The sequence below is a fragment of the Rhineura floridana genome, chromosome 11 (assembly GCF_030035675.1).
Source record: "Rhineura floridana isolate rRhiFlo1 chromosome 11, rRhiFlo1.hap2, whole genome shotgun sequence".
NCBI classification, from domain to species: Eukaryota; Metazoa; Chordata; class Lepidosauria; order Squamata; family Rhineuridae; genus Rhineura; species Rhineura floridana.
In genome coordinates, this window is record NC_084490.1 from 31,240,699 (window position 1) to 31,384,877 (window position 144,179).

The window sequence follows — 144,179 nt, forward strand, 5'->3', positions numbered from 1 at the left end:
GTGCAGGCAGGCCAGAATTGGTGTTATATGGTTGAACCGTCTGGTCCCCATTAGTAGTCTGGCCGCTGCATTCTGCACAAGCTGCAATTTCCGAACCGTCTTCATTGGCAGCCCCACGTAGAGCGCATTGCAGTAATCTTATTTCGAGGTTACCAGCGCATGAACTACTGAAGCGACGTTCTGTCTGTCTAGTTAGGGGCATAGCTGGGCCACCAGCCGAAGTTGGTAAAAAGCACCCTGAGCCACCGAGGCTATCTGAGCCTCAAGTGACAGGGATGGATCTAAAAGAACTCCCAAGCTATGAACCTGTTCCTTCAGGGGGAGTGCAACCCCATCCAGAACAGGTCGAACATCCCACATCCTGTCAGGAGAACCATCCACCAGCAGCATCTCAGTCTTGTCTGGATAAAGCCTCAGTTTGTTAGCTCTCATCCAGTCCATTGTCACAGCTAGACATTGGTTCAGCACATCGACAGACTCACCTGAAGAAGATGAAAAGGAGAAGTAGAGCTGTGTGTCATCAGCGTACTGATGGCAACGCACTCCAAAGCTCCTGATGACCACACCCAGCAGCTTCATATAGATATTAAAGAGCATGGTGGACAGAACTGACCCCTGCGGGACTCCATACTGGTGCCGAGCAATGCTCCCCAAGCACTACCCTCTGGAGACGACCCACCAGGTAGGAGCGGAACCAGTGCCACGCAGTACTGCCCACTCCCAAATCAGTGAGCTTAGTAACCTTGGCTTTTAGAAGCAACATTTCTTTTTCTTTCTTTCTTTCTTTCTTTCTTTCTTTCTTTCTTTCTTTCTTTCTTTCTTTCTTTCTTTCTTTCTTTCTTTCTTTCTTTCTTTCTTTCTTTCTTTCTTTCTTTCTTTCTTTCTTTCTTTCCTTCCTTCCTTCCTTCTTTCTTTCTTTCTTTCTTTCTTTCTTTCTTTCTTTCTTTCTTTCTTTATAACCCACCCTTCCTCCCGCAGGAGCCCAGGGCGGCAAACAAAACCACTAAAAACACTTTAAAACATCATAAAAACAGACTTTAAAATACATTAAAACAAAACATCATTAAAACATTTTTTAAAAAGCTTTTAAAAAAAGGTTAGAACATATTTTTTTAAAAACGTTTAAAAACATATTCAAAAGCAATTCCAACACAGACGCAGACTGGGATAAGGTCTCAACTTAAAATGCTTGTTAAAAGAGGAAGGTCTTCAATAAGTGCCAAAATGTTACCAATCTAATATTTGAGGGGAAGGAATTCCACAGGGTACGTGCCGCCACACTAAAGGTCAGTTTCCTATGTTGTGCAGAACGAACCTCCTGATAAGATGGTATCTGCAGGAGGCCCCCCCTCAGAGCGCAGTGATCGACTGGGTATATAAGGAACAAGACGGTCTTTCAGGTATCCTGGTCCCAAGCTCTATAGGGCTTTGTACACCAAAATTAGAACCTTGAACTTGGCCCTGCAGCAAATGGGCAGCCAGTCCAATTCTTTCAGCAGCAGGGTGACATGTTAGCGATACCCTGCCCCAGTGAGCAGTTTTGACCCCATCCCAGCAGGCAACTGGTAGTTGTAATCTTTACTTCCAACACTCATCATCACCTCCCCATAAACATAAATAGAGGAAGGGCTCCATTAGTCCCCCTGCAAAAAAAGACTTCACCAAAGCTCAACTCCAAGCTGTGTGGCAATGCGACCTTGGCTGCATCCTACCTACTACTGCACCTTTCTACAGATTTTGTAGCAGTTTCACTGAGCATCTGTTTGGCAGGGGGTAAAGTCTGCTGGAGCAAGGCCACACCCATCCTATGCACATTATTTAAATGCAGGTATCCTAGAAACTCACTCAAAGGTATAGAAATGCAGGTGTAGTTTCTTTTCCTAAGTTTGTGTATGTTTAAACAGAAGTTTACTCTAGCCCATGGAACTATAATGGTTTTAACTATTTCTGACATAAAGTATTCCTTTCAGGTCAGGAAGTTATAAGTAGCACTGATCTCGGTGGTAAGGACTAGTGTGGGGGTCTGGAACCTAACCCGCTGATCTTCTCCTCCGGCGTGATCAGCTGTAGTGCAGGGACTTCCAGCCGCTGTGGTGCAGCTGACGGTGCTTGGCCCCTGAAGCTCCCCATGCTCCAGCTGACTGCATGCTCCAGCTGATCAGCTGTAGCACGGGGAGCTTCAGGAGCCAAGCGCTGAGCTCCCTGCGCTCCAGTTGACAATCAGCTGTAGCGCAGCGGCTGCTGCTTCCCGCACTACAGCTGATAGCCCCGCTGGCACCGCCATATTAGCAGGATGCCGAAAAGCGGGGCCCTACTGTATGAGAATTTTGCAATGCAGTTCACCAACCTAAAATGTTTACAAAAATGCATATGTTAGGGGAAATTTTCATGACAATTTTTTTTTAAAAAAAATACAAATTGCTGCAGAAATATGAAGAACTGAATTTAAGATTGGAAAAATGAGAAGTGGAGAGAACTGAAACTGACACCTATTTCCATCTCTAGTAAAAAGTTTGTGCATGTTTATCTCTAAAGTTATAGTGTGTCAAAGTACTTCACTTCCACTGTGTCATGCAACAAAATTGCAAAGACATGCCTCTCTCAGTGACTTTTCTGCTACTCAAGTGAACAAAACTAAAACCAAATGTACTGTCCTTTTATTTACAATGGTCCAATCCTCTACACATATTTTCAGAAGTAAATCTAATTGATTTCAATAGCCTTTACGCCCAAGTCAGGGGGTATATGACAGCATCGTTAATATTCCTTTCTCATTCTTTTGGGAATCAGAGCTGCAGTAACCTTTGCACACGTGGTGCTAGCAAAATCTGCTCTGACAGTCCCATGTCTCATTGTGAATTTCATTGCAGTCCCGTGGAACAATATTATCAGCATTTTTTCTCATTTCATTTTGCCATTCTGGAGATCGATAACAACCCCAGGTTGTTACCCAATATCACTCTGGGGTACCACATCTACAACAACTTGTTTAATGGAAGGATAACAAGTGAGATTATCATGGATCTACTCTTCAAACAGCAACAGAAGATATGTAATTATAAGGATGATAGGAAAACGGAAGTATTAGCTGTCATTGGAGGTTTTAAAGCAGACTATGCCATCCAGATGAATACCATCATGGGTCTCTACAAGTTCCCACAGGTATGCATGTATATACTTTGGAATAAATAAAAGGTATGAAATTACCCCACAATGAACACTGTCAAACCATTTTATTTCCTGGAATCATATAAGTCTCCATTTTCTACTTCTTTGTGGGTAGAATATGTTTATACCATCAATCTGCCTCACTACTCTTACAACTGTGGGTTTTGTGCAATCTCAGTCATATTCACAGTAGACCTGTTGGAAGCAATGGACATGTCTAGTTTAGGCACAATAATTGCATTCTGTCTGCTCTGAGAAAGCCTTACTTTATATTATATTATATTATTTATTTATTATTTTAACAAAATTTATATGCTACTTAATCAAATAAATAAATGACTAAACAGTTTACATGAAATAATATAAAGTATTTATATTACTAAAACAAACACTTTAAAAACAAGGAGAAATAATATAATTATTAAAACAGATCAAATCAATACAGTTTAAAACCTATACATAATAAGGTTACATGCTTGGGTAGGTTTTCATAAACAATCTTCTTGATGAGACATTGAACATAGCAAAACGATTTTTTTGCCCAATATCAATAACTACAGAGTTCCAATGAATAGGGGCTGCTACCCTAAAAGATTGATTTTTTTCTAAGAGCAGAACAAAACTGATTTGGCACTTCTAAAAGCATCAGTGGCCAAATGGGCACAGATGGGTTAAGGCATTCCTTCAACTAAACTGATCACAAGCTGTTGCAGACTTTATTTACTATCATGTTGAATTAGGCCCTGTCACAGCTTGGCAGCCAATGCAGACCTATAAATATAATTCACTAATAGGCAAAAAACCTTGAGGTTTAAGAATGTACCTATAGCCCACAGATATTTCTATCAAACTTTAAAATGCAGGGAAATTGGGCAGCTATAGTGAATGTACCGGAGGAGCAGGAGACCTGACCTCCTCTCTGAGATATTGTACTGTCCTACAAATTTGTCAAAATGCAAACACTATTTGGGTTGGTCTTTCACAGTCCAATGCACTTGCTGTGTAGCTTGGAAGAATTTGGTAACATGTGCCTCTGAGCATATAGTGAGTGGTGGCAACACCTGCAACCAGCCCAAAGAATAGAAAGAAGACATGTGCTATGCTGATCTTGTTTTAGCAGAGAGAAAGCAACATTATTAAGACAGTTGATGTAGTTCAGTGTCTGATTTACTTTGCAATTTTAGTGAAGTTGCCTATAGGAAATCATTTTCTTTTGTTTCTATTTCTGTGAATATGTGAAGTACAGCAACACTTGGCAAAATTTATACTAAAAAAACTCCAAACATAATAATGGCACTGACTTGTGCAGAATAGTCTCCAGTGGAGCTCAGGAGTGTCTCAATGTGCACAAGATAAAACAATGGGAGGTGAAATATACTCTAGCAAAATGGTAGGTGTGCTCTATGTTTTTAATTGACCGTGCCCACCTTGCCTTAAATGAAGCGGTTTAAACACAGCAGGCTGAAAACATGCATCCTCTTTCTTCCAACAGCTAGAGTCATTGCCGAAGTAGCAACATATTGGAATCAGTCTGATTTTTCATCAAACTGCAGTTTCAGATTCAACTTTTAATGCACCCAAAATAGAAATAGAATATAAACTCCAATTTGAAACACAAAAGGATGTCTTTGCCATCATATGACATTGACCAATAAAAAGGCTTTGAAATTAATACAAATAAATTTGACACAGATTTTTAGGGTGAATAATGAGGGAAATAACATTTTCTAGTTTAGATTCTCTATAGAAACATTAGTAACACAGAAAAGAAGCAAAGTAAGAAGAACAAACATACAAAAATATAATTCTTTATCTTTGGAGATGGCAGGTGTTGCCATCACTCACCATATGCTCAGAGACACATGTTACCAAATTCTTCCAAGCTACACAGGAAGTGAATTGGACTGTGAAAGACTAACCCAAATGGTGTTTGCATTTTGACAAATTTGTAGGGCAGTACAATATCTCAGAGAGGAGGTCAGGTCTCCCGCTCCCCTGGTGCATTCACTAGAGCTGCAAAATTTCCCTGCTTTTAAAAGTTTGATAGAAATATCTCTTGGCTATAGGTATGTTCTTAAACGGCAAGGTTTTTTGCCTATTAGTGGATATAGATCAAAATTATTAAAGTATAGATCAAATTAATAAGTTTAAAAACTATACATAAGAAGTTTACATGTCTGGGTAGGCTTGCATAAACAAATATATATTTTAGTAGACTTTGAACAAAACAAAATGAAGGTGTTTCCCTGATATTAATAAATACAGAGTTCTAATGAATAGGGACTACCACACTAAAGACTGATTTTTTTCCCCAAGCGCAGAACAAAAAATATGTTTGCACTTATAAAAGCATCAGTGGACAAATGGGCACAGATGGGTTAAGGCAAACCTTCAAGTAATCCTGTTGCGAACATTATTTATTATCACCTTGAATTTGGCCCTGTCACAAATTGGCAGCTAATGCAGATCTTTGAATACAGATGTAATAGGATCTCCCTCTTGTCAGCAATCGTGCTGCAGCAGTCTGCACTAAATATAGTTCCTCTACCAAGCACAAGGGAAATCCTACATAGGGTGTATTGCAGTAGTCTAACCTTTAAGTTCCCAGTTCACTGTACATTTAAGTTGAGGGGGGAAATGAATCTTCAGAATATTACAAATGTCATTGAAATGTGTGTGCAACCAATCTATTATTGCAAGTTAAGGGAGGTGATCACATCACTCTGGAAAAGAGTTGTTTTTCTCCAAGCACTAATAAATCATGCTTTCTTCATTAGCTCACCTACGGTGCATACGATGCTCCACTCAGGGGGAAAACTGTATTCCCTGCTTTGTACCAAATGTCACCGAGGGAAACGGCTCTGCACTTGGGGATTGTCCAGCTACTCCTGCATTTTGAGTGGACATGGGCTGGGCTCATTGTTTCAAATGATGATGCTGGAGAAAGCTTTGCACAGATTTTGACATCTCTGCTTGCTGAGAATAACATCTGTGTTGCCTACATGCACACATTTGGAGAAAAAATAAAATATTGGCATGAAGATGGCATGAAACTTCATTCAATGGTACATCAAGACATGATATTCACTACAGTCAATGTGGTCATTGTAAGTGGGGATACTAGCTCTCTGCAGGATCTTGCATATATGTTATCAAACATTTTCCGAGGGAAATATTTCGATAAGGTTTGGCTCGCAACACCTCGGTGGGATATCAGCCAAGAATGCATGTCAGACCCCTTGTCTCCTTGTTTCCATGGTTCCTTGTCCTTCTCAGACCACAGAAAACCAGTTCCAGGTTTTTACAACTTTCTCAAAAACCTAAAACCCGATGAATCCATGATGCACTTTATCTATACATTTTGGGAAACTTCATTCCAATGTTATGTTTTTGATGAAATGCAGGATTTTGAAAAAAAGTGTAGCAGAATGGAAAGAATTGGGATTAACCGCACACCTTTTTTTGAGCTGGATATGACTAGTGAAAGCTACGCTCTCTACAATGGTGTCTATGCCATAGCATATGCATTGCATAACATTCATATTTCAGGGCAAAACCTCATGAGGAATAGAGCAAAATTCAAACAGTTGAATGTTCAGACTTGGCAGGTAAACTCCATCCCCTCTAATTTGTTTGTATGAGTGCAATAATAATAATAATAATAATAATAATAATAATATGTATATCCCACCAACTAACACATAGAATTGTTGAAATTGTGTAATAATCTTTTTTATTAGGAAATCATCTGAAGACTGGTGTGTAGAGCCCTTGTATCCAGAGCACTGAGATCATCTGGAAGAGGGCTGTTAGTTGTCCCCCTTGTTACAGAGGTCCAACTGGTCTCAACCAGAAGTCTGGCTTTTCATGTAATTGGTCCTATTCTGTGGAACACTGTTCAAACAGGGATTCATCACGCATTCTTACTTTTGATGTTTAGGCGTCCCTTGAAGACTTTTTCTCTGCAGAGGTCTATGCAGCTGCTTAAAATGTTTTTTGTCCCGAGTCATTTTAATGACTTTTGTATTGTTTTACATTGTTCTATATTATTCTACCCCACCCTGATGGCAGTATAGAAATACTTTTATAAATAAATATATAAATAAATGTGCGCATGAACTTCAGGGTCAACTATAGTGTACATGATTCAGTGGTAGATTAAGCAGAGGACAGGTCCAATTTTTGAGCTGTGTATAATGTACATTATTGAATAGAAGATAAAGCAGGGGACAAGTTCCATTTTGCAGACACTTGACTGTATTCTCTCCCAATTTAGCTCAACTCTTTCCTGGAAAACGTCCATTTTAACAATGGGGCTGGGCATGAAGTCTTGACTGAAAATGGGAGAGTCTCAGCTGGCTATGATATCATCAACTGGGTCGAAGTCCCCAATGGCACTTACCAGAAATTCCAAGTTGGGCATATTTCAGCAAGCCACGAGCTCACCATCAATGAGGATGCCATTGTGTGGAGTAAGATTTTTAACCAGGTAAGAATAAGCTGCACAGCCGAAGTCCACATATATGGAAACATCCTGTTGTTCAGACGTTGCTTGTATGGAATTCACATGTTTCTGGTATTGAAAAAAACCCAAATAAACTAACAAGACATTTTCTTGTCTCTGAACATTGTAGAACACGGGTAGAAAAAAATAAGCAGAATTTGTGGTAATAATGATAACCTCTTCAAAAGTTCCAAAAGGCATTGTGAAAAAAATGATGTGTGCCAAAACATAAAAAAAATGAAGAGAGTTATTACATTTGGTGGTAATTATACTTGGAAGTATATCCAATGAGGTTAACCAAAGTGGCATTATGGATAATTGAAAAGGATCAGTTCAGGTGATTCAGAAGTAGAATTTTACAAATAACGGTTTCAAATCTCCAATGTATCTTTCATTTTATAGCCTTGTGAAATGTAATTGTTGTGTGCAATTCCATGAATGGCTTCTCTTGTATCACAACAGGGAAAGAGATTTCCCTATATTAATTTCAGGACAGGGTTTTCAAGACTGCTGTTCTGCTAGCTTGTAAAGGCTGGTGTTACAGCCTTTCTTCTTTCTCATCTATAGACAAAGCCTCATTCCCAGTGTGTTGAGAGATGCCACTTTGGACAGCACAGGATGATCCAGGAAGGGCAGCCCACTTGCTGCTATGACTGTACTCCATGCCCAGAAGACATGTTTTCTAATAAGGCAGGTAAGTGAGAGGGCATGGATTTGCCCCAGGAACTGTTCAAACACTTATATATTCTCACAATCTTTCTGGAAATGAATTTTTAATCCCATAATACCTAAATCTATTATTTTGTCAATCCTCAAGTGAAGGAAAACTGATGCAACCTTTAGTGCCACATACAGATGCATTTTGAAATTTTGCAGGTAGTTAGTGAAAGTTGAGGTATCAAGGGAAACCCTAGAGTTTTGACTAATGTACATAAGAACATAAGAACATAAGAAGAGCCTGCTGGATCAGGCCAGTGGCCCATCTAGTCCAGCATCCTGTTCTCACAGTGGCCAACCAGGTGCCTGGGGGAAGCCCGCAAGCAGGACCCGAGTGCAAGAACACTCTCCCCTCCTGAGGCTTCTGGCAACTGGTTTTCAGAAGCATGCTGCCTCTGACTAGGGTGGCAGAGCACAGCCATCATGGCTAGTAGCCATTGATAGCCCTGTCCTCCATGAATTGGTCTAATCTTCTTTTAAAGCCATCCAAGCTGGTGGCCATTACTGCATCTTGTGGGAGCAAATTCCATAGTTTAACTATGCGCTGAGTAAAGAAGTACTTCCTTTTGTCTGTCCTGAATCTTCCAACATTCAGCTTCTTTGAATGTCCACGAGTTCTAGTATTATGAGAGAGGGAGAAGAACTTTTCTCTATCCACTTTCTCAATGCCATGCATCATTTTATACACTTCTATCATGTCTCCTCTGACCCGCCTTTTCTCTAAACTAAAAAGGCCCAAATGCTGCAACCTTTCCTCGTAAGGGAGTCGCTCCATCCCCTTGATCATTCATACATTTGCAATGACATTTCTCTAATATAATACATTTTGTATGTTATTTTCCATAATATATTCATTTCAGGTACCCCTTCCCCTAATATATGCAATTTTCCACACATGGTTTGGCTGGAGAACTGCATCACAAAATCCAGATAAGAGTGAATTTCAAAGGTGTTTCACTTCTCATAATGTTGTAGAAAGTGTGAATTTGATAGATTCAGCTGTAAATGTGAACAGAATCAAAATTTCTCCCTCATTGCTATCCAGGAGGTTACACAGCTCTGACTTCTTGTCAACCAGAACCCTGTGATCTCCCTTCCATTCTCCAACAGGATAATCATGTTGTTATGACTCTTGACCGCTCACTACCTTAAGCTTTTGTCATATCATGAGACCCTCTACATCTCAAGAAGAATATCATGACAACGGAGGATCCAGATTCCCCATTTATCAACCAGACTGGAAATAGCTGCAGAGAGCATATCTCCCTCTTTTTGTCCTAGATGTTAGAAAGAAATAGACAGACACCAAATGTGAATACTGGGCTGTGCCAGCCACCCCAACCAAAAGAAAATAATCTAAATAGTGAGTGGCAAGGGAGGAACCAGACCTGGCCCTGACAGCCCACTCAAGGAAAGTACTGAAGGTCTCAAAGGCAGAACACTAGATAGAGCAACCCATGGGCATTGCTTTATCTACATTAGTACTGGCCTTGGAATTTAAACCTGAAGAGGTCCACATCCAAAGGGTGCACTGGCAACAGGCAAAATGCAGACTTGATGTCGCATTTGGCCAAGAAAGCACCATGTCCCCCCCCTACGAACTACCCTGACCACCTCATCAAAAGATGTATAGCGCACAGAGGGACATTCATCTGAAATGCCATCATTAACTGATCCTCCTCTAGGGAACAATAGGTTATGGATGAGATGGTACTCACCAGGTTGCTTCTTCAGGACAATGCCCAAAGAAGAGACCTGGAGTTCTGGGAGAGGGGGGCATGGATAAGGGCCAGAAATTCAGTTGGCCTCTATCTACTTGGCAGGTTTTGCCAAAACAACAGATGCCAGTGGATGCACAGAGGCCTGGTTAGGGCATGAAATGGATGATCTGAGTCCTGAATATGGAATCTGAAAGCCATCAGAAAACTCACACCACAAGTAGTTGGCAGCTTTCCAATTAGGGTAAACCTGAAGAAGACAGGAAAGGGGGGCAACCTAATAGGGCTATTGGCCTTCCGCCGTACCTCCATCCACAGAAGACCATCTCTTGGGATTCTGCTGTTCACCACCCCTGTTTAAATTGTCACAAGTGGCTGGGATGGGCTCTTCCCCAGATGCCACAGGTGTGTTTAAACCGACAAGGGTTACGGATTCACCGACCTGAACTGTTATAGGCCCAAACGTCCTGCTGAGATTGAACCCACTGAGGCGTCTGACTTAAGCCAGAGGCTACTCCTTGACCCTGAACTAAACAATGCCCACTGTAAGCCCTGTTATTTATCGCTGGCTTGGCCGGGGTCATGCAGTGCAGCCACATCCCCTGGTGTTCAATGTCTCAGCGCATAGTTGGGTGGAGCACCACTCTCTGACAAAAGTTCTCATCATACTGCAACTATGCGGTACTCAATAAATCATAGCTACTTCTTTATCTTTTGCCTCTACCCCAACCTTGGCATTTCCCTCTGAGTCCCGAAAGAGCAGTGTGAAAATGTCTAAATATTCACCACACCATATCTTTTCCTTAGTGGCCTGTGTAACGTGATCACCCAAAGGGAGAGATGAGTCCCCTTGAGGATACACAACTGGAGTTACCTGCCCCACTGAAGATGTGCACGTTGCTCCCTGTTCCAACCGTACTACCCTAGCAACCAAACCAGGGATAAGATTAGTCTTAGAAGCTGTCCTGGCCAATCTTTTAGATAAGAGTCTATTACTCAGCCCTGCTTCAGGATCAGGCGGGGTCAGCCGACCCTTCCCCAATGCCTCGATCCGTGAGACCAGAGCACAGGGCATACCCAAATCCTCATCTTCATCCGAAGATGGGACAAGAGTGAATGAGTGTCTGACAGGTTGCTTGCCCACCTTGACCTCTTTCTTTTGCTGTGCCTCCTTTGAAGGCATGATAAAGCTTATCAACCCAACAATATACCAAGGAATGGAAGATTAGAGTCAGGTCCCTGAAAACCTGTATGCCTGAATTCCCTTAACAACCACCCAAAACACAGCCTCAATAGAAATGGGTAAAAGCGGGGGGGATTATTACAGTAGGGCCCCGCTTACCGGCACTCTGCTTCCCGGTGTTGTGCTAATGCGACGGCTTTCGTTTTCCATTTTAAAGCCGCTTTTGCCGCTTTTGCGGCATTTTGGCATCATTTTCGCACGACGCACCCCATTAAAGTCAATGGGGTTCCGCTTTATGGTGTTTTCCGCTTTATGGCGGGGGTCTGGAACAGAACCCAACTTATAAGTGAGGCCCTATTCTATGCTGAAGTTAAGGAAGTCCACCCAGGCCTGGCAGCCACACAAAAAATGGCCACCAAGGCCTAACCTTACCTAGATGGCCACCGTGCCCTGACTACGCCTTAAATGCAGGCCCAAATAGGGCCACTGAGGCCTCGCCCATGACTAGGCCATGTGCTAGCTTCTCCCTCAGACCCACTCCAGGCAGGCCCAAGTACGTGTTGCCCTCACCCCCACCAGGCTGCAGGTGGCACACGGAGGCCCAAACAGGCCTCAGGCACACCCAGGCTGCAGGCCGCTGGCCACAAAAGCCGCTAGGCCCCAGGCACAAAAAGGCTGTCTTGGCCCATCAGGCTACCCACAAGAAGCCCAGAGCCAGTAAAACACCTCCCCAATCCAGCTGAAATGGACCAAAGCAGCTGCAGCAGACGCCACCCCCACTCACCGAAAAATGTGCCCACCTTTGGAGGGAAAGGTGGGCAAAGCCCAGACTGGCCGACTTGAGCAGGTACCAAAACTGTAGCTGCCACTGCACAGTAGGGGCCAAAGAAGGCCAAAGGGACTGTTCCACTGCTTCAAGGCTTGAACAGGCTCTGACAGCCACATTTGCCTGTTCCCTCCACCCAGCAACACCCCCCCTCTCTGCAGCAAACACAGAAGAGGTAGAGCTAAGGGAAGAGACGGCTTAAAAGGCAATCTCCCTGCCCCAGCTCCATTGGCCTGAAGACCCCATGTGACCTCCTTCCTCCTTCGGGTTAAACCACCCGAGTCTTCATTGTGTGAGGATAGAGGGTGAAGGCAAAGGTGCCCGCACATATAGTGGGAATGACATCCACTGAGCATTCATTTTGTTATAGAATTTTGCATTAAGCATCTTTCATCCTAAAATACAGACTATTGAAGGGATATGCAAAGAAGATAAGGAGATTCGTTCATATCTTAAGCTCATTTCAATCCCATTGTTACTGTCTGCTTTTTCACCTGGTTTATATCCAAGAACTGTTTCAACTCTCAGTTTTAGGGTCATAAAACAAGTTTATATATTTTGCCTGCATATTGTTTTGACACAATCAAACTCAGTAAGAAATAAATAAATATAAATAATTATAAAAAGACTAGATGATCAGCTAGTAAAGTATTTACTGCTTATGGTAGAGATGAATGAAAGTATAAAGATGGTCCCAAGCCATGTAAGGCTTTATTGGTTAAAACCAGCACCTTGAATAGAGCTTGGAAACATACAGGTAGCCAATGCAATTGGGCCAGAATTGGTTTTATATGTTCGAACTGTCTGGCCCCATTAGCAATCTGGCCACTACATTTTGCACCAGCTGCACTTTCCGAACCGTCTTCAAAGGCAGCCACACATAGAGTGCATTGCAGTAATCTAACTTGGAGGTTACCAGAGTATGGACAACTGAAGCCAGGTTATCCCTGTCCAGATAGGGGCGTAGCTAGGCCACCAACTGAAGTCGGTAGAAGGCTCTCCGTGCCACCAAGGCTACCTGAGCCTCAAGTGACAGAGATGGTTCTAGGAGAACTCCCAAGCTATGAACCTGCTCCTTCAGGGAGAGTCCAACCCCATCCAGGACAGGTTGGACATCCACCATCTGGTCAGAATAACCACCCACTAACATCTCACTAGCATCTCAGTCTTGTCTGGATTGAGCCTCAGTTTATTAGCTCTCATCCAGTCCATTGTCGTAGACAGGTATCGGTTTAGCACATTGACAGCCTCACCTGAAGAAGGTGAAAAGGAGAAATAGAGCTGTGTGTCATTAGCTTACTGATGGCAATGCACTCCAAAGCTCCGGATGACTGTACCCAAGGATTTCATGTAGATGTTGAACAGCATGAGGGACAGAACTGACCCCTGTGGAACCCCATACTGGAGAGTTCAGGGGGCCAAACAATGATCCCCAAGCACCACCTTCTGGAGCCAACCCGCCAAGTAGGAGCAGAACCACCACCATGCAGTCCCTCCCACTCCCAACTCAGCCAGTCTTCCCAGAAGGATACCATGGTTGATGGTATTGAAAGCCGCTAAGAGATCAAGGAGAATCAATAGAGTCACACTCTCCCTGTCTCTCTCCTGACAGAGGTCATCATACAGGGCGACCAAGGCTGTTTCCATGCCATAATGATAATGTCACTTTCACTGTCTTCTTCTCTGGCTTATCAGCCTGGCAATGTTAACTTGCACCTGACACATGAGAGCACAACTCCTGCCTCAGCTGGAGATGCTGCTAACACTGTAGATCAAAAGAGATAAAGTTTAAAGTCTTGCAGTGAAGATGAAAGAAAAGCTAATATTCCAAGATGAGGAGTGCAGCTGGAAATCACTTTCCCTGCTAACTGGCATGTTTGAGCATCGGAAAGATGGGCATGTGACAGAAATTATGCAGTGTCAGGTTCCTTCCCATCATATCCTCCCTGATATTTATCAGGAAAGTGCAACTGTTGGCTTCTTTTCTTTTCCAAAGGACAGCTCATAGAGAAAATAATGGTTAAGACTTCCCAAGATAGGCAAGGCCACTTAGGAATAACATTAGCTTTTTGAAATGTGTTTCCATCCTATTGCCTAAGTTCTACATACTCTGGAAACATTATTGATAGTGTATAGATATAGTTTGAAGTAAAAAAATGTTCTCTTTTCCCCTTTTGAGTCTTTCCCCTTGAGTTTACTCAGTGTAAAATAGTAAAAGCTGTTAGAACCCATAGCAATGCCCAAACAGCAGCCATAAATCCAATGTAGAACTGATACTGCCTCATTAACAGATAATAGTCAGGATGAAAATTTCCAAAGAAGGGTAGGGATACAAAACTGTCTTGTCCATTTGATCCCTTCGCTTCTGTGTCTTCTTCTTTTCAGTGTGTAAGCCCGACGGCAAGGGCTGTCTCTCAGACATTTAATTCAATTCGTATCCAGCATTTCTTCATTACTGCATCACTATCTGAGCTGATGGATTGACTAATCAGGTGTGTATCTCTTTCAGACGCAGTTCATTGTGACAAGTGCCCTGAAGATCAATATCCAAATGAAAACAAGGACCAATGTATTCCCAAGGTTATAACTTTCTTGACGTATGATGAGCCCTTAGGGATCACTTTGGTTTCACTTGCTGTTTCCTTTTCTTTCATCACAATTTTTGTATTCCAAACCTTTCTCAGGAACTGGAATACTCCCATTGTCAAAGCCAACAATCAGAACCTCACCTGCCTTCTTCTCATCTCCATCCTGCTTTGCTACTTGTCTTCTCTCCTATTCATTGGCAAACCTCGGAACGCCACCTGCCTTCTCCGACAAGCAGCCTTCGGCATTGTCTTCTCTGTTGCAATTTCTTGTGTGTTGGCAAAAACAATCATTGTCATCCTAGCTTTCCTGGCCACAAAGCCAGGCAACAGGGTGAGGAAATTTCTAGGGCAGAAAGTAGCAAATGCCATTGTTCTTTTTTCTTCCCTCGTTCAAGTGGGCATTTGTACTGTTTGGGTGTCAACCTCTCCTCCCTTCCCAGATGCTGACATGCACTCACAGACTGGACACATCATACTGGAATGTAATGAAGGCTCCATCACCATGTTTTGCTGTGTACTGGGTTACATTGGCTTTCTTGCCATCATCAGCTTCATTGTAGCTTTCCTAGCCAGAAAATTGCCGGATACTTTTAATGAAGCCAAGTTCATCACCTTCAGTATGCTGCTGTTTTGCAGTGTTTGGGTGTCCTTTATTCCAGGCTACTTGAGCACTAAGGGGAAATATGTTGTGGCTGTGGAGGTTTTTGCCATCTTGGCTTCCAATACTGGACTATTGATTTGTATCTTCCTTCCAAAATGTTACATTATTCTTCTGAGAGCTGATCTGGATTCTAGGAAATTACTACAAGGAAACACATAATTATTAACTTTGATTCTAGAATTGTAGTTTCTTCCCACTAGAGATGGGTGACAATTTTGCCGAATTTAGATTTAGCACTGGATTATTCAGTGCTCTGTATATTCTTCACCTTTGTGGAGTGATATTGTTTGCTCAGAATTTCAGTGCCTTTCCCATAAATATTGTCTCAGATATATTGTTCTTTAAATGATGTTACTCACAGCACAGCAGTACTGTTCTCTCTCTCTCTCTCTCTCTCTCTCTCTCTCTCCCGTGCCATCCACATGAATAATCCAAGCTTCAATCAAAAGGAAGCAAGCCAAGTCTCGCCCATGTTAAGGTCTCAGGGCTTGCGGCACTGAAAGCTGATTTTATTCATTCGTTTCCAAAATGAAAACAGCCAATGTTTGTTAACATGAAAACTGTCCAGCCTCAGTCACTGAGGAGGAGGTAGCAAAGCTACTTTCCTGTATCAATATTTCCTTCCAAAGTATCAATCTTTTCTTTCAAAATGTCGATGTTTTCTTTCATTCATTGATATTTCCTTTCAAACTATCAATCTTATGAAAGAAGATGATATATTAAAGGAATTATTAATATTAATATTTCTCGGAGGGAAATTGGGCCAGTAAAAGCGGCAGAGAGTGGGCAAAGAACGTACTCAAATCAATACTGCCTGTTAGGATGCTGTCTAAGCGGCACTGGCCAACAGATCCCATTGAAATATTACAAGGACACAGGAGTTTTTTGAAGTGCCTTTGCTGAAATCCATTCTCATTAAGTTCTCCATTTGGGTTATATGGAGAAATTCTGTTTTTGTTTATCATTTGAACTTTGGAAAATATTTATCTCTTGTGATGTAAAAATGTTAAGTGTCCATGTTCAAGTTCTTGCGCTGTTTCTACAGTATGTCGCAGGCCTGTTTAGCAGTAGCTGTTTGGTGATGATCTGAAAGTGGGGAAAGATTATAACATTTAGTATTTTCATATGGAGTCTGAGTGATGTAAAATTTCATTTTCACTGGACTGACAAACAGACTCTGCCAGGCTGAAGGTTTTAGTTAGTGACAAGAGGGTGATAAATTGTCACTTGGGAGAAATCTTTTCCATTGGAGAAAGCCCGTTCGTGTTGGAAATGTAAAGCGAACACCATCGAAAGCTGAAGTGAAGGTGGATAGCTGTGGCCTGAACATTAATATGTCCTTCTTTATGCAATAACTATCATGTGCTGGTGATGATAACAAAAGGTCTGTTGAATCATCTTTTGAATTAAGCCACTGCATGGGATTAGGAGATGAATTTTCAGATTGAATAGAGATACTTGACCAGCAGGGCGAACCGTAGGATAAATATTACCCTATGCGAGGAGTGCATTTGGTGCTCCCACCTCTGGTCAGCTTTGCATGGCCACCCAGAGGGTTTATGGGGCCTGGAGCAGGTGTCATTTTGTGGGCCCTGCTGCTGCCCCCTACAATGACCCATGCATGCATGTACAGAACTGGAGGTGGCATACAAGAATTATTGCACACATGGACCACATGTTAGAATTCTCACCTGAAGCTCCTCCTTGTCCTGGGATGAAGCAGAAGGATAGATATGCTTAATTTTTTCTTACACGCAGATAAGGGAATAGGGATCAGGCTGTGTTTTCCCTGAGTGCCACCTCCAAATTCCAAACCTCTCTTGGCAATGCTCAGTCTGACAGGTCTTCTCGTTGTGGCCTGCTGCTGGACTTCTTCACTACTCACTAACTCGGGGTTCCTCCCTCAAGGCCTGGCCTCACACTATGCCTCCACCTATCCTTGTGGTAACTGCCTATCCATGGAGAGCAACATTGCTCAAAATCTTCATCTCTCGGCTGCCGTGCTACTGTTTGCACAAGCCAATGCTCTAAAAACCACATTCTGAGCAGTGACAGTGCACTCTGCAGCACAGCAGAATGATCACAGGTTTTACCTTCAATATATTTGTTTTGTTTTGTGGCAGTTCCTACCTTTTGGAAAGCAGTCTTTATGTTGGAATATCCATTATTTATATATTTAAACATAAGAAAGAAAAGTTATAAATAAAAAAGCTACCCAGCTGACCTCTGTTTCTAGCATTTGAAGTGGTAAGTGCTCGGTAACATTGCCTCAAAGGAAAGCTGTGTTCCACGGTTTTTAACCTAGCACATAAAGAGTCAAGGTACTCCTTTGTGGCCACAGCATGGTGTTCTGGTCCAAGAGGATGGTGTCCCAGACCAGGCATGGAACACAGTTGGGGTTCAGCCATTGTGCTTTGGTCCAGGGGCTGGGGAGATACGGCATGCTGTGGGAACGCCTCCTGTCAATGCTTTAATATGCTTCATTGGTACAGCACCCGCCACAGGTATTGGTTCTTCATTTGGGAGGCAACGACCTGGGAATCTTGAAGAGAAAAGCCCTTATCATTCAGGCTTGCTTGTTCTTTGAGGCCATACGTAGAAGGTGGCCTGGGACTGTCATTGTTTGGTCCGATATTCTCCCCAGGAGGATTTGGAGGGGTGGGATTGACCGCGGGAGCCTGAACAAGGCTAGTCGAAAAGTAAATAGGAAAGTCTGGCTCACCCTTGCTGATAGGCAGAGTGAGGTAATACATCATCCAGAGGTGAAGCGTGGCAGGGCTGATCTTTACCGGCCAGACAGTGTTCATACGTCTGACTTGGGTAATGATCTGTTTCTGACTGATCTGCAGAGTGCCCTGCATATATTTATTTGGTGCAGGTGGGAGAAGAGGGACTAAGGTGAGGCTTGTCCACTTCTGTGGTGGATATATGTGGGGATTTCACAGGGCAGGGTTTGGTGAGCACCCTTAGGCACCCTTTAAGGTGATCGGTGGGTTCTGAGGCCTACCTTCCGGGTAGTGAGGCTGGTTGGCAGGAAAAGGCTAATCTTTGGGGCTAACCTGTAACACCCACTCAGAATTGTGTGGTCCTGAGGGGAGGTGGAACAGGAATACATCTCTAACCACCCTGCAGGGATGGCTTCCAAAGGAGGGGCTTGGGCTTGGACCACCCCCTTTTCCATGGCAGGGCGTCATTGCCCAGTTGGGTAAGATTTAGGTCCCACATTTTTCTCTGCAGATCATTTATTATAGAATCAAATACTTAATTGTCTTTATTTGAATAAACATGGCCCTTGATATACCCACATTTCATCTTGTTTTGCCTCTTCATTTCCTGGCTATGGCCTGCAACTATAGACCACTCTTCATCCACAAGATTTTTTATTTTATTTATTTATTATTTGATTTATATCCCGTCCTTCCTCCCAGCAGGAGCCCAGGGTGGCAAACAAAAATGCTAAAAATGCTTTAAAACAGCATAAAAACAGACCTTAAAATACATTAAAACAAAATGTTAAAAACATTTTTAAAAGCTTTAAAAAAGCTTTTAAAAAGGGTTAAAATATATTGTTTTTTAAAAAGCCATATTAAAAAGCAATTCCAATACAGATGCAGACTGGGATAGGTCTCAACTTAAAAGGCTTATATCCAAAAGTTCTCCTTGATGCCCATGACACTTCATACTGACAAGATGGAGGCACTGTTGGTGTGGAAGCTGGCTGACCTGCATGGAGTGATATGACTGGTCCTGGATGGGGTTGTAATCTTCCTAAATGGCCAAGCTTGTAACTTGTAGCTTCTCTTCGACTTAGCACTGACTGTAAAATTAGAAGTGGTAGTTGTCCCTATTTTGAAAAGTTGCTGGTGACACAAGTCACAAAATGGCTGTTGTGGTGGTGTAGCATCACCAAAACGTGGGTGTGACATCTTAAATGCATAAAAAGAGACAGGACCACAAAACAGTGCAGGCATGCCTGTCATCAGTGGGGAAGAGGGCACCTATGATATTCATTGCTGCATGTAAAATGAAAAGCTACATGCACATTTCATGTGTTCATAAAGGAAGGGAGGGTGTCCAATGCAGGCATCCAATGACATATAGGTATGTCTATGGCAGTCTGTGCTCAATATAGGTGAGGGCAAGCCAGTGCAAACAGGAAGTGAGGAAAAAAAGCACACAACAGCAAATACATTCTAGATTTCTGAGGGGATATATTGAGAACTTTTGTGGACACTATAGGAGGAACTGATGGAAATAATGGGGCCTGTACACGCCATGTTGTCAACCTCTGCACTACTGTATGTGGGACTCGATTTCAAAATCCAACAGAAACCCTAACTGATGAAGCATGTGGGCACTGAATTGCTGGAGGTTAGGGGGTCAAGGTCATTAGAGCATAATACGCTAAATTGGTACCAATTGCACTTTCAGAGGCCCATCTCATGTACCTAGCTACTGTGGTGGCTGGAGGACAGACAAAATAAAGAACTTCTTCATGCAATGCAGAGTTAAACTATGGAATTCATGGAGTTTAAGGCTGTCAATGGCTACTAGCCATGATGGTTATGCTCTGCCCCCATAGTCAGAGGCAGTATGCTTCTGAAAACCAGTTGCTGGAAGCTAAAGGAAAGGAGAGTGCTCTTGCACTCAGGTGCTGCTTGCAGGCTTTCCCCGGACATCTGGTTAGCCACTGTGAGCACAGAATGGTGGACTAGAAGGGCCACTGGCCTGATCCAGCAGGCTCTTCATAAGTTCTTATGTGGCTCCATGTCAGTGGGGCATTTGAATCTACTCTGGGTTTTAGTCTAAACTTCCAAGGAACTGGGGTAGTGGAATCAAGTCTGGGTTATAGTCTGAACTTTCAAGGAGCTGTCTAAGGTGTTGAAACCTATTCTTGCAATGGATTCAGCTATAATGGTAGGTAGGTATGAAAGACAGGGCTTTGGCAGTGAAATCCCCATACTAGGAAACTCCATTGTTTCAGGGTTATGCATGGTCTTGACCCTGTTGGTTTTTAAATGCACATCTTGTTTCCAAAATTGCAAATTATGTAAATTCACCTTTAAATGTGAACAGCTGCAAAACTGAGGGACTGGGGAAGACCAGACCTGGGAGTGAGTACCTGAGCATCTGCGTGATTGCTTGCTTGCTCCTTGGGGTTACTGACTCTTGAGACAGCTGAAGTCGCTGATAAGTGCTGCAAGGACTAGGAACCCCTGCCTGGCCCTGACTCCAGAGAGAGGCTGCAGTCAATCTTGTAGCCTCTTTCATCAGCTCCTGGCTGGGTCAGGGGACATAAAAGCCCGGCTGCCCTTGGGACACCAAAGGGGATCATCCCTTGGGGAGCCCCTTAGGGAGTCCCAAAGGTGAGGGTGCTACCCCTTCGATTTTTATTCTTTTTAAACCAAACTAGAGGAGATTGGTAGTGGGGAGTGTCTATGGCACATGTGTAGTTCCTGTTTGTGCAGAGCTTGGAAAAGTTACTTTTTTGAACTACAACTCCCAGCAGCCCAATCCAGTGGCCATGCTGGCTGGGGCTGATGGGAGTTGTAGTTCAAAAAAGTAACTTTTCCAAGCTCTGAATTTGTGCAGTGAACCGAATGATATGAGAACGTCGCCAGATGCCTTCAGCGTGAGAGTCTGCAACTGGCAGAAGGTTGGTCCTCCCTGAGTGTGAGATAAGGGCGGGAATAGATGTGCCCTGCGTGAAAGACATTGAGTGGGTCTGACTGTTCCCAATTCTTTCAGAGGCCTCCTGGGATTACTGGTTTGGGTAGGTTTTGTTGGTGGGCTCTGTTGTGCCTATACCAGTTTTGGAGGAGTCTTAGTAAAGCGGAACAACGGTGATACCATCCCAATTTCAGTGATCATGATTAGAGGGAAATATAGCCATGGGGAGGTGGTGAGCTACCATAGTAGATAAGAGTAAGTGTATATATGCCTTGTTTCTTGCTCCTACTCATGGATGGGTTACTTGTTGCTCATCTGCTGTGCCCACTAACCTGTGGGGGCACCATTGTTTAAGTCAGATTGGTACACAATCGGTACACACTAATTCATAATTTGTTCATAAATAAAGGTGCTGATTTGGTTTGCATTACCGAGAGCTGGGTAGGTGAGCTGGGAGGAGTTGATCGGACCCAGCTATGCCCATCTGGATACTCAGTGCAACACCAGCACAGGCTGCCGGGTTGGGGGGAAGTTGCTATGGTCTACAGAACTTCAATCTCTGTCACCAGGAAACCAGTCTGTCTAGACTGGGCAGAAATTAAATGGAAATTTAAAACAAGAGTAGGGATGTTGAATAATCAACAGGAGAACACACTGACTGACCGAGATGAAATAAAAGGAAGATGGAAGCAATACACTGAAGAACTCTACAAAAGAGATGCCAGGATGACAGATTCATTCACGGAGGAACCATATGATGAAGAACCAGACATTTTAGAATGTGAGGTGAAAGCTGATCTTAAAATACTTGGAAAAAACAAATCACCAGGAACAGATGGCATACCAATAGAGTTGCTACAAGCTACTGAGTCTGAATCTGTCCAGGGTTTGACAAAAAAATGACATGAAATATGGACAACTAAGCAGTGGCCCACAGACTGGAAGCATTTAATATATATCCCAATTCCAAAGAAAGGGGATCCCAGGGAATGCAGTAATTATTAAACTATTGCCTTAATATCCCATGCAAGTACAGTAATGCTCAAGATTCTACAACAAAGGCTCTTCCCATATATGAAGCGAGAAACGCCAGACATCCAAGCTGGATTTATAAAGGGAAGAGGCACCAGAGATCATATCGCAAACATACATTGGATAATAGATTGGAGCAAGGAATTTCAGAATAAAATCACCCTGTGCTTTATAGATTACAGCGAAGCCTTTGACTGTGTAGATCATAAAAAACTGTGGGATGCTTTAAAAGAAATGGGGGTGCCACAACATCTGATTGTCCCAATGTGCAACCTATACTCTGGATAAGAGGCTACTGTAAGGACAGAATATGGAGAAACCAATTGGTTCCCAATTGGAAAGGGTGTGAGATAGAGGTTTATTTTATCACTCTGTTTAATTTATACGCAGAACATATCATACAAAAAGCTAGATTGGACCAAGATGAAGGAGGCGTGAAAATTGGAGGGAGAAACATCAATAATTTAAGATATGCAGATGATATCATACTACTAGCACAAGAGGAAAGCACAAAAGCAGGACTACAGCTGAATGTCAAAAAGACTAAAGTAATGACAACAGAAGATTTATGTAACTTTAACATTGACAATGAGGACATTGAACTTGTCAAGGATTATCAATACTTTGGCACAGTCATTAACCAAAATGGAGAGAATAGTCAAGAAATCAGAAGAAGGCTAGGACTGGGGAGGGCAGCTATGAGAGAACTAGAAAAGGTCCTCAAATGCAAAGATGTATCACTGAACACTAAAGTCAGGATCATTCAGACCATGGTATTCCTGATTTCTATGTATGGATGTGAAAGTTGGACAGTGAAAAAAGCAGATAAGCAAAAAATCAACTCATTTGAAATGTGGTGTTGGAGGAGAGCTTGGCACATACCATGGACTGCAAAAAAGGCCAATAATTGGGTGTTTGAACAAATTAAACCAGAACTATCACTAGAAGCTAAAATGATGAAACTGAGGTTCTCACACTTTGGACACATAATGAGAAGACATGATTCACTAGAAAAGACAAAAATGCTGGGAAAAACAGAAGGGAGTAGAACAACAGGAAGGCCAAACAAGAGATGGATTGCTTCTATAAAGGAAGCCACAGATCTGAACTTACAAGATCTGAACAGGGTGGTTCATGACAGATGCCAGAGACCGCCTTGACTGTGGGGTGTTGTTTAGGGGCTTCTGTTTGGGTAAATGTTTAATTTCTGATGGTTGATTTTTTGTTTTGTTGTTATTGGGATTATGCTTCTATATTTTATTGTTGGATTTTATTAGGAATTATCAATTTATCGTATGTTTTTTAAGATGTTTTTTTAATTTACTGACTATTCGAATATATTTCTTACAGTGAATTGTATAACTTTTTTTCTGTTCATGTTGTGAGCCACCTTGTGCATAAATTGTTATGGAAAGGTGGCATACAAATAAACAGTGATGATGGTGATATTTGATAAATTTGCTTATAATTATATTGTTGCACGCCTCCCCAATCTCCAAGCAATGAGATCTCATAGGTCCCTGCACTCATCCAGGGTTTGGTTTCCTTTGGGAAGAAGACCAGCGGAGACTGTGGTGTCTTTATGAAATATGGTTTATTTATTTACACACATTCCAACCTGAGCTTAGGATGGAAGGGTTCAAGGCATCAGCAGTCCAATATCCAGCTTTTCCAGCTTTATTACAGGAGGCATCCTATAGCCATGATGCAGACAGACAGCCTCTCTGCCTGCCTCCAGTTCTCAGGCATTCTCTAGACAATTCTAAAAACACTCAAAGCACAAACTTCTGCTAGCCGCCAGGAAGGGGGGGGAGAGGCTCTCCTGAAGAGTTTCAATGACAAAAGGGTCTTTCTGGCCCATTCACCAGTTGCTGGGCAACTAATAGACCCATTTTCCTACCTGGCCAATCTATTAGCTTAACAAAAGAGAGACTCATCTGACCAGCAGAGCAAGTTCCTCATTCCAAGGCACAGGATTATAAATCAGAGGCTGGAAAGGGGACACACAGGGACCATCCATTCCAACCCCAAACTCATAACAATATTCTACCTAAAATAGTGGCCCATATTTTAAAATCCTGATTAAAAAAGGAGATGCTGGCACTCATACATTGATAAAAATGTGGTGAGTGTCAGCACAAAATGCTTGCCATGGGTAGAAAAAAATAGGTACTGGTACTGCTTATGGCTGGGTACTGTAAAAAAAAGCACTGACTACCATTAGTACCTTTTCCCATGTATTTGGAAACTTTGCATAAAGTTTGCATAAAGTTAGGAAGACTTTGCATAATTACTTTAATGTGTCTAATAATTGATTTTCAAGTTCTTTTGAAAAGTTCTTATAATATTATGTAATATTCTTATAATATTTGGCTGGAAAGCCACCAGGATCAGGGGCTTTATTATTCTTCAGTAGCTGATTTGCTTAATTCAAAAGATGATCCATTTTTTTTTATCATTACCACCAAAGGATAGTTATCACATCAAGGATTGCACAATCTTCACAACATTAAACTACCCTTACAACAAGTAGTTGGCACCTGCCCTGGAACCAATATTTTCAGATAAGAATTTTTTGCTGGCGATATTGGGCCCAACTTTAAGATTATGGCAAGAGATCACTTGGGGAGGGGGGTATGATTAAACAAAAGGATTGTTGTCAGGGACATATAAGATTTTGATGGACATTAGGAAAATGAGTATAATTTCTAGAGTGAGATAGGAGAGAGTTCTAGGAAAACCCAGACCCATACCACAACAGAATAAGATTTGGTTTCAGATGGATAAATTATCATTATACTTGTCAATTAGAGAAGCTCAATATAATATGTTATTGAGGTGGCACCTTACATGGGTGAGGTTAAATAAAATCAATGTGGTTGATCAGTTTTAATGTGGAAATAATACACAGGAAATGCTTATTTATTACATATGTGGTGGGAATGCCCAGTTGTCATGCCTTTTTGGAGGCAAATAATGCAATGCATATTAGATATTATTGCACATGTGATAAGATCAACTTCTATGATGCTATCTTTCAATGTGGTCAGATAAAACTTTATGACAAATTTGAGACTGCTAGTCAGTATTATGCGGGTTGGCACAACAATTATATGGGCAAGGATATGGAACTGTTTACAGGCCCCAAGAGAAAGGGAACGGTTGAAAAATGTATAGAATTGGCAGTAATGGATTAGTTGACGGAGTTGGTTAGATGAAGGGAGGGCACAGTGGGGAGAATGGATTTTGCTAAAAGATGGAATTATTTCATCATGTATTGGAATCAGAGCTTGGAAAAGTTACTTTTTTGAACTACAACTCCCATCAGCCCAATCCACTGGCCATGCTGGCTGGGGCTGATGGGAGTTGCAGTTCAAAAAAGTAACTTTTCCAAGCTCTGATTGGAATGCAAGATATAGAAATGTAAGATCAGAAATATATATATTGTATGTAATTGTATCGAGGTTACAATTTTCATTTGATATGTTTTGATATATCATGTTTCTAGGATGAAATTGTAAGACTGAAAATGAAAAGCCTTTAGCTTTGTCATTTTGTTTACTTGATACATAAATGTAATAGGTATAATATTAATACTTTTAAAAGGTGAGCTCAGTATTCAGGCCACAGTTATTCACTTTTACCTCACCTTTCTCTGTTCTGTAATCCATAACTTCAACATCAACTGACTTTCGCCAACTGAAGTTATTTCTCCCAACTGACAGTTAATTGCCCTTTCTTCATTGACTAGGATCTCCATATAAACAGAGCCTGTTATTTCCCAGAATTTACCTGATCCAGGCCTTTCTATATATAGTAAATATAATCACAACCCCCCTCCCAGCACCAGTTTCAGAATCTTGTCACTAAGCAGCTATTGTTAAACAGGCCGGCTACATAGTGACAGAACAAGGCCTTGACCCTTGGTATTTAACATTTTAACATATTATTACAGAATATTTCACAAAGTTCAGAACATAAGCAGACACAGCATTTCTCCACATTATCCAAATATAAAAATAAGTTAGATTTTAGCAGAGGCACCTCAAGAATTTCCTATGAGATTTTGTAACCTGAACATGTGTACCTTGCAAAAACATTAGAGAATCAATTAAAATTTTAGAGTCACAGTTTATAATTATGTGTTCCTCTGAGCATTTCCCTAGAATTGAGATCAGGTCTCAATGTAATAATGTAACATTTTGGGAGAAAGATGCAAACAAGTACTCCAGTATTGGAAGGCAAGATGGCAAAAACCTCCACAGCCACAATGTATTTTCCCTTGGTACTCAGGTAACCTGGAATAAAGGACACCCAAACACTGCAAAATACTAGCATGCTGAAGGTGATGAACATGGCTTCATTGAAAGTGTCAGGTAATTTTCTGGCTAGGAAAGCAACAGTGAAGATGATGATAGCGAGAAAGCCAATGTAGCCCAATACACAGTAGAACATAGTGGTGGAGCCTTCATTACATTCCAGTATGATGTGTCCAGTTTGTGAGTGCATGTCAGCATCTGGGAAGGGAGGAGAGGTTGACAGCCACACAGTACAAATGCCCACTTGAACGAGGGAACAAAAAAGAACAATGGCATTTGCTACTTTCTGCCCTAGAAATTTCCTCACCCTGTTGCCTGGCTTTGTGGCCAGGAAAGCTAGGATGACAATGATTGTTTTTGCCAACACACAAGAAATTGCAACAGAAAAAACAATGCCGAAGGCTACTTGTCGGAGAAGGCAGGTAGCCTTCCCAGGTTTACCAATGAACAGAAGGGAAGTAAGGTAGCAAAGGAGGATGGAGATGAGAAGAAGGCAGGTGAGGTTCTGGTTGTTGGCTCTTACAGTTGGAGTATTCCAGTTCCTTAGAAAGGTTTGGATCACAAAAAGTGTGATCAAAGAAAAGGAAATAGAAACTGAAGTTAAAGTGATTCCTAAGGGCTCATCGTAGGTTAGGAAAGTTATAAACTTGGGGATACATTGGTCCTTGTTTTCATTTGGATATTGATCTTCAGGGCACTTGACACAATGGACTGCATCTGAAAGGGATACATAAACATTGAGTCAGTCCATCAGTTTATATAATGATGCAGTGATGAAGAAATCCATACTTCATGCTGTACGATAATTGCACCCATTCCATTCAACATGCTGACATGTATTTAACAAAGGAGATGACACCAAAGTGAGAGCAGCAGTGACCCAAAGCCAGTCACATCAATTAAAATTATGAGAGAGGCCCTGCCATCAGGATTACAAACTGAATAAGAAAAGACACAGAAGCAAATAGGGACAAAAGTACAAGATAGTCTCACATTCCCACCACTCTTGGGACAATTTCATAACACTTGTTATCAACTAACAACACATGTATTTTGTAGAATAAGAAGGTGGGGAAAATCTGAAAAATAATAGATGCTGCTAATAATGTTTTCCTGAATTTAAGATTCAAAAATGAGAAAACCGAGAGCACCAAAACAGTCGGATCTTTCCTTCCATACCCATCAGGAAAGGGGGGATGTTTTCCAGGAAATGCACATTTAATCAGATTACCAGAGGAAGATGCTTCCTGGACACTGCCTCTATTATTTCCAGAGGTAATTAATGCTAAATAATGGTGTCTACTTGCATTAGATATGGTAGAAGTTTCAGGTACCAATTATGCTTGCACTTACATGGTTGATTATGTTGAATGGTTTCTGAAATAAGCAGCAGCAGCAATGCAAAATATATTTGGCAGCAATGACTAGAGTTCCGTTGATATACCAGATTTCTTTCACTTGACAATTGTTCAAATAATAGATCAAATTAAAAATATTTTTGTGAGAATATATAGCTGTTTGAACAGATCCTGAGGCAAATCTGTGCCCTCTCACATACCTATCTCATTAGAAAACATGTCTTCTGGACATGGAGTGCAGTCATAACAGCAAATGGGTTCCCCCTCCCGAACCATCCTGTGATCTCCAAAGTGACATCTCTCAACACACTGGGAATGAGGCTTTGTCTAATGATAAGAAAGAGGAAAGGATATAGCACCAGCCTTTATAAACATTATAGCAGTATTGAAATGTGGAAAACTCACACTTGGAATTAACGAAAGGAGATCTGTTTCCCTTCTGTGATATGGTTCAAATAACAGAGGAAGTACACACTATAATTTTATTTCACAAAGCATCGAAAAGCAATGATACTTTCACAGTTTGAAAATATTTCAAATGTTGATTTTCAGGAATGATTTAACAAAATGCTACTTCTGAAGAATGATTCTGAAGGCCTTTACCAAACGAAATATGTTCTGAATACACCAAACAGTTCTAATTCCACATTAACCCACCATCAAAATTTAACCCACCATCAAAGGTTCAGTAGAAATGCACTTAAAACTGGATCTAGAGTATGTCTGTGAACCAATAGGGAGAATATCATTCTTGCATTCAATGTGGACTTGTTTGCCTCCACTCTCACCATTTGGAAAGAGGTGGTTTGACTCACAAAGGGAGGGGGTGAGGGTGAAGGCCTCCACGTGGACTAGAGGCCAAAACAGGAAGGGGGAGAGCATGGCTTAAAAGCCAGCATCACCCCAACTTTTCCTCTTCATTGTTTTCTGTGTGCCCACTGTCCCTATGTAGTATGGTCTTTGCTAGCCACCGATTAGGGAATCAGTAGGAATTTTGGGGTTTGATTATCTCTTTCAGATCCTTCCTGTTTTGTCTACTTCATCCTTCTAGGGGGTTGATTCAATTGGCAGGTGAGGAAGGTGGGGGGTAAACAGGATGTATACGGAGATATTGTGGGGTTAAGGCACCTTTTGGGGAGCTGCCAGTACTGGATGCCTGGGGTGACCTGACTTGAGCATTTGAGTGAATGTCAGTACAGTGGAGCCTGGATGTTCCATCTGGGTCCTCACCCAAGGCTCACTGAGCAAGTAAGGAGAATTTCTTCTCCATCCTTGGTGGGGAGCCACAGCCAGAGGCTGAATGACATGTCCAGGAACTGGAGAGATCTTTTACTACCAGAAGTAGTTAAATCCTCACCTACCCGCTTGGTTTGAATATGGTTAATTTGGTTGATATGGTCTGCAGCTTCTCCAAAAATATATATTTTAATCAATATAGCATTATGGGTGAAAGAGAAATTACCTGATATGTTTGTGGAGGGGAGAGGGAAAAATGGGAACAGTCATAACTGATTATTTTCAATTATTTATACAGTAGGGCCCCGCTTTTCTGCGGCCTGCTTTTCGGCGTTCTGTTAATACGGTGGCTTTCAATTAGAGTAAGGACCCACATATGGCGCTTGTTCTGCTTTTACGGCATTTTTCGGGCATTGGGCGCCATTCTATTGAATGAGTTCCACTTTTCGGCGGGTTTCACTTTTCGGCAGGTGTCTGGAACGTAACCCAATGCATGAGTGGGGCCCTACTGTAATGTCAATTTGGTTAACTTCATTGGATATATTTCCAAATCTACTACTACTCTTCATTTTGTATCTTTTAGTACAAATCAATTTTTCACACTCTCTTTTTGGCACTTTTGAAGAGGCGATTTCTGCTTCTTTTTTGTACTTAATGTTCGACCATGTTCAAAGACGTAGATCTTAACTCTTCTCCACATGCCCAAACTCTTTGTTTATATGTTGTTTCTTTTTCTAATACAAAAACAAATGAGAAAATATTCATCACCCAAATTTCATTCATTCCACCTTGTTGTAACAAAAACATGGCATATTTATCAACATTAGTGTGTGCGTGGTGCAAGCATACAAACACACATGCATGGTTTTCAGCAGGAGACTAAATTTATTGGAGAGGGTTGGTTTTATAGGTCCCAAAGTTGCTAACACTGACTGAAGGTTATCCAACATGAGGCATGCAAACAATATCGGGAGAACAGGATTGTTCCAGTTATAGGGACTTGAGATGTGTAGTTTTTCCCTACCTGGTTAAAACTGTTACTCCACACAATGGCATCCTCATTGATGGTGAACTCATGGCTTGCTGAAATATGCCCAACTTGAAATATCTGGTATTTGCCATTGGGGACATGGATCCAGTTGATGATATCATAGCCAGCTGAGATTCTCCTATTTTCAATCAAGATTTCATGCCCGGCACCATTGTTAAAATGGATGTTTTCCAGGAAAGAGTTGAGCTAAATTGGGAAAGCGAATTGGAAAAGTCATCCATCAGGGTGACTAACACCAATTCTGTTCCTAAACCAGGACTAAAGTCAGACTGAAGTGGATCCAGATAATTGGTGTCATCCAGGAACACTTGCATTGGTCTTCCACCCCCCATTCCACTACCTTCCACAAAAATGGGGTGTTGGTGACTGGCCAGTAGTTGTCAAACACCATTGAGCCCAGGATGGGCTTTTTGAGGGGCTAGTATGCTCCCACCTATTCAAGGGTGGCTGGTACCACCTCATCATGCAGTGATGCATTCACAACACCCTTGACCCACCTGGTCACCTCACTCCAGATGGCTTTAACCAGCCAGGAAGGGCAGTGATCCATACAACAAGTGACAGGATGCATTGATGCAAATATCCTATCAACATCATCAGCCCCTATCAACTGGTAATGGTCCCATAACCCATCACTAGATATTACATTGGAACCTCAGTTGGATTCATTGCAATGCTGACATCTATATCACTATGAAGTTGAGCGACTTTGTCCTCAAAGTATATTGCACCTACTTAGTGTGCTCCAGCCCCCTCCCCCATTCTGGGGCAACCAATCTCCAGACCACATGGGAAAATTGTTCCGGTCAACTCCTTAAAGGTGGGATGGATGCATTGAAGTACAAATTCTTTGCACCCTTCACCATCATGTGACAGGCATGATTATGTGTCCTAACATTTGTCTGGTTAGCCCTAGGGTGAGATTTTCCAGTGTTTGTTTATCTACATCAACCATAGATCAATCGTAGATTGTTGGAATACCAGGAAACAATAGGATCTTCTTGCTCCTGGTGTGGACCTTTGTTTTCATTGCCCCACTCATCTCACTATCCTGGGCTCCTCCAGAGACCATTCAGCCACCTTCCCAGGGAACAGTTACACTAACAGCATCTCTTTCCTCCTTACCACCTTACTCCAACACCAGATGAAGGCACCCCAGTCCCACTATATTTATTTTTATTTTTATTTTATTTTATTCAATTTTTATACCGCCCACAGCCAGAAGGCTCTCTGGGCGGTGCACAACAGTAGGTAAAATACAATAAAATCACATAAAAAACACTAAAAGGCAAACATATAAACAATATTAAACAATTAAACAATCTGGTACATATTAAAAACTAATAAAACATATTAAAATGCCTGGGAAAATAAAAAGGTTTTGACCTGGTGCCGGAAAGATAGAAGTGTAGGCGCTAGGCGTACCTCGCCGGGGAGACTGTTCCATAATTCGGGGGCCACCACTGAAAAGGCCCTAGATCTTGTTACAACCCTCCGAGGCTCTCTATGAGTCGGAACTCGGAGGAGGGCCTTTGATGTTGAACGTAGTGAACTGGTAGGTTCATATCGGGAGAGGCGTTCCGCCAGGTACTGTGGTCCTGCACCGTATAAGGAGAAGGGGTTCCTTGATGAAGGAGAATGAACATTGCTGGAACAAAACAACTCCTTCTCCCCATCTCTTTCAGTCTGCACCAAATATCTGGGTAGGCATAGCTGGGTTATGTCTGGCCAGCCCTGCTCCCCCACCCAGGTTTCAGTAATACATGAAAGAAGATACATATTTACTTTGACTTTATCTTATTCACATTCAAACATTTGCATAATATGGGTTATTCTTGTTTTCGTTTAGATTGGAAGGAAGTTTTAAAATAGAATCTATCCCTAAGTGTGTTCTTTACAAGGACAGCTGATGACATTTTGCACCCTTAGATACAGTATCAAATGGTTCCCATCCTCAATTTTCTTTGGATAATATTTGTTGAGTCATTTATTTCAGCTGCTCAAATAATTTCACATATACACTCATAGGGTCTGAACTGGTGGTGACTGACCAGGAACGAGACCTTGAGGTCGTAGCAGGTACCACGATTAAGGTTTTGACCCAATGTGTGGCAGCTTTGAAAAAGGTAAATGCCATGCTAAGGATCATAAGGAATTATATCGAAAATAAAGCTGTTGCTATAATAGTGCCATTATACAAATCTTTGGTGTGGCCGCATTGGGAATACTGTGTACAGTTCTGGTTGCCTCATCTCAAAAAGGATATTGCAGAGATAGAAAATATTCAGAAAGGACAACCCAAATGATCAAGTGGATGGAGCAACTCCCCCATACATGGAATGGAAAAGATGGACAGAGAAAATTATTTCTCCTTCTAATACTAGAACTTGTGCACATTCAATGATGCTGAATGTTGGTTCAGGACAGGCAAAAGAAAATATTATTCACAAAGCACATAGTTAAACTATGAAATTCACTAATACAAGAAGCAACGATGGCCAACAACTTGGATGGCTTTAAGAAACGATTAGACAAATTCATGGAGGATAAGGAGGATCAGTGGTTGCTAGCCATTATGGCAATGTTCTGCCTCCATAGTCAGATGCAGTAGCTTCTGAATATGCAATACCGGAAAGTGCAGGAGGGGAGAATGGTCTTTGCACTCAGGTCCTGCTTGCAGGCTTCCCATAGGCATCTGGTTGGCCAAGGCGAAAATATGATACTGAACTAGATGGGCCACTGGCCTGATTCAGCAGGATCTGCTTATGTTCTTATTTTGTCTAATGCAGTGGGTTGGGGAGACTACTCATATTCATCACACAGAGAGGGTCATGAGAACTAACAGAACAGGAATGAAATATTGAAGATAGGAATGGAAGGATCTGTCACTTTTGGTTCTCTCAGTTTCTCATTGCAATCTTTAACGCAGCCCTATTCTTATGAAATATGTTTAGCTTTTCAATGTGAATTTTCCGATTAAACACATATCTGTATGCAGTTTTGACAAATGGACACTTTCTGCCAAGCAAGTTCTCAATTCGTTTCTATGTTATTTTCACTAACATATTCGTTTTTAATACACATTTCCCTCTAATATGTGCATTTTGTGAACACTGGTTGGTTGGAAAACTGCATCATAAAATCTGGGTAAGTGTGAATTTCACAGGATGGCTGTTTTTCAGTTTTCATATTGTTTTGGAAAGTCTGGATTTGACAGAGTCACCTCAAAATGTGAACTGAGACAGATTTCTTCCCTATCCCTAGCTGCACAGATCCCAGTTTTCAAGCAGCAACCCAGATAATTTCAAATATCAAGCATAGAGAGACTGAGAGAAGTGAATTTTATCCTGACCCCACCTACAGAGACCAGGAAAGACAAATAACCTAATTGATATTTATTCAAGAAGATTTTGCTGCGAAGTGCCTTCCACTTTATCCATTTTTTATCTTTTCTTTTTGATTTTGCATTTTATCTCATACAAGAAGATCTGAATTTAGCCTTCAGAAGAAATGATAGAACACATACAGTATTAAGTATTTTACAGACAGCAAGCACTAAATATAAGAAAGGTCTCAAGGGAAGCCTGTGTATTCAGGACACAGAACATAAAAGCACACACAAGCAACCTTCCTTCCTTCCTTCCTCACTATTTGAACAACAGTACATAGGCACACAGACACCCTCTCTGAGCACTTCCTGACTGTCAGTATTTTCATGTCGGATTCTATCACATACCAGCAAATTCATGTTTAAAGTGGATTAAATGGCAACTTCACTATTCCAGATCCTGCATGGTGCCCATGTGGGCCAGTGCAGGTGTGCATGGGCATGATCCTTATGGAGGGTAAAGCAGCCACAGTATGTGTAAGAGGAGAAACCTAAACTGGTTGCTATACTAATCGGAGGTAGTAGCAGAAAATGTGGGACATTACTGGAACATGAACTTGGATCAGGGAAGGTGAAGTGAGGACAAATGTATGTTCACAGCTGGAGAACCGAACTCAAATGAAGATTCACTAGCAATAAGATTCCCCTGTGGGTCCTGTGAGCAAACAGAAGTTTTCTGCAAGCAGTTTTGGTTGCAGGCAAAAGTTCCCTCCAGACTGTGACTCTTTTGTGGGAAAGAGTCAAGCACACAGCAGATTTGTGCAGTTAAAGTGTATTTAAATGCTTCACCATTCCAAGTATAAGAAATCCACTTTTATAAAGAATCAAACTTTTTGTGTGATGATTGGAAAGTGATGGGGAAATGGACTAAGAAGTGTGAGATAAAGGAATGACTAATGGGAAGATGTATGAACAGCCTACAAAGAAATCAGGATGGATGCAGAATAAATGTTCACTGTTACATAACCACCCACAAAGAAGTCAAAATTAAGGCTCAGTAAAGACCAGAGATAGTCCAACCTCCGTGTAACATTGTGCAAGCCAATCATGATGAATGCTCAATAAAGAAGTCATTTGAAATAGCTCAAAGGGCACACAGCAGTCTGGGTTGTGTAAGAGAAGAAGTGAGAGGTGGGCGGCCAGCTTCTAAGCGTGCTTACTCAAGAGTAAGTCCCATTGCACTCAGTGCAACTTACTCCTAATAAATATGGATAGGTTTTCTGTCCAAAGCAAGCAAATGAGCAGCAACACAGCTGACAAACCAGAGGCCTTGGCCAGCCACCCTTGGAATATTCTCCCATTTGCACATCACACATTACTGCCCTGCAGCTCACTCTTACCTTTGCACATGCAAATTAGTAGCAGTGTACTAGAACAGTCAGCACCCAGGTTGCACTTGGTGCCATCAGTCACAAATATTTTCTTCATTGTTTGGCAGAGGAGCAGATGCTGTGAGCTCCAGGCCTATTGCTGCCACACAGAGTGCTTCACAGGGCAGTGGACTTTCAGAATGTGGGGGGGTAGTGGGGAGAAGCCAGTAGGGCCACTGCCCAAGCCCCAGTGTCCAAAACCTCATTATAGCACCAGGCCCTGTTCTCTATTACATCCCATCCTCTATAAACATTTATTCGTTCATTTTATTTATTTATTTACTTAAGGTATTTATATGCTATTTAATTTTCTAAGCTTACTGTGGATCCTAAATTGAACAGCCAGTTCCCATCATCTTCAAAATGTGCTGCCTTGTTTGCACTGTAGTTTTGTTTAATGCCACATTGCGCTGTGTTATATTGTACTTACTTAGTTTTGTTGATAGTTACATATACAGTACATATTGTATTTGTTATTTTGTAAACTACTTATAGACTGTCCTACATGTTAAGTGGTATATAAATCTATGAAATAAATAAATAACAAAAAACCTTCCTGCTTTCTATTGGCATACAATCGCATACAACAAATCTGTTGGTATGATGAAGTTTTCTACTCAGTGGTCTTCAGATGTTTTCCTAGTAAACAAGATTGTTATAGGAAATTATAAGTAAACTAGATTGTTAAAAGATTTTATGAGTTTCAGCCATTCTATGAAATCGTTAATTGGATATAAATTTAATTAAATAATTAATCATTTCACCCACAAAACAAATGTATTGGGGAATGGAGTTTACCTGCCAAGGCTGAACATTCAACTGTTTGGATTTGCCTCTATTCAAAATGAGGTTTTGCCCAGAAACGTGAATCTTATGCAACACATTTGCTAGAGCATAGACACCATTGTACAGAGTGTAGCCTTCACCAGTCATATCCATCTCGAACAGAGGAGTGTCGTGAGTCCCAATGTCTTCCATTCCTGTACACTTTTTACAACAAATCCTGACTTCTGATAAACATAACAGAGAAATAAATATTCCCAAAATCTATAGATAGATTGCATCACAGATTCATCAGGTTTTAAGCTTTTGAGAAAGTTGTAGAATCCTGCAACTGGTTTTCTGTGGACTGAGAAGGACAAGGCAGCATGGAAAATTGCTGGAGACCAAGGAAATGGAACACATTCTTGGCTGATATCCCATCGAGGTGTTGTGAGCCAAACTTTGCCAAATTTCTCTTGGAAAATGTTTGATAACATATATACAAATTTCTGCAGAGAGCTAGCATCCCCACTTACAATAACCACATTGACTGTAGTAAATATCATGTCTTGATGTACCATTGACTGAACTTTCATGTCATCTTCATTCCAAGATCTTATTTTTTCTCAAAACCCGTGCATGTAGGCAACACAGATGCTGTTCTCAGCAAGCAGAGATGTCAAAGTCTGTGTAAAGCTTTCTCCAGCAGCATCATTTGAAACAATGAGCCCAGCCCAGGTCCACTCGAAATGCAGGAGTAGCTGGACAATCCTCAAGTGCAGAGCCATTTCCCTCGGTGACATCTGGTACAAGGAAGGGAAAACATTGCAGCACTTTCCAGGGACTTCAGCTGTCTCAAGAGATAGCAACCCCAAGGAGCAAGCAAGCAATCACACAGATGCTCAGGTACTCACTTCCAGGGCAGGTCTTCCCCATTCCCTCAGTGTTGCAGCTGCTCACATTTAAAGGTGAATTTACATAATTTGCAATTTTGGAAACAATATGCACATTTAAAAACCAACAGGGTAGAGACCATGCATATCCCTGAAACAATGGAGTTTCCTGGTAAAGGGATTTCATTGCCAAAGCCCTGCCTTTCATACCTACCTACCATTATAGCTGAATCCAATGATATGAGGAGGGCTATGGATAGGGGAGAATCCACCTTCCTTGTCCTCCTGGATCTCTCAGCGGCTTTTGATACTGTTGACCACAGTATCCTGTTAGATCGCCTGGGAGGGTTGGGAATAGGAGGCACTGTTTTACAGTGGTTCCGTTCCTTTCTCTCTGACAGGCATCAACAGGCAGCATTGGGGGATGAGATTTCAGACCCTTGGCCTCTCACTTGTGGAGTGCCACAGGGTTCTATTCTCTCTCCCATGCTATTTAACATCTATTTAAAACCGCTGGGTGGCATCATCAGGAGATTTGGGCTGCGGTGTCACCAATATGCTGATGACACGCAGCTCTGTCTCTCGTTTAAATCTTCACCGGAGTTGGCTGTGGAGACCTTGTCCAAGTGCCTGGAATCCATGAGTGGATGGATGGGAAGAAACAGGCTGAAGCTCAATCCTGATAAAATCGAGGTACTGCTTGTGGGTGACAGGGGAAAGTTGGGTATTGTTGACCTGGAACTCAATGGGGTAAGATTGCCCCTGAAGGATCAGGTCCGCAGCCTCGGGGTTATTCTTGATTCCAAGCTGTCCATGGAGGCTCAGATTTCGGCAGTGAGCCGGGCAGCTTGGTATCAGTTACACCTGATACGGAGGCTGCAACCCTACCTCCCTGCTCATCAGCTCCCACTGGTAGTGCATGCACTGGTCACCTCTCGACTGGACTACTGCAATGCGCTCTACTTGGGGCTACCCTTGAAAACGACCCGGAAACTACAGCTGGTACAAAATACGGCGGGCCGTCTGCTTACAAATAGCCGCCGCCGTGATCACATTACGCCGGTGTTAGTTCATCTACACTGGCTTCCAGTTGCTTTCCGGACCCAATTCAAGGTGTTGGTATTAACCTTTAAAGCCCTATACGGTCTCGGCCCAGTTTACCTGAAGGAGCACCTCCAGTACCACCAACTTAGCCGCCTGACTAGATCAGCCACGCAGGGCCTTCTCTCAGTACCACCAACGAAAACAGCTAGGTTGGTGGGAACTAGGGAGAGGGCATTTTCAGTGGCGGCCCCCACTCTCTGGAACTCCCTCCCGTTCGACCTTCGACATGACCCTTCCCTGGATGCATTTCGCTGAGCATTAAAAACCTGGCTCTTTGGACAGGCTTTCGGGACCTCCGGGGTGGGCTAAGCTCTTATCATTATTACTGAATGCCTGTTGTTTACATACTGTTTTATGCTGTAATTTAATCCTTTATTGTCGACTGTATTGTATTGCTATGTATTTTAAATTGTATTTTAAATTGTATTTTACTGGAATTTAATTGTGTACGTCGCCTAGAGTGGGTTTGGCCAGATAGGCGACACAAAAATTAAATTATTATTATTATTATTATTAAGAATAGTTTTCAGCCCCTTAGACAGCTCCTTGAAAGTTCAGACTATAACCCAGACTGGATTCCACTACCCCAGTTCCTTGGAAGTTTAGACTAAAACCCAGAGCAGATTCAATTGCCCCACTGACATGGAGCCACATAAGAACTTAAGAAGAGCCTGCTGGATTAGGCCAGTGGCCCATCTAGTCCACCATCCTGTTCTCACAGTGGCTAACCAGATGTCCGGGGGAAGCCTGCAAACAGGACCCGAGTACAAGAGCACTCTCCTTTCCTTTTGCTTCCAGCAACTGGTTTTCAGAAGCATACTGCCTCTGACTATGGGGGTAGAGCATAACTATCAGGGCTAGTAGCCGCTGACAGCCTTGAAGTCCATGAATTTGTCTAATCCTCTTTTAAAGCAATCCAAGTTTGTGGCCATCAATTGCCTCATTGTACAGTTTTGGCTGAAAGCTTAAGACACACCTTTTTTACCCTGATCTTTGATACCTGAGACGTATATTTTTCTGTTTATGATTTTAGGTCATTTTTAATTGTTTTTAATTATATATTTTTAAATGGTTGTAATCCATATTGGGACCTTTGGGTGCAGGGCAGGTAATATTATTAATATCATCATTATCTATCAATCAAAGTAGAATCCAGTAATCCTTCCATATGTGGTCCTTCTCTCCTACTGGACAGCGTCTAATCTTCACACATACAAAGGGTTACTGTAATAGGGGGAATGCAATTCTGTGTAAAATGATTTGAGGATATTGAAGCCATCAGTACATAGGATCAATATATCTTTGGTCCAGGTCTGCAAAAAGAGACAATTTTTTTGGATACTGCATCACTAAAATCTAGGAAAAAAAGTATTTTAGAGGGATCATGCAATGATTTGTGTGTGTGTATCTGGGAAAGCAGTTGCAAGCGCAATTGGAGGAAGCAGATTATCTGGATCCATTTCAGTCGGGCTTCAGGCCTGGACATGGGATTGAAACAGCCTTGGTCACCTTGGTGGATGATATGAGGAGAGTGTTGGATAGGGGTGAGTGCACTTTCCTCGTCCTCCTGGACCACTCAGCGGCTTTTGATACTGTTGACCACGGTATCGTTCTGGATCGCTTGGAGGGGTTAGGCATAGGGGGCACTGTATTGCAGTGTTTCCATTCCTTCCTTTCTGATAGGCACCAAAGAGTAGCATTGGGGGATGAGGTTTTGGATCCTTGGCCTCTCACTTGTGGGGTGCCACAGGGCTCCATCCTCTCCCCGATGCTATTTAACATCTATATAAAGCCGCTGAGGACTATCATCAGGAGATTTGGGCTGCAGTGTCACCAATATGCGGATGACACACAGCTCTATCTCTCATTTAAATCTTCACTGAGGTTGGCTGTAGAAACCCTGTCCAAGTGCCTGGAATCGGTGAGTGGCTGGATGGGAAGGAATAAGCTGACAAAACCAAGGTACTGTTCATGGGAGATAAGGGAGGGTTAGGAGATTTGGACCTGGTGCTCAATAGGGTACAATTGGCCCTAAAAGACCAGGTCTGTAGCCTCGGGTCATTATTGACTCCCAACTATCCATGGAAGCTCAGGTTTTGGCTGGACTACTGTAATGCGCTCTAAGTGGGGCTACCCTTGAAAATGGTCCGGAAGCTGCAACTGGTACAGAATGCGGCAGCGCGCCTGATTAAAGGCAATCATCAGCAAGATCATATCACTCCAGTGCTAAAAGAGCTGCACTGGTTACCAGTTGCTTACTGGGCCCAATTCAAGTTGTTGTTTTTGACCTTTAAAACCCTATATGGTTGCGTCACAGTCTATCTAAAGGAGCGCCTCCAGCATTATCAGCTGTGCCACCCAACAGGATCAGCCTCAAAAGACCTTCATCCCATCAGTCAAAACAGCCAGACTGGTGAGGACTAGAGAGAGGGCTTTTTCAATTGTTGCCCCCACCTTGTGGAACTCCCTCCCAAATGATCTCCACCATGCCCCTTCTATGATGAGTTTCTGCTGGGCCTTGAAGACCTGCTCTTCAGGCAGGCTTTTGGGGTGGGCTAGATTTTATCCTCATTTTTTTAGATTTTTAATGTCTAGGTATTGTATGCCTATTTTGTACGTCGCCCAGAGTGGCTGGATAGCCAGCCAGATGGGCGACTAATAAATTCTATAAATAAATAAATAAAATAAATAATCTTCACCCAGAAAATTGGTGGCACCAGTGCAGAGTCACCAGTGAATTGTTCAGAATGGTGATGTACGATTGCAGCTGAGAAGGAAAGGTGATCAGAGTACATGACACCAATATTCAAGCACTTGTACGGGTTACCAGTGTGCTTTGCAGGCCCAATTCAAAGTGCTGATTTGATCATGAAAATCCTAAGCAGTTTGGTTCTGAGTTATTTGAAAGTCAGCTTTCACCAATTTGAAATACAGAGGGATTAATTCAAAAAGGTGACTGTTTAAGGTGCTTAACACTTCCTTGAAGAAAGGATGGAGTCTCTGCTGTGTTTTTAAGAGGCAGTGGTGAGTCCTCAGAAACCAACTTTGTACGCAGCCCTCTCGGACAACTATTGCCCATTTTAAACTTACCATTTTGGTGCAAGATGTTAGAAAACGTAGTGGTCTCACAATTCCAGGTGACATTGAAGGGAACAGAATATTTTCCAATCTGCATCTGTGTTGGAATTGCATTTTAATGTTTTTAAAGTTTTTTTAAAAAAACAATGTTTTTAAAGCTTTTTTTAAAAAAGCTTTTTTTAAAAGATGTTTTGTTTTAATATGTTTCTAAGAATGTTTTGTTGTAATATATTTTAAAGTCTGTTTTTATAATGTTTTAGAGTGTTTTTTGTGCTTTTGTTTGCTGCTCTGGGCTCCTACTGGGAGAAAGGACGGGATATAAATTTAATAAAAAATAAATAAAATAAACAATATTTTGACCCATTCCAATTCAGCCTGGTTTTCTAAAGGAAACCATCTTGGCACTCATAATGGATTCTTTATGTTGAGAACTGGATAGAGGAAATGCATCCATACTGGTTCTCTTGGGCCTCTCAGCCACACCTAATGCAACTAACCCTATGATAATTCTGGGCTGTGTTCTAGGCTGGAGATGGGAGGCACAGTATTACATCAGCTCCAGCTCTTAGAGGATCATTTCAAAGTGGTGTAGGTGACTTCAGTTCTATCCCATGCCTGATCCTCCATTCTGTTTAATATCATTATGAAACCGCTGGGGAAAATCATCTGGAAATTTGGGTTTCAGTGTTATCCACATGAGGCTCACATCCAGAGTGTCCTCTCATCTTCACCTGCAAATCCTAGGGAGGCTGTGAAATACCTGAATGGGTGTCTGAAAGATATTTGGAGAAGAAGAGGCTTAATGTCCTGCCTCCAAATCAAAGCAGACTCAGGACTCAGTGACTGGGTTTACACAAAGCTTTATTCTTGAAATCAGTACAGGAATGCAGCAGCAGGCATTCTAGGTATGATTCATGATACAGAACACTAACAGGCTGGGCATATCACTGAAACAGGATAAGCATCTCCCTTGATACTAACTAGGCAAACGGAGGCAACAGAAGACCGCATAGCCGAGGAGACAAACTAAGCAGGTGGAGGCAATGGCAGACTGTTGTTGCAATGTCCTAATCTTGTCCATCCATCTTAAGTATCAGAGAGATGTGCGTTCACATAACTTGTCTCAGCATTCTGTAGTACTTTCCTGCTGTGCTGCAAGGCGAGGGCTTTTCCTATAAGCAGAGATCATTTTCTTCAACTACTGCTGACTCCCTTTCTCTCTGTCAAAGATACAGGGGGATTAGAGTCAGAGCTACCAGAGATTTCAAGAAACCTTTCTCCCTTGTTTTCCCCAGTCCCCTCTGTGACATCTGAATCCTACTCTTCATTTTCCAAATCTTGCCAAAAGTTCTGCTTGGTGCCAATACCGCTTAATACAAAGAGGATGGAGGCACTTTGGGTGTGGAAGATGACTGACCTGCATGGAGTGATATGACTGGTCCTGGATGGGATTGCACTTTTTCCTAATTGGCCAAGGGTAGAGACAGGGCCACAAAATAATGCAGACATGTCCCTAATAAATGGAGAAAAATATACCTATGGTACGCACTACCACATGCATAGCAAGCAGCTTTATACACATTTTCTCTGTTCAGAAAGGAAGGGAGTGTGTCCGATCTGGGCATCCAATGACATATGGGTATGTCTATGGCACTGTGCTCAGTATAAGTGAGGGCAAGCCAGTTCAAGCAAGAAAAGTAAACAGCATCTAATGCATTATAGATTGTTGAGGGGATATATTGAGAGCTTTTGTGGGCACCATGGAAGGAACAGGTGGAAATAATAGGGCCTGTGCATGTGATGTTGTCAACCTCTGCACTGCTGTATGTGAGACTCCCTTGCAAAAATCATCCAGAAACCCTAATTGATGAAGAATGTGGCCACTGAATTGCTAGGGGTGAGGGGAGCAAGGTGATTCGAGCATATGACACTAATCTGGTGCCAATTGCACTTTGAGAGGCCCTTTTTATGTACCTAGATGCAGTGGTGGCTGGTGGCTCCATGTCAGTGGGGCAGTGGAATTTGCTGCAGGTTTTAGTCCAAACTTTCAGGGAGCTGCCCAAGGTGCTTTGGTGATGGAATCCACTCTGGGTTTTAGTCTGAAGTTTCAAGGAGCTGTCTAAAGGGTTGAAGCTTTTTCCCTTGCTAGAGGTTCAGCACTGTGGACAGTTCCTGGAAAGTTCAGATTAACACCCAGAGTGGATTCTACGTTCCCACTGATATGGAGCCACCAGTCACCACCGCCTAGCTGTTAGGCCATGTTGGTAGGTAAGTAGGTACGAGAGGCAATGCTTTGCCAGTGGAAGCCCCATACTGGGAAATTCCATTGTTTCAGACATATGCATAGTCTCTACACTGTTGATTTTTAAACTGGCTTTAAAAATGACCTTATTCGAACTACCTTTTCTTATTTAGACCTTTTCCAATTAGGTTTTAGCTGGCATTTTCAATAGGAGTTAAGACTTCTACCTTCGTCAGTTTTGATTATGCTTAGATTGTTCTTATTGTTTTTGTGATGTTTCATATTTCTGTGTGTTGTGGATTTATGTCATTATTTATGGTAAGTGGGTTTAATAGGTTGAGTATGGTATGTAGTGAGAATTGGGAGGGGAGATTTAGAGTATGGCATGTTGGTGAATGCTGCACATGATCGGATGAGTGAATGTGGAAAGACATTTATATTGGAAAGGTTTGACAGTTTACAGTTAGATAGGGAATTTTTCATATACTGTAGAGTTATGGAATTGTTCTTGCAGAGATAGGGCTTGACTGGGATAGAGAAGGCTGGAAGGTGTGTGTGGGTGTAAGGAGGTTTTAAAGGTGTATATAGACAGGTTAATATTAATCGACAATAATGTAAAGATTGCTGGAAGGATATAAGTAAAGAATATATAGTATATAGAAACCACATGCTTGAGTACTTGAACTATAAACAATCTTGCTTAAGAAACATCTGTTAAATAAACGAAGATGTTTGTTCTGAACATGCCTGGTTTTTGGCCAGCTTTTACTAGAGTACAAGGGTGGCAATACATACATAAAGGGACAAATAGTATCAATGGTAGTAGCAAAGTACGAGAAAGTCACTGTAGCAGGTTACAGAGGACCAACCCAGGACTGTTATCTTTAAGAGTCATGACGATACACAGGGGTGTTAAGGCTTGACTGGAAACCTGGATGTTTATAACAAGGGCTAGGGATAATACGCAGAATCCCTAATAGCAGCTTTATTATAAAGAGTGGTGAAAGAAAAGGGAAACCACATCTCCCTCTGCTAAAGGAGGAATGTTGGCACGTTGGCAGGTGGGGGACAGGACAGTCTTATATGATACTGTGAGTTGTCCGGAGCGAACTGTATCCAAAGAGATGACATATCAATGCTTTTAATAAGAAATTAAGATACATTCTGAGGAAGTTAGACCCAATTGCAGACACAATGAATATTCACATACACAAAGTAGCACAATGCAAGTAGGAATGGGAGAATCTTCATGTTTCTCTCAGTTTTTAGTTTTTCCAGTCTTTGGTTTACTAATTATATGCACTACTTTATGTATTTATGTGCACATGTTACACTAGTAAAGTTTGCATTTTGTGTCTGAAATTGCAAATTATGCAAATTCACCTAAACGTGAACTGAATCAAATGTCTCCCCCGACCTTAAATGCAAACCAGATTTCTTCATGTTTTCCTCAGAATTATGTTAATGAAATGCTGTGAACAGGGTTCCCCCTCCCCCCCGGGACCACATACAGAAAATCAATGGCTTCAGGCAGGTGTCTAGCTACCCTGTAATTTTCAAAATCACTGTTATTAATTTTCATCTTAACAGAGTCAGCAACAAGAAACAACATATGGCTGCTGAAATGCTGGGTTTACTTCTGTGCTGAATTCACAATCTGCCATTCAGAGTTGTGGAGTTGCTCTCTGGAGTAGTAGGGCTAGTATATATCACCTACTGTATAGTACCACAACTGCTCTATATCCACCATCTGTGCTTTTCTGTGTGTGATGTTCTAGCCAGGGACATGTTTTGGAGACCTCTCTAGCATACGCAAAATGTCAGTGTATCTCTCTGGCCTGGGGAAACATGGCATTTCACTCTGGTGGTTGTTTGCTGTGCTGCTGCTGCTGCTCCCTCATCTTATGTGTGAGGAAAGTGAAGAAAGTTCCACTTATGAGCTTTGCAATAACTGTTCTTATTGCTGTACAAACTACCAAGACAATTTGTACAAGCCTGGAGAAGCCATAATTGGTGGTGTCCTCTCTCTAGCATATCCTCATGAATATGATCTACAGTGGAAAGAAGCTCCAAAGAGGATCTATCAAATTACAGGGTAAGTTCTTCCTTATTGTTGAGTAGAAAAAAATTATTTGTATGATGATAACTGGGTTTCTGATCCACTACCTAAAAGGTGGGGTTTCAAGCTATGGTATGTTTTTAAAAGGCTCAGAACCCACTATTAGTGAGGGAGTTTGCACTTCACATGATGACAGTGATGTAAACTACCTAAGGAGCTTTGCAAACAAAAGTTTTAAATCAAAACATTACAGAAACGTACAAAGCCAATCTCAATTTCATGTTGCATGGAGATTGTAGCATCTAGGATTATAAAGAACAGGTGCTTTTCATGGTAAAGAAATCATCCACTTCCTGTGGAAACCTCTTCACATACGTATGTAAACAGCACATACTGAGCAAAGATTAGTAGCTTTTCAAGAAGCTGTATTCAGGAACTCTGAATCAGGATCAGCAATGCCTATAAAAACAGATTGCATAAATGACCATATATTCCGTGCACTTCTATACACTAGTAATAAAATGTTAGCTGCTTTGGCAGAAAATATATATATTCATTGTCTTTAACATTTATGTATAGTACTGCATGGTGATATAGCAAATAAATGATTTAAACATCAATATATATATATATATATATAAATTAATGTTATGCTTTTTTAAAAATGGAAATAAATCAGTAACTGAGTGTACTATATACACCACTAGCTGACAGAGGGATTTTTCCTTAGCATGCCAGTTAGGCTCACACAGCCTGTGTTCCTCCAAGGAGGTGCTGCAGCCAGCCAGACCCTCCCCAGCATCAGCCATAGTGAAGCTCAGTCAGTGTGGCTGCCAGCCAGGCAATGGGCACCCACAACAGAGTGAGTGCTACCAGTAGTCCCATAGCTCCCCAAGGGCACCGAGATCCTGCATGTCTTGCCTCCATCCCATTCTTCCCACATGCAGGGCCCCAGACAGGAGCACAGCCAGCAGCTCTTCCAAGGCCACGGAGATGGCTGAAGCTGAGAAGGGTCTGTGAGGAATGTGACTCCCTCTGCCTGTTCTCAGGCTGTGACACTGATGGATCCCCTCAGGAGATGCATCCTCCTCCCTCATGGTATGTCTGCACTGACAACCAAGGATATCTCAAAGAGGGGGGTTGTACAGTGAGCTGGCACCATATACCCTGAGGTGCAGTTGACCCTTTAGCAGGGCCGGTAGGTGCCAGGCCACTGTAGGAGGTGCAGAGCTTGGAATATTACTTTTAAAAAGTAATAAATTACAGTTATAATTACTTGGCACAAAAAAGTAGTAATTACCATTACAATTACAAGTGCTCTGAAAGTAAATGATTACTTTACTTTTTCTCAAAAGTAATCACTACAGTTACATTTCAGTTACTTTAAAAAAAAAAAAACTCCTACAAAGTGCTGGCCTTGGCTGCTGCACATCTAAGTATGAGATGAGAGGAGGAGGCTGGAGGGCAGATGGAGGAAAACTCCCAGTGGATACAATTATGCTTTGGTAAGTGCCACCAATAAGTTGTATACAAAAGCGGTAAGGACAGCAAAGAAGCTTTATTTTGCTGCCTCTATTAGATCATCTTTATGCCGCCCAGCGGAGCTTTTCAAGGTCGTGCATGGGCTTTTACACTCTGGCCCCCACGATACTATCAAAACATCTGAAGCCCGCTGCAACGAAATTGCTGGACACTTTCAAGATAAGATTGCATGTATCCGCAGGGATCTTGACTCTGATGTTGTGACAGATGAATCTATTGAAGTGTCCGGAGCACAGCCTTGTCCTTCTTTATTGGATGAGTTTCAGTTGGTGCAGCTTGAGGAAGTGGACAAGGTGCTTGGAATGGTTCGGGCAACCACGTCTGTTCTGGATCCTTGCCCATCTTGGCTAGTGAAAGCTAGCAGGGCTGGGACCACCGGTTGGGCCAAGGAAGTGGTTAATGCCTCCTTGAGGGAGGGAGTGGTCCCTGGTAGCCTCAAGGAGGCAGTAGTGAGACCTCTTTTAAAGAAACCCTCCTTGGACCCAGACAATTTGAATAACTATAGACCAGTGGCGAATGTCCCTTTTTTGGGCAAGGTTTTCGAACGGGTGGTTGCCAGCCAGCTCCAGGCGCTCTTGGATGAAACCGATTATCTAGATCCGTTTCAATCCGGTTTTAGGCCCGGTTTTGGCACCGAAACAGCCTTGGTCGCCCTGTATGATGACCTTTGTCGGGAGAGGGACAGGGGGAGTGTGACTCTGTTGATTCTCCTTGATCTCTCAGTGGTGTTTGATACCATCGACCATGGTATCCTTCTGGGGAGACTCGTGGAGTTGGGTGTCGGGGGCACTGCTTGGCAGTGGTTCCGCTCCTATTTTGCGGATCATCACCAGAAGGTAGTGCTTGGGGAACATCACTCGACACCATGGACTCTCCATTGTGGAGTCCCCCAGGGGTCGGTCTTGTCCCCCATGCTTTTCAACATCTACATGCAGCCGCTGGGTGTGGTCATCAGGAGTTTTGGAGTGCGTTGCCATCAATATGCTGATGACACGCAGCTCTATTTCTCCTTTTCATCTTCTTCAGGTGAGTCTGTTGATGTGCTGAACCGTTGCCTGACCGCGATAATGGACTGGATGAGAGCTAATAAACTGAGACTCAATCCAGACAAGACCGAGACACTGTTGGTGAGCGCCTTCCCTGCTCAGATGGTGGATGTTCACCCTGTTCTGGATGGGGTTACACTCCCCCTGAAAGAACAGGTACGTAGTTTGGGGGTTCTTTTCGACTCTTCCTTGTCTCTCGAGGCCCAAGTGGCCTCGGTGGCACGGAATGCATTTTACCATCTTCGTCTGGTAGCCCAACTACGCCCCTATCTGGACAGGGACGACCTCGCCTCCGTTGTTCATGCTCTGGTAACTTCAAGATTAGATTACTGTAATGCGCTCTACGTAGGGCTGCCCTTGAAGACAGTTCGGAAGCTTCTGCTGGTGCAGAACACGGCTGCCAGACTATTGACAAGGACCAGTCGGTCTTTGCATATAACACCTATTCTGGCACGTCTGCACTGGCTTCCTATTTGCTTCCGGGCGAGATTCAAGGTGCTGGTTTTGACCTATAAAGCCTTACACGGCGTGGGACCTCAATACCTTGTGGAACGCCTCTCTCGCTACGAACCTACCTGTTCACTTCGTTCAGAATCTAAGGCCCTCCTCCGGGTACCAACCCATCGGGAAGCCCGGAGGGTGGTTACCAGATCTAGGGCCTTTTCTGTGGTGGCCCCTGAGTTGTGGAACAGCCTCCCCGAAGAGGTACGCCTGGCGCCTACACTCCTATCTTTTCAGCGCCAGGTAAAGACCTTTTTATGCTCCCAGGCATTTTAATCTTTTAATCTTCTTAACCTTTCTAATCTTTTAATCTGTATTTTCTTTAATTTGTGCTGTATTTCGTTTTTATTGTGTTGTTTGTTGTTTGTTTGTATATGTTTTTGTGGTTTTTATTATGATATATTGTATTTTACTTTGTTTGTTCACCGCCCTGAGAGCTACTTTTGCTAAGGGCGGTATATAAATCGAAATAATAAATAAATAAATAAATAAGTAGCCTAAAACAATATTAAAATAAACACACACACACACACAGGGGATAGTAGAATAAAAAAAATATCCATAAGATTAACAGAATGGCATAACAGAATCTTACATCCCCCCACCCTGACCTCACATTTCAGGGTAGTTGGGTTGATCCAGTGGGCTGTTACCCCAAAGCTGGAGAGAGCAGAGACAAAGATGTCTCCTCTCTCTCAGACAGTCGAAGAAGAGAAGAGGGGGAAAGGGTGGAAGGAGGAAGGACAGATAAGCTTCCCTAAGCATATCAGTCTGCAAGGAAAGGAAGTCAGGCACAGCATCACAGGTAAAGGCAGGCAAGCCTAGCCAGGAGTTTTATCAAAGAATTATGGCTTCTAAGAGCTGGTTGTTGGGAGAGCAAGAAAAGTTATCTTTTGGAAGCAAGCTTTGTTGTTGTTATTATGTGCCTTCAAGTCAATTATGACTTATGGCGACCCTATGAATCAGTGACCTCCAAGAGCATCTGTCATGAACCACCCTGTTCAGATCTTGTAAGTTCAGGTCTGTGGCTTCCTTTATGGAATCAATCCATCTCTTGTTTGGCCTTCCTCTTTTTCTACTCCCTTCTGTTTTCCCCAGCATTATTGTCTTTTTTAGTGAAACATGTCTTCTCATTATGTGTCCAAAGTATGATAACCTCAGTTTCACCATTTTAGCTTCTAGTGATAGTTCTGGTTTAATTTATTCAAACACCCAATTATTTGTCTTTTTTGGAGTCCGTGGTATGCAAAATGTGTGTGTTGTACCAATCTTTCAGTAACAGTTCCACAAAGAATTTTCTGAAGCTTGCTTTCTTTCTTTTGACAGATGCTCATTCACTTGAAGTGATTTTTTTTAGTCAATAGATTCCTACAAGTCTGAACAGAAGGGAGAAATCAATACATCTTATTGTCAAATTAACATTGTCACAAGGTCTTCAGCTGCAGTTTCCCATAATAAAACCTCCATATGAGGAGGGTGTGGAATGAGTTTCTCCTATGAAATACTAATTTTATTTAGCAGAGAATAGACTTAAGCTCAAAGTTCTCTTGCTGAATAGCATCTTAGATCCAGGCAGCAGTGTGGGGGTTTGTCTCTAGCTTCGCAAAAATGCTAGTCATGGTAGTTGGAGGGAAAGAGGTGCAGGTAAGGGTAGAAACAAAGCAGAACTAATCTTAATGATTTTAAGACAGCAGGTGCTAATGACTTACACCTCAGGGTGCTGAAGGCACAGGCAGTGGAAATATCTAAACCGTTAGCAACTATATTTGAACATCTGTGGAAGACAGTATAAATCTCCGATGACTGTGAAAGAATGAACAATATATTTTTTCAAGAACAAGATTTGGTGATTTAGAAATCAATGCATATAACTCATTTGGAAAGTAGTTTGAAAAACTTTTAAGAAACCTAATCATTAGCTTATAGAGGGAAAACAGACAATCACTAGAAACTCAGGGAGGTTTGAAATAGTTACAACTTGCTTTGGAAACATTGACACATCATGTACACACTGATCTTTCCCTATATTCTTTCCTTATGACTTACATCTTTAAAAATGTATTTCTGACCAGGCTCAGGGCATGGTCTGAGATCACATGATGCAACAACCTGAACTGAAAGTAAGCCTGGGGTCTGGTCACTGCCTGAATGGGAATCGTTTGTGAGATCACTGAAAATATTTTTAAAGCTATTACAGGATAAGCTTGCTGTATATTTTAAAGACCTCTGGAACTGTTATCTAAAGTGGCACCCTTGCTTTTCCCATTTTGGTCCAGCCAAAACTCTCTGGAGATGGAGCCAGGAACTATGCCCATGAACAAAATTCTAGTTTGGGACTGAAACAACCTATTGGGCATATTGAAGATGACTTTGTTGAGTGGGTGGGAATTTGTTGATAGCTTGAGTCTTCAGACAGAGATTCTGGCTTCATACACAGACTTGCTTTGTCATGCATTACAAAAGTCTTTTTAGCTTTTGGGAGTGACAAGAGTTTTGACAGCACAATCCTGTGCATGCTACTCAGGTATAAATCCCACTGAGTCCAATCCTGTATATAAGATTCAGCCTAACTACACAAACCTTGGAAATCAGTCTTGTTTTCTCCAGTGGGTCTTACTTCCTAGTAAGTGTGTTTAGGATTGCAGCCTGAGCGTAACTATTCAAACAGCTAACTGGCCAAGTGCACAAAATTCTTCACAACATCATCAAGCTGATCTTACTGATGAATGCGGGTGTTGTGTTGGAACCAGAAAATGTGGGGGAACACTCTTGATCTTAGCTTTCAAAGCAGACACATGAAAAGGTAAATGCAGAAAATCCTCATATTACATGTTCCCCAATTTGTCAAGTCATGGAATTTGCCAACAAGAATGGAAGCCACTTGAGTGTCTTTAGAAGGTATTTGCCCAGTTCATGGGTGTGTGTATGGATAATATCCAATGCTGATGACACTCAGGTAGACCTATTGAATTCAGTGGACTTAAGGAACTTACATCTATTCATTTTAACTCCTTTGACACACACAGACACACACGTGTATGTAACATCCAACATAGAAACACACATACCCTGATTAAAAGTCTGCCTTCCTTATCAACAAAGGTCAACTTGGGTCAAGTTGTGTCACTAAAAGAATATGATTCCGCTTCCACACACACAGAGCCACCCACCCACATCAGTAAAAAAAAAAAATCTAGGATGAAGCCGACTCCTTGGCACACCCACAGCCCAACCACCTGCCTTGCGGCGGAGACTGCGCAGGGTGGTGGCTGTCTGCATGTGTTCCCTCACCTGAGAAGAGAGAAAGGCGCACTCTGGCGCAGCAGCCGTGAGGCAAGCAGCCGTGGGGAGCTCTGACTGGGCGAGCTGGGGAGTGGAGGGAAAGCACTGCCGTCGCCCGCTGTTTGCTCGGCCGGCAAAAGAGACTCTGCGGAGGAGTGTTACACAGCTCTACATGCCTAAGAGCCGGCTTGGGTTGTTCAAGGCGCGTGTTTCAGCGGCAGCAGAAAGTAGTCGCCGTGCACCACGAGGGGAGACGGCATGAAGGCTGGTGCTCCAGGGCACCCTCCTCAGCCTTCCTGAGAAAGAAGGGGAATGGCAGCGGTGGCTCCAAGAGGAACTGCGGCGTGGCGGCGGCGGAGGGGCGCGTGGTGGCAAGGGCAGGAACAGGTCACTCGGTGGGGACGGCAGGAGCTGCGGGGGTATGAACAGTGGGGGGCGGCAGGACACACGGGGCACACGCGCACACACCATCCTCACTCACCTCCACAGCTCTCTTCCCCTCCATTCTGCTGCTGCCTTCTCCGTCCATTTTTTCTCTCTCCGGTACTCCACAACCTCCTCCCTCGTGCCTCCTAACACAGAGCACGAGGGAAGAGTGACGCTGCAGAGACCTCCAGTGTGAGGCACATGTCTTCTGTCCACCAATCACATGAGCAGAAGACTTCCTCTTCCTCTCGCCCCTAGTAACATCCAAATATAACGTCAGAAACATTACAGTTACTGCTAAAAAGAAGGGAAATTGCTAGTCGTTCTATTACTAGCAAAATGTAGTGAAGTTACGTCCTCATTACTTAAAAAAGAAACGAATTACAAGTAACTTGTTATTTTTAACGAGTTATTTCCAAGCTCTGAGGAGGTGGGTGCATGGTTCCTTCATGGCTGCAGGGGCATGCACCCTCCACCCCCCGAGTAACACCATCTCCTCCTCCCCACAGTGCCAGCCACAAGTCCTGACCCAGTCTCCCCTCACCTGCACCATCAGCCTCTGCAGCTGCAACTGTTTGACCACAACCTGCCCATTCTCCTGGTCTATGTGCTGGACCAGCAAATGCAGCGCAGGACACAGAGGGATCACAACATCCCCTTGCCCTGCCCAATTTGCAGTGCTGTCACTTCTTCCATCTGACAGGCCAGCCATCGAGGAGCTGAATGTGATGCTGGTTCCCCACCTGGAAGCTCACGGCAATGCTTGCAGCAACATCCCCATGCTGCAGAAGGTGCTCCTTGGCCTATGCTACCTCACCATGGGAAACTTCCAGTGGGATGTAGGGTGGGGCACCCAACCCATCTCCCAGACCTCAACCAACAGGCACCTTTCTGGATGGCAAGGTCGCCCATGAGCAGGTGTTCATCCACTTCCTTCAGACAGAAGAGTGTGAGCACTTGAGGGATCAGTTCTTTGCCATCACAGGCTTCCTCGCCATCCTGAGGGCCCTTGATGGCACCTTCATCCCAATACTGGAATCTGCCCAGAACTCCCACATTTACAGGAACTACCACCACCAGTATGACATCAACATGATGGGAGTGTGTGATGCCCATGACATCCTCACCTTTGTGAATACCACAATGGCTCCTCAACTGGGTGTGGCTGATGGGTAGGCGGAAGGCTCTGGCAGCCATGGGGGAGGTCTGACTTTCACCAACCACTGACAGCTCTCCTCTCCTTCCCATAGTTGACCGTGTCTACCCCTTGCAGCCCTAACTGCTGACACCCTATCCTGCAGACCTGCCTGGCCACATAGCATGCTACAACCAGGCCCACTGCTCAACAAGTATGGCAATCACGTGTGCATTCAGGATGCTCCATTTGCACTTCTACAGCGGTGTAGCCACGGGGGGAGGGGGCACATGAGGGCATTATTCCCCCAAATAATAATTCTTCCCCCAGTGATGGTTTCCTTCAGTCCCCAAATCTCTAGCATTGCAGTAACATAAAACTTCACTTGAGGTTTTAGAAATACAGTTTAGGCACCTAAAGAGAGGGGCAGGGCCAAGTTACTGAGGGAATGTGAACACAGAGTTGTATTGTGTTCATAATAAGTTTGAGTTTAAGACGTTTCTCTTGAACAGGGCCCAGTAGTTGAGGGGAGGAGCTGGGAGGAGAGGAAAATGGGGCAGGAGGGATCAGGCCAAGAATGGGACCGGATGTGATCAATGAAGTTCTTCTCAAAAATTCACAGTATCTTTGTCTCATGAACAAAAGGGGATAGATACCAAACACAGCAAATGTAAGAGTTAAAAATGAACAGAAATCTTGACGGATGGGGCAGCGAGTTGGCAAACCTAAGGATTTGCAATTGGAGGAAACGAAGGCAGATAGGACAGTATTATTCTGCACTGTAGAGCATGTCCCCCATGGTTGACAATTTAATGATTTTGCCACTAAACTCTTAGTGTTCTTAGGTGCATGTCTGGTGGTGAATCTTCCTGTGCAGCGGCTAGTGGGAAACCTAGTGAATGTTGAACATTTTATGGTCAGAATCTGGTGGTTTTTACAAATACTTCAATTTAATCCCCCTCCAGCAGCCACTATAATATATTTCATGAAACTGTCTAGCCAAAACCTAACCTTTTTTATAAAAGAAATCTACTTTCAGATATTTTCTTGTATTTTTCATTGTTTGCATTTCTGTTCCTGTGTACAGACTCTAACATGCTATTTGACTATAGTTTCATTTTTGCTGTAAGCCGCAGATAGTGGATTGAAAGGATACCGGAGTAATTTACCCCACACAACACAAAGAGCCAGTGACAGAGAAGAGGATTTTAAAGTCAACTGTCCAGATTCCTTGGTGTGCTTGTTTTTAAAGGCATAAAGACAAGGAGGTTCTTGCCAATCGGCTTACTGAGAAGGAAAATGTGCAGGCAATATTCTACCCAATAAAAGTGTGATGCAGCCTAAGCACCACCAAAGGATACAGGATGATTAGGAACTATAAGCCTCAAAAATAAATTGCCTGAGCATGCACAGAGTGCACCTGCTTCACCAACAAAGAACCTCTGTTTGTATTTAATAAGGTGATCCCACAATGGGTACCCTTTGTGTAAACAGTACATGTAATAATCATAACAAGAAGAGCCTGCTAGATCAAGCAAACGCCCATCGAGTTCAGTATCCTGTTCTTAGAGCACCCAACCAAACACACATACATTTTTTTAAATCTAAAAAAAACCAGGAATGCAAAACTTCCATACTTCTCTCAGATCTAAAATGCACACACACACATATTATATCTGCAGTTCCAAACTCAAATGCAACACTCCAACAGTTGCTAGTACTTTTAAATTCTATGATTCACCTTGTTAAACAATTCCTCATAACAGTGTTTCACAATAACACAAAAATGTTATCAAACACTGTGTAGTGGATTAATGTCAGATTTTGCTGGATTTGGGGTGTGGGTTTGGTGGGGGAAAATCTTGTTGGCAACACTGATGTCCCCCTCCCCTGTCGTGCTCAGGAATCCTCTGTAGGTGCTGGGTGCTATTAGTGCATCTGGTGGGTGTGCCTAGGCTTTGGGGCTTAGACAGTGCAGCAGCCCAGCCTAGTTGAGGGCAAGTTCTGAAAAGAAGCAGAGGTGAGTGAGCTCGGTCTCCAAGGCCCAGGAGGCCTAATGACCTTACTAACTTAGCCCGACAATGGGGAGCCGGAATATTGTGCTCGTGTTTGTGTGTCTGGGAAGTATCTATTCCCTAGTTTGTTTAAAAACAGTTGAAAAATATATCCTTTCAGTTCTTTCAAGCTGGTTCCATTTCAAAATGGTTTTGAAGAGTGTAATGTGGCCTTAGTTGCAACAGTTCTCCACTCAACTATGCAAATCATTATAAACAATCTCATTTAACTTTTCTCTTGAAAACCTAGGTACTACAGGCTGTATGACATTTGCTTATAGAGCCATCAGAAGCAGCGCTAGCTGGCTGGCCCAGGGTCTTTCTGTAGAACAGAGACTGAGTGCTTGTACAGCTGATTCTAGCATTTGTAGTTCAGAGTGACATATAGTTCCTAAGTGATGCTGTCAAACATTTGCTTATGAAAAGTGATGTTTATAGGTATCAGTTTAATTTTAAAAGTGAAACTTCTGTTAATTGCTTTCCTGGCATCGCAAAGGAGACCACGGTAGTTAGTTCTGGGAAGTAGCTTCCTCAGGAGAACTAGACTCACAGTTCCTGAGCTTACTAAAACATTGTATCTGCACAAGGAAGCCTTTCCATGCATGTACAATTTGTATGCTGCAGGATTCACCTTTGGTGCATCGACAGCTGTGTGTGAAAATTAACTCTCAACTTTGATGCATGCGCTGAAAACATACAGGTGTTCAATGCTTCATCAGAGAAAAGCAAGCTTAGTAACCTTGGCTTTTAGAAGCAACATTTCTTTTTCTTTCTTTCTTTCTTTCTTTCTTTCTTTCTTTCTTTCTTTCTTTCTTTCTTTCTTTCTTTCTTTCTTTCTTTCTTTCTTTCTTTCTTTCTTTCTTTCTTCCTTCCTTCCTTCCTTCCTTCCTTCCTTCCTTCCTTCCTTCCTTCCTTCTTTCCTTCCTTCCTTCCTTCCTTCCTTCCTTCCTTCCTTCCTTCCTTCCTTCCTTCCTTCCTTCCTTCCTTCCTTCCTTATTTGATTTATAGCCCACCCTTCCTCCTGCAGGAGCCCACGGTGGCAAACAAAACCACTAAAAACACTTTAAAACATCATTAAAACATTTTTTAAAAAGCTTTTAAAAAAAGGTTAGAACATATTTTTTTAAAAAAGTTTAAAAACATATTCAAAAGCAATTCCAACACAGACGCAGACTGGGATAAGGTCTCAACTTAAAATGCTTGTTAAAAGAAGAAGGTCTTCAACAGGTGCCAAAATGTTACCGATCTAATATTTGAGGGGAAGGAATTCCACAGGGTACGTGCCGCCACACTAAAGGTCAGTTTCCTATGTTGTGCAGAACGAACCTCCTGATAAGATGGTATCTGCAGGAGGCCCCCCCCTCAGAGCGCAGCGATCGACTGGGTATATAAGGAACAAGACGGTCTTTCAGGTATCCTGGTCCCAAGCTCTATAGCGCTTTGTACACCAAAATTAGAACCTTGAACTTGGCCCTGCAGCAAATGGGCAGCCACCGCAATTCTTTCAGCAGCAGGGAGACATGTTAGCGATACCCTGCCTCAGTGAGCAGTTTTGACCCCATCCCAGCAGGCAACTGGTAGTTGTAATCTTTACTTCCAACACTCATCATCACCTCCCCATAAATATAAATAGAGGAAGGGCTCCATTAGTCCCCCTGCAAAAAAAGACTTCACCAAAGCTCAACTCCAAGCTGTGTGGCAATGCGACCTTGGCTGCATCCTACCTACTACTGCACCTTTCTACAGATTTTGTAGCAGTTTCACTGAGCATCTGTTTGACAGGGGGTAAAGTCTGCTGGAGCAAGGCCACACCGATCCTATGCACATTATTTAAATGCAGGTATCCTAGAAACTCACTCAAAGGTAACTGGGTATAGAAATGCAGGTGTAGTTTCTTTTCCTAAGTTTGTGTATGTTTAAACAGAAGTTTACTCTAGCCCATGGAATTATAATGGTTTTAACTATTTCTGACATAAAGTATTCCTTTCAGGTCAGGAAGTTATAAGTAGCACTGATCTCAGTGGTAAGGACTAGTGTGGGGGTCTGGAACCTAACCCGCTGATCTTCTCCTCCTCCGGCATGATCAGCTGTAGTGCAGGGAGCTCCAGCCGCTGTGGTGCAGCTGACGGTGCTTGGCCCCTGAAGCTCCCCATGCTCCAGCTGACTGCATGCTCCAGCTGATCAGCAGTAGCACGGGGAGCTTCAGGAGCCAAGTGCTGAGCTCCCTGCGCTCCAGTTGACAATCAGCTGTAGCGCAGCGGCGGCTGCTTCCCGTGCTACAGCTGACAGGCCGCTGGTGCTACCATATTGTCGAGAGGCAGAGCTGGGGTCCCGGGGGGTTGGCAGAAGAGGATTCAGATGGATGGCAGAGGGGAGGGGGAGGAACTTCTCCCCTTTGGAGTGAAGACGAAACAGAGGAAATGCCAGTGATAGGGTCGCCTAGCAACGGGGAGCCTGAGAGCTTTGAAGTTTCAGAATCCTCCCTGGACATTCTCACACCTCCCCTTGTCCGAAGCTCAGAGCAAGAGGGAGGGCTGCCCACAGCAGAAAAGCGGCGAGACAGTTTACCAGGCAGTTTACCATCAACTCCTCCCCTATCCCCCATACTGGAATCGGAAACTTCAGAAGAGGAGGGGCCGATGCTTCCTCCCTCACCGTGCACACGTAGACAGCTGAAAAGATAGGAGAGAAGGGGGGGAAGGCAGGCAGTACCTGAGGAGCAGTTAAGGAGGAGCGAAAGGTTGTGTGCCCGTTTGGCCCCTTCTTAAAGAACAGGCGGGAAGCAGCCCCTTGCTCTGTCAACTCTCTCCCAATGCCGCAGGACCTGTATCCCTGTATTGCTTCATGAGAAGACGCAGTCTTTGCTTGGACATTACCCTAATAAAACACGAATTACTTACAACCTCTGGTCTGGTTCCTGAGTCTCATCCTGGGCCTGACACATATTAGCAGGATGCCGAAAAGCGGGGCCCTACTGTATTAGAATTTTGCAATGCAGTTCACCAACCTAAAATGTTTACAAAAATGCATATGTTAGGGGAAATTTTCATGACAATTTTTTTAAAAAAAATACCAATTGCTGCAGAAATATGAAGAACTGAATTTAAGATTGGAAAAATGAGAAGTGGAGAGAACTGAAACTGACACCTATTTCCATCTCTAGTAAAAAGTTTGTGCATGTTTATCTCTGAAGTTATAGTGTGTCAAAGTACTTCACTTCCACTGTGTCATGCAACAAAATTGCAAAGACATGCCTCTCTCACTGACTTTTCTGCTACTCAAGTGAACAAAACTAAAACCAAATGTACTGTCCCTTTATTTACAATGGTCCAATCCTCTACACATATTCTCAGAAGTAAATCTAATTGATTTCAATAGCCTTTACGCCCAAGTCAGGGAGTATATGACAGCATTGTTAATATTCCTTTCTCATTCTTTTGGGAATCAGAGCTGCAGTAACCTTTGCATACGTGGTGCTAGCAAAATGTGCTCTGATAGTCCCATGTCTCATTGTGAATTTCATTGCAGTCTCGTGCAACAATATTATCAGCATTTTTTCTCATTTCATTTTGCCATTCTGGAGATCAATAACAACCCCAGGTTGTTGCCCAATATCACTCTGGGGTACCACATCTACAACAACTTGTTTAATGGAAGGATAACAAGTGAGATTATCATGGATCTACTCTTCAAACAGCAACAGAAGATATGTAATTATAAGGATGATAGGAAAATGGAAGTGTTAGCTGTCATTGGAGGTTTTAAAGCAGACCATGCCATCCAGATGAATACCATCATGGGTCTCTACAAGATCCCACAGGTATGCATGTATATACTTTGGAATAAATAAAGGTATGAAATTACCCCACAATGAACGCTGTCAAACCATTTTATTTCCTGGAATCATATAAGTCTCCATTTTCTACTTCTTTGTGGGTAGAATATGTTTATACCATCAATCTGCCTCACTACTCTTACAGCTGTGGGTTTTGTGCAATCTCAGTCATATTCACAGTAGACCTGTTGGAAGCAATGGACATGTCTAGTTTAGGCACAATAATTGCATTCTGTCTGCTCTGAGAAAGCCTTACTTTATATTATATTATTTATTTATTATTTTAACAAAATTTATATGCTACTTAATCAAATAAATAAATGACTAAACAGTTAACATGAACTAATATAAAGTATTTATATTACTAAAACAAACACTTTAAAAACAAGGAGAAATAATATAATTATTACAACATAGATCAAATCAATACAGTTTTAAACCTATACATAATAAGGTTACATGCTTGGGTAGGTTTTCATAAACAATCTTCTTTATGAGACATTGAACATAGCAAAATGATTTTTTGCCCAATATTAATAACTACAGAGTTCCAATGAATAGGGGCTGCTACCCAAAAAATTGATTTTTTTCTAAGAGCAGAACAAAACTGACTTGGCACTTCAAAAAGCATCAGTGGCCAAATGGGCACAGATGGGTTAAGGCATTCCGTCAAGTAAACTGATCACAAGCAAAGTCAAAGTATTTTATTACGGTCATAGACCCAAACATTTTATAAACAAATTCACAATAAATGTACAGTTAAGTACATTTAGCTATTTATAAAGTTATACAGAATACAATAAAGAAACACAAATAAGCTGAGGTGGAAGAAAATAGATATGGGTAAAAAACCTTCATTCCTCAGCTAATTGTAAAAGAGAAATTAAAATAAATTGTAAAATCGTCAGTGCAAATTATGAACTTGATTTTTCCGTAGGGATTGAGCTACATAGAGAAATTTAGTTACTGATTCTGTTAGAATTTTGTTTTTGTCTGACAAAAGAAAGAGAACTATCCGATCTGGTGTACTATCAGAAAGGATAGAAATAAAAGGCAGAATAAGTTTGGCTCTTGTGTAATTGTATATCACACAGTTTAGTAGGACATGTTCCAAAGTTTCAGGTATATTCATATTACATATGCAATAGCGGCTTTCTGAGGGGATACCTTGGTAGCGACCTGTTAGAAGAGCAGATGGTAAGCAATTAAATCTTGCTCGAGAGAACAAGAATCTATAATGTGGAAGAGTTAACACTTCCAAATATGATGCTGGGGATGGGAAGCGAAAACTCAGATTGAAGTGGGTTGGAGAGCACGATGTATGTGCCATGGAGATTAGATATTGCTGATCTATGTCTTTTATTCGTTGGGTAATAACCGATTTAGCCAGGGCAAAATCCCATGATGATAAGATTTCAAGAGATAGGCCCATGCGATTTAATTTTCCACTAAAGGATTTAGTCCAAGTGCTATCAAAAGGGTCTTTCCAGATTAGATGTAATAACCCTGAAGAAGGCTCAGAATAGGCTATCTTGAGCCAAAAGGTAAAAGCCTGAATCCATGCTATACATTCGATTGATGAAATTCCCACCTCTAGGCGGAGACCAACTGGAGAGGCACATTTTGGGAGACCAAAAATGGACCGGAGGAAGCCTGAGAGTACTGACTCTATTTTTTTGTTATAATCTATGATCCAAATTGGGATGCCATATAATAATTGTGAAAGGATTTTTATTTTAAAGATTTTTAAAGCAGCAGGGATAAAACAGCCACCTTTGGTGAAGAAAAATCTGATGGTTACTCTAGTAATAGTGTATGCAGCTTGTAATGCAGCTCGAATGTGGGGGGTCTAGGAAAGAGCAAAATATAATTCCTAGATATTTATATTTATTGACCTGCTCAAACAATACGTCTTTTATTTTCCATATTAGTTTCGATCGTTTTTTGGAAAAGACCATTATCTTGGATTTATTAGAGTTGATGGTAAGGGAATTTTTTTCGCAGTAGGATATAAAAATCCGGAGGAGGCTGTGATGTTCCTCTATTAGTGTATATATGGTAAGTGCTGTTTGTATAGGAGATACATGGTAAGTGGAATGAAAGAGGAGGGGGGAGTGAATGGGCAGTAGAATGCTGGATGATTGGCTGAATGTTTAAAATGGCTGAGGGTATAAATGGAAGGATGACAGGTAAATCTGGGTGGATGTGAGGTGGATGTTAGTGGGTTGTTTTGGTGGGTTTATGAGAGGAGAGTGTGGAGTTCGGATTAATACTAAGACCAGTACCTCAGGAATAGATGAAACCATATGCTGACGTGCCTTTTAAAGTAATCTTGTTATCTTTGTTATTTAATAAATACTTTTGGTTTACCAAAGGCCTGATCCTTGGCTGGGGTTTCACAGACCAGAAGGGAGGTTAAGGTAAATACCAAGGCTGAAGGGTAACAAATGGTGGCAGCGGGGAAGGAAAGAATAACACCACAAGTATTCAGAGCAAATCAGAAATATATGTATCTGCATTGATACAAAGGGAGTGGGACAGCTTAAGCACGCAGTCACAGAGGTAACCTGATTGAGAGAGACTCAGGCAGAGTTTCTAGGGATACTGGTTATAGAACGTGACTGGTGGTGCTGCCTAGCAGGGGGATCTGGTGAGGTCTATGCTAGAGCGGGGAGAGAAACCATAAAAAAGGACGGTCCGGACTGGTGGAGTCCCTGGTGGTGCCTAGTGACAGGCAGTAGCCACGAGCAGGTTGGAACCTGACAGGGAGAGCCAGGGAAGGACCCTCACAGAGGCGTTTGAGTCCGATTTCTGAAAAGGACATCAAAACCGTGTCATCTGCATAGAGAAGCAGAGGGCAGCTCACTCCTGCAATTTTGGGTGAGTGTAAATTCTCTTTATGGCATTCAACACTTAAATCGTTAAGGAAGAGATTAAATAGCGAGGGAGCCAATACACAACCTTGGGGTACCCCTATGTTTATGGGGATGGAGGTGGTTAGATTTCCATTTATTCCATATCTCACTCTCAGCGAAGTACGTTGGTAGAGCTGCCTTATCAAAAGAAGCAGTCGCTTGTCTATTGAAGTCATATTTAATTTTGCCCATAACAGGTCCCTGGGTACTGAATCAAAAGCCGTTGTAAGATCCATATAAGCGACAAATAAGCCTCTTTTTGTGCCACACATATATTTTTCTGCCAAGAATCTTAATATTAGGCAGTGATCAATAGTGGATCTATTCTTGCAGAAGCCTGCTTGCTCACTGCCTAAGATATGTTCCTCATCTAGCCAGGTTTGAAGTCTAACATTTAAAAGGCTTGCATATACCTTATCCACAGCAGAGAGGAGACTGATGGGTCTATAGTTTACAGGATTGCCCCTGTCTCCTTTTTTAAATATTGGTATAATCACCGCTTCAAGCCAATTTGAAGGAATTTTTTCTGTCGAATTAATTTGTGTAAAAAGAGATGTAAGTAGTGGAGCCCACCAATGGATGTTGTTTGTTAGCATTTCAGGAAGAATTGCATCAATTCCTGGAGCTTTTCTTCTTTTAAGATTATTAATCAGAAGTTCTATCTCTTCTTGTTCAACTGGAGGCCAGTCAGGAAGAGTATCGATATCCACTAAGGGTGAAGGCCTATAAGGCTTGTCTTTGTAGTTTGAGAACTGTATGGAAAAGTAATGCTCCCAGATCTCAGGAGAGATATTACATTGCGGATGAGCAGTTGATCCTAAAGCATTAGTAACTAGGGCCCAAAATAACTTAGAGTCGTTATTTAGGGAGGCGTTTATTAGCGCCTCCCAACTTTTCTGTTGTGTCAACTTCTTTTTATGAGCAATTATCTTTTTATAGTTCCTTTTTGCTACATAATATTCAGAGGGAAGAGTGTTTGATTCTGCTTCTCTGTTAGTGTGGTATATTCTTCTTAGAGTTTGTTTGGCGTCCTTACATTCTTTATCAAACCATTTTGGATGATTCAAGGAATTTAGGCTACTCGAGCGATGTGGTGTCTTCAGAGAATTTTTTAAAGCTAGACACAAGGAGGAGTAATCTGATAAAGTTTCAGATATTATATTTGATTCTATTATTCGGTTCCTTAATGTAAGAGTCGCTGAGAAAGTTAGGAGTCTTTCGGTCATGGTGATAGTACTGGGATTCCAGTGGGCTCTTTTGTAGCAAAGAGAAGATGTTAAGTTTTCCCTAAGGGGGATTACAGGGAGGTTATGCTCTCCAATTAAAGTGAGGTTAAGTAATAGGGGGAGATGGTCACTTTCTACCCTGTCCCCCACTAGAAAGTTGGTGATATAAGGGAGCAAAGTAGGAGATAGCAGCACGTAATCTATCACACTGCTACCTCGCCCGGAAATGAAAGTGTACTCCGTGGAGTTATCTACTCCCTCATGCCCTTTAAGAATCTCCAGATTTAATCGAGCTGCTAGTTGGATCAGGCATATCCCAGCGTAATTTATCTTCTGGTCTTTGGAATTTCTGCTATATCGTGGTATTAGATCATCAGCGTCGATAGCACCCCATAAGGGGGATAAAGCCAAGGTGTCATTGCTTGGACCTATTTTTGCATTTAAGTCTCCCGTGATTAAGAAATGAGCTTTTGGATGTTTTTGTTCCAAGCTTATTATATAATTTTCCAGTTGTTGCCAAATAGAGGTTGTTTTGTTCTTAAGAGTAGATTGAGGGATATATACATTTATTATTAGAATAGACATGTTATTTAGTTCTAAAAGGGCTGCTATTGCGATATTATCACAAAAATCAAGTTTCTTAATTTTTACATCTAGTCTGGATGAGATCATAATTGCTAAGCCAGCTTTGGATCTTCCTCTGTTTGATTCTGATTTAGCAAATGTCTCTATAGTTAAAAATCCGTGCAAGGCTATATTGTTTGAGCACCAAGTTTCTTGGATGCATATCACATCTAACGATCTCAAAAATTCTACACAATCAGGACAGACTAATTTTGAGATCCAGCCGGCAACATTCCAGGAAGCAATTTGAAGCTGGCTAAGCTTTTTATTTCCAATTTCCTTCTTATAAGGGAGCAATTCATCGCCAGGGGGGCATGACTTTTCCATCCTTAGGTGAGAAATGATCCCTTGTGTCTCTTTGTTTGGGATTAAGGTTGGGATTTTGGATGTTAAAGGGCAAATATGTCAGGTTGGCTTAGGGGTCTCATGGACAATTACTTCACATATTGTGCTGGGTCTACATACATTTGAGTAGCTTTTTGGTAATTCATTTAGTGTTGTTTTTGAAGGTATAGGCAAAATGTTAGGAGGCGAGCCCAATTCATAATTCTCCAAAAATCTAGAGCCTGTCCTTTTGGCCCTAAGGTTTTTTAGAAGGTTCTGCAATTTGTTAATTACTTCGTTCTGTTCCCTGTCTGTAAAAGTATGAAAGCAGTTTATTAGTTCTTCCTCGCCCTCACATGAGAAGTCAAAATATTTTTCTTGACTGACCTTAGTAATGCCCGAATTAGCAGGTGATAATATCAAGTTAGTAGAAGGGGTAGAAAACGGGGAGGAGCTTACCGCATCTAGTGTAACAAAATCGCTGTTAATAGAACTCAATGTTTCAGTGCATGATTCTGTTTGTAATAAGGAGGACAGGTAAGATTTCTTATTCTTTGATATAGATAGTCCAGCTGATGAAGGAGTGGTATTCTAGTAAAGCAGAGTGGTAGGAGAAGTCCGGACTGGAGGTAAATCCGAGATTCCAGGAATTAATGATATATTTTCTTCTATCGGGGGGAGATCCTATTGTAAGGTAGAATTTATCAAGGGTAGAGGTTTTGCCAGATTCATAAAATGTCTTTGGACTGTTATTCCTTGTGAGCTAAAAAAAGATTTGTTTGCAATTAATCGAGTAGTTATATCAGAAGATTTCAATGTTAATAAAGCAGATGAGTTTAAAGACGGATTGTACAGAGGCTCCACTTTCAATATGTCGCTAGGCCAAAGGATTTTTAAGCCCAAAGACTGAAGAGCGTTACAGATTCTTTGTTTTCTTATATAATCCTTTTCTTTAATTCTTGGAATTGGTAAATTCAACATAGCAATTATGTTTGGGCTGTGTTTCAGAGACCAGTTTTCAGATTCTTTAACCAGACGCAAATTATTATCTTTCATGATTTGTTTTCCGCTTTTTGTTGACAAATTAAGAGCTGGCGGTAGGTTTGACGGGTTCGAACGAGTCAAGTAATGAGGAGGAGTTTCATTTTGAGTTTTAAGAGATATCCTCTCTGTATTGAGAGTTGGCGATTTTGACAGAGAGGTAGTCAATTTCCTTGTTTGTGGTTCTTTTTGTAGAGTGGCATTGGAGCGAAGAAGTCGATTAAAAAGTTTCTGAAAGTTTATCAGCTGATTTCTTAAGGGATTATAACTTTTAATATTTTTAGATTTTTCCCCTCTAGGTGCCAAGCGAGTGTTTTTGCCTTTTAGTTTTTTCGCTGTGACTTTTAAATTTTGTGAGTTTGAAGATCGGTGTAAAAGGGGGTGGAGTTTGGCTAGTTCTTCCATGAGGAGTTTTAATAATCCATTTGTTTCTGCCAAGAAGATTTTGATGTTCTCCGTCTCTTTGGCTGCAATTGCTAATTGTAACTGTAGACATTGTTGTCCTGTTAGCAAAAGTTTTTGTCCAATTTGTTCCATTTCTTTAGTGTCTGTAATCTCTCTAGGATAAGCTGGAGGAGAATAGAGGCTTGCTGAAAGCAGATTCTGATTTGTAAAATCCACAGCATGATGGTCGGGAGAGACACATAGGGTTATTTGTAAAGCTCTATCCAAGGAGAGAGGCTCTGGTGTCTGCATCGGGAAATCAGTCAAGTTAGAGGGTAAAGACTGGTCAGATGGTAAATCCGTAGTTGCTACGTACTCCAATCTTTGTAATTCCTCCACGTCATCGCTTTCAGTGATTTGTTTGGAGCTCTCGTTCAGACCAAGGTGAAGATGTTCCTTTAAGGTGGTATCAGTGGGTTTCCTTACAATGTGTGTCTCATTATTCTTTGTCTTGTCCTCTTGAATTGGTAGAAAAAAGTTTGTAAACTTAAGTTGAAAGTCCTCTTTACCGGATGTTACTGGGGGGCTGTCTGAATTTTGTTCTTGTTCGTAGCACCTTTTCCGAGTTTGAACCACTTTGGGAAAAATAAAGCTAAGTAAAACTTACAGTCTTCTTAAACTTTTGGTTAAAGTGATGAAGTTTGTTAAAAGTAATTATAAACCTCAGTGCGATGAGACAATGACTCATCAGCCGATAAGGAGTGTGTTCTTTTTCCTCTCCTATAAAAAGTCACTTATCTTTCCTGCAGAGTAAATTTGTTCCTTGATTAAAATATGCCAGTCGGGGTTAAATTTATAACAATAAACCTTGTTTTACTTCCTGCTCAAAGAATCTTCCCTCTCCCATTAGTTTATGCTCTTATCCGTGGGAGTTAGGTCACAGCTTGGAGAAAAAAAAAACAGACCTTCAGAATGTTAACTAACTGATAAACGTCTCCCGTAACTTCCAATTTAAAATGAGAAATACTGGGAGGTCTGTTTGCTGCATGACTTATTCAGAGCATAAAAGCCCCGTTCCTCGATACTTCAAAGAGAGAGTTTTTAAAGAAAATATAGAGCATAAATACGGAGCCTTGTTATTCAGCATCTTTCCTCTCGAACAGCTCACCGGATCACAAGCAGTTGCAGACTTTATTTACTATCATGTTGAATTAGGCCCTGTCACAGCTTGGCAGCCAATGCAGACCTATAAATATAATTCACTAATAGGCAAAAAACCTTGAGGTTTAAGAATATACCTATAGCCCACAGATATTTCTATCAAACTTTAAAATGCAGGGAAATTGGGCAGCTATAGTGAATGTACCGGAGGAGCAGGAGACCTGACCTCCTCTCTGAGATATTGTACTGTCCTACAAATTTGTCAAAATGCAAACACTATTTGGGTTGGTCTTTCACAGTCCAATCCACTTGCTGTGTAGCTTGGAAGAATTTGGTAACATGTGCCTCTGAGCATATAGTGAGTGGTGGCAACACCTGCAACCAGCCCAAATAATAGAAAGAAGACATGTGCTATGCTGATCTTGTTTTAGCAGAGAGAAAGCAACATTTTTAAGACAGTTGATGTAGTTCAGTGTCTGATTTACTTTGCAATTTTAGTGAAGTTGCCTATAGGAAATCATTTTCTTTTGTTTCTATTTCTGTGAATATGTGAAGTACAGCAACACTTGGCAAAATTTATACTAAAAAAACTCCAAACATAATAATGGCACTGACTTGTGCAGAATAGTCTCCAGTGGAGCTGAGGAGTGTCTCAATGTGCACAAGATAAAACAATGGGAGGTGAAATATACTCTAGCAAAATGGTAGGTGTGCTCTATGTTTTTAATTGACCGTGCCCACCTTGCCTTAAATGAAGCGGTTTAAACACAGCAGGCTGAAAACATGCATCCTCTTTCTTCCAACAGCTAGAGTCATTGCCGAAGTAGCAACATATTGGAATCAGTCTGATTTTTCATCAAACTGCAGTTTCAGATTCAACTTTTAATGCACCCAAAATAGAAATAGAATATAAACTCCAATTTGAAACACAAAAGGATGTCTTTGCCATCATATGACACTGACCAATAAAAAGGCTTTGAAATTAATACAAATAAATTTGACACAGATTTTTAGGGTGAATAATGAGGGAAATAACATTTTCTAGTTTAGATTCTCTATAGAGACATTAGTAACACAGAAAAGAAGCAAAGTAAGAAGAACAAACATACAAAAATATAATTCTTTATCTTTGGAGATGGCAGGTGTTGCCATCACTCACCATATGCTCAGAGACACATGTTACCAAATTCTTCCAAGCTACACAGGAAGTGAATTGGACTGTGAAAGACTAACCCAAATGGTGTTTGCATTTTGACAAATTTGTAGGGCAGTACAATATCCCAGAGAGGAGGTCAGGTCTCCCGCTCCCCTGGTGCATTCACTAGAGCTGCAAAATTTCCCTGCTTTTAAAAGTTTGATAGAAATATCTCTTGGCTATAGGTATGTTCTTAAACTGCAAGGTTTTTTGCCTATTAGTGAATATAGATCAAAATTATTAAAGTATAGATCAAATTAATAAGTTTAAAAACTATACATAAGAAGTTTACATGTCTGGGTAGGCTTGCATAAACAAATATATATTTTAGTAGACTTTGAACAAAACAAAATGAAGGTGTTTCCCTGATATTAATAAATACAGAGTTCTAATGAATAGGGACTACCACACTAAAGACTGATTTTTTTCCCCAAGCGCAGAACAAAAAATATGTTTGCACTTATAAAAGCATCAGTGGACAAATGGACACAGATGGGTTAAGGCAATCCTTCAAGTAATCCTGTTGCGAACATTATTTATTATCACCTTGAATTTGGCCCTGTCACAAATTGGCAGCTAATGCAGATCTTTGAATACAGATGTAATAGGATCTCCCTCTTGTCAGCAATCGTGCTGCAGCAGTCTGCACTAAATATAGTTCCTCTACCAAGCACAAGGGAAATCCTACATAGGGTGTATTGCAGTAGTCTAACCTTTAAGTTCCCAGTTCACTCTACATTTAAGTTGAGGGGGGAAATGAATCTTCAGAATATTACAAATGTCATTGAAATGTGTGTGCAACCAATCTATTATTGCAAGTTAAGGGAGGTGATCACATCACTCTGGAAAAGAGTTGTTTTTCTCCAAGCACTAATAAATCATGCTTTCTTCATTAGCTCACCTACGGTGCATACGATGCTCCACTCAGGGGGAAAACTGTATTCCCTGCTTTGTACCAAATGTCACCGAGGGAAACGGCTCTGCACTTGGGGATTGTCCAGCTACTCCTGCATTTTGAGTGGACATGGGCTGGGCTCATTGTTTCAAATGATGATGCTGGAGAAAGCTTTGCACAGATTTTGACATCTCTGCTTTCTGAGAATAACATCTGTGTTGCCTACATGCACACATTTGGAGAAAAAATAAAAGATTGGCATGAAGATGGCATGAAACTTCATTCAATGGTACATCAAGACATGATATTCACTACAGTCAATGTGGTCATTGTAAGTGGGGATACTAGCTCTCTGCAGGATCTTGCATATATGTTATCAAACATTTTCCGAGGGAAATATTTCGATAAGGTTTGGCTCGCAACACCTCGGTGGGATATCAGCCAAGAATGCATTTCAGACCCCTTGTCTCCTTGTTTCCATGGTGCCTTGTCCTTCTCAGTCCACAGAAAACCAGTTCCAGGTTTTTACAACTTTCTCAAAAACCTAAAACCCGATGAATGCATGATGCACTTTATCTATAGATTTTGGGACACTTCATTCCAATGTTATGTTTTTGATGAAATGCAGGATTTTGAAAAAAAGTGTAGCGGAATGGAAAGAATTGGGATTAACCGCACACCTTTTTTTGAGCTGGATATGACTAGTGAAAGCTACGCTCTCTACAATGGTGTCTATGCCATAGCATATGCATTGCATAACATTCATATTTCAGGGCAAAACCTCATGAGGAATAGAGCAAAATTCAAACAGTTGAATGTTCAGACTTGGCAGGTAAACTCCATCCCCTCTAATTTGTTTGTATGAGTGCAATAATAATAATAATAATAATAATGATAATAATAATAATAATAATATGTATATCCCACCAACTAACACATAGAATTGTTGAAATTGTGTAATAATCTTTTTTATTAGGAAATCATCTGAAGACTGGTGTGTAGAGCCCTTGTATCCAGAGCACTGAGATCATCTGGAAGAGGGCTGTTAGTTGTCCCCCTTGTTACAGAGGTCCAACTGGTCTCAACCAGAAGTCTGGCTTTTCATGTAATTGGTCCTATTCTGTGGAACACTGTTCAAACAGGGATTCATCACGCATTCTTACTTTTGATGTTTAGGCGTCCCTTGAAGACTTTTTCTCTGCAGAGGTCTATGCAGCTGCTTAAAATGTTTTTTTGTCCCTAGTCATTTTAATGACTTTTGTATTGTTTTACATTGTTCTATATTATTCTACCCCACCCTGATGGCAGTACAGAAATACTTTTATAAATAAATATATAAATAAATGTGCGCATGAACTTCAGGGTCAACTATAGTGTACATGATTCAGTGGTAGATTAAGCAGAGGACAGGTCCAATTTTTGAGCTGTGTATAATGTACATTATTGAATAGAAGATAAAGCAGGGGACAAGTTCCATTTTGCAGACACTTGACTGTATTCTCTCCCAATTTAGCTCAACTCTTTCCTGGAAAACGTCCATTTTAACAATGGGGCTGGGCATGAAGTCTTGACTGAAAATGGGAGAGTCTCAGCTGGCTATGATATCATCAACTGGGTCGAAGTCCCCAATGGCACTTACCAGAAATTCCAAGTTGGGCATATTTCAGCAAGCCACGAGCTCACCATCAATGAGGATGCCATTGTGTGGAGTAAGATTTTTAACCAGGTAAGAATAAGCTGCACAGCCAAAGTCCACATATATGGAAACATCCTGTTGTTCAGACGTTGCTTGTATGGAATTCACATGTTTCTGATATTGAAAAAAACCCAAATAAACTAACAAGACATTTTCTTGTCTCTGAACATTGTAGAACACGGGTAGAAAAAAATAAGCAGAATTTGTGGTAATAATGATAACCTCTTCAAAAGTTCCAAAAGGCATTGTGAAAAAAATGATTTGTGCCAAAACATAAAAAAGTGAAGAGAGTTATTACATTTGGGGGTAATTATACTTGGAAGTATATCCAATGAGGTTAACCAAAGTGGCATTATGGATAATTGAAAAGGATCAGTTCAGGTGATTCAGAAGTAGAATTTTACAAATAACGGTTTCAAATCTCCAATGTATCTTTCATTTTGTAGCCTTGTGAAATGTAATTGTTGTGTGCAATTCCATGAATGGCTTCTCTTGTATCACAACAGGGAAAGAGATTTCCCTATATTAATTTCAGGACAGGGTTTTCAAGACTGCTGTTCGGCTAGCTTGTAAAGGCTGGTGTTACAGCCTTTCTTCTTTCTCATCTATAGACAAAGCCTCATTCCCAGTGTGTTGAGAGATGCCACTTTGGACAGCACAGGATGGTCCAGGAAGGGCAGCCCACTTGCTGCTATGACTGTACTCCATGCCCAGAAGACATGTTTTCTAATAAGGCAGGTAAGTGAGAGGGCATGGATTTGCCCCAGGATCTGTTCAAACACTTATATATTCTCACAATCTTTCTGGAAATGAATTTTTAATCCCATAATACCTAAATCTATTATTTTGTCAATCCTCAAGTGAAGGAAAACTGATGCAACCTTTAGTGCCACATACAGATGCATTTTGAAATTTTGCAGGTAGTTAGTGAAAGTTGCGGTATCAAGGGAAGCCCTAGAGTTTTGACTAATGTACATACATTTGCAATGACATTTCTCTAATATAATACATTTTGTATGTTATTTTCCATAATATATTCATTTCAGGTACCCCTTCCCCTAATATATGCAATTTTCCACACATGGTTTGGCTGGAGAACTGCATCACAAAATCCAGATAAGAGTGAATTTCAAAGGTGTTTCACTTCTCATAATGTTGTAGAAAGTGTGAATTTGATAGATTCAGCTGTAAATGTGAACAGAATCAACATTTCTCCCTCATTGCTATCCAGGAGGTTGCACAGCTCTGACTTCTTGTCAACCAGAACCCTGTGATCTCCCTTCCATTCTCCAACAGGATAATCATATTGTTATGACTCTTGACAGCTCACTACCTTAAGCTTTTGTCATATCATGAGACCCTCTACATCTCAAGAAGAATATCATGACAACGGAGGATCCAGATTCCCCATTTATCAACCAGACTGGAAATAGCTGCAGAGAGCTTATCTCCCTCTTCTTATCCTAGATGTTAGAAAGAAATAGATATATTTTTGTTCCAAAAACCTTTGACCTTATATGCTCATGTATTCTTATAGTGGCATCTTTTTTAAAACCTTTACTTTTCTTTGATCACTTTAAGATTACCTGTTTTTGAAATGTCCTAACTTATTTGCAGAAAGATTGCAGGGAGATTAGATGATGCTGGCTATTGCCCCCACACCCACAAAGAAGACTCAAGACACAAAAGATAGGTAAATATATTTATTAAAATATAACATTGAACTTGGAGAACCTGCAGATCAAACCAACTGAATTAACCAAATGAAACTCAGATCAGGCAGGTGAGGTTGAACCTACTTCTGGCAGGAAAACCTCCCCACCAGACCCCTGGGCATGTCTCCAGCTGAAGGCTGTGGCCCTGAGCCAAGGACAGGGATGAAATACTTCCCTTCTTGCTAGGCAAGCCTTAAATGGGCACGCTCCCTACACCTACTGGCCCTGATGCCCTGGCATTCACCTGAATGCACAAGATAAGGCCCAGGGGCATCCCCTAGGTGCATCCCATGCACGAAGCACTAGGAGATCCCCAAATGGTGTCTCTAATCCCCTAACTGCCTCAGGATACCTCATGATAGCCCTCCAACCTCCTCACCTGCCCGAATACCATGCCACAAGAGAAGATCAGCAGCTGCTTGATCACCTTAACCCACAAGAAATATATCAGTCACTGCCATCTGCAAGTCCTCCAAAAAGACATCACAACCCAGCATGGACAGATGAACACCATCCTCTATATAAAACTGAGGGACGTCATGCTTAATCCTAGCATGAGGAATAATGCCCAACCCATGTCCAACACAAATTTATGAACCCTCCTATGCACTCACCTTCTAGCCCTATCGATCCTGTTGGCATGCATAGCTCCACGCCAAACTCGCCTTTCTAAAAGTTCAGACCAGATAATAAACAGGTCTGGGAAACTGCATTTAAACCAAGCCAAGTCTCCAGTCACTCTGTGCAGCAGATCAAGGCCAGTCTGCTGCACAAAATCATTTTCCCCCAGGTATATCACCAAAATGTGAGGGACAGGATCAGCTGATTCTGCCCGGAAGAAGGTCGGGAGAAGCTTCCCCCACAACATACCCTGCCTAGCTACCCAGAGAATAGTTGCCCAAGCTGCAAGGTGCCGGTGGGTCCCAACGGGTGATAAATTAGCCCTCCTCTGAGCCCAAAACAGGATAGAATGCCTACAGAGTATTAATTGGGCAGCAAAAAGGCAGATGACACAAACCTGAAAGAAAACTATTAATAATAAGTAACCTGAATTTACTGCCAAACATATGTCTTAAATGCAGCAGATCACCATCTGTCAATAACAGTATTTGTTCCAGGAGAAAGCCCACGAGGGCTGTGGCAGAAGCTGCCCCAATCCGAAAAGAATGCAAACCATACACCACAGGATCTTGCCCAATAGCAAACAAGGCTCTCCGCAACACAGCCCAGACCTGAAACAGGGTGAGGGCAGACCCATCACGGTGCACAAACAAATAGCCCTGGCCCACTGGCCTGGATGATAAATCAGCCCACATCACAGCTAGAGGGCACAAATTCAGAAGAGGGCATGAACCCAAAGATATGACCTTTTCCCTGACTCTCTGATCCATCGTAGACTGTCACAAGGTGAGGTAAAGAGAGGAATCTGACAACCTGTAATCACTGTGACTCACAGCCCTACTAGACATGTTGTGCTTTGAACTAACCAGGAACTTGCTAGGGCGAAATGCCCCATAAAATGCTACCAGGGCAACCACCATAAATAAAACAGCTTCATAACCAGAAGAACATAATATGTGAAACTCAGGCAACAGCTGCAATAAGATATCAGGAGTAAAAGGCCTGCATTTATAGGGAATCACAGGGCAAGAGCATGCCCAACCCTCCAGCACCTTTCGAATCCTGAAGTGAACTCAAGGATCCCACCTGCATTAGACAAGAAGGCAAAAGCGGACTAATGACCTGCTATGGTACTAACCGCCCTGCCCTCTGCCTTGAGAGACAGCATGAATTGAATAAGATGTCCTACCAAAGACAAACCCTGAGTCACACGAAAGCTCTGGAAAGCTGAGCCACCGTGCCAATAAGCCCTTGCAGTACTTGGAGCAAGTGCTGATCCAATTGCGGCTTGCACCTCTAATTGCCAAGATTCCAATGGTAGGTCGGCATCTACACTGTGTTGGGAGATGTGCCAGGAGCCAACAGCCAGAAATGCTCCATCTGGAAGTGAGACAGGGCATCACCTACACAATTCTGTAGGCATTGTAAAACAAATGCTTGAACCAGATGTATCACCCGAACCGACCTAGATGTCTGTGCATTCACAACACACACAACAGCTTGTTTGTCACACCACAACCTGTGGCTATGGCTCTGGAAAGACAACAGCCATAAGTGAACCACTACAACAATTAGAAAAAAAATGTAGAAATGTCAGGTCAGTGGTAAGGCCAGCAGTCGTCCATGCTAGAGGCCAGTGCTTGGCACACTACTGGCCTCCAAAGATCATCCCAAATCCCAGTCTTCCTGCAGCATCTGACATCATCTGCAGCTCAGCCTCAAGGAGCAACTCATCTCTCTAAAAGGAAATACCATTATATTCCTCCAGGAAGGTAAGCCACATGCTCAGATGTACCCTCATACCCACTGACACTTGGATAAAATTGAATTTGGAGCACACACTCCTCATGGCATCGCAGAGGCTTCTAAGAAACGCCCTGCCAGGTGAGATCACTTTGGAAGCAAATACTAGGTGACCCACCAGCTCTTGCAACTGTAATAAGGTCCAGCTGTATGCCCAAGTATGATGTGGTCAAGCCCTCCGACTTATCAGGAAACAGAGGGACACCCAGCTCCTCCACAAAACTTGAAAAAACAGACACCAAATGTGAATACTGGGCTGTGCCAGCCACCCCAACCAAAAGAAAATAATCTAAATGGTGAGTGGCAAGGGAGGAACCAGACCTGGCCCTGACAGCCCACTCAAGGAAAGTACTGAAGGTCTCAAAGGCAGAACACTAGATAGAGCAACCCATGGGCATTGCTTTATCTACATAGTACTGGCCTTGGAATTTAAACCTGAAGAGGTCCACATCCAAAGGGTGCACTGGCAACAGGCAAAATGCAGACTTGATGTTGCATTTGGCCAAGAGAGCACCATCTCCCCCCCCTACGAACTACCCTGACCACCTCATCAAAAGATGTATAGCACACAGAGGGACATTCATCTGAAATGCCATCATTAACTGATCCTCCTCTAGGGAACAATAGGTTATGGATGAGATGGTACTCACCAGGTTGCTTCTTCAGGACAATGCCCAAAGAAGAGACCTGGAGTTCTGGGAGAGGGGGGCATGGATAAGGGCCAGAAATTCAGTTGGCCTCTATCTACTTGGCAGGTTTTGCCAAAACAACAGATGCCAGTGCATGCACAGAGGCCTGTATGCCTGAATTCCCTTAACAACCACCCAAAACACAGCCTCAATAGAAATGGGTAAAAGCAGGAGGGGATTATTACAGTAGGGCCCCGCTTACTGGCACTCTGCTTCCCGGTGTTCTGCTAATGCGACGGCTTTCGTTTTCCATTTTAAAGCCGCTTTTGCTGCTTTTGCGGCATTTTGGCATCATTTTCGCACGACGCACCCTATTAAAGTCAATGGGGTTCCGCTTTATGGTGTTTTCCGCTTTATGGCGGGGGTCCGGAACAGAACCCAACTTATAAGTGAGGCCCTACTCTATGCTGACATTAAGGAAGTCCACCCAGACCTGGCAACCACACAAAAAATGGCCACCAAGTCCTAACATTACCAAGATGGCCACCGTGCCCTGACTAGGCCTTAAATGCAGGCCCAAATAGGGCCACTGAGGCCTCGCCCATGACTGGGCCATGTGCTAGCTTCTCCCTCAGACCCACTCCGGGCAGGCCCAAGTACGTGTTGTCCTCATCCCCACCAGGTTGCAGGTGGCACACGGAGGCCCAAACAGGCCTCAGGCACACCCAGGCTGCAGGCCGCTGGCCACAAAAGCTGCTAGGCCCCAGGCACAAAAAGGCTGTCTTGGCCCATCAGGCTACTCACAAGAAGCCCAGAGCCAGTTTGAACCTTCTTTCATAAATAAATGAAATCCAGTCCTCCCCACAAAAACGGGCTTTGTGGTTAATCTCTACGTTTCTCCCTGCCCGGGAGAAAATCTTTACCAGTCAAAAAGAGCGTTCTGACTGATTTTAAAGTTGAAAAAGCTTCTTCTGAGATGAGAGCTTGACTCAGAGGCAGCACAGGCAAAGCAACCCTTCCCGGAAGTCCTAGCAACCCTTCCCGGAAGGACGGACTTTCATCAAGCTCTAGCTGATTACAGCGACACGTTTATCTTTTCTTCAAAGAAAAACGGACTCTAACAAGCAAACAAGCATCCTTCTTTCTATTTTCTTTTTTCACTTGGTTTAAATTGGTGCAGCAAAAAAGAGATTTGTCAATGAATCAGCTGTGAAGAACTTCTAGGTGAGTTATGGCTTTTCTCTTTCACTCACGAAATTAAGGAGGAAAGAAATCGAAAAAGCTTATCTTTGTTTTTATCGCAAAAAGCTGTCCTGGAGGTGCATTCTAAAGATAGCAACGGAAGAGGGATTTCTATTTCGAGGAGGGGGAAAAAATTTTTTTTGGTCTATTTCATTTTGACGAATTTGCTTGTTCACGACACCACTAATTGTTTTGATGTTGGGAACTAAGTTTGTTTTGTATTCCTGAACACATAGAGATAAGACAGGCTGTATTGTCTACACTGATATCAGCAAGCCTGGAATATTAACCCCATTGTGGCTGAAATAATTTTTGTTTCTGTGGTTTTAAGAATGGCAACCAGGAAAGTGATTGAGACCATGGAAGAAATTATGTTTCAGAAAATAATGGGTGAGATTGAGATAACGAAACAAACCCTGAGACAGGGTAGACAGGAGATGAAAACTGAATTTAACAAAATGACGCAGGAGCTTAAAGAAATAGTGGATTCTGTGAGAGAGGAGTTTGATGGGATTAGAGATGAGAAAAGAAAAATTAAAGGGAAGCTACAAGCCCTGGAGATTGGGACAAATGTGAAATTGGAAAAAGATTTGGAGTTTATGGATGTTAGAAATAAAGTTTACTGTTTGGAATTTAACGTTGTCTCTGAAGAAATTAATGAAGATTTTGGTGGTAAAGTTATCAATGTCTTGGATAATTTTCTGGACTGGAATGATGTGATGGAGCTTGACATACAAAAAATCTATGGAGTTGGCTACAGATATGTGACAGTGGAGAAACTCTTAAGAGATGAGCCAGTGCATTTTGTAAAAAAGAAGAACAGAGATATGACTTTGCAGCAATATTTCAGCAACATATTCAGAATTCTTGACTGGAATGATGTGATGGGGCTTGACATAGAAAACATCTATGGAATTAACTACAAATATGTGACAGAGCAGAGATGCACCCAGAGCAGAGATGTGACTTTACAACAATATTTCAGCAACATATTCAGAATTGATGGCAAGGACATATTTGTGATGGGGGAAATTCCCATCAGACTCTTGTTATATGACTATGGCTATGACAGCAAGATCATCATGGGATACTGATAATGGATGAATGGATACTGAAACCACTGGATTTAACAGCACTATTGAAGATGGAAGATGGAATTAATATTGATAATGGAAGAATTGTTATGGAAATTATTGGAAATAACAGATTTGACGAGATGGATTAATCAATATGTTTATTTGGACTATGGCTATGACAACAAGATTATTATGGGATACTGATAATGGAAGAATGGCTACTGAAATTACTGGACTTAACAGGATTATTGAAGATGGAAGATGGAATTAATATAGATAATGGAAGAATGGCTATTGAAATTATTGGGCCTAACAGATTTGAATCAGATGGATTAAGCGACATGTTTATTTGGAGAAAAATTGAAAGATATATCTCTCAAGGAATTGAAACCTCTCTTTGACTTTTTGTGGAAAGAATAAAGTAGTGTTTATGAGATTTGATGATTAATTAAGATAACTACTGGAGGAAAGTGATTTTATATACAATTTTAGAGATAGGTTATATATTCTAGACCTATAACTGATCTGCGACAAATCGGAAGTCAACATTTTATTTTACTGTTTAATTTTTTTATTTCGTTTTGTTTTTTGTCTTTAAAAATTTGAATAAAAATTAATGATAAAAAAGAAGCCCAGAGCCAGTAAAACCCCAGGCACAAAAAGGCTGTCTTGGCCCATCAGGCTACCCACAAGAAGCCCAGAGCCAGTAAAACACCTCCCCAATCCAGCTGAAATGGGCCAAAGCAGCTGCAGCAGACGCCCCCCCCACTCACCGAAAAATGTGCCCACCTTTGGAGGGAAAGGTGGGCAAAGCCCAGACTGGCCGACTTGAGCAGGTACCAAAACTATAGCTGCCACTGCACAGTAGGGGCCAAAGAAGGCCAAAGGGACTGTTCCACTGCTTCAAGGCTTGAACAGGCTCTGACAGCCACATTTGCCTGTTCCCTCCACCCAGCAACACCCCCCCTCTCTGCAGCAAACACAGAAGAGGTAGAGCTAAGGGAAGAGACTGCTTAAAAGGCAATCTCCCTGACCCAGCTCCATTGGCCTGAAGACCCCATGTGACCTCCTTCCTCCTTCGGGTTAAACCACCCGAGTCTTCATTGTGTGAGGATAGAGGGTGAAGGCAAAGGTGCCCGCACATATAGTGGGAATGGCATCCACTGAGCATTCATTTTGTTATAGAATTTTGCATTAAGCATCTTTCATCCTAAAATACAGACTATTGAAGGGATATGCAAAGAAGATAAGGAGATTCATTCGTATCTTAAGCTCATTTCAATCCCATTGTTACTGTCTGCTTTTTCACCTGGTTTATATCCAAGAACTGTTTCAACTCTCAGTTTTAGGGTCATAAAACAAGTTTATATATTTTGCCTGCATATTGTTTTGACACAATCAAACTCAGTAAGAAATAAATAAATATAAATAATTATAAAAAGACTAGATGATCAACTAGTAAAGTATTTACTGCTTATGGTAGAAATGAATGAAAGTATAAAGATGCCTTCATTGGGAGATACTTCCATTGTTTGATTGAGTGACTGATTGTTTGTTTGTTTATTTATATACAGCCCCATAGCCAGAGCCCCCTCAGTGGTTGACAACAATTAAACCATTAAAAACAATTATACACATTTTAAAAACACATTTTTAAAAAGCAATTTAAAAACACATGCTAAAGTGCCTGGGAGAAGAGGAAAGTGTTGACCTGGTGCCGAAAAGATAACAGTGTTGGCGCCAGGTGCACCTCGTCAGTCACATCATTCCATAATTTGGGGGCCACCACTGAGAAGGCCCTCGCCCTTGTTGCCAGACTCCCAGCTTCCCTCCGAGGAGGCACCCGGAGGAGGGACTTTGATCTTGAGTGTAGTGTTTGGGTGGGTTCATGTCAGGAGAGGCGTTCCATCAGGTATTGTGGTCCCAAGCCATGTAAGGCTTTATTGGTTAAAACCAGCACCTTGAATAGAGCTTGGAAACATACAGGCAGCCAATGCAATTGGGCCAGAATTGGTTTTATATGTTCGAACTGTCTGGCCCCATTAGCAATCTGGCCACTACATTTTGCACCAGCTGCAGTTTCCAAACCGTCTTCAAAGGCAGCCGCACATAGAGTGTATTGCAGTAATCTAACTTGGAGGTTACCAGAGTATGGACAACTGAAGCCAGGTTATCCCTGTCCAGATAGGGGCGTAGCTAGGCCACCAACTGAAGTCGGTAGAAGGCTCTCCGTGCCACCGAGGCTACCTGAGCCTCAAGTGACAGAGATGGTTCTAGGAGAACTCCCAAGCTATGAACCTGCTCCTTCAGGGAGAGTCCAACCCCATCCAGGACAGGTTGCACATCCACCATCTGGTCAGAATAACCACCCACTAACATCTCACTAGCTTCTCAGTCTTGTCTGGATTGAGCCTCAGTTTATTAGCCCTCATCCAGTCCATTGTCGTAGACAAGTATTGGTTTAGCACATTGACAGCCTCACCTGAAGAAGATGAAAAGGAGAAATAGAGCTGTGTGTCATTAGCATACCGATGGCAATGCACTCCAAAGCTCCGGATGACTGTACCCAAGGGTTTCATGTAGATGTTGAACAGCATGAGGGACAGAACTGACCCCTGTGGAATCCCATACTGGAGAGTTCAGGGGGCCAAACAATGATCCCCAAGCACCACCTCCTGGAACCAACCCGCCAAGTAGGAGTGGAACCACCACCATGCAGTCCCTCCCACTCCCAACTCAGCCAGTCTTCCCAGAAGGATACCATGGTTGATGGTATTGAAAGCCGCTAAGAGATCAAGAAGAATCAACAGAGTCACACTCTCTCTGTCTCTCTCCTGACAGAGGTCATCATACAGGGCGACCAAGGCTGTTTCCATGCCATAATGATAATGTCACTTTCACTGTCTTCTTCTCTGGCTTATCAGCCTGGCAATGTTAACTTGCACCTGACACATGACAGCACAACTCCTGCCTCAGCTGGAGATGCTGCTAACACTGTAGATCAAAAGAGATAAAGTTTAAAGTCTTGCAGTGAAGATGAAAGAAAAGCTAATATTCCAAGATGAGGAGTGCAGCTGGAAATCACTTTCCCTGCTAACTGGCATGTTTGAGCATCGGAAAGATGGGCATGTGACAGAAATTATGCAGTGTCAGGTTCCTTCCCATCATATCCTCCCTGATATTTATCAGGAAAGTGCAACTGTTGGCTTCTTTTCTTTTCCAAAGGACAGCTCATAGAGAAAATAATGGTTAAGACTTCCCAAGATAGGCAAGGCCACTTAGGAATAACATTAGCTTTTTGAAATGTGTTTCCATCCTATTGCCTGAGTTCTACATACTCTGGAAACATTATTGATAGTGTATAGATATAGTTTGAAGTAAAAAAATGTTCTCTTTTCCCCTTTTGAGTCTTTCCCCTTGAGTTTACTCAGTGTAAAATAGTAAAAGCTGTTAGAACCCATAGCAATGCCCAAACAGCAGCCATAAATCCAATGTAGAACCGATACTGCCTCATTAACAGATAATAGTCAGGATGAAAATTTCAAAAGAAGGGTAGGGATACAAAACTGTCTTGTCCATTTGATCCCTTCGCTTCTGTGTCTTCTTCTTTTCAGTGTGTAAGCCCGACGGCAAGGGCTGTCTCTCAGACATTTAATTCAATTCGTATCCAGCATTTCTTCATTACTGCATCACTATCTGAGCTGATGGATTGACTAATCAGGTGTGTATCTCTTTCAGACGCAGTTCATTGTGACAAGTGCCCTGAAGATCAATATCCAAATGAAAACAAGGACCAATGTATTCCCAAGGTTATAACTTTCTTGACGTATGATGAGCCCTTAGGGATCACTTTGGTTTCACTTGCTGTTTCCTTTTCTTTCATCACAATTTTTGTATTCCAAACCTTTCTCAGGAACTGGAATACTCCCATTGTCAAAGCCAACAATCAGAACCTCACCTGCCTTCTTCTCATCTCCATCCTGCTTTGCTACTTGTCTTCTCTCCTATTCATTGGCAAACCTCGGAACGCCACCTGCCTTCTCCGACAAGCAGCCTTCGGCATTGTCTTCTCTGTTGCAATTTCTTGTGTGTTGGCAAAAACAATCATTGTCATCCTAGCTTTCCTGGCCACAAAGCCAGGCAACAGGGTGAGGAAATTTCTAGGGCAGAAAGTAGCAAATGCCATTGTTCTTTTTTCTTCCCTCGTTCAAGTGGGCATTTGTACTGTTTGGGTGTCAACCTCTCCTCCCTTCCCAGATGCTGACATGCACTCACAGACTGGACACATCATACTGGAATGTAATGAAGGCTCCATCACCATGTTCTGCTGTGTACTGGGTTACATTGGCTTTCTTGCCATCATCAGCTTCATTGTAGCTTTCCTAGCCAGAAAATTGCCGGATACTTTTAATGAAGCCAAGTTCATCACCTTCAGTATGCTGCTGTTTTGCAGTGTTTGGGTGTCCTTTATTCCAGGCTACTTGAGCACTAAGGGGAAATATGTTGTGGCTGTGGAGGTTTTTGCCATCTTGGCTTCCAATACTGGACTATTGATTTGTATCTTCCTTCCAAAATGTTACATTATTCTTCTGAGAGCTGATCTGAATTCTAGGAAATTACTACAAGGAAACACATAATTATGAACTTTGATTCTAGAATTGTAGTTTCTTCCCAATAGAGATGGGTGACAATTTTGCCGAATTTAGATTTAGCACTGGATTATTCAGTGCTCTGTATATTCTTCACCTTTGTGGAGTGATATTGTTTGCTCAGAATTTCAGTGCCTTTCCCATAAATATTATCTCAAATATATTGTTCTTTAAATGATGTTACTCACAGCACAGCAGTACTGTTCTCTCTCTCTCTCTCTCTCTCTCTCTCTCCCTCTCTCCCGTGCCATCCACATGAATAATCCAAGCTTCAATCAAAAGGAAGCAAGCCAAGTCTCGCCCATGTTAAGGTCTCAGGGCTTGCGGCACTGAAAGCTGATTTTATTCATTCGTTTCCAAAATGAAAACAGCCAATGTTTGTTAACATGAAAACTGTCCAGCCTCAGTCACTGAGGAGGAGGTAGCAAAGCTACTTTCCTGTATCAATATTTCCTTCCAAAGTATCAATCTTTTCTTTCAAAATGTCGATGTTTTCTTTCATTCATTGATATTTCCTTTCAAACTATCAATCTTATGAAAGAAGATGATATATTAAAGGAATTATTAATATTAATATTTCTCGGAGGGAAATTGGGCCAGTAAAAGCGGCAGAGAGTGGACAAAGAATGTACTCAAATCAATACTGCCTGTTAGGATGCTGTCTAAGCGGCACTGGCCAACAGATCCCATAGAAATATTACAAGGACACAGGAGTTTTTTGAAGTGCCTTTGCTGAAATCCATTCTCATTAAGTTCTCCATTTGGGTTATATGGAGAAATTCTGTTTTTGTTTATCATTTGAACTTTGGCAAATATTTATCTCTTGTGATGTAAAAATGTTAAGTGTCCATGTTCAAGTTCTTGCGCTGTTTCTACAGTATGTCGCAGGCCTGTTTAGCAGTAGCTGTTTGGTGATGATCTGAAAGTGGGGAAAGATTATAACATTTAGTATTTTCATATGGAGTCTGAGTGATGTAAAATTTCATTTTCACTGGACTGACAAACAGACTCTGCCAGGCTGAAGGTTTTAGTTAGTGACAAGAGGGTGATAAATTGTCACTTGGGAGAAATCTTTTCCATTGGAGAAAGCCCGTTCGTGTTGGAAATGTAAAGCGAACACCATCAAAAGCTGAAGTGAAGGTGGATAGCTGTGGCCTGAACATTAATATGTCCTTCTTGATGCGATCACTATCATGTGCTGGTGATGATAACAAAAGGTCTGTTGAATCATCTTTTGAATTAAGCCACTGCATGGGATTAAGGGATGAATTTTCAGATTGAATAGAGATACTTGACCAGCAGGGCGAACCGTAGGATAAATATTACCCTATGCGAGGAGTGCATTTGGTGCTCCCACCTCTGGTCAGCTTTGCATGGCCACCCAGAGGGTTTATGGGGCCTGGAGCAGGTGTCATTTTGTGGGCCCTGCTGCTGCCCCCTACAATGACCCATGCATGCATGTACAGAACTGGAGGTGGCATACAAGAATTATTGCACACATGGACCACATGTTAGAATTCTCACCTGAAGCTCCTCCTTGTCCTGGGATGAAGCAGAAGGATAGATATGCTTCATTTTTTCTTACACGCAGATAAGGGAATAGGGATCAGGCTGTGTTTTCCCTGAGTGCCACCTCCAAATTCCAAACCTCTCTTGGCAGTGCTCAGTCTGACAGGTCTTCTCGTTGTGGCCTGCTGCTGGACTTCTTCACTACTCACTAACTCGGGGTTCCTCCCTCAAGGCCTGGCCTCACACTATGCCTCCACCTATCCTTCTGGTATCTCTCCATGGAGAGCAACATTGCTCAGAATCTTCATCTCTCAGCTGCCGTGCTACTGTTTGCACAAGCCAATGCTCTAAAAACCACATTCTGAGCAGTGACAGTGCACTCTGCAGCACAGGAGAATGATCACAGGTTTTACCTTTAATATATTTGTTTTGTTTTGTGGCAGTTCCTACCTTTTGGAAAGCAGTCTTTATGTTAGAATATCCATTATTTATATATTTAAACATAAGAGAGAAAAGTTATAAATAAAAAAGCTATCCAGCTGACGTCTGTTTCTAGCATTTGAAGTGGTAAGTGCTCGGTAACGTTGCCTCCAAGGAAAGCTGTGTTCCACGGTTTTTAACCTAGCACATAGAGAGTCAAGGTACTCCTTTGTGGCCACAGCATGGTGTTCTGGTCCAAGAGGATGGTGTCCCAGACCAGGCATGGAACACAGTTGGGGTTCAGCCATTGTGCTTTGGTCCAGGGGCTGGGGAGATACGGCATGCTGTGGGAACGCCTCCTGCCAACGCTTTAATATGCTTCATTGGTACAGCACCCGCCACAGGTTTTGGTCCTTCATTTGGGAGGCAACGACCTGGGAATCTTGAAGAGAAAAGCCCTTATCATTCAGGCTTGCTTGTTCTTTGAGGCCATACGTAGAAGGTGGCCTGGGACTGTCATTGTTTGGTCTGATATTCTCCCCAGGAGGATTTGGAGGGGTGGGATTGACCGCGGGAGCCTGAACAAGGCTAGTCGAAAAGTAAATAGGAAAGTCTGGCTCACCCTTGCTGATAGGCAGAGTGAGGTAATACATCATCCAGAGGTGAAGTGTGACAGGGCTGATCTTTACCGGCCAGACAGTGTTCATACGTCTGACTTGGGTAATGATCTGTTTCTGACTGATCTGCAGAGTGCCCTGCATATATTTATTTGGTGCAGGTGGGAGAAGAGGGACTAAGGTGAGGCTTGTCCACTTCTGTGGTGGATATATGTGGGGATTTCACAGGGCAGGGTTTGGTGAGCACCCTTAGGCACCCTTTAAGGTGATCGGTGGGTTCTGAGGCCTACCTTCCGGGTAGTGAGGCTGGTTGGCAGGAAAAGGCTAATCTTTGGGGCTAACCTGTAACACCCACTCAGAGTTGTGTGGCCCTGAGGGGAGGTGGAACAGGAATACCTCTCTAACCACCCTGCAGGGATGGCTTCCAAAGGAGGGGCTTGGGCTTGGACCACCCCCTTTTCCATGGCATGGTGTCATTGCCCAATTGGGTAAGATTTACGTCCCACATTTTTCTCTGCAGATCATTTATTATAGAATCAAATACTTAATTGTCTTTATTTGAATAAACATGGCCCTTGATATACCCACATTTCATCTTGTGTTGCCTCTTCATTTCCTGGCTATGGCCTGCAACTATAGACCACTCTTCATCCACAAGATTTTGTATTTTATTTATTTATTATTTGATTTATATCCCATCCTTCCTCCCAGCAGGAGCCCAGGGTGGCAAACAAAAATGCTAAAAATGCTTTAAAACAGCATAAAAACAGACCTTAAAATACATTAAAACAAAATGTTAAAAACATTTTTAAAAGCTTTAAAAAAGCTTTAAAAAAGGGTTAAAATATATTGTTTTTTAAAAAGCCATATTAAAAAGCAATTCCAACACAGATGCAGACTGGGATAGGTCTCAACTTAAAAGGCTTATTTCCAAAAGTTCTCCTTGATGCCCATGACACTTCATACCGACAAGATGGAGGCACTGTTGGTGTGGAAGCTGGCTGACCTGCATGGAGTGATATGACTGGTCCTGGATGGGGTTGTAATCTTCCTAAATGGCCAAGCTTGTAACTTGTAGCTTCTCTTCGACTTAGCACTGACTGTAAAATTAGAAGTGGTACTTGTCCCTATTTTGAAAAGTTGCTGGGGACACAAGTCACAAAATGGCTGTTGTGGTGGTGTAGCATCACCAAAACGTGGGTGTGACATCTTAAATGCATAAAAAGAGACAGGACCACAAAACAGTGCAGGCATGCCTGTCATCAGTGGGGAAGAGGGCACCTATGTTATTCATTGCTGCATGTAAAATGAAAAGCTACATGCACATTTCATGTGTTCATAAAGGAAGGGAGGGTGTCCAACGCCGGCATCCAATGATATATAGGTATGTCTATGGCATTTTGTGCTCAACATAGGTGAGGGCAAGCCAGTGCAAACAGGAAGTGAGGAAAAAAAGCACACAACATCAAATACATTCTAGATTTCTGAGGGGATATATTGAGAACTTTTGTGGACACTATAGGAGGAACTGATGGAAATAATGGGGCCTGTACACGCCATGTTGTCAACCTCTGCACTACTGTATGTGGGACTCGATTTCAAAATCCAACAGAAACCCTAACTGATGAAGCATGTGGGCACTGAATTGCTGGAGGTGAGGGGGTCAAGGTCATTAGAGCATAATACGCTAAATTGGTACCAATTGCACTTTCAGAGGCCCATCTCATGTACCTAGCTACAGTAGTGGATGGAGGACAGACAAAATAAAGAACTTCTTCATGCAATGCAGAGTTAAACTATGGAATTCATGGAGTTTAAGGCTGTCAATGGCTACTAGCCATGATGGTTATGCTCTGCCCCCATAGTCAGAGGCAGTATGCTTCTGAAAACCAGTTGCTGGAAGCTAAAGGAAAGGAGAGTGCTCTTGCACTCAGGTGCTGCTTGTAGGCTTTCCCCGGACATCTGGTTAGCCACTGTGAGCACAGAATGGTGGACTAGAAGGGCCACTGGCCTGATCCAGCAGGCTCTTCTTAAGTTCTTATGTGGCTCCATGTCAGTGGGGCATTTGAATCTGCTCTGGGTTTTAGTCTAAACTTCCAAGGAGCTGGGGTAGTGGAATCCACTCTTTCAAGGAGCTGTCTAAGGTGTTGAAACCTATTCTTGCATTGGATTCAGCTATAATGGTAGGTAGGTATGAAAGGCAGGGCTTTGGCAGTGAAATCCCCATACTAGGAAACTCCATTGTTTCAGGGTTATGCATGGTCTTGACCCTGTTGGTTTTTAAATGCACATCTTGTTTCCAAAATTGCAAATTATGTAAATTCACCTTTAAATGTGAACAGCTGCAAAACTGAGGGACTGGGGAAGACCTGACCTGGGTGTGAGTACCTGAGCATCTGCATGGTTGCTTGCTTGCTCCTTGGGGTTGCTGACTCTTGAGACAGCTGAAGTCGCTGATAAGTGCTGCAAGGACTAGGAACCCCTGCCTGGCCCTGACTCCAGAGAGAGGCTGCAGTCAATCTTGTAGCCTCTTTCATCAGCTCCTGGCTGGGTCAGGGGACATAAAAGCCCAGCTGCCCTTGGGACACCAAAGGGGATCATCTCTTGGGGAGCCCCATAGGGAGTCCCAAGAGTGAGGGTGCTACCCCTTCATTTTTTTTGTTTTTATACCAATCTAGAGGAGATTGGTAGTGGGGAGTGTCTATGCCTGCTACATGAGCTAGAGGGAGCCCCAGCTGACAAAGCGTCAAGGCGAGTTAAGCAGCAGAGCGAGTTCGGCAGCAGGGCGAGGAGGCCAGGGCCCCCCACTCTGCCCGTCTGTTCCCTGACCTCAACTAAACCGCAGTCTCCAACCCATTGACGTAATAAACCTTAAACAAAACTATGCAGGTAAGAAGCCAGCAGGGGTGTGGGGGCTTTCCAGTGTTTTGCACCGCCTGCAGCATGTACGACTATCTGCCTGTTGGACAGAAGTCGTGGGTGTGCCCTCGGTGCAATGAGCTCCTGGCTCTCCGGGAACTTCATTTCCTTGAGGCCAAGGTGGCGGACCTGGAAAAGCTGAGAGAGGAAGAGAGGTGTGTGGAGGAGGCCTTCACTGACGTTATAGCTGTGTCCCACTCCAACGATGATAGCTCTCCTGCTATCATGGACAACGATGGTCTCGGGGAAGGAGAGCATCCAGCTGAGGAAGAGGGAAACGATCCCTTAGAAGGGACCCATTCCTTGGGGGATGAGCAGCTATCCTCTCGTGCCGAGGATATATCTCCAGGGGGTGGAGGGATCCTTGTAGTGGGTCATTCGATCATTAGGAACATAGACAGTGGGGTGTGTGATGGGCGTGTAGACCGCAAGGTGTTTTGCCTGCCTGGTGCGAAGGTTGTGGATATCGCCCGTCGTTTAGATAGTTTGGTAGACGGTGCTGGGAAGGAGTCAGTGGTCGTGGTGCACGTTGGCACCAATGACATGGGGAAATGCAGCCATGAGGTCCTGGAAGCAAAATTTAGGTTGCTAGGTAGGATGCTGAAAGCCAGGGCCTCCAAGGTGGCTTTCTCTGAAATGCTACCGGTTCCACGCGCAGGACCAGCCAGACAGGCCCAGCTTCGAAGTCTCAATGCGTGGATGAGACTATGGTGTCGGGTGGAAGGGTTCGGATTTGTTAGGCACTGGGGAACATTTTGGGACAAGCCGGGCCTGTACAAAAGGGACGGGCTCCACTTGAACCAGAATGGAACCAGACTGCTGGCACTTAAAATTAAAAAGGTAGCAGAGCAGCTTTTAAACTGACTGAGGGGGGAAACCCGACAGGAGCTGAGAAAGGTCCGGTTCGGAATAAACCTCCCCCCTGGGATAAAAACCAAAGAAATGATGAAATTTTAAAAGGGGTAGGCCTAGAAGTAGGCATTGTGAGAGCAGGGGCACAGGATATAAATTCAGAAGAGCAAAATTACCACAGGCCTAACCACAAGTGCCAAAGACACTTGAAGAGAGACACTGCTTACAAGTGCCTGTACGCTAATGCTAGGAGCCTGTGAACCAAGATGGGAGAACTGGAATGCTTGGTCTTAGAGGAGAGCATTGATATAGTGAGCATAACCGAGACCTGGTGGAATGGAGAAAACCAGTGGGATACGGTTATCCCTGGATATAAACTATATCGGAAGGACAGGGAAGGACGTATTGGTGGCGGAGTCGCTCTATACGTGAAAGAAGGCATTGAATCCAGCAAGCTCAAAACCCCAAAAGAGGCAGACTCCTCCACAGAATCGTTGTGGGGGGTGATACCGTGCCCCAGGAGGGACTTAATACTGGGAACGAGCTATCGTCCCCCTCATCAAAATGCTCAGGGAGACCTTGAGATGAGATATGAAATTGAGGAAGCATCCAAACTAGGAAATGTGGTAGTAATGGGTGACTTCAACTACCCGGACATAGACTGGCTGCATATGTGTTCCAGTCATGACAAAGAAGCAGAGTTTCTAGATATTCTAAATGACTATTCCCTAGATCAGTTGGTCATGGAACTGACCAGAGGGACGGCAACCCTGGACTTAATCCTCAGTGGGGACCGGGACCTGGTGCGAGATGTAAGTGTTGTTGAATCGATTGGGAGCAGTGACCACAGTGCTATTAAATTAAACATACATGTAACTGGCCAATTGCCAAGAAAATCCAACACGGTCACATTTGACTTCAAAAGAGGAAACTTCACAAAAATGAGGGGATTGGTAAAAAGAAAGCTGAAAAACAAAGTCCAGAGGGTCACATCACTCAAAAATGCTTGGAAGTTTTTTAAAAACACTATATTAGAAGCTCAACTGGAGTGCATACCGCAGATCAGAAAAGGTACCACCAGGGCCAAGAAGATGCCAGCATGGTTAACGAGCAAAGTCAAGGAAGCTCTTAGTGGCAAAAAGTCTTCCTTCAGAAAATGGAAGTCTTGTCTGAATGAAGAAAATAAAAAAGAACACAAACTCTGGCAAAAGAAATGCAAGAAGACAATAAGGGATGCTAAAAAAGAATTTGAGGAGCACATTGCTAAGAACATAAAAACCAACAACAAAAAATTCTATAAATACATTCAAAGCAGGAGACCATCTAGGGAGACAATTGGACCCTTGGATGATAAGGGAGTCAAAGGTGTACTAAAGAACGATAAGGAGATTGCAGAGAAGCTAAATGAATTCTTTGCATCTGTCTTCACAGTGGAAGATATAGGGCAGATCCCTGAACCTGAACTAACATTTGCAGGAAGGGATTCTGAGGAACTGAGACAAATAGTGGTAACGAGAGAGGAAGTTCTAAGCTTAATGGGCAATATAAAAACTGACAAATCACCGGGCCCGGATGGCATCCACCCGAGAGTTCTCAAAGAACTCAAAGGTGAAATTGCTGATCTGCTAACTAAAATATGTAACTTGTCCCTTGGGTCCTCCTCCGTGCCTGAGGACTGGAAAGTGGCAAATGTAATGCCAATCTTCAAAAAGGGATCCAGAGGGGATCCCGGAAATTACAGGCCAGTTAGCTTAACTTCTGTCCCTGGAAAACTGGTAGAAAGTATTATTAAAGCTAGATTAACTAAGCACATAGAAGAACAAGCCTTGCTGAAGCAGAGCCAGCATGGCTTCTGCAAGGGAAAGTCCTGTCTCAGTAACCTATTAGAATTCTTTGAGAGTGTCAACAAGCATATAGATAGAGGTGATCCAGTGGACATAGTGTACTTAGACTTTCAAAAAGCGTTTGACAACGTACCTCACCAAAGGCTTCTGAGGAAGCTTAGCAGTCATGGAATAAGAGGAGAGGTCCTCTTGTGGATAAGGAATTGGTTAAGAAGCAGAAAGCAGAGAGTAGGAATCAATGGACAGTTCTCCCAATGGAGGGCTGTAGAAAGTGGAGTCCCTCAAGGATCGGTATTGGGACCTGTAGTTTTCAACTTGTTCATTAATGACCTAGAATTAGGAGTGAGCAGTGAAGTGGCCAAGTTTGCTGACGACACTAAATTGTTCAGGGTTGTTAAAACAAAAAGGGATTGCGAAGAGCTCCAAAAAGACCTCTCCAAACTGAGTGAATGGGCGGAAAAATGGCAAATGCAATTCAATATAAACAAGTGTAAAATTATGCATATTGGAGCAAAAAATCTTAATTTCACATATACGCTCATGGCGTCTGAACTGGCGGTGACCGACCAGGAGAGAGACCTCGGTGTTGTAGTGGACAGCACGATGAAAATGTCGACCCAGTGTGAGGCAGCTGTGAAAAAGGCAAATTCCATGCTAGCAATAATTAGGAAAGGTATTGAAAATAAAACAGCCGACATCATAATGCCGTTGTATAAATCTATGGTGCGGCCGCATTTGGAATACTGTGTACAGTTCTGGTCGCCTCATCTCAAAAAGGATATTATAGAGTTGGAAAAGTTTCAGAAGAGGGCAACCAGAATGATCAAGGGGATGGAGCGACTCCCTTACGAGGAAAGGTTGCAGCATTTGGGGCTTTTTAGTTTAGAGAAAAGGCGGGTCAGAGGAGACATGATAGAAGTGTATAAAATTATGCATGGCATTGAGAAAGTGGATAGAGAAAAGTTCTTCTCCCTCTCTCATAATACTAGAACTCGTGGACATTCAAAGAAGCTGAATGTTGGAAGATTCAGGACAGACAGACAGACTCAGCGCATAGTTAAACTATGGAATTTGCTCCCACAAGATGCAGTAATGGCCACCAGCTTGGATGGCTTTAAAAGAAGATTAGACCAATTCATGGAGGACAGGGCTATCAATGGCTACTAGCCATGATGGCTGTGCTCTGCCACCCTAGTCAGAGGCAGCATGCTTCTGAAAACCAGTTGCCGGAAGCCTCAGGAGGGGAGAGTGTTCTTGCACTCGGGTCCTGCTTGCGGGCTTCCCCCAGGCACCTGGTTGGCCACTGTGAGAACAGGATGCTGGACTAGATGGGCCACTGGCCTGATCCAGCAGGCTCTTCTTATGTTCTTATTTTCTTATGGCACATGTGTAGTTCCTGTACAGGGCAACAGTTTGTGCAGAGCTTGGAAAAGTTACTTTTTTGAACTACAACTCCCATCAGCCCAATCCAGTGGCCATGCTGGCTGGGGCTGATGGGAGTTGTAGTTCAAAAAAGTAACTTTTCCAAGCTCTGAATTTGTGCAGTGAACCAAACAATATGAGAACGTTGCCACATGCCTTCAGTGTGAGAGTCTGCAACTGGCAGAAGGTTGGTCCTCCCTGAGTGTGAGATGGGGGCGGGAATAGATGTGCCCTGCGTGAAAGACATTGAGTGGGTCTGACTGTTTCCAATTCTTTCAGAGGCCTCCTGGGATTACTGGTTTGGGTAGGTTTTGTTGGTGGGCTCTGTTTTGCCTATACCAGTTTTGGAGGAGTCTTAGTAAAGCGGAACAACGGTGATACCATCCCAATTTCAGTGATCATGAGTAGAGGGAAATATAGCCATGGGGAGGTGGTGAGCTACCATAGTAGATGAGAGTAAGTATATATATATATATATGCCTTGTTTCTTGCTCCTACTCATGGATGGGTTACTTGTTGCTCATCTGCTGTGCCCACTAACCTGTGGGGGCACCATTGTTTAAGTCACTATGCCCGTCTGGATACTCAGTGCAACACCAGCACAGGCTGCCGGAATGGGGGGAAGTTGCTATGGTCTACAGAACTTCAATCTCTGTCACCAGGAAACCAGTCTGTCTAGGAGTTGGCTTTGAGGGCCTGCACCTGGTATCAGGTCAAGCAGTAAATTAGGGTTGCTGCTGGTGTACCATCCACCCTGCTACGTGACAGCTTCTCTGACCGAGCTGGCAGATGTCATCTCAGCTGTGGTACTGGAGGAGCCCAGAATGAAACACCTGGGTGATTTCAATGTCCATGCTGAGGCTGCCTCTGGTGTTCTGTCATGAGACTTCATGGCCTCTATGAAGACGGTGGGGCTGTATCAAGTTGTCACTGGCCTGACACATGGGGCAGGGCACATCCTTGACTTGGTTTTTGCTCATGATGGAGGAATTGGTGGTCTGGAGATAACAGTGATATATATCACCTCATTGTCATGGTCATACCACTTCCTGGCGAAGTTTAGACTTATGGCTCTGATCCTCCCATGCAGGAGTGGTGGTCAGATAAAGATGGTTTTCTCCCAGAGACTAATGGAATCCACTGGATTCCTGAATGCCCTGGGAGAGTTAGCAGTCGATAGAGCAGGTGATTCCGTTGAAGCCCTTGCCACGCCGTGGAAAAGCAAGGCTCATCGGGCTCTTGACACGGTTGCCTGTGAATGCTCTCTCTGGCATTGTGGAGCTCAGTTTGTGCAACTCTTTGTGGAACTCAGGTCCTGCTTGCAGGATGCTGGGCTAGATGGGCAATTGGCCTGATACAGTAGCCTGTTTTTATGTTCTTATGACAGTCTGACAGGGTGTCCACACAAAAAGTATTGTTACAGGTGTCCCAATCTCTGTGGGCTGTGTTTCCCACACTGATTTTCCACAGAGAAATCAAACAGGATCATTTAACTTATTGATTCCCACCACTTGGTTTCTGAAACACCCTTCACCTTGGCTGGTGTGTGTGGGTGTGTCTATCCAACAGAACATTTTTTAAAAGTGTATATGACAGTGCCTGGATCAGGTAAATACAGTTTGATTGGTCTGGGGAAAAACCCAGAGTGATTGGGTCTAGGTTGTGCTCAGTGAAGAAAGTGCAATTCACTGTCAGATGGGAGAAATAACTTCAGTTTGGGAAAGTCAGTTGAAGTTGGAGATGTGAGGCAAAGACCAGAGAAAGCTGAGATGAAAGTGGATAACTGTGACCTGAATATTAAGGTATCTAGATCTGTTTAGAAAACTGCATCAGAAAATTTGGATAAGTGCAAATTATGAAGAATGGCTGCATTATGGTTCCCATATTGTTTTGGAAAGTGAGAATTTGAAAGTTTCAGCTTTAAATGTGAATTGTATTGAATTTCTCCTCCGTCTGATGTCAGCACTACTATTTGCGCTATTTAAAGAACCCCTAGTGGTAGCCATTACATCTGACAGAACAATTAAAGGATTTGCTATATGAGGGGCAGAATGTAAGATGAAGATTTGTGCACATGATGCGGCCTTATTTCTGCAACGTCTGTCACCTCTACTGTGGAGGCTGCACTGAGGCAGGAACAAGACACAAGGAGCAAGCATTCCTCACTGTGATGACTCATTTAAATTACTTCAGGAACAGAGTTCTTGCTTTCAAGATCACATAAGTAAACATCTGGTTGGCCACTGTGAGAACGGGATACTGGACTAGATGGGCCACTGGCCTGATCCAGCAGGCTCTTCTTAAGTCCTTATGTGGCTTCATGTCAGTGGGGCAGTGGAATCTGCTCTGGGCTTTAGTCTAAACTTCCAAGGGGCTGTTTAAGGGGCTGAATCCTCTTCCTGCGTTAGATTCAGCAGCTTGAAAGTTTCGACTAAACCTCAGAGTAGTTTGCACTGTCCCACTGATATGGAGCCACCAGACACCACTGCCTAGCTATGATGCTATGATGGTAGGTAAGTAGGTATGAAAGGCAGGGCTTCAGCCGTGAAGACCCTATACTAGGAAAATCCATTGTTTCAGGGATATGCATAGTCTCTATCCTGTTGGTTTTAAAATTGTTTCTGAAATTGCACATTAGATAAGTTCACCTTTCAATATGAACAGCTGCATCATTGGGGGACTGAGGGAAGGCCCACCTCTCTGCCATCATCATATCCTCATGTAGCAGTCCAGTGGAGCTTTCCCATATTGTCAGGGGTCTGTTGACATCAGCTCCAAGAAATGTAGTTTTACACCCTTTGGAGGCCCACTGTGAATTGTTTGCAAGGCACTTTGAGGGTAAAGATGCTCGCCTCCATAGCAATCATGATGCCCCGTCCAAATCTACTGAAGTCTCCAGTGAGGTGTCCAGTGCAATGTCTGGTGCAACTTTTTGGGATCAGTTTCAGTTGATGTGGCCTGATGATGTGGACAAGGTGGTTATAACAATGTTATATAGGGTGAAATCAAATACTTATTGGGACACAGTATGAAGAAATATTTATATAAGCATGGCTATCAGATATGTTTATTAATTACACAATCTCTAAAGATATTTATAGTGCAATCCTATGTTTTTTCTACTCTGAGTAAGCCCCATTGAATACCTTGGGACTTGCTTCTAACAGGGAAGTGTGAAGAGAGCTACAGCCTCAAGTGATAAGGAACTTGTTCTTTCAACAAGCCCTTCAAGTTGAGACCTTATCCAAGTCTGTGTCTGTGTTGGAATTGCTTTTTAATATGTTTTCAAACCTTTTTTTAAAAAAGATGTTTCTTAAAGCTTTTAAAAAAAGTTTTCAAAGATGTTTTAATATGTTTTAAAGTCTGTTTTTTATGATGTTTTAAAGTGTTTTTAGTGCTTTTGTTTGCCACCCTGAGCTCCTACTGGGAGGAAGGGCGGGATATAAATCAAATAATAAATAAATAAACTTCATTCACCCAAACCAAAATTCATGCCTCTTTAGGCTGTTTTCCAACTGTTTATTCTTGCTTTATGGTTATTGGATTTTAAAGGGATTTATTTCTTTTTGTGAGCTGCCTTGGTTTCCAATCACCAACCCTACCTCACAGGGTTGTTGGAAAGACTCCATACACACACACACTGCAGATGTAAAAATACATACAGCCCATTTAATAGTTTATTGTCAAACCAGTTGGTCATTGCAGAACATTTTTTTAAAAATCAGTATTCGTTTCCTACATAAGAAAAACTGTAGTACCTAAGTAAGCCCTGCCTAATTGCTTTAAAAATAGGATTGGAGAGGGACAGAAAGATTTAGAACACAAACAGAATTCTTTGTTACGTTCACTCAAAAGTCCCATTAATTTACATTACATTCATAACCATGTCAACTCAAAAGTAAGTCCTGTTGAATTCAATGGGATTTACTCTGGGTATATGGGATTAGCATTGCTAATAAGCAAGTATTGGGAAGGTTTTCAAAACACTGCCCTCTTCAACATCCCAGGATCTGACTCCTGCACACAAGAGAAAAAAACCCTGAAATATATATGCTTACCCAATTTATGAGATTTTCAGATAAACAAGGGGAAAAACCAACATTTTCTGGCATTGCAATGAGGTCTTCTAGGCACTGCCTCAGGTCAACTAAACACAACCCTGGCTTCACTTATTGGCTGCAATCCTGAAAGGATGGGGTTAGAGCTACAAAGTGCTATACAGATCTGTTAAAAAGATTTAACAGTCGTGGGGGCGGCGGCTGATGTTTTGATGTATATCTGGAGAACCGGACCTCCTAGAATTTTTTTTTTAAATTAAAGCTGAGAATCAGGGCCACCTAATGGGCTAAACGGGCACTGGATGGCATGGAAAGAATCCTAGTAAAACCCTGCTAACTGGGCAATATGACAACCCTAACAATACAGGTAAAAAAAATTTTTTTTTAAAGAAACCTCTGACCAGGCTGCACTTTTAAAGAATATTAGTAAGTTTTTGCACTCACAGAAATTGCTACTCAAAAGCTTCCTTGGGCTACTGGGCTGTTAGAACTCGGGAAGGGGAGGAGGAGGAAGAGGGAAAGGAAAGAACTCGATTTGAACTGCGCTTGTGTGATGTTATCATCCAGTGTAATGCATTTCTTTATAAATTAATTAAAAATAAACCATGCTAAGGGATTTGATTAGAGATATGTTATAGTCATCTCCGATTTTTAATGAATTTCAACAGATTATGAGAACTTCTGAAGAAAAAAGTCAAAACTGCTTCATGTTTTTTTCTATCCTGTTTTTCACTTTAACTTGTGAATTCTCTGTGGGGGGGGTTGTGTATCACCAAGAAACCTTTCAGGGTTGTAGAGCAAGTGATTCTGAATCCAACAGTATAAGACTTGTAAGTTGTTGTTTTGAATTGGGACTATACAAAGCACCAGAAAGGCATGTGGGGGTATTTTCATTTTATATGGTAGAACGTGAAAAATCCCTGCTGGCTATAGTATACAGCCACTCTCGTGGCTGTATCAATATCATTCATCATACAACTTCCAGTTTTCTATCAGAGTTATACACACAATTCATGTTCACAGTATAACACTTTAGTTTTTCAAAGAAAAATGTCCCAGACCCAATAGCTTTGAGAGAGCATTTTTAATCTCCCTATTTCTCATGCTATAGATGATTGGATTTATCAAGGGTTGAACTATTGAATATATCATAGAAAATGCCAAATCCAGATGTGATGGGGTGTTAGAATTAAGCTTGAGGTAAGTAAAGAATCCAGTGGTTACAAGTATGGAGAAAACAGTGAGGTGAGGAAGGCATGTTGAGAAGGCCTTTTGCCTTCCTTCAGTGGAGGGGATTCTCAGCACTGAGGTGAAGATGTGCACATAGGTTATAATGATGAAGATAAAACAGCTAAATGCAATGACAACAGCTAATACAACAGCTCCAATTTAAATTAGGTTCAAATCAGAGCAGACCAGTTTAAGTAACAGTGGGACTTCCCAGAAAAACTGATTGACAACATTGGAGCAAAAAGGGGATGCCTAGGTGCCTCCGGTGAGTAAAATTCCATAGAGAAAGCCAGTGATCCATACACTAGCAATCATTTGGATGCAGGCTTGCTTATTCATCAGCATCTCATACTGTAGTGGATTACAAATAGCAATGTACCGATCATATGCCATGACTGTCAGAAGAGAGAAATCAGATGTTACAAAGAAGACAAAGAAAAGGACTTGAGCAACACATCCAGAATAGGAAATATGTCTGGTATTCATGAGAGAATTGGACATGGATTTAGGGATGATGACTGAAACCTGGCCCAGGTCTTGCATGGCTAGCTTCATCAGGAAGAAGTACATGGGGGTGTGCAGGTGGTGGTCAGAGGCGACGGCAGAGATGATGAGAAGGTTTCCTGTAACTGTTGCCAAATAATAAAGAAGGAACCCAAAGCAGTGGAGAATCTGCAGCTTCTGAACTTTTGAGAATTCCAGGAGAAGAAATTCTGAGAGAGATGATTGATTTATGATGCGTTGTTCCTTCTCATCCATGTTGCCTATGGAAGAAAGCAGAAAGAATGTTAAACTGAGAGCAAAGTACGTGGAGGCTATAGTATTTGTACTTCTAATTTTATGATTATTATTGCTATTGTTATTATTATAATGGTGGACATATGCTTGCAAACTCGTCTGTGTATCTCACTGAGGCACAGTTTTATTTAAAAATTTCAAATGAATAAATTACCAGTATGTCACCTCCCAGCAATTGATTTTTTAGTCTATGGACTTTAGCCATATTGCTTCAATTTCAGAATAAATACTCTATCCTTGGCTAATAAAATGGTTGCTTCCATCCTTGGCTAATAAAATTGTTGCTTCTGTCATTTTTGTGAATGTAATGTGTCAGCTCAAGTGTAAAAGGAGAGAAGGCTATTTCATGCTATGTAAGAAACAAGGATGAAGATGTGAATTTAACGGTGAGAATATGTTAATAGAGATGCAATTGGCAGATGATCATTAACAAGGAATAATTCAACACAAAGAACACCCTTACCTTCCCAATCATCTGCTCCCATCGGTGGTACATGCCCTGGTCTCCTCTTGCCTTGATTACTGTAATGCACTCTACATGGGGTTACCCTTGAGAACGGTCTGGAAGCTGCAACTTGTTCAGAACGCAGCAGTGTGCCTGATTAAATGCAGCCGCCGGCGAGATCACGTAACTTCAGTGCTCAAAGAGTTGCACTGGCTATCAGTTGCTTACCGGGCCCAATTCAAGGTGTTGGTTTTGACCTTTAAATCCCTACACGGTTTCGGCCCAGTCTATCTGAAGGAGCGCCTCCAGCATCATCAGCTATGCCACCTAACAAGATTGGCCTCAAGAGACCTTCTCTCTATCCCACCGGTCAAAACAGCTAGACTGGTGAGGACCAGAGAGAGGGCTTTTTCAATTGTGGCCCTCACCCTATGGAACTCCCTTCCAAATGATCTCCGCCAGGCCCCCTCTACAATGAGTTTCTGCTGGGCCGTGAAGACCTGGCTCTTCAGGCAGGCCTTTGGGGTGGGCTAGATTTTACCATTATCGGTTTTAGATTTTAATGTTATTATATTGGTGTGTCATTTTGTGCTATTTTGTTCATTTTGTACGTCGCCCATAGTGGCTGGATGGCCAGCCAGATGGGCGACTAAGAAATCCAATAAATTAAATTAAATTAAATTAAATTAAACATTGGCCATCTTTATTCTTCAAAAAAAAGCATGAATGATTTTTGTACTTTTTTCTCTTGATTTTTTTTAATCAGGCGAATATGCTTGGTCAAAGGTTGTAAACCTATTACTTACTTATATATATATATATATATATATATATATATATATATATGGTGAAAGGCTGTAGCTCAGTAACAGAGTACATGCTTAAATGGAACAAGCATCCCCAGGAAGGACTGGAAAATATCCCTGTCTGACATCCTAGAAGAACTGTTTCCTATCAGCATATGCCAGCCTTTCCCAACCTGGTGTTCTCCAGAAGATTTGGACTACAACTCTCATCATTCCCAATCATTGATTGTGCTAAGTGGGAGAAAAGGGTGCTGTAGTACAAAACTGGGGGCAGGGGTGTGTTTGGAGAAGGCTGGGGTAAGCACTGTGAACTAGAGGGACCAATGGTCTGACTATGCATTAGAAAGCTCTCTGTGTGGCAGCGGTTGTCTGCATTCAACCAGAGACAGGATTTTGAAAGAAGGGGAAGTTGCTGCATATACAGTAAATGTATTTATTTATTTATTATTTGTTTTATATCCCACCCTTCCAGCAGGAGCCCAAGGCAGCAATACATGGTAAATAATCTGTAAATAGTATATAATCTGGCAAAGGAAAATGAAGGATGGTTTGGAAGCATCTGTACGTGGTGAAACTGGCACTTGTGTGTGAGGTAATGACTAATAAGTTGAAATTAAAATACATTTTAGGCTCCACTGGGGATAATGTAAAGTTATTTAGGAATTTATTTATTTATTATTTATTTATTATTTGATTTATATCCCACTCTTCCTCTCAGCAGTTGAACGGCATACAAGCAGTAGGGGAAATTGCATTTCTAGTGAGCTGAGGAAGTTCAAGGTCCATTCGTAACAATATTGTGTCTGGGAGTGTAGCTGAGAATGACAATGCGCAGCTATGGACTGGGGAGACATGTTTGTGTTCAAGTGGTTGCTGGTGGTGGTGGTGTTGATCCCTCCTCTTGCATCTAAAGATGTGAAAGGTGGATCTAGTTATGATAGAATCATCCAAGACAATGTCTATCATCCAAGAAATGTTATCAATGAAGAAATATTCTCCATATTCCCTTGATATGGTGAATTCAGTTTTAAAAAACCTCCAGATAAGCATCATAAAGCTTATAAGTAAGTTCTTCTTAATTGATATGAAGTAAGAATTGTGATTGCCAGATGATTTAAGGGTTGCCATTCACTGACTGAAGGATGGAATTGGACCATGACAGCTTTTAATGCAGTATACTAGGGATCCGTTGGCCTGTGCCACTTCTACAGCATTCCACCAACACACATCATGAAACTGAGTTCATTCTTTGTCCTGTCTGATTTCCCCTCCCCCAACATATTGATGTTAATTCCAATCCATTCTTTCAAAATATCAATATTTTCTTTCAAAATGTGTATATTGCAATAGAGATTGCACAAGAGGTTTTTAAGATTCACATGTTGCATGTATTGCTAGGGAATGGCACGACAGCAAGTAAAACATTGATTATTTCAAAAGGAAACATCGATATATGAAATGAATTATAAATATTTTAAAATATTTTAAAATATAAATATTTTATTTTACTTGAAAGAATTTATCAATATGAAAGCAAATATTGATAATTTGAAAGAAAGTTTTGATACAGGAAAGAAAAGCAGCTCTGCCACCTCCCCCTCTGCTGTGAGTCTGAGACTATGGCTGCTCAGTTTTCATGTTAGGAAAGGAAAACAGCTATCAGTGCCCCCCCCCAGCAATCCCTGAGTTCATAATGTAGGAAATTCTTGGCTTAATTCCTTCACCTTGGAGTTTGGATTATTCACCTTGGAGTTTGGATTCCTCTTCATCCTCTGATGCCCAACAACTGGTGAGAATGGACAACATCTGAGTGAGCTGGCAAATGCCAGCTCCAACTTCCCCTTTCAGATTCCAAATGGCTTTGCCTAACCTTACCTCCATTGATGAATGCCAAACAACAGCTTTTACTCATAGGACTTGCCAACCTTTTTTTACTGCGCTCACATTTCAAATTTTGAGAGAGTGCTGTGGGTGCCAGTCACAAAATGGGTGGCATAGAAAGAGTATAGTCACTACTGCTCCCCTTACCCCCTGGACAACCTCTTGTTTACCATGGGAATTCAGGTATGTCGTGCTGGTCCTGATTGTGGAGATACAGATATTAAAGGCACAAGAACTCTGTTTTCCCCAATGCCAGTCCTAAACCAAAGTCTCACCTGCCATCCTGTACCCACCTACCTGGGAGAAAGGTCCATTAAACACACAGAAACTTAGACACCCATACCATTGTATGATGAGGAGCAAGCCCGGAGTGAAGAGACTGGTGCCATGTGATGATCTGGGTTGGGGCAGTCAGTGGTGGCTGGACTCAAATCCACTCTGAGTAGCATGGCGTAGCTAATTCATCATCTCAGTCATCATGGAGAAAGGATCTCTCCTCCAGGTCTTTCCCTCAAGATCCATTCCTTTGGTCTTCTCCTGTGTCCATCCTTCTTCTCACCCACATTTGTTTATTTATTTATTTATTGCTTATTGTAAATTGTATTGTTTTTTATTGATGTATTTTTATATTTGTATTTTTTGTAAGCCGCTTTGAGGGCCTTTTGCCCAAAAGGCTGGGTAGAAATCATCATCATCATCATCATTATTATTCAGGTGAAGGGGTGTTGACAGAGACAGAGAACATGTCTTGTGCTCTGAGAAAAATCAGCAGAAGAACAATATATTGGAGGAAGTATTCAAGAGTGGGAAATACAGTGCTAGGGAAAAACCCACTGAAGTTTGGAGTGAACAGGATTGCTCCATAAAGCTGGAGAAAATGAGGACCATTAAAAAAAATCTGGTGCTAAATCTGAATTCAGCAGAATTATTGCCCATCCCTACACCATACCATTGAGTTCATGAAACCCTTAAGTACAAAGACAATCAAAACAGATTACGTGAGAGCACAACCGGTTTGTGATATTTCTTTATAGCACCAAAATTTTGGGGAGGAGTTGCTTGTTTATGTTTCTTTATGTATATTGCACAAGAAATTTAAGATTAACATGTTGCATATATTGCTGGGAAAGGGTACTACAGCAAGTAAAAACAACTACAGTATCTACAATTCACAGTGGTAGCAACACCTGCAATCAGCCCAAATAACAGAAACAAGACATGTGATGTGCTGATCTTGTTTTTGCATAGAAGTCAGCCAGATGAGCATCTAACAAATCAAATAAATAAATAAATAAATAAATAAATAAATAAATAAATAAGACAGTTGATGTAATTTACATAGCCAGTTTAAATATGTTTTATTCACTGTACAATTTTAGTTAAGTTTCGTATAGTACATTATTTTCTTTTGTTTCTATTTCTATGAATATGTGAAGTAGAGCAACACTTTGCATAATTTACACTAAAAAAAAATCCTCCAAAAACAATAGTGGAATAATTGCATTGATTATTCTGCAAAATAGTCTCAAGTGAAACATAAGGAGTATTTCAGTTTGCACAAGAGAGGTGAAATTTATTCTAGTAAATTTCTAGGTGCTCTCTGTTTTTAATTGACCATGTCCATGATTCCTTAAGTGGAATGGTTTAAGCATAGCAGGATGAAAACATGCATCTTGGGCAAGCCAAGTTTGTTTTTTCCAGCAGCTAGATTCATTGCTGACACTTTCAATAAAACCTAGTTCATCACGTTCAGCATGCTTGTGTTTTGCTGTGTCTGGATCTCCTTTATTCCAGGTTTTCTGAGCACCAAGGAAAAATACATAGTAGCTATGGAGGTTTTTGCCATCTTGGCCTCCCACATGGCTTGCAGCAGGAGAAGGCCCAAGTGCAAGGGAGGCTGAAGTAGGCCATCACAACCACACACACACTCCGTGGAGCCTCTGGGAATGGGTGTGTGACCTGAAGCAAACACATGGGCGGCAAAGGAAAAAAATGCCACAAAAAAGACGCCCTTGAGGTCTGCAGCACCCTGGGCCCATATGTAATGAGCCGAAGCCAACAACAACGAGGAAGGTGCAGTGGAAGATGGGCAGCAGCAAAGAAGAGACCTGGTAGCGTGGGCAATCCCTTCGCACGATAAGCAGAGAAAGGGCGACAAGGGTAAAACCTCGAGCCATCCTCAAACATGCCGTAATGATGCCACAAGGCAAAGGGAGTTACGTTTGAGGGAGGAGCAGGCTTTTAAACCCTCTCATCTCTCCATCGGATAGGCCATTAGTCCCCAACTGACCTTTCCCCCCCAACCCTTTGGGACAAATCCTGAGCCTTCTTAATGAAAGGGGGTGGGGGCAGCAAACATGACCCTGCACAAGGCACGAATGCCATAGTTAAGGAGCAGGCAAAGAAGCTATTAGAGGCAAGAAGACTTCCTTCAAAACATGGAAGTCATGTCCAAATGAGAAAAATAAAAAGGAACACAAACTCGGGCAAAAAAAATATACAAGAAGAACAGTCAGGGATGCTTAGAAAGAATTTGAGGAGCACATTGCTAAGAACATAAAAAGCAAGAAAAAATCCTTAAATACATTCAAAACAGGAGAACTTCTAGGGAGGCAATTGCACCCTTGGATGACATGGGAGTCAAAAAAGTGCTAAAGCAGGATAAGGAGATTGCAGAGAAACTAATGGAGTGAAATGGAAAATGTAATGCAATGCAATGTAAACAAGTGTAAATTATGCATATTGGAGCAAAAAATCTTAATTTCACATATACACTCAGGGGATCTGAACTGGTAGTGGCTGACCAGGAATAAGACCTTGGGTTCATAATTAATAGCTCAATGAAGATGTCAGCCCAGTGCGCCACAGCTGTGAAAAAAGCAAATTCCATGCAAGGGATCATCAGGAAATATTGAAAATGAAACTGTTGATATCATAACGACGTTGCATAAATCTATGGTGTGGCCGCATTTGGAATACTGTGGATAATTCTGCTTGCCTCCCCCCAAAAAGGTTATTGTAGAGTTGGAAAAGGTTCAGAAAAGGGCAACCAGAACGATCAAGAGGATGGAGTGACTCTCCTATGAGGAAAGGTTGCACAATTTGGGGGTTTTTAGTTTAGAGAAAAGACAAGTCAGAGGTAACATGATAGAATTGCATAAAATTATGCATGGCATGGCAAAAGTGAATAGATAAGAGTTGTTCTCCCTCTCTATAATATTAGAACTTGTGGACATTCAATGAAGTTGATTCAGGTCAGACAAAAGAAAGTACTTCTTCACACAGCACATAGCTAAACTATGGAATTCAACCGTACAGGAGGAAGTGATGGCCATCAACTTGGATGTTTTTAAAAGAAATGACGCCCCGCTCACCGCACAGCTGACAGGCGGGGCATAGTTGCAGACAGGGGCGAAGCTGCAGCCTCCATTTTTAAATTGGGCAAAATCGCACGTCGCACCTATGATGCAAGCGTGACTTGACTGAAGGGAGGGGCAAGGTTGGAGGGCTTATTTAAGCCCAGCTGCCCCTCCTACCTTCCTCTTTGGAATTGCGACGGCTCGAAGGAGTACGACAGAGCAGAGCATCGTGTTGGAGAGCAGCGGCCATTTTTTGAAGCCGCATGGACGGCGCCTTTTTGCGACGCTTCACAGTCATGGAGGCTATGTTTGTTGGGCCTATTAGGCCTACTTGATTGATCCCTGGGGCGGGAGTGCTGCTGGCTCGGGCCTTTGCAAGGCTGTGTGTTGTGGGGCTGATTAGAACCTTTTAATTTTATCGGCAGGTGACGCTGTAGCATGGCTGCTGCTGGGGTAGGCCTCAAAAGGGGCCTCACCAGCGGGGCTTGTAAAGGGCATCCAGCACCCCCCCAGGCAGTTACAGTAGGGTGGCGCGAGGCTTTTCTTTGAGCAGCACCACGTCTGTGCTGCTACTTGTTAAATGAAGAACACATGCAAATGAATAAAGGGCCTCGTTAAAGGGGCCTAGCCAGCTGGTTGTGGCAGCTAGGCGTCCTTCAGCGGCACTGCGTCAGGGCTCCCTAGGCAGTCTGTTAAGCAAGAGCCTACATACATACAATAAAATAAAATAAAAATAGAAGAACACAAAGGAAGGGGAATAAAGGAATTATAAGACCAGGGCAGATTGTGGGAGATAAGGTGGCACGAGCCTTTCAATCCCCCCCATACACCTAGGATAAGTTTTTGGTGTAGTGGTTAATGTGTTGGGCTATGACCCAGGAGACCAGGGTTCGAATCTTCCCAACAGCCATGAAGCTCACTGGGTGACCTTGGACCAGTCACTGCAGGCTCAGAGCAAATTATGGGAGTGGAGGCTGTGCAGGCCTTTCAAGCCTGTCCACACAGGGCCTATTTCCCCCCTTTGGTTGCCAAGGCTGGGTGTGAGTTCAGCCTAGGTAGGGGGCGCAAGACAATGGGGGATGTGAGTGAGGCCCTGGCAGCCTCTATTGGCCATTGTGCAGGGCTTTTTGGTTACGCTTATGGCCTTTTGTTAGACTCAGGCCTATCTTAGGTTTAAGGTACTTTATTCTATTAATTTTATTACATGGTGGCTGCTTTGGGGTGGGTGGAGCTCTTTGATTAGGCTTCTGACTTCTTGCTAGGCCCAGAATATATTAGGTTGAGGTAATTAATTCCATTATTATTATATTACATGTGGCCTTTGTAGGGCCGGGTGAGCCTTTGTGGCCTTTCGGCCTTCATATTTGGATACTAATGGTGTGCAAAGATGACAGCGTTTGCTAGAACACGTCTAAATCACCATGACTTAGATGACAGTGATCATTTCCGAAGTATCAGTTACACATTCCTATATCAAAAACAAAGCACATGGCATTTGTTATATTTAAAGAAGAACATGAAAACTTCTGCAGGGAATTGAAGGTCTAGCAGATGATAGTGTGGCTGGATGGGTGGATAGGAATAAAGAGGAAAGACAGGCTACTTATCAGGCTCTTCTCATTTCCAGGATCTTAGATTTTACTGAACCAGCGGCTGCCTTGACAGGATCTTAGACTCTCTTTTGACACATGCTGCATGTAAGCTCCAGGCAGACTTTCACCCTTTTCTGATGATTTTACAACAATACCAAAACCTCTCTTTGTTAGGATTTCTGATAATAATTACCTGAGGTCATACATGCATGCAACTTTTACATGGGCCTTATATTCTGATTGGCGTTTAGAAACCTGCTAGGCGACAGCTGCTGCAGTGGGGACTAATATTGGTTACAGCAGTATATCCTTAGTCTTTTCGCTTTAGGGGAACTGGGTTAGCTGCAATGACCTAGTAGTTGGTAAAGTGTGCTTACTCATAAATGATTTCCTTCCATTTTGCAGAAGGATGTGTGCAACAGCGTGATAGGAGGTGAGAGGCCTTCAAAGGGGTAAGAAGAAGCCCCTAGCATAAGCTGCTTTGGGACAGGTGTCCCCAGTTAGACTCAAGGTTCTACGAACTTTGTTTGCAGGCTACGCAGTTTAAGGGGAGTTTTGTCTGTGTTTCAGTGTTTTCCTTTTGGTTTCCCTATCCCATACTTAAATTCCCAGCTGGCCTTCATGGCCTACCATCTTCGATCTGTTTTAGTTATGACAGTAATTGCCAGGGACGGATTGTAAAGAGGTGCAGTTGGGCAGACTTCCTGCCCCCCTTTTTTTGGATGCCCCAGTCAGCTATGCCCCTAACAGGCAACGGACAAATTATGCCTGATTCACCAACAGTCTTATTTACAGGGTCAGGCAGTAATGGGTTCATACCTGATATTCTGCCCCAGTGTTCACCTTTCTGGGTATCAAGATTGACTCTGGGGCACGGGACTGCAGGCTGCAAATGGACAGGCTTTAACTGTTGCTGATCAGGATCCTGGAGTTTTCAGAGGCCATGAAAGGTTTCCTTTGGCCCTCCAGGTGTTAGGGGTCTTTTATGGGAGTCATGATGCCATGGCAGGGCTTGCACAGCCTTACTACAGGTTCAGGGTCATGGATGCCTTATGCGCCGACCTGGCTGTGTGGCCCTCTTTCCTGCAGCTGCAGGCCTGGATTAAGGAAGGGTTAACTATGGGTGTCACCTTTCATTACTTCTTTTGATGTCAACATGGGCAGATGGGCTCATTGGCCACGGGCCAGATTTCGTAACCCCTTATATTTAAGAACACTAGGATTAGGGCCATGGATTCCATGGCCCCAGCACACTAGCCAGCTACCAGAGAGCAGGTAGGGGGTCACCTGCTGAAATTCCTAATGAAAGGCAGGAGAAGGGGCCTGTCAGTCCGAGCACTTCAAGGTAAGCTGGCAGGACTTTCCTTCTTAACTAGGCTTGTGGTTTTTACCTATCCACATCGCCCTTTCTCACTGGACATTATTTGGGTCTGGTGGGCCAGTGGGAATACAGTAAGCTCCTCCAGTTATGAAGCCAGACCATGCTAGGCAGTAGCCCTTATGCTGTTTTTGGAGCTTTTGGGATAGGTGAGGTGGTGGCTGGATCCAAGCGAGACCTGTCTCGCGTACCCTCCAGCTATCAGATGTCTTCTTGGAGCGGGGTTGTGCCTGTATCTAATTGAACAGGTTTAAGACGGACCAGATATGTATGGGGTGGACCGTACATTTGACCATGGGGTCTGGAGAAGGATATTTATTCACCCATGCAAAGGTGGATCCCCTCATGAAATACCAGTTTTGGGCGCTCACAAAGCGGGCTTTTACAGGGGCTAGGGCATGACCCCTTAGATTTCGAATCCACTCTTTTGGAATTGGAGCTGCTTTTACGGCAGCAGGTCTTGGTTTTTTTCCCAGGCGAAGGTGCGGGCCATTAGATGCTGGTCCTCTGGTGCTTATAAGGGTTATATGCATTTATTCGCCCATGCAAGCAAGGATCCCATCACAAAATACCAGTTTGAGCTCTCACAAGGCATGCCTTAGTTTTAGAATCCACTCCTTGGAATTGGAGCTGCTTCTACAGCAGCAGGTCTAGGGTTTTCCCAGGCAAAGGTGCAGGCCGTTGGACTCTGGTCCGCAGGTGCTTATAAGAGTTATATGCATTTATTTGCCCTTGCAAGTGAGGATACCTTCACAAAATACCAGTTTGAGCTCTCGCAACGTGGGCCTTACAAGGGCTAGGGCATGACCCCTCAGAGTTTGGAATCTACTCTTTTGGAATTGTAGCTGCTTCTACAGCAGCAGGTCTTGGGTTTTTTCCCAGGCGAAGGTGCAGGCAGTTGCATGCCGGTCCTCTGGCTTATAAGGGCTATATTTCCCCTTTTTTGGAGGGCCTGGGCATTCTGCAGCCTAACATGTTAAAATTATTGCGACAGGTTGCTGGATTGGGACAGAGCAGACACACATCCTAATATGTGGCTACAGCATGGTCTTCGGGGCAGCCCAGAGGGCTGTGTTGAGGACGAAATCGAGCATGGTCTCACAGCTGGGCCTCAGTAGATGGGCTGCAGTACAGTAGCTTGGCTGGAGAGGAAAGCGTTGAGATGGGCGCCTACCCACTTTTGTTCCAGCAAGGCGCTGTGCGGACAACTCTGCACGTGGTGGTCATTTACCTCAGTGGTAATGACCTTGGCGTGATGCAGGGCAAGGCACTCATCGTTCAGGCATGTATGGACATGCAGCTGTCAAGGCAGCAGTGGCCTTCAATACGTCTGATGTGATCAGATATGCTTCCACATCTGATGTGATCAGACACGCTTCCACGTCTGATGGACGGAGCAGACACACATCCTTATTTGCGGCCACAGCATGGTGTTCTGGGCAGCTCGAAGGGCAGCAAACTCAAGCGCCGGCTCACAGTTGGGCCTGAGCAGATGGGAGGCGATACAGTGGCTTGGCCGGCGAGGAATGCGTTGGGAGGGGCTTCTACCCGCACTATTTCAGCAACATGGGATGCAGATTACTCTGCAGGTACTGGTCATCCACCTCGGTGGGAATGACCTTGGCTTGATGCAGGGTATGGCCCTCATCATTCAAGCATGTGCTGACATGCAGCTTATCAGGCAGCGGTAGCCTGGCGTACATCTGATGGTCAGACATGCTCCCGCGGAGGGAGTGGCATGGGATATGGGATCCAGGGGCTATAGATTGGGCATGGAAGATGGTCAACCGACGGATTCAGTTGGCCCTTCTTCCACATGGTGGATTAGCCATCCCACTCCATGCATTTGGCACTGGCAGGGTGCACTTTACAGGGCAGACAGCGTTCACCTGTCTGACACAGGTAACACCTTATTTCTTGGGGACCTGCAGAGGTGTCTGCGAGAGGTGCTTCTCGGCAGTGGGGTAAAAGGGGACTAAATGGAGATTTGTCACCTTTTTGTGGTGGGAAGGTGCGGGAAGGGAAATAGTTAAGGACAGCTAGGTGCCCCCCTTAGGCACCTTTGGAGGTGATTGGCGGTTCCGGAGGCCTGTCTGGCAAGGCTTTGTGGCTCAAGAACAGGATATGGGCTGCCTCTGGGGCCAACTTATCTCATCTACCCAAGGGTTATTCAACCCCGGGTGGGAATGATGTGGGAAGGCCCCCCTACTCACCTACAAGGTGTGGCCGGGATAAGGGGTAAGCAGATGGGCTTGCCCTTGCCCGGCAGGGACTGGTACCCCAAGAGCTTGATGGCAAGCTACTTGCTTATAGATAGTCCAGCACCTAGATTTTTCCTCTGCAGGTCATTTTAAAATTGGGTTTGTCTGCTGTAATTTAATAAAGTGGCGCTTGTTTAACCCAAGCTGATGTGTCAGTGTCTTATTTCGCCCCTCAACTGCAAAGACAAATTCATGAAGAATACAGCTATTAATGGCTACTAGCCTTGATGGCTGTGCTCTGCCAACATACTCAGATGCAGTATGCTTATAAACACCAGTAGCCACATGAGGGGAAAATACTCTTGTACTCAGGCCCTCCTAGTGGGCTTCCCATAGGCATCTGGTTGGCCACTGTGAGAACAGGATGCTGGACTAGATGAGCTACTGGCCTGAGCCAGCAGGCTTTATGCTCTTATAATGATTGTTTGTAAACGTATACTTGATATAACTAGCATGGGAAAAAATAGCTTTCTTCCCCAAGTTTGATTAACTCAAAGATTGACTTGTTAACAAAATAAGTTAATTTTGTTTTGGTGTACTTCTGTTACTGAGATGTGTTGGATTCCTGTGAGAGCAAATCTCTTGGAACACAAAAGAGATGTTAATAAATCTCCTCCTCATATTGGCATATTTTACAATCATTATAGATCTGAGTATAGAAGGACTTTTATAAAGTGGCATGTATGACACATACACAGTAATGGGACATCACTGAAAGAGAAAAAGAACTTCAAGTTGCGAGAAAAAGAAATCCATGCAGAAAAATAGTAAGTAACTTTTAAAATATCTCATTTTCTCAGATTCTTCTACAATGAAAGAAATGAAGGTTCCTCATCTGTTCATTTTCTCCCCCCAAATATCTGTTATTTTCTCTATTGTGTATGTGTGTGTGTGAGAGAGAGAGAGTTGTAAATGTTATTTTCACACAAGGAGTGAAATGAATCTTTTGTGTAATTTCTGATATAGAGAGATCTAAAGCAGGCATCACAAGCTACCAATTATGTTTACTGCTAAGTGAACTGGAATTAAATGTGGACTTTCCTCATTAGGCAAAATTCCTGAGAAATTTCAATAGAAGGAATTTTAAAGAAAGGCCTAACTGATTTGGTAAGAGTAGTAAAATGTTTGGGGAGGGAGTGTTCATGCATTCCTAGTAAATATTCTCTAAAATAATGGACAGATATACTGTGAATTCCCAAAGTCTTTATTAGTTAGCCAAGGACTATCAGTTATATAAAAAGTAAATCCCTCAAAGCGTAATAAAAACTAAACAGCACAATCCAGCCTTTCCCACTACAGCAATACTAACAAACCATAAAACATCACAAAAAGTGAAATGCTACATATATTTATAATTTAACTCAATGCTTCAACTCAAGTAAGCAATCATTTGTTAATCTGCCCCCGCCTTTCCTTCCTTCTGTCATTGTTTTGAATCTTGCTGGCAGTCAACCACTTTAATATGAGCCCATTCTTTTTTAACAGACAGAACTGCAGTTAGGAAGCTGGGTGGATCAAATAAAATCCTTTGGGTCTGGCTTGTTCGCGGGAAGACCAGTATGTCGTCTTCTCTCCAATGCTTTTTGTCCCCAACCAGTTTACTTTGAATTTCTGTCTTGGACGACTCACAGACTGCATTGCAGCACTGTGTGTTCCAGGACTTCCACAGCTGGCTGTCCACTCTGCCACCAGCGCTCTTTCAAGGGAATCCTTCTGACCCCCTAATGTAACTACAAAGGAAAAACTGTTCCTTCTTGCCAAGGTAATTACTCCCTGTCCCTTTGGATATGTAAGTTTTGTTAGAGATCGTGGGATAAAGCCCCAAACATTCAGTCTTGGGTAGAAGGGAGATGTTCTCTTTGTATTAAATTCATAGAAATTGAAATCCAAAATACATTGCCTTACCAAATCCATGGGTTATATTGTGAATGTATGAATTGTTCGTATGACAATCCTGAATTACTTCACATTATCCCCAGTGGAGCCTAACATTCTTCCTTCCTTCCTTCCTTCCTTCCTTCCTTCCTTCCTTCCTTCCTTCCTTCCTTCCTTCCTTCCTTCCTTCCTTCCTTCCTTCCTTCCTTCCTTCCTTCCTTCCTTTCAAAAACACACCAAAACTAATTTCCATTTCAATCAAGCTAGTCATTACATCACGCACACATGTCAGTTTTGTGAAGTACAGACTCCCCCAAGCCATCCATTTTCCTTCTCCTGATCATCTACCATTTATATGATGCAATTTCCCATTCTTTCAAACCTTTCAAAATTTTGAATGCTGACAACTGTTGTCATATGGGAAGGTGTCTCATGCTTAGTCAGATCATTGGTCCCTCTAGTTCACAATGGTTACCCCTTCTCTTCTACTCAGCACAATCAACGATTGGGAATGATGAGAGTTGTAGTCCAAATCTTCTGAAGAACACCAGGTTGGTAAAGGCTTGCGTATGCTGATAGGAAAGAGTTCTTCTAGGATGTCAGACAGGGATCTTTTCCAGTCCTTCCTGGGGATGCTTGTTCCATTTAAGAATGTACTCAGTTACTGAGTTAGAGTTTTTCACCAAACATATATATAGAAGAAGTAAGTAATAGGTTTACTACATTTTACCAAGAATATTTGCCTGATAAAAAATCAAGAGAAACGAAGTACAAAAATCCTTCTTGCTTTTTTTCGTGAAAAGATAAAGATGGCCAATGTTCTTTGTGGTGAATTATGCCTCATTTATGATAATCTGCCCAGTGCACGTCTATTAACATAACCTCACTCTTAGATTTATCTCATCATCCTTGTTTTTTAAATGGTATGAAATAGCCTTCCTTTTACAGTTGAGCTGACAAACTGCATTCACAAAAATGAGGGAAGAAAGCATTTCATGAGTAGTATTCATCGTGAATTGGAAACAATACACCCAAAGCCTATTCACTCAAAATAACATTTGCTGGAAGGTGATATACTAGTGATTTATTTATTTAGACTTTCAAACTTTCAAATAGATCTGTGACTCAGGGACACACACAGACGAGTTTGCAAGCATAAGTTCACCTGTATGATCATCATCATCATCTTAATATTAGAAGTACAAATACTGTAGCTCCTGCCCACTTTGCTCTCAGTGTAACAGTCCTTCTGCTTTCTTCCACAGGCAACATGGATGAGAAGAAACAAAACATCATTAATCAATCCTTTCACTCAGAATTTCTTCTGTTGGAATTCTCAGAAGTTCGGGAGCTGCAGATTCTCCATTTCTTTGTGTTCCTTGTTTATTATCTGGCAACAGTTACAGGAAACCTTCTCATCATCTCTGCAGTTGCCTCTGACCACCGCCTGCACACTCCCATGTACTTCTTCCTGATGAACTTAGCCATGCAAGACCTGGGCCAGGTTTCAGTCATTATCCCTAAATCCATGGCCAATTCTCTCATGAATACCAGATGCATTTCCTATTTTGGATGTGTTGCTCAAGTCTTTTTTTTTATGTTCTTTGCATCATCTGATCTCTCTCTTCTGACAGTCATGGCATGTGATCGCTACATTGCTATTTGCAATCCATTACAATGTGAGATGCTGATGAATAAGCAAGCCTGCATCCAAATGATTGCTAGTGTATGGATCACTGGCTTTCTCTATGGTGTCTTAAATGCTGGAGGAACCTTTGCATCCCCTTTTTGCTCCAATGTTGTCAATCAGTTTTTCTGTGAAATCCCACCGTTACTTAAGATGGTGTGCTCTGATTTGAACTTAATTGAAATTGGAGCTGTAGTATTAGGTATTGTCCTTGCTTTTTGCTGTTTTATCTTCATCATTATAACCTACGTGCACATCTTCTCCTCAGTTCTGAGAATCCCCTCTGCTGAAGGAAGGCAAAAGGCCTTCTCAACATGCCTTCCTCACCTCACTGTTGTCTCCATATTTGTATGCACCGGATTCTTTAGTTACCTTAAGCCTACTTCTCACACTCCATCACATCTGGATTTGGCATATATGATATATTCAATGGTTCCACCCTTGATAAATCCAATAATCTATAGCATGAGAAACAAGGAGATTAAAAATGCTCTGTCAAAGCTATTGGGTCTAAGACACTTTTCTTTGAATAACTTCTCAAGTCTTATATTGTGAAGTTGAATTGTGAATATAACTCTTATGACAGAAAACTGGAAGTTGTTTGATGAATGATATTATTATTCATTAAATTAATATTGTGCCCTCCTTCCAGAAGAAGCCTGGATTTGGATTTCAAGAGTTGGATACTGAAAGTGTTGGATATGTTTAGGCAACACTTTTTGATGATATTTTATGAAGAAGTTCCACATAGCATAAGCTTTTTTGCAGTAGAACAGAATTTCTCAGAAGGTATTAAATAGGAATCTTAGAAGTTTTTAAGGTGGGTGCTGTATTAGTGGATTTTGTGCAGGGTGCGGATTCGGTGGTGTTCGGTCTCCAGGGGGATTGTGGCCTGACTTTCTAGGTCTCCTTTGGGGATTGTTGCCCAACGTTCAGACCTCCCTTATAGAATCATGCCCGGGGGTTGTGTTCTTGCAATGGAGGAACAGCGGCCATTTTGTTGGGGCATGTGGCGGCACCATTTTGTGTAGATCAGCAGCACTGGGCAATAATGTGGGTGCTTTGTGGGTCTTCACACCAAATAGTCTATGCACAGTGCTCTATACTTCATTTGACTCCACAGTACTCACAGTGCGCACCTGCAGTAACGGGGCCCTTATGGACAAGTGCAACATCAAGTCTGCTTTTTGTCTCCTGCATGTGCATGTAGCTGATTTTGAGCTGCTGGGTTTTGCATTTTTAGGCCAATTCTAGAGCATTTCCTATGGGTTGCTCTATTTCTTGTGCAGTATTTGAGCACTTGAGCTCCCTTTTGGAGTGGGCAGTCATGAGACGAGCATATTTGGATGCAGTGGTGCACTATGTGGATGACTTCCTGTTGATGGGTAGGGCAGGTTTGGATGAATACCAGCACCTGATGTCACAGTTTTATGGCCTGGCTGGGGAACTGGGAGTTCCCTTGGCTACAGAAAAAATGGAGGGTGCAGCCCCAGTTTTAACCTTCCTGGGTACCAAGGTCGACTCTGGGGCTCAGTGCTGTAAGCTGCCCAGGGAAAAGCTCAACCTTTTGCAAATCAAGATTAGGGAGATTTCAAGGTCCAGGAAAGCTGGCAGGGCATTTGAACTTCACATGCAGGGTTATTGCACCCGACAGGGTGTTTTTAGGCAGGGGTTACAATGCCATGGTAGGCCTCTCACAGCCTTGCCACAGGATCAGGGTTATGGCAGCTTTATGCACCGACCTGGTGGTGTGATCCTCCTTCCTACAGGATTTCAATGAGGTATCTTTTTGGAGGGAGGACCAGGTCCTGGAGGCAGAACTGCAAGTTCACTCTGATGCTTCAAGGGCTTTTGGATTTGGGGTGGTTTTTGGAACTTCCTGGTGTAAGGGGTGCTAGCCACAGAACTGGATTTAAGAGGGGTTAATGAGGGATATAAACTTTCTGGAATTTTTTCCTATCGTGGTGGTCTATTAATCAGCAGAGAGGCTGCAGAACTCTACAGTCCATTTTTGGTGTGATAACATGGCCACATCCAGGAATGCTAGGGTTATGGGCTTTGTCCAGCCCGTTGTTCTCCAGTGCCAACATTTTAGTTCTGTTTTGGGCACGGCAATTCTGGGCACGTTCCTGGCAATGACAATAGTGTTGCTGATGCTCTGTCATGGAATCAGATGGAGAGGTTTCAATAGTCACTGGCCAGGGCTCAGCCGGATGGTGTGCCACCTGCAATTTTGGGAGATTGGAGAGCAGAGTTGGAGAGGGCCATAAGCCTATCCATTGCCCCCAGCACACTCACAAGCTATCAGAGAGCAGGTAGGTAGCACCAGCAGTTCATGGCTAGCAAGGGGTACACACCAGGATGGCCTATCCTGGTGAATCATCTTCTGGAATTCCTGGTGGAAGATAGGTGCAAAGGCCTATTGGTCAGGATGCAGCGAGGTAAGCTGGTGGGGCTTTCCATTATGGCCAAGGCTGGGGGCTTTCAGGACCATTCAGAGGATTTAGGGTCCTCCATATGCTGGCTGGATGGGCTAGAAAGCACCCCGCTACCCCTGATCCCTGCCACCTTTTTTCACCAGACTTATTGATGTGTCTGTTCGGCCAATGGGTGGACATATGCTTGCCTCATTCTGAGGTCCAGCTGTTTCATGCAGCAGCCCTCACACTGTTTTTTGGAGCCTTCTGGATAAGGGAGGTGGTTGCTGGGTCCAAGCTGGACTCTTCTCAACGTGCCCTCCTTCTGTCCGAAGTTGGTTTTGAGGGGGGTTCTGCTAATATCGTTATGATGGTCCAAGATGGACCAGACACACAAGACCATGGTTTTGGACTGTGGTTTTCTCCCCTTCCCTAACACCAGACATCTGCCCTGTGATGGCATTACAACATTTTTTGGAGGCCAGGGGTTTAGGGCCAGGTTACTTGTTTATTCATGAGGGGGTCTGCCCCATGAAGTTTCAGTTTTGGGTGCTTACTAAGCTAGAACTTCAGGGCCTAGCAGTGGACCCCTTGGGGTTTGGGACCCACTCTTTTAGGACTGGAGCTGCCTGCATGGCAGTGGATCCTGTGTGTTCACAGGCAAGGCCACAGGCCATTTGAGGTGGACCTCTGGTGCGTATAGAAGTTATATCCACCCATTTGGTGAGCCTGGAGGTCCAGGAGCCTAACCGTTTGCAATTATTTTGTTTTTGGCAGATTGCTGGGCGGGGATGGAGTAGAAGTGCATCCTAATCTAGCATGATCTTCTGGGCAGGCTGTAGGGATGATAAGTCTCATTTTGGTTTGAAGCTGGGCCTCAGTCCAGTGGCTTGGCTGGTGAGGGATGCCCTGGGAAGGGATCCTACCCATGTTATTCCAGAAAGGTTTGGTGTGGACAGTTCCATAGGTTGTGGTCATTCACCTGGGGGGGAATGCCCTTGGTTTACTTAAGGGCAAGGCCCTTAGTTTGCAGGCATGTGAGGACATGCAGTTTCTGATGCAACATTGGCCTATGGTTCGTCTGATATGGTCATACATACTCCCTCTCAGGGTCTGGTGTTGTTTGGGAGATGCAGAAGGTATGGATAGGGCAAGTAAGAAAGTCCACTGGCAGAATCGTTTGGCTCTTCTTGCACAGGGTGGGTTGGTTATAAATCACCCACATATACAGCACTCTAGAGTTGAGCTTTATAGGGCTGATGGAGTTCACCTGATGGATGAAGGCAACAATATCTTTCTAGATGACCTGCCCAGGTGTCTGTGAGACGTGGTTCTTGGCAGTGGGGAAAAGGGAACTAAATAGAGATCTGATGTCCTTTTATGGTGGCAAAGTGTGGGAAGGGGAGTAGGTAAGGATCATAACAGCCTCCCAATATTATTGTATTTATTTCTATTCATAAAAATATTTTTATGTCACCATATAATATACTATAAATGTACTATACAATGTTAAAATATAAAACCATTAAAAACAATAACATAATCAAATACTGTATAATAACTGCACAATAATTATGTAATAGCAATAACAGTAAGCCCACTGATGGTACTCAAGTCAAATTGGCTTATTAGTAAGTTGAAGGAAGTCCTCTTCATGCTTAGACACTGTGGTTGAGGGAGAAAGAAATTATAGCAATATTACATAACTTTTACTCTGGATGTTAGGCCTTATTACAAGTGTTCTGAGTAGTGCAACTTTCCACATAGTCTCCCAACATGAACCTGAAACGTGTTGTCAATGAAATATTGTAAACATCCCCCCCCCCGAAACACAGATGGAGGAAAATCAGATCAGGGACCTGTGAAGCTGACCAACTATCCTAAGTATTGGTATTAATCACTATTCTTGTAGAGTCAGCATCAATGGAAGAATTAAAAACAAAAGTACAGATGAGAAAGAATGGGGGATTCAGTTCTGAACTGTGCTGTCAACCTTCCAAACTGGGATGTGCTCCACAGGAAACCGTGCAAACAGAGGCAGAGGGGAGGGGGAGGGGATTGGAGAGGGGAAGGGAGGGATGGAGAAAGGGGAACGCAAGGGGTAAGAGGGAGGGGATAGTAGGAAGGTAGGAAGGGAGGGCAAGTTGATCATTTGCATGCTTCTTGGGTTCAGTGGAATTTACTCCTGTGGAAACATGTTTATGACAGGTAAACCTGACCTGGGGGAAAGGCAGGGAGGGGAGCAGGAGGGCAGGACTGGGAGAGGTAGGGGGATAGGGGAAGGGGAGGAGATTGGATGGGTGGGCACTGGGCAGAAGTGAAACACTTTCCTTTCCAAAGAAAAATGTTGTGAACAGTATTATTATTATTTTGTTCTACATCAGGCACATGTAGCCTCCCATCCAAATTTAAACCAAAGCTGTCACTGGCCACACCCACCCCTGATTTTTACTGTATTTCACTTGAGACAATCATGGCTTCCCCCAAAGAAGCCTGGGAAGTGTAGTTAGTTAAGGGGGCTGAGAGTTGCTACCAGATGCCCTGTTCCCCTCACAGAGCTTCAATCAGAGCTGCTGACTGGCCACTCTACAGACTGACAAGTCTGGCCACTGGAGCTCTGTCAGGGGAATGAAAGTCACCTCTCAGCACCCTTCACAAGCTATACCTTCCAGGATTCTTTGAAGGAAGCCTCTTTTACCTCTGGAAGTAAACCTCTTTGAATTCAGAGGGAAATGTTTGTGTTGGCATGTATAGGATCACACTGGAATTCTGTGTTATTGTGGCAAGGCAACTAAAAATAAATTCAGACAGAACAATATCAACGGTAAATGCCAACCAGTGTGAGCTGATGGGGGGAAAGTGTGAATGGGCATGTAGGAATGGAAAGAGGCTGACTTTGTGAACCAAAGAGATTTTTGTGCCTAAATACCCAAAGGCACTTATCAGTGAATTAAGTGTAAGAATCAAAATTGGGAGAGACCTCCAAGGTCATCTTGTCCAACACGCTGCTGCTGCAGGAAATAAACTAATACAGCACCCCTGAAAGATGGCCACCCAGTCCCAGCTTAAAAACCTCTAAGACTTCTATTTACCACCTTCTCAGAAATTCTGTTCTACTGCCAAATAGCATATGATCTCTGGAACATCTTCACAAAATCTCATCAAAATTTGTTTCCTTGTAATTTTTGAACACACAGCTAAACATATTCAGTGCTTTCAGTATCCAACTCTAAATCCAAATCCAGGCATTTTCTGGGACGAGGTTGTTAGGATGGAAATGTATTTGGACTTGATATGATTTTAATGTCGGTTTATTTCCTGGTGACCTGACCTTTTCACATTCCAGAGGCTTAATGAATAAAGGCCGGTTCAAGCTGGAAACGTTCCTCCCTCCCCGTTTCCTGTCTCATACCCAAACCTAATGCCTCGCATATAGTTGCAAAGTGTATCATGAAAGAAATGTTAAAGTTTCCCTATTGCCCTATAAACCTTGACATGTAAGTCTTTGAAATGCAAGACTAGCAATATTAAGGTTGTCGCCACGCAAAGGGCGCCCGGTTGCAACTGATGCCCCATCCATATCTATCTTTTGTTTTTAACTACAGAGTGCTTATCTCAAGGACGTGTGAAATATGCAGACCCAAGTCTGAAAGAAATTCTGATGTCCCTGTTAATGTTCCTCCCCTGCACCCCTTCTCCTCTTTCTCTACATATCTTTTAGGTTATGGTGACAATTAATGTTTTTTTTGTAGTTTATGACGCTGCTCCCCAATATTGTAACCTCTGGGGAAAAGCTATATATTCTCTGCTCTATCAATAAACGGGGTTCCCACTTCTGAAAAGCATCTTGCTTGAAGGTACTGGGTCCCCTTTGCAAAGGTAAATATTGTGTGTGTGTATTATTGTTATAGCCTCTGGCAGTGGATAATTGCGCTCAACTCCGCACCTTCCTGGGTGTTTGAGAGCTGAGAAAGACAGTGACGGCTCGCGTGTTGGGTTTGGACCTAACAAGGGCAAGATATATATTTAATGACTAATAATATCATTCATTACACGACTTCTACTTTTCTGTCATTACAATTATACTCACAATTCACCTAGACACAATAGCTTTGACAGAGCATTTTTAATCTCCTTGTTTCTCATGCTATAGATTATTGGATTTATCAAGGGTGGAACCATTGAATATATCATAGAAAATGCCAAATCCAGATGTGATGGAGTGTTAGAAGTAGGCTTGAGGTAAGTAAAGACGCAAGTGATTACAAATATGGAGACAACAGTGAGGTGAGGAAGGCATGTTGAGAAGGCCTTTTGCTTTCCTTCAGTAGAGGGGATTCTCAGAACTGAGGTGAAGATGTGCACATAGGTTATAATGATGAAGATAAAACAGCTAGAAGCATAGGCAACGCCTAACACAACAACTCCAATTTCAATTAGGTACAAATCAGAGCAGACCAGCTTAAGTAACTGTGGGATTTCACAGAAAAACTGATTGACAATATTGGAGCAAAAAGGGGGTGCAAAGGTGCCTCCGGCATTTAAGACACCATAGAGAAATCCAGTGATCCATACACTAGCAATCATTTGGATGCAGGCTTGCTTATTCATCAGCATCTCATATTGTAATGGATTGCAAATAGCAATGTAGCGATCATATGCCATGACTGTCAGAAGAGAGAGATCAGATGATGCAAAGAACATAAAAAAAAAGACTTGAGCAACACATCCAAAATAGGAAATGCATCTAGTATTCATGAGAGAATTGACCATGGATTTAGGGATAATGACTGAAACCTGCCCCAGGTCTTGCATGGCTAAGTTCATCAGGAAGAAGTACATGGGAGTGTGCAAGCGATAGTCAGAGGCAACTGCAGAGATGATGAGAAGGTTTCCTGTGACTGTTGTAAGATAATAAGCAAGGAACACAAAGAAATGGAGAATCTGCAGCTCCCGAACCTCTGAGAATTCCAAGAGAAGAAATTCTGAGTGAGAGGATTGATTAATGATGCTTTGTTTCTTCTCATCCATGTTGCCTGTGGAAGAAAGCAGAAGGAGTATTAAACTGAGAGCAAAGTAGTTGGGAGCTACAGTATATGTACTTTTAATTTTAAGATGATGATGATGATTATCATGAGAGTTGCGTACTCTGAGACAGGAGGTGAGACGACTAGAACGCCAGTGGCGGAAATCCCGCTCCGAAGATGTCCGGACACAGGTTAGATCAGTAGCTGCCTACCAAGTGGCAATGAAGGCAGGAAAGAAGGCTTTCTTTGCTGCCTCTATTGCGTCTGCGGAGTGCTGTCCCAGGAGGCTGTTCCAGGTGGTCCGAAGCCTGGTCGGTCCAGTTGCCCAGGAACCCTTGGAACAGTCAAAGGCCTCCTGTGACATATTGGCAAAGCACTTCGCCGATAAAATCGAACACTTACGGAGCTCGATCCCGTGCGCCATGGATACAGTAAGTGAACCAGAGTTGGCCAGTTGCATGCCGGTAAGTTGGGATCGGTTTCAGCTTCTCCCTTCTGAGGATGTGGACAAGGTGCTTTCGACTGTGAAGCCTACCACTTGCCTAACTGATCCTTGCCCATCATGGCTCCTTATGAGCTGCAGAGAGAAATTGGACAAGGGGATTAAAGCGGTGGTAAACGCATCCTTGAAAGAGGGTGTGATGCCATCAGCCTTCAGGTAGGCAATTGTAAAGCCCATCTTGAAGAAGCCCTCCTTGGATCCCCAAGTTTTCAATAACTTTCACCCAATTTCGAACCTACCATTCTTGGGCAAGGTCATTGAGCGAGTGGTGGCCAACCAGTTGTCGACACACTTGGATGAAACGGATTACTTGGATCCATACCAATTGGGTTTCAGGACTGGTCACGGAACTGAAACAGCCTTGGTCGCTCTGGTAGATGATATGAGGAGGGCATTAGATAGGGGAGAATTCACCTTTCTTGTCCTCCTCGATCTCTCAGCGGCTTTTGATACTGTCGACCACAGTATCCTTTTACAGCGCCTGGAGGGATTGGGAATTGGAGGCACTGTATTATAGTGGTTCCGTTCCTTTCTCTCCGATAGGTACCAACAGGTAGCATTGGGGGAGGAGGTTTCAGACCCTTGGCCTCTCAATTGTGGTGTGCCACAGGGCTCTTTAACATTTATATGAAGCCGCTGGGGACAATCATTAGGAGATTTCGGCTGCAATGTCACCAATATGCGGATGACACTCAGCTCTATCTCTCGTTTAAATCTTCACCAGAGTTGGCTGTGGAGACCTTGTCCAAGTGCCTGGAATCCGTGAGTGGATGGATGGGAAGGAACAAGCTGAAGTTGAACCCTGATAAGACCGAGGTGCTACTTGTGGGGGACAAGAGAAGGTTGGGAGATGTTGACCTGAAGTTCAATGGGGTGAGTCTACCCCTGAAGGACCAGGTCCGCAGCCTTGGGATTGTGCTTGATTCCAGGCTGTCCATGGAGGCTCAGATTTCGGCAGTGAGCCGGGCAGCCTGGTATCAACTACACCTCATACGAAGGCTGCAACCCTACCTTCCTGTTCATCAGCTCCCACTGGTAGTACACGCCCTGGTCACCTCTCGATTAGATTACTGTAATGCGCTCTACGTGGGGTTACCCTTGAAAACGGTCTGGAAACTACAACTTATACAAAATGCGGCGGCTCGACTACTTACAAATAGTCGCCGCCGGGATCACATCACACCAGTGTTGTTCGATCTACACTGGCTTCCAGTTGTCTTCCGGGCCCCATTCAAGGTGTTGGTATTAACCTTTAAATCCCTATATGGTCTCGGCCCAGTTTATCTTACGGAGCGCCTTCAATGCCACCAATCATGCCGCCCGACAAGATCAGCCACACAGGGCCTTCTCTCAATCCCGCCGACAAAAACAGCTAGATTGGCGGGAACTAGAGAGAGGGCATTCTCAGTGGCGGCCCCCACCCTTTGGAACTCCCTCCCACAAGATCTATGGCACGCCTCTTCCCTAAATGTATTTCGTAAAGCCTTAAGACCTGGCTCTTTCAACAGGCCTTTGGGATTTCCGGGGAGAGTTAACTTTTATGACTGAAATGCCTCTTACCCTGCAGTAATATTGTTGTTGCTGCTGTATTGTTTATATATTGTATTAATGTATTTTATCACATTGTGTTTTAACTGTTTACATGTACGTCGCCTAGAGTGGCCATTGGCCAGATAGGCGACACATAAATTAATTATTATTATTTTATTATTATTATTATTATTATTATGCTTGTAAACTCGTCTGTGTATGTCACTGAGGCACAGTTTTATTTAAAAGTTTGAAACTCTAAATAAATAAATTACAAGAATACCACAATCCAGGAACTGCTTTTTTGAGTGTCTAAAGAAACATCTAAGAAACAAGGATGAAGAGGTGAATTTAACGGTGAGGATATGTTAATAGAGATGCACTTGGCAGATGAACCTTAACAAGGGATAATTCAACACAAAGAACACTGGCCATCTTTGTCCTTCCAAAAAAAGCTTGAAAGATATTTGTACTTCATTTCTCTTGATTTTTTATCAGGCAAATATGCTTGGTAAAATGTAGTAAACCTGTTACTTACTCCTTCTATATATGTATTTGGTGAAAGACTAACTCAGTAACAGAGTACATGCTTACGTGGAACAACCTTCCCTAGGAAGGACTGGAAAAGATCCCTGTCTGACATCCTAGACCTGTTTACTATCAGCATATGCAAGCCTTTCCCAACCTGGTGTTCTCCAGAAGATTTGGACTACAACTCTCATTATTCCCAATTACTGATTGTGCTTAGTGGGTGAGAAGGGCGCTGTAATCTAAAATCTGGTGGTGGTGGTGGAGAAGGCTGGGGTAAGCATTTTGAACTAGAGGGACCAATGGTCTGATTAGGAATGAGACAGCTTCCCATATGACAATAGCTGTCTGCATTCTAGGTTTTGAAAGGCTTTAAAAGAAGGGGGAATTGCTGCATATAAATGGTACATGATTAGGCAAAGGAAAACAAAGGTTGGCTTGGGAGAGTCTGCACTTTGCAAAACTGGCGTTTGCGTGTGATGTAATGACTAGCTTGGTGGAAATAGAAATTAGCTTGGTTTTTTGTTTTTTGAGAAAGAAAGAAAGAAAGAAAGAAAGAAAGAAAGAAAGAAACAAAGAAACAAAGAAACAAAGAAACAAAGAAACAAAGAAAGAAAGAAAATGTTTCGCTCCATTGAGGATAATGTGAAGTTATTCAGAATTGACATACAAGCAATTCATGTATTCACAATATAACCCATGGATTTGTGGGGCAATTATTTTGGATTTAGATTTTCATAAATATAATACAAAGATAACATCTCCCTTCTACCCAATACAGTTCGTTATGTTAAAAAGGAACGGGCTCATTCCAATATGGCTGACTGCCAGCAAGATTCAAAACAATCAAAGAAAGGAGGAAAGGCGGGGAGAGATTAACAAATGATTGCTAACTTGAGTTGAAGCATTGAGTTAAATTATAAATATATGTAGCATTTCACTTTTTTGTGATGTGTTATGGTTTGTTAGTACTGCTGCAGTGGGAAAGGCTGGATTGTGCCGTTTTGTTTTTATTACGCTTTGAGGGATTTACGTTTTGTATAACTAATAGTCCTTGGCTAACTAATAAAGACTTTGGGCATTCACAGTATATCTGTCCATTATTTTAGAGAATATTTACTAGGAATTCATGAACACTCCCTCCCCAAACATTTTACTACTCTTACCAAATCATTTAGGGCGTTCTTTAACATTCCTTCCATTGAAACTTCTCAGGAGTTTTGTCTCATTTAATTCTACTTTACTTCACAGTAAATATCTTTGGTGGCTTGTGATGCCTGCTTTAGTCCTCTCTATATTAGAAATTATACAAGAGATTCCTTTCACTCCTTGTGTGAATATAGCTGAAAATATGAAACTCACATAAGTCTAAGAATTTTTTATTTATGCCAGATTAATGGATAGAGGGAGAGAGAGTTGCAGGATAAAGTATACACACACACACACACACACACACACACCAACAACAATAACAACCCAAGGTGTGCAATGTTTTTACAAGTGAAGATTACAAAATGCCAACTTACTATGGAGCATCTTAAAGTATATAAGACCTTAAACATTATCCCACAAGGCCTTGAGATGTATAAAGCAATTTCTATTCCAGAAAGTATCCCTTTATGTCTAAATTGGCACATAGAGAAACAGCAGCTGAGCATATTCCTTATTTCTACGATTATTAAGCAGAATCTTCTGAAAATTAACCCCTTGAAACAAGCACCACAGCAGGAATTGATGTTTCAAAGAAACATTCTAACACCATGCGACTCTGAATGCCTCCTGTATCTGCTCCATAGAACAGAACAGGCAACTTTTATCAATGTCCATGCCACCAAAAAGAAAAAAAACCAAAAGGGATATTCTAAGATATCATGTTCCTCTTATTCCATCCAATTTAATAACATAGGGTTCTATTTATAAAGAAATATTTTCATCTACTACAAGAGCAAAAGCTAGCCACAAGAAAAAGAAAAACAGGAGATTCAAAAGAGTTACTCCAAAAACTTCCACATGTATAACAAGATCACCTGACATAACTTACAGAAATTACCCCACAACAATAATAGATCTCACTGCAGGCAAAATGTCCCCTAAAGAAATTAGACTTCTATCCAAAGGCCTCAACTTCTGCCCAACACCTAGAGAGCACAATATAGCACAGATGAAATGTGACATCAAAGCATTTGAAAGGAGATGCAGATTAGCTGAATTTTTTTATGATGACTCTAAGAACAGCATAGACCTCTACAATAGAGATCCTCTGCTACAGTTTCTGCCACCTAAAACTTGGACACAGAACATTAACAGGAATCCAGTCCTAGAAACCTTTCTCTTATCAATAAACAGAGTCATCAACAACCACACATCAACTCCTACTCACGACAACCTTCCCAAAGAAGAAAGAATAGCCCTAAGGAACCTTGAGATGAGAAGGGATGTTGTCAACAAACCCGCAGATAAGGGTGGTGCTGTTGTGGTACTTAACACTACAGACCAAATAGCAGAAGGTCAAAGACAACTAAAGGATGAAACCACATCTAGACTTCTTGACAAAGACATCTCAATACTCGTATCATTACATGTATACAAAACCTTACAAGTAGGAAACTTCTTAAAGAGGAAACTGCTGATCTCCTTGTTAATCCAAATCCCACCCCTGGAAGGTTTTACATGCTGCCTAAAATCCACAAAGCCAACAATCCTGATCAACATGGTGCAATACCTCCCATCATATATCAAAGACACCAAAGACTTCTTGCTTAAAACTGAGTCTTTAAACAAGCAGTATCAGTTCCACAACAATACTATACTAGCTACTTTAGATGTCACATCTCTTTACACCAATATACCACATAATGATGGGATTCAGGCTTTAAGAAACTCATGTTAAGGAACACCAGAGATATGAAGAATCCTCCAACAGAGTTCTCACAACTTTAGCTACACTAGTCCTGACTTGTAGCAACTTTACATTCAATGGAGAACACTACCTGCAACTACAAGGCACAGCTATGGGGACTCGCATGGCTACATCATATGCGAATCTCTTTATGGGTAAACTGGAACAGGAGATCCTCAAAAAGGCCATCAACAAACCACTTATATGGTGGCCATACATTGATGACATCTTTATGGTCTGGACAAATGGTAAAGAGAGTTTAGAACAATTTAAAAAGTACATCAACTCTATCCATCTATTAAGTTTGCATTTAATAGTACAGATGATAATTCAAACATCCCTTTTCTTGATATCCTCAGCACTGAAAACAACAAAATAGCCACTGATCTCTACAGCAAACACACTGATGCCCACATCTATCTAAACTGGAAATCCTGCCATCCTAAGCATATAAAGACAAACATTGTGTATAGCTTTGCTCTGAGAATCAAACTTATTTGCAACATTGAAGATAAATACCAGAGGAGGATAAGTGAACTTAAATAACACCTTCATTTAAGAGGATATCTTTTACATATTATCAATTGCAACATCCACCGAGCCTCCATTCTGTCCAGAGAAAACCTTCCATCATACTGAGGTGTCCAAGAGCAGAGAGCAAAGGATTCCATTTGTGGTAGATTTCCATCCAGCATCTCCTAACTATCACTGAGCAATCAGGGAGAGCTACCCATTGCTGGCAAACTCTGAGCATCTTGCTAGAGCCATCAGCAGGCCTCCTGTTGTAGCATTTTGCCAGCCTCCTAATTTGTACAGACTGTTAGTGAGAGCTGTGCCTAAGCCACCTATCACCAATCCTGGGTCTCATCCTTGTCACTCCAAATGCTGTATCACCTGTGTGTACCTCAGGGAGACAGCTACTTTTACAAGCACTAGGACAGGCAGGACCTATTACATCAAACAGAACATCACCAGCAGGTCCTGCAATATAATTTATGTCATCGAATGCAAAAGACCAGGATGTCGTATCCAATACGTAGATCAAACCACAACTGACCTACGCACATGCTTCAGAAACCACAGATTGGCACTTTTTAACAAAAGAAAGTGGAGCAACCAGTTGCAAATCATTTCAGCATGGATGGTCACAGCCTTTTGGACTATTCTATAACAGCAATAGAGATGCCAAAAGATCCAGCAGCATTGACTAAAAGGGAGAACTTTTGGATTTACTCTCTGGACACATTGGCACCACATGGCCTGAACCTGGAGGACAGTACCACCCCTACTTAGCTTCTGCAAATGGATGAGAGACATTCATTATATTCACTGTAAAGGAATCTGAGAAAATAAGATATTTCAACAGTTACTTACTATTTTTCTTTATGGATTTCCTTTTCTCTCAAGTTGAAGTTGTTTTTCTCCTCCAATGATGTTACATTACTGTGTCATACACGCCACTTTATAAAAGTCCTCCTACACTCAGATCTATGATGGCAATAAAAATATGTCGACATGAGATTTATTAACATCTCTTTTGTGCTTCTAGAGATTTGCTCTCAAAGGAATCCAACACGTTTCAGTACTAGAGACACACAGAAACAAAATTAGCTTATCATTTTCTTAACATGTCAGTGTTTGACTTCCATGTTTTGAAGGAAGACTTCTTGCCACTAATAGCTTCTTTCACTGTTTCTTAACAATGCTGGCTTCCATTTGGATCCTTATGATAGAGATAACTCTAATTTCCACGTTTAACAATTAGCACACCAGATAAATACATAAATGCACATGTAGTGAGTCACTCTAGGTGTTCTATGGCATAGTAAAAAAAAAAAGGCCTAAATGTTAATGATGATTTTGCACTGCACCCTGATGCTATCTGTCCACATTGAATTAGCCTGATGCAAAAGTAGTCTCCCACTGACTATGCATGCCACCCTGAGCAACTACCGGGAGAAAGGGCAAGATAATCAATCAATCAATCAATCAATCAATCAATCAATCAAAGAGATAGATAGATAGATAGATAGATAGATAGATAGATAGATAGATAGATAGATAGATAGATAGATAGATAGATAGAACTTTGCCTTGCTAATGTGCAACTGACCAGCCTGTGTCTTTGCTTTGCTAGCATGAAACTGATAGCTGTGTGTCTTTATTAGCTAACCTTAAACTGATCATCCTGCTCTTTGCTTTATAGCCTGATGTTTTTGCTTGGCTCAGCCTGTTATTTGCTTTGTAGCCTCTGCTTTGCTAATGTTAAACTGACCAGCCTGCATTATTGCTTTGCTAATATTAAACTGACCAGCCTGTGTTTTTGCTTTTTGCAGCTCATGTCTTTGCTTTGCTACAATTAAGTTGATGAGCCTGCTCTTTGTTTTTTACCATTAAAATGACCAATCTCAATCTTTGCCTTGCTAACTTTGAAAGTGACCAAGAGATCTTTTGCTTTCTCCATTGTGAACTGGCCATGATCCAATTGGATTTGGGAGGAGGAGGAGAAAAGATTGGGTGAGTGGGCACTGGGCAGAGGGAAAGCAGCTTTCCTTCCTTTCTGAAAAGAAAACATTATTAACAATTTTGTTATTTTTCAGGAGGTAAAAAATGGAATTGCAAAACAAAGTATAGTAGAAAATAAGCAACACAAAATTGACCACCTTGTCAGATTGATGGAATGCAAATTACCAGGCATCAACAAGCGGATCCCATCCCTAGACAAAATGTTCTATCGTAGATTCGTCCTGAGTTTGGAAAGATGGGGTTCTGTCTGTTCTGGATAGTATTGCACTCACACTGAAAGATCATATTCATAATCTTCTAACTCCAGCTTTTTCACTAGCAGATAAAGTAACCTCTGTGGTATGGTACACTTTTTCCAGCATAGGTTGCTACTACAACTTAGAATTCTCCTTGACACATATAATATCCATTTTATATTACTGCACTGAACTTCATGTGAGACAATTCTTGAAGACAGTTGAGAAATTCCAGCTGGTTCAGAATGCAGGGGACATAATTTTAATTGAGTGAATCCAACTGAGAACCTATCTGAGCCAAAATAAAGGAGCTGGTGCTTGCCTACACAATCACGCACAATTTGGGCCTTGATATTTAGATAAAATCATTCTCCAGTACCAACATGGCTGCCTGTATCAGCCTGTCTGTGCAAACCCCATCAAAATGAGATTTACCTGACATCTCGTTTTATGTCTTTTAGAATCCATGTAAAAAATATTTTATTTTCCCAGCTGTTAAAGCATTTTTGCACATTTCCCACGGCAATCAATGTTGTTGTTGATTACTCATTTCAAACTATATTTATTTGTGGTGGCTTGTGGGATTTATATCATTATTTTAATGATTTTAAACCACCCCAAAAGCATTTAGAAGACAAAAGGCAGGTCAGCTTCCCTTAGAATATCAGTTTACACTGGAAGGAAGTTAGGTAGAGAAGAGCGCAGGTAAAGGGAGGCAAGGCTAGCCAGCTGAAGGACCCTAACTCTATCTTCCTTCTGGAATACACACAAAAGAACTCAGACCAAACAAGGAAGGGCTTTCTTTGGAAGGAAGGAAGGAAGGAAGGAAGGAAGGAAGGAAGGACTGGATTTAGCCTTCATAGAAGAAAAGTTATGAAGCAAAGTATGCAAGCATCATTCAAAGTGTCTTCTCTATTTGCTTAAGGGCGTCATCACATTGTCGTTCCCAGCATCACCCACCAATAGGCAGCACTGTGAACTATATTGTGATGAGAGGCTGGTGCTGCTACTGGCCACCTTCCTCCTGCCCAGTTGGCCTGGGGAAAGGGGAAGGTGGGGAGGGACAAACAGAATAAAGTCTTTCTCCCTACCCTTGCTGATGCTGCCACCACTGCTGCTCTGGGAAGCAAGTTAAAAAAAAGCATTAATTTTAAAATGTAGGCTTTCTCCTCTCATTTCCTGCAGAGGTGGTGCCAGTGGTGGCAGCTGCATTGGGAGAGGTAGGAAATAAAGGGGAGATAGAAGCTTCTTGCTTCCCTTTACCTCCACTTCCTGCCACTGCCACTGGAGCGAGAGGAGGGAGAGAAGGTATTTCTTCCCTTTACTCCCCTTTTTGCCGCCACCACAATTGTATAATGCAGGCTTCATTCTCTCTCTCCCCACAGGGTCAGGGAATGGGGGGCTGGAGAGACTAAGAGGAAAGAAAAGCTTCTTTTTCCACTTTTCTCCCAGTTTCCACCACTAGTGCTGTCGCTACTGCTGCTGCCAATCTGCAAAGAGATTGTGGTTGCATAACTTTGGAAACCAGCAAAGGGAGGGTGGGTGGATTTGGTGCTAGGAGTTGGTGAGGACAATGTGGGTAGATGGGCTTGGAAAGTAAAGCAAGCAGGTGAACAGCCCCTAGTATGATATATGTGTGCTCCTGCCTTTCAGTATTTCTAGACAATGGGTTAAGTCAGAGCTGTGAGTAATGAGTAATGAATGTAGTCCCTACAAGTCTTTTTTTCTGTTAGAGAACTTCTCTGAGTTTTAATCCAGGAGGTAAACAATGGGATGCTGTCCAAGTTTGCTGAGAGTGGATCGTTCATTTGCATGCTTATTGAGTTCAATAGGATTCATTCCCCTGCAATCATGCTTAGGATAGGTGGGACTGACCACGGGGGATAGGGAGCGGAGGAGGGGCAATGGCATGGGGAGGAGGGGAGAAAGGGCAGAGGGGAAGAGTGGGAAGGAAGTAGGTGGGAGGGGAAGGAGGAGGAGGGCTTGATCATTTGCATGGCTTTTGAGTTCAGTGAGATTTACTCCTGTACAATCATGCTTATTATAGATGAAAGTGACTTACAGGATGGACGAGGGAGAAGGAGAAGGGGAGTGAAGGGGAGAAGGAGAAGAGTAGGGAGGAAGGTGGAAGGGAGAGGGAGGGGTGGTAGGAGATTGGGGGCACTGGGCAGAGGGAAAGCCCTTTTTCTTTTCTTTCCTTTCCTTTCTAAAAGGAAAACATAGTAAAGAGTATCATTGTTTTTCAAGGTTTCCCTCACCTTTTTATTCTACAGCAAGCACATGTAGTCTCTCACCTAAATGTAAACCATAGTTATCCCTGGCCACATCGACACTAGGCCTTTATTTCACTTTAGATAGTAATGGCTTCCCCCAGAGAATCCTGGGAAGTTTAGTTTGTGAAGGGTGCTGAGAGTTGCTAGGAGAGGCCCTATTCCCCTCTCAGAACTACAATCCCCAGAAGAGGGGCTTACTATTAAACCGCTCTGGCCATTGGAGCTTAGTCAGGGTAATAGCAATCTCCTAACTACTCGTAGCACCGTTCACAAACTACACTTCCCATGATTCTTTGGGGGAAACCATAACTGTTTAAAGTGGAATAAATGTCTAGTGTGGATGTGGCCACCTGATTAGCCAAGCCAGACAGCTTTTGGAGCACTGACAGTTGGTTCTTACTCAGCATGCTCAAAGCTATAATAGACTTCAATGTTAAATCTCTTTAAGAGTTACACATTTTTAAAAACATTTAAACTGCGGAAGATGAAGGTCAGAGTATGGGACAAGGTCAGTAATAGCATTAAAGGTTCTCTGTGTACAGGGCTGATTTTTAATGAATTTCAACAGATTATGAGAACTCTTGACAGAAAAAAGTCCAAAAGGGCTCTGGGTATTTTTTCTCTTTAGACTTTGAACTCTCTATTTCCTCTGACTGTTCTGTGTATCGCCTTCGAAAATTTACAGGGTTGTTAAGCAAGCATTTCTGAGTTCAGGATTATACGTTTTGTAAGGTTTTTTTGTTGGAATGTGGTTATGGGAAGCAGCAGAATGGCATGGGGGTATTTTCAATTTAACATTGTGGAATGAGAAAAAAATCCATGCTCTTGTGGCTCTATAATAAAGTTCTACTCAGTTTTTTGTTTTTAAAAACCTCACGTTAGAAAAAGACACAGAAACCCATGGCATTCAGGATTGGTCCACAAAATAGTGAATATGCAGATTGTAAGGAAATCTAGTGCCAAGTCTGATTTTAGCAAAATACTTTCTCATCCTTAATGTCAACTTGAGTTTCTTTGAGGTGTCCAACTTTCATATCCATATATAGAAATCAGAAATACCATGGTCTGAATGATACTGACTTTGGTATTTAGTGATACTTCTTTGCATTTGAGGACCTTTTCCAGGTCTGTCAGAGCTATCCTTCCCAGTCCTAGCCTGCTTCTGATTTCTTGACTATTGTCTCCATTTTGGTTGATGACTGTGCCGAGGTATTGATAATCCTTACTTCAATATGCTCATTGTCAACTTTAAAGTTACATAAATTTTCTGTTGTCATTACTTTAGTCTTTTTGACAGTCAGCTGCAGTCCTGCTTTTGTGCTTTCCTCTTTAACATTTGGCAGCATTCTTTTCAAATCATTACTGGTTTCTGCTAATAGTATGGTATCGTCTGCATATCTTACATTATTGATATTTCTCCCTCCAATTTTCACAACTCTTTCATCTTGGTCCAATCCCGCTTGCCGTATGATATGTTCTAACCATGATTGCATAGGAGTAAATCCCATTGAACTCAATAACCATGTAAATGATCTGACCTCCTTTTCCCCTCCTTCCCCTCTCCTCTCCTTTCCTCCTCCCTTTCCCTCTTCTGTCTTCCTCCTCCCCTGCCCACTCCAGACCTCCCTCCCTCCCCCCAGTCAATTTTACCTATCCTAAGCATGATTGCAGAGGAGTAAATCGCACTGAACTCAATAAACATGCAAATGATCAAACCTGTCCTTCTCCCCTCCCCCTTCTGCCTGCTCCCATCCCAGTCCTCCCCTCTGTGTTTCCTCCCCTCCCTCCTCCTCCTCTCCCCATCCCTTGTGGTCAGTTTCACCTATCCTAAGTATGATTGCAGGGCAGTAAATCCCACTGAACTCAGTAAGCATGCAAATGATCCATCCATTCTCAGCAAACTTGGACAGGATCTCATTTCTTACCTCCCAGATTAAAAAGGAGGGAAATTCACCAATAGGCAAAAAACCTTGCCGTTTAAGGAAGTACATATAGCCCACAGATATTTCTATCAAACTTTAAAAAGCAGGGAAATTGGGCAGCTATAGTGAATGCACCAGGGGAGCAAAAGACCTTACCTCCTCTCTGAGATATTGGACTGCCCTACAAATTTGGCAGAATGCAAACACAATTTGGATTGGTCTTCCACAGTCCAATCCACTTGCTGTTTAACTTGTTAGAATTTGGTAAGAATTGCTTCTGAGCATACGGTGAGTGGTGGCAACATCTCATATCCAGAGCTTGGAAGTAACTAGTTACAAGTAACAAATTACTTGTAATTCATTACTCTTTTGAGTAACAAGTGGGTAATTCCTTTACATTTTGATTGTAATAGGAGTAATTTTACTACTTTTGTGGAGTACTTGTAATGTTTACAGACTTACTTTTGGGCATTACTTAGGGGGAGAGCAGGGGAAGTCTTCTGCTCCTCTGATTTGTGGATGAAAATCATGTGCCTCAAACTGGGCTTCTGTGCAGTGTTGCTCTTTCCTCATGCTCTGTGGATGGGTAGGAGGCGACGAGGGAGGAGGTGGAGAGTGAGACGGGGTGGAGTGAAGAAAACAATTATTTTAAAAAATGGATAGTGGTGGTGAAGAATGGAGTGGAGGGAAAAAGGATCCCGAGGTCAAGAACATGGATAAAGGAGGAGAAGGAGGCAGCAGCAGAACGGAGAGAAAGAACTGTGGAGGTGAAAGATGACAATGTGTGTGTGTGTGTGTCTGTGTGTGTGTGTGTGTGAATACTGTGTTTGCACTTAGCACACAAAGTGGCCTCCACCACCCTCTCTAGCTACTGTGCTGCATTTGCAGTATTTTAACCTTTTTGCATCTCAGGGGAAAATGTTTGTTTGAGTGAGTGTCCCTTAGCTGGTGGCAAGATAGGGTCTGGGAGGTGGTTGAGTGAGAGAGATTATGCTTGCTGGCTGAAGGGGGAGGGGTTGCACTTGGTTTGACGTGCAAAGATCTGAGTAGTGGCCTCAGCCTCCCTCCCCACCACCCTTACCACTGGAGAGACCACCATTGCTATCTTATGAATAGAAATAATTATTCTACTACATCTGTTTGTTTATTTTTAATGTTGTTTTAGGCTACTTAGATGTGCAACAGCCAAGGCCAGCACATTGTAGGTGTTTTTTTTTAAGTAACTGAAATGTAATTGTAGTGATTACTTTGGAGGAAATGTAAAGTAATCAGTTACTTTCAGAGCAACTGTAATTGTAACGGTAATTACTACTTTTTTGGGGCCATATAACTGTAACTGTAATTTATTATTTTTTTAAAGTAATATTCCAAGCTCTGCTCATATCAGCCCAAATAATAGAAAAAGACATGTGCTATGCTGATCTTGTTTTAGCAGGGAGGAAGCAACATTATTAAGACAGTTAATATAGTTCAGATGGTCACTTTAAATATGTCTGATTTCCTTTGCAATTTTAGTGAATTTTCCTTATAGGAAGTCATTTTCTTTTGTTTCTATTCCTGTGAAGATGTGAAGTACAGCAACACTTGGTAAAAATTACACTAAGAAAACTACAAAAAAAACTGTGGAATAATGACACTGACTTCTGCAGAATAGTCTCCAGTGGACATCAGGAATCTCTCAGTTTGCACAAGATAAAACAGTGGGAGGTGAAATATATTCTAGCAAAATTCTAGTTGTGCTCTGTTTTTTATTTACTGTGCCCACCTTGCCTTAAATAAAGTGGTTTAAACATAGCAGGCTGAAAACATGCATCCTCTTTTTTCCAACAGCTAGAATCATTGCTGAAGTAGCAACATAATTGCCACCACTCACCATAAGCTCAGAGGCACATGTTACCAAATTCTTCCGAGCTACACAGCAAGTGGATTGGACTGTGACAGACCAACCCAAATTGTGTTTGCATTTTGACAAATTTATAGGGCAGTCCAATATCTCAGAGAGGAGGTCAGGTTTCCTGCCCCCCCAGTGCATTCACTATAGCTGCCCAATTTCCATGCTCTTTAACGTTTGATAGAAATATCTGTAGGCTATAGGTACATTCTTAAACTGCAAGGATTTGTGCCTATTAGTGAATAATAGTAGAACTTGTGGACATTCAATGAAGTTGATTCAGGTCAGACAAAAGGAAGTATTTCTTCACACAGCACATAGCTAAACTATGGAATTCAACCCCACAGGAGGAAGTGATGGCCACCAACTTGGATGTTTTTAAAAATTCATGAAGGATAAGGCCATTAATGGCTACTAGCCTTGATGGCTGTGCTCTGCCAACATACTCAGATGCAGTATGCTTATGAAAAGCAGTTACCAGTAGCCACATGAGGGGAAAGTGGTCTTGTACTTAGGCCCTCTTAGTGGGTTTCCCATGGGCATCTGGTTGGCCACTGTGAGAACAGGATGCTGAACTAGAAGAGCTACTGGCCTGATCTAGCAGGCTTTTCTTGTGCTCCTACAATGACTGTTTGTAAATGAGTACACTTGATATAACTAGCATGGGGAAAATAGCTTCCTTCCCTGAGTTTGATTAACTCAAACATTGACTTGTTAACAAAAAGATAAGTTAATTTTGTTTCTGTGTACGTCTACTTCTGAGATGTGTTGGATTCCTGTGAGAGCAAATCTCTTGGAACACAAAAGAGATGTTAATAAATCTCCTCCTCATGTTGGCATATTTTTACAATCATCATAGATCTGAGTATACGAGGACTTTTATAAAGTGGCATGTATGACAGATACACAGTAATGGGACATCACTGAAAGAGAAAAAGAACTTCAAGTTGAGAGAAAAAGAAATCCATGCAGAAAAATAGTAAGTAACTTTTAAAATATCTCATTTTCTCAGATTCTTCTACAATGAAAGAAACGAAGGTTCCTCATCTGTTCATTTTCTCCCCCCAAATATCTGTTATTTTCTCGTGTGTGTGTGTGAGAGAGAGAGAGTTGTAAATGTTATTTTCACACAAGGAGTGAAATGAATCTTTTGTGTAATTTCTGATATAGAGAGATCTAAAGCAGGCATCACAAGCTACCAATTATGTTTACTGCAAAGTGAACTGGAATTAAATGTGGACTTTCCTCATCAGGCAAAATTCCTGAGAAATTTCAATAGAAGGAATTTTAAAGAAAGGCCTAACTGATTTGGTAAGAGTAGTAAAATGTTTGGGGAGGGAGTGTTCATGCATTCCTAGTAAATATTCTCTAAAATAATGGACAGATATACTGTGAATTCCCAAAGTCTTTATTAGTTAGCCAAGGACTATCAATTATATAAAAAGTAAATCCCTCAAAGCGTAATAAAAACTAAACAGCACAATCCAGCCTTTCCCACTACAGCAGTACTAACAAACCATAAAACATCACAAAAAGTGAAATGCTACATATATTTATAATTTAACTCAATGTTTCAACTCAAGTTAGCAATCATTTGTTAATCTGCCCCCGCCTTTCCTTCCTTCTGTCATTGTTTTGAATCTTGCTGGCAGTCAACCACTTTAATATGAGCCCATTCTTTTTTAACAGACAGAACTGCAGTTAGGAAGCTGGGTGGATCAAATAAAATCCTTTGGGTCTGGCTTGTTCGCGGGAAGACCAGTATGTCGTCTTCTCTCCAATGATTTTTGTCCCCAACCAGTTTACTTTGAATATCTGTCTTGGATGACTGTCACAGACTGCATTGCAGCACCCTGTGTTCCAGGACTTCCACAGCTGGCTGTCCACTCTGCCACAAACACTCTTTCAAGGGAATCCTTCTGATCCTCCTAATGTAACTACAAAGGAAAAACTGTTCCTTCTTGCCAAGGTAATTACTCCCTGTCCCTTTGGATATGTAAGTTTTGTTAGAGATCGTGGGATAAAGCCCCAAACATTCAGTCTTGGGTAGAAGGGAGATGTTCTCTTTGTATTAAATTCATAGAAATTAAAATCCAAAATACATTGCCTTACCAAATCCATGGGTTATATTGTGAATGTATGAATTGCTCGTATGACAATCCTGAATTACTTCACATTATCCCCAGTGGAGCCTAACATTCTTCCTTCCTTCCTTCCTTCCTTCCTTCCTTCCTTCCTTCCTTCCTTCCTTCCTTCCTTCCTTCCTTCCTTCCTTCCTTCCTTCCTTCCTTCCTTCCTTCCTTCCTTCCTTCCTTTCAAAAACACACCAAAACTAATTTCCATTTCAATCAAGCTAGTCATTACATCACGCACACATGTCAGTTTTGTGAAGTACAGACTCCCCCAAGCCATCCATTTTCCTTCTCCTGATCATCTACCATTTATATGATGCAATTTCCCATTCTTTCAAACCTTTCAAAATTTTGAATGCTGACAACTGTTGTCATATGGGAAGGTGTCTCATGCTTAGTCAGATCATTGGTCCCTCTAGTTCACAATGGTTACCCCTTCTCTTCTACTCAGCACAATCAACGATTGGGAATGATGAGAGTTGTAGTCCAAATCTTCTGAAGAACACCAGGTTGGTAAAGGCTTGCGTATGCTGATAGGAAAGAGTTCTTCTAGGATGTCAGACAGGGATCTTTTCCAGTCCTTCCTGGGGATGCTTGTTCCATTTAAGAATGTACTCAGTTACTGAGTTAGAGTTTTTCACCAAACATATATATAGAAGAAGTAAGTAATAAGTTTACTACATTTTACCAAGAATATTTGCCTGATAAAAAATCAAGAGAAACGAAGTACAAAAATCCTATTTCCTTTTTTTCCTGGAAAGATAAAGATGGCCAATGTTCGTTGTAGTGAATTATGCCTCATTTATGATAATCTGCCAAGTGCCATCTCTATTAACATAACCTCACTCTTAGATTTATCTCATCATCCTTGTGTTTTAGATGGTATGTAATAGCCCTCCTTTTACAGTTGAGCTGACAAATTGCATTCACAAAAATGAGGGAAGAAAGCATTTCATTAGTAGTATTTATTGTGAATTGGAATCAATATACCCAAAGCCTATTCACTCAAAAAAACAGTTGCTGGAAGGTGATATATTAGTGATTTATTTGTTTAGACTTTCAAACTTTCAAATAAATCTGTGACTCAGGGACACACACAAATGAGTTTGCAAGCAAAAGTCCACCACTATGATCATCATCATCATTTTAAGATTAGAAGTACAAATACTGTAGCTCCCGCCCACTTTGCTCTCAGTTTAACTGCATCCTGCTTTCTTCCACAGGCAACATGGGTGCGAAGAAACAAAGCATCATTAATCAATCCTTTCACTCAGAATTTCTTCTCTTGGAATTCTCAGAGGTTCGGGAGCTGCAGATTCTCCACTTCTTTGTGTTCCTTGTTTATTATCTGGCAACAGTTACAGGAAACCTTCTCATCATCTCTGCAGTTGCCTCTGACCACCGCCTGCACACTCCCATGTACTTCTTCCTGATGAACTTAGCCATGCAAGACCTGGGCCTGGTTTCAGTCATTATCCCTAAATCCATGGCCAATTCTCTCATGAATACCAGACACATTTCCTATTTTGGATGTGTTGCTCAAGTCTTTTTTTTTATGTTCTTTCAATCATCTGATTTCTCTCTTCTGACAGTCATGGCATATGATCGGTATATTGCTATTTGCAATCCATTACAATATGAGATGCTGATGAATAAGCAAGCCTGCATCCAAATGATTGCTAGTGTGTGGATCACTGGATTTTTGTATGGTGCATTAAATGCCGGAGGCTCCTTTGCATCCTCTTTTTGCTCCAATGTTGTCAATCAGTTTTTCTGTGAAATCCCACAGTTACTTAAGCTGGTGTGCTCTGATGTGAACCAAATTGAAATTGGAGCTGTGCTGTTAGGTGTTGTCCTTGCTTTTTGCTGTTTTATTTTCATCATTATAACCTACGTGCAAATCTTCACCTCAGTGCTGAGAATCCCATCTACAAAAGGAAGGCAAAAGGCCTTCTCAACATGCCTTCCTCACCTCACTGTTGTCTCCATATTTGTATGCAGCGGATTCTTTACTTACCTCAAGCCTACTTCTAACACCCCATCACATCTGGATTTGGCATTTTCTATGATCTATTCAATGGTTCCACCCTTGATAAATCCAATAATCTATAGCATGAGAAACAAGGAGGTTAAAAATGCTCTGTCAAAGCTATTGGGTCTAAGACACTTTTCTTTGAATAACTTCTCAAGTCTTATATTGTGAAGGTGAATTGTGAATATCTCTTACGACAGAAAACTGGAAGTTGTATGATGAATGATATTATTATTCATTAAATTTATATTGAGCCCTCCTTCCAGAAGAATAACGTTCCTGCCCATTTGGCTCGGGCGGATTTGCCTTCACCCTATTATTGGGAAGGCTCGGGAAGGTTCCAGAAAATTGTGTAATAGGTCAGATGGTGCACCTTGACCAATTGGGCAAGGGTTTTGAGCAGCTACATATAGCCTGCTCCTCCTTAAGTGCGCGCCTTTTTTGCCTTGTGGCACCCACCCACCCCTCCCTTGTCAGTATGGGCTTTGCTAGTTGCCTGAGGGGGCTGAGTAGGATTTTTTTTTGGAGATTCTGATTTCAGAATGTCTTTGGTTTTGCCTACTCCATACTGCTTGGGTTTGATTCATTTGGCTTGTTCTGGATGGGTTGTGGTGATTCCGGTTTGGCTGGCATTGGATTCGGGCAGGTGAGGTAATTGGGGTTAAAATTGAGGTGGATGAGGCATTTGGAAAAAGGGCACCCCCTGGTGAAACATCAAGACGTAAGGTCTGGTGTGGATTTGGGGGGTGTCCACGAGGGACCGGCTTGCGCATCATGGTGAATGCCTGTACGGTGGGGCAAGGATGCAGAGGTTGGAACCACAAACCTGACTCCGATTGCAAGGAGGGAGAAGTTTTCCCACATGCTTGTCTGGGGAGCTGCAGTACGATTTGACTGACTTGCCTCCTGGTTGGGAGGGTCTAGACCCTCATAGATAGGTTGAGCCTCACCTGCCCGAAGGATTTGAGATTCTTTAATTGGCGGATTGGAATTTGATTGATTATGTGTTATATTTTAATAAATATAACATTTCAACCATACATGTGTCACGAGTCTTCCTTGGTGTATTGGCAAGCCCGGATTTGGATTTCAAGGGTTGGATACTGAAAGTGTTGGATATGTTTAGCTATGTTTAAAAAATTTCAAGGAAACTCTTTTTGATGAGACTTTATGAAGAAGTTCCAGATAGCAGGAGCTTTTTTGCAGTAGAAAGAATTTCTCAGAAGGCATTAAATAGGAATCTTAGAAGTTTTTAAGCTGGGATTGGGTGGCCATCTTTCAGGGGTGCTGTATTAGGGGATTTTGTGCATCAGCAGGGTGCTGGAGAAGATGATCTTGGAGGACTCTCCCAAGTCCTGCTCTGCTCACATGAGAGCAGCCTGGGCTGGTGGGGCACATTTCTGGCCAGGGGTTGAAGCCCTGGTGGCCATCGTGAGTGAGGGCAGTGGTTGCATGTTGCATATGAAGTGCACATTTAGCATGCTGCATGGGGACAGGGCATCAGGGCTTATTTAAACCTGAGCTGCCATCTTATTTCTCCTCTTGCTGCATGACGGCTTGGAGGAGGAGGACAGACGGAGCAGCTAGCAGCAGAAGTGGTGGCCATTTTGCAGGCCATGTATGGACGGCACAATTTTGGGTGGCTCCAGAGTTGCGGATTCAGTGGTGTTCGGTCTCCAGGGGGATTGTGGCCTGACTTTCTAGGCCTCCTTTAGGGATTGTTGCCCAACGTTCAGACCCCTTTATAGGATCATGGCCGGGGGTTGTGTTCTTGCAATGGAGGAACAGCGGCTATTTTGTTGGTGCATGTGGCGGCACCATTTTGTGTAGAGCAGCAGCACTGGGCAATAATGTGTGTGCTTTGTGGGTCTCTGACTGGCCTGGGGTTAGGCCTCCCCCCTGGGATTGTGATGGGGGTTAGGCCAGCATTTGGGTTCACCCTTAGGTCTTGCAGTTTCCCCATAGGCTGTGACCTGGGCCTGGTGATTATGGCGGCCTAGCGTCCGCCATACGAATTTGATTAGGCGTTTCAGGGCTTTTCAATTACTCTCCCTCACCTCTAGGACTCTCAATAGCTCCCCACCACCACCTGTAGGCCTTGCTTAGGTATGGGTGGGGGCTTTGTCCCCTGGTTAGACCCCATTATGGGTCTAGGCATTGGGGCCTTTCGCACACAGCCCTAGGCTATTGTTTTATTTACTGTTTTGTCAGTTATTCCTGCTTTTCTTTCCTGATTCTGTGACATGCCACCTAATATAGGCCCTTAGCCCCCCCAAACATCCACCCGCAGTGGCTATGTCATTGGATAAAGAAGAGGTGCCTCCCTGGACTGCTATTTTAGCCCACTTTAGGATGCCCTGGAGCAGCTACGGGCACGTTCAGCAGAGCATGGCATGATGCCTCCAGTGACTCCAACACGGACATCACCTGGGCCTACGACTCAAGTGGAGACATCAGCTAGGCCTAAGTGGGCTAAGACTGGATCACGGGACTGTGGTCTTAGTGCTAATCAGAAGAGTACTAATCAGAGTGCGGTTGCTTTAATTCTAGCCCAGCTTCATGCTCTGGAGGCAGGCCCTAGCTCGGTCCCACTGATGGCACCTACAAGGGAGGTGGCAGCATTTGCACCTGAAGGAGAGTTCTCAGTGTTGCTGGCTATGGGTGAGTCGGCATTGCCCACTCAGTGGTGTGAGTGGTCAGGTTGGGGAATGTCACCTTGGGGGCCATTGCTCCAGGACAGGGGTGGCCATTTTCATGGCCTGCAGGAGCTGAAGCAAGTTCAACACCATGGGCAGGGCAGGGAGTTGCAGGCTTCTGACGTAATTACCAGGCTCCACTCATGGCAGTGTGTGACCAAGTTTGACAGTCCTCAGTGGCAGGTCAGGCTGCAACAGAAGCAGTATCTGCTATAAATGGGGGTAGGCCTCCTGCACCAGCTGTGTCTGAGGGGTTGGAAAGCAGCTCTTCTTGACAGCAGTTCTGGTGGCAGCAGAGGACCCTCTGGGGTCAATTGCTGCAGATGGGAAATGTTGGACACGCTTGACTTCTATCAGCTCCCTGCGACAAAAGAGAATATTTGGCAGGAGGAATACATGGACTTGTTTTTCCTCCTTTATAGGTATCACCCAAAAAAGGATAAGGAGGAAGGAGAGGGAAAGGATCGGGACAGGCCTAGGTGGAAGAAAGTTGAGCGGTCATGGGCCAGCTGGTTGCCGGCCTATTTGATTTATGTGGGAGTCATAATGGAGAAACAACCACCAAGGGGGGCTCTGTGATGTTCCTATATTAATGTATATATGGTAAGTGTTGTTGTTTTAGAAGATACATGGTAAGTGGAGTGAAAGAAGGGGAGTGAATGGGCAGTAGAATGCGAGATGATTGGCTGAGTGTTTAAAATGGCTGAACGTATAAAAGGAAGAGTGAGAGTGGAATCTGGGGGGGAGAAGAGAAAGAGTGGATTGCTTGGTGGGGTTTGAGAGAGTTGTTTGCCAGGAGAGAGTGAAGAAGGAGGGGGGTGGAGTTCAGATTAGTATTGAGTAAAACCATATGCTTATGTGCCTTAAGAAGAAATCTTGTTAATCTTGTTAGCTTTGTTATCTGTAATAAATACTTAATTTGGTTTACCAAAGGCCTGATCCTTGGCTGGGGTTTCACAGACCAGAAGGGAGGGTAAGGTAATGACCAAGGCTGAAGGGGAACTGTAACAAATGGTGGCAGCGGTGAAGAGAATAACAATACCAGTATTAGAGTCTCTGGGAATACTAGTATTGGGACGTTACTGGTGGTTGCCTAGCAGGGGGATCTGTTGAGATCTGTGCTAGAGCGGGGAGAGAAATCATAAGAGAGAGCGGTCCGGACTGGTGGAGTCCCTGGTGGTGCCTAGATACAGGCAATAACCACGAGCAGGTAAGAACCTGACAGGGAGAGCCAGGGAAGGACGCATCACATGTGGTGTCAGTAGCGGTGGGATACGAACAACAGAGAATCTAGATACGAATACTAGAGAATCCAGAACAGTGGTGTGGCAAACAGAAATAACAAAACAAGATTTCTTGTGAGAGTGACTGGCAAAGAGTGTGTGGCAAAGAGTGAGTGAACTCAAACACCATGGCTGAATACATAAAAATGAAAAGAGAGGAGCTGGTGGAGAAGTGCATAACATTCAATTTACCTCACGAGGGTAAAGGGGTAGATGAATTGAGGGTAGCACTTATAGGATTTGCTACTGCCCAGCAAAAACAACCTGTCAGGGAAGAGACCCCAGAAGAATATTTAAGCAATCCTGCTTATATAGAGTATTTGAGAGAGAAGTTAAGATGGGAGGCTGAGGAAAAAGACAAGCAGAGGGAGTTGGAAGCTGAGAGATTGAAGATGGAAGCTGAGAGATTGAAGATGGAAGCTGAGAGATTGAGGATGGAAGGTGCAGAGAAGGAAAAACAGGGAGTTGGAAATTGAGAGAATGAGATTGGGGTTTGAGGAGAGGGAGAAGCAACGAGCATTGGATGCTGAATTACAAGTAGAAAAGTTAAAATTTGATAGAGAGAAATTTCACTCTGAGGAGACAAGGAAAGACAGAGAGGGAGCAAAAATAAAAATTACTCCAAAGGACTTTGCTGTCTATGAGCCTGGTCAAGATCCTCAAATTTACCTCAGCACCTTTGAAAAAGCAACTCAGTTGTGGGGGCTACCTGAAGATAAATACATGCAGTATTTATCAAACCTGATTAAAGGGGAATTGGCTGAGGTATACCAATATTTCCCCTCAGACAGGCCCGTCACCTATGCTGAATTCAAAGAAGCAGTGTTTAAAAGATTCAGACTGGGGCCGGATTATTTTAGAAAGCTTTTCAGAAACTGCCAGATACAGACAGGGAGGTCTTTTGTGGAACTGGGAGCAAAGTTGATGGATATATTTGGAAAGTGGATGAGTAGTGCCAAAGCTCAGTCAGTGGAAGAGGTGAAAAGCCTCATGATACTGGATCAATTATACCATCAGTTACCACCAGAAATAAGGCTCCTGGTCAAAGACCGTTCCCCTACATCTGTGCAGGAGGCCGCAGAGATGGCGGATCACTTCGCCTCCAATAGAACTGGCTGGGTGGGGAAAACATCAAGAGAGTTTAAACCCAGACCATATAGTGGTGGCAGAAGGGATGTGGTACCACAGAGAGTGAGTCCTCCATTAAAATCTGAAGGGCACAGGACACCCCAGAGTGGATCTGTGTACCCTAAAAGTGAGGAGAAATTATGCTACAAATGTGGTAGACCGGGGCACCTACGTTTTCAATGTGAGGTTGCCAACCCCATTAGTAATCCTGCTCAGACAAGGGCAGTGAAAACAGAGCCCAAGGCTTTAGAAGCAGCAAA

General features: G+C 42.5%; 6 protein-coding genes and 1 pseudogene across 6 annotated transcripts; 4 read left to right on the top strand and 3 right to left on the bottom strand.

Moving 5' to 3' along the window:
• The first annotated feature begins 3,018 nt into the window (after positions 1–3,018).
• On the top strand, positions 3,019–15,524 carry LOC133367739 (vomeronasal type-2 receptor 26-like). The gene is made up of 5 exons (XM_061591839.1): positions 3,019–3,162; positions 5,946–6,776; positions 7,445–7,657; positions 8,240–8,366; positions 14,626–15,524. Exons 1-5 carry the CDS (start codon positions 3,019–3,021, stop codon positions 15,522–15,524), a joined length of 2,214 nt encoding a protein of 737 aa, XP_061447823.1.
• A 10,668-nt stretch (positions 15,525–26,192) lies between these two features.
• Positions 26,193–29,320, bottom strand: LOC133367740 (vomeronasal type-2 receptor 26-like). Its single transcript, XM_061591841.1, has 3 exons — positions 29,207–29,320; positions 27,945–28,071; positions 26,193–27,103 (listed from the first exon to the last, which is right to left on the bottom strand). Exons 2-3 carry the CDS (start codon positions 28,018–28,020, stop codon positions 26,193–26,195), a joined length of 987 nt encoding a protein of 328 aa, XP_061447825.1. The 5' UTR covers positions 28,021–28,071; positions 29,207–29,320.
• A 15,365-nt stretch (positions 29,321–44,685) lies between these two features.
• LOC133367741 (vomeronasal type-2 receptor 26-like) lies at positions 44,686–81,932 on the top strand. Its single transcript, XM_061591842.1, has 8 exons — positions 44,686–44,963; positions 52,428–52,563; positions 52,664–52,896; positions 58,442–58,733; positions 68,515–69,345; positions 70,027–70,239; positions 70,821–70,947; positions 81,034–81,932. The coding sequence occupies exons 1-8, from the start codon at positions 44,686–44,688 to the stop codon at positions 81,930–81,932; spliced, it is 3,009 nt and encodes a 1,002-aa protein (XP_061447826.1).
• Positions 81,933–96,617: 14,685 nt separating this feature from the next.
• Positions 96,618–97,574, bottom strand: LOC133367742 (olfactory receptor 14A16-like; annotated as a pseudogene).
• Positions 97,575–112,480: 14,906 nt separating this feature from the next.
• Positions 112,481–113,452, top strand: LOC133367743 (olfactory receptor 14A16-like). The gene has a single exon (XM_061591843.1). It carries the CDS (start codon positions 112,481–112,483, stop codon positions 113,450–113,452), a length of 972 nt encoding a protein of 323 aa, XP_061447827.1.
• Positions 113,453–119,400: 5,948 nt separating this feature from the next.
• LOC133367744 (olfactory receptor 14A16-like) lies at positions 119,401–120,345 on the bottom strand. Its single transcript, XM_061591844.1, has one exon. It carries the CDS (start codon positions 120,343–120,345, stop codon positions 119,401–119,403), a length of 945 nt encoding a protein of 314 aa, XP_061447828.1.
• A 17,663-nt stretch (positions 120,346–138,008) lies between these two features.
• Positions 138,009–138,983, top strand: LOC133367745 (olfactory receptor 14A16-like). Its single transcript, XM_061591845.1, has one exon. It carries the CDS (start codon positions 138,009–138,011, stop codon positions 138,981–138,983), a length of 975 nt encoding a protein of 324 aa, XP_061447829.1.
• Positions 138,984–144,179: the final 5,196 nt, after the last annotated feature.

What these genes read in the sequence shown, in the direction of transcription:
- LOC133367739 (XM_061591839.1), top strand. Translation starts at nt 3,019, where the DNA reads ATGGATCTACTCTTCAAACAGCAACAGAAGATATGTAATTATAAGGAT. An exon ending in TGAATGTTCAGACTTGGCAG is followed by an intron (nt 6,777 to 7,444) that starts GTAAACTCCATC and finishes CTCCCAATTTAG; the next exon opens with CTCAACTCTTTCCTGGAAAA. An exon ending in GGAGTAAGATTTTTAACCAG is followed by an intron (nt 7,658 to 8,239) that starts GTAAGAATAAGC and finishes TCTCATCTATAG; the next exon opens with ACAAAGCCTCATTCCCAGTG.
- LOC133367740 (XM_061591841.1), bottom strand. Translation starts at nt 28,020, where the DNA reads ATGGTTCGGGAGGGGGAACCCATTTGCTGTTATGACTGCACTCCATGT. An exon ending in CATGTTTTCTAATGAGATAG is followed by an intron (nt 27,104 to 27,944) that starts GTATGTGAGAGG and finishes TATCCCTTTCAG; the next exon opens with ATGCAGTCCATTGTGTCAAG.
- LOC133367741 (XM_061591842.1), top strand. Translation starts at nt 44,686, where the DNA reads ATGTCAGTGTATCTCTCTGGCCTGGGGAAACATGGCATTTCACTCTGG. An exon ending in TGGGAAACTTCCAGTGGGAT is followed by an intron (nt 52,564 to 52,663) that starts GTAGGGTGGGGC and finishes CACTTCCTTCAG; the next exon opens with ACAGAAGAGTGTGAGCACTT. An exon ending in CATGTTTTCTAATAAGGCAG is followed by an intron (nt 70,948 to 81,033) that starts GTAAGTGAGAGG and finishes TATCTCTTTCAG; the next exon opens with ACGCAGTTCATTGTGACAAG.
- LOC133367743 (XM_061591843.1), top strand. Translation starts at nt 112,481, where the DNA reads ATGGATGAGAAGAAACAAAACATCATTAATCAATCCTTTCACTCAGAA.
- LOC133367744 (XM_061591844.1), bottom strand. Translation starts at nt 120,345, where the DNA reads ATGGATGAGAAGAAACAAAGCATCATTAATCAATCCTCTCACTCAGAA.
- LOC133367745 (XM_061591845.1), top strand. Translation starts at nt 138,009, where the DNA reads ATGGGTGCGAAGAAACAAAGCATCATTAATCAATCCTTTCACTCAGAA.